Genomic DNA, 144179 nt, shown 5'->3' with positions numbered 1-144179 from the left:
TAAAACACTGAGGCCACTTTTCCTTTATCCATAGATTCTACATCAGATGGTTGCATGTACATGAATGCTGCCGCTCCAAAAAAGAGTGAGACAGTCATTATGTGGGAGCTGCAGGTGTTGAAGGCTTTAGCTCTGCCCTGTGTGGAGCTGATGCGGAGGATGTTGGCAATGATGAAACCGTAGGAGATAAAAGTGGTACTGGTAGACACTACAATGTTCATGCCAACCAGAACAAAGACCACAACCTCATTGTCATAAGTGCTGGTGCAGGAAAGCTGGAGCACTGGGAGGATATCACACAAATAATGATTGACAAGATTTGCATCACAAAAGGTCAGTCTTGCCATGCAAAGAGTATGGGCCAGGGAACCCCAGCATCCCATCACATATGCCCCAAGTACGAACACAGCACATATCTGTGGGGACAATATAACATTATACAGCAGTGGCTTGCAAATAGCAACATAACGGTCATATGCCATGGCAGTCAGTATATAACATTCTGTGATGACGAAGAAGCAAAAGAAGTAGAGCTGGGTCAAACAGCCTGCGTAGGAGATGGTGTTTTTCTCCACCACAAAATTCATTAGCATCTTTGGGGTAAAGACAGAAGAGTAGCAAATATCTACAAATGACAAATTAAAGAGGAAATAATACATGGGTGTGTGAAGGTGTGAATTCAACGAAATCAGTGTAATCAAGCCCAGATTGGCCACTATAGTAACCACATAGATTCCTAGAAACAGGAAAAATAGGGGCATTTGCAGTTCTGGCCGGTTAGTTAAGCCCTCCAGGATAAATTCTGTCACCAGGGAGTAATTTCCAACTGTCATTCTTCTGTAGATCTTCATCTACAGAGGTAAAGAAAAAGCCAATTAACGAAAATTGAACTTACCCAAGACATTTCCCATCCATTTTCTGGACTCTGGGGTTCCCTCTCAGACCCTTGGATGGGCTGCAACATCATCTAGTTTGAAGAAATTCTTTGCAGCAAGAAATTGTCCCAGGCTGCCTGATTCCTATTTCAGCTCTTAGCGTTTTTGTAGGTACAATTCCCTTCCTTTCTACAGAGGTAGCCATACACATTTCAAAAGTGGCTGAAAAAAAGTGTTATCACTAACATGTGCCTTGCTCAGGGTAAAATATTTAGAATCCCATCAAGTAGATTGCTTACATAGGAAAACTTAAAGATACCGAGGATCCACCTTATTAAACGGTAACTAATCTTCCTGCATCATTTTCTGTGTGCCACTATCTCAGCAGATCTTGCAACCAGCAAACACTCAGACTCGGGGTTGATAAAACAATTCCTTAAAAAGGTGCTGGTCAGAAATGGATAATTCACTTTATTCAAATGAATGGAACTGGAAATATCAACCACATTCCAAGGCAGGCCTTATTCTCAGGAGTATATAGCCAAGACAAATCAGACTCCATGAATTTCAGTGGCTTTTTTCCCTCTTATTTTTTTTTAAAGAGAAAATGTAATTTGGTGGATATAAAAGGGAAGAGGCTCTGAGAAGAGTTGGGTAATGGGAAACACTATCCTAAAAATATACTGCATGAAAGACCCAGAGAATAAATGAAACAAGTTTAAAAAAGACTTATGAAATGCAAACTAACCAAATAAATTTCTAATGGTGTAAAATTAATATACTCACAGAAATATTTCTGAGAATCCACTTCTAGTCCTTATTTTATTTGACCAATAAATGATTTGCATGAAAAGAATTCCAAAACTTGAGAATGAAAGAGTGCTGCTACAGAGTTGTCAGGATTCTGTAATGCTGGCAGTATCAGGATACAGCTTGTAGCCAGGAGAGGTCCTGGGACTCCTCCAGAGAAGAAAGTAAATTGTGCATTTTGCTGGCCTTCTGCAAGAAGCCCACTGCAGTCACACAGAGGAAAGTTGACCATTTATGATCACATGAACAACCCAGGGATTCAACACAGAAGGTGTTGTCATGTTTTGACATCACCAATATCCTGAGACCGCTTTTCCCAGGAAACTGATAAACTGTTTACATCTGAAAAGTGATGAGCACAGAATCTCCTTAGAGACACCATCTTCCTCTCAGAACGCATCTCCATGCTCATTACTTCATTCTCTAATTTGCATGCAGGAGGAGTTATCTCCAGTGGCCTCTCTAGATACTCCTAGGCCTTGCCTCAGAAGTCAATTGACCTCAGGACCAGTTACTTGCTAAATGATCATGTGCTGTATTTTATATTAAAGTAGAAAACTGTGAAGCTAGATATACAGAATCAAGATTCCCTAAGCATGCCCCATATGCAGATCAGCCCCATTCTGTTCATGGGCTATTCACTAAGGCACATCTCAGGTCTCTGATTGCACTGGGATGAAATGTCTGCCCCTTGCAAATGCTTTGATTAGCTGTAGCCTCAATATTTCCACTTGAGAAGTCAAATTTTATTAAAATTTCCTTCTACTGAACCTGCATAACAATCACACAATTCTTTTCAAATGTCTGAATATTCTTAGAACAAAAACAACATGGTACTCTGCAGATATGTAAATCTTTCTGGTTAACAGTATAAAATAAAACTCATATAAAGAGCTGGGCAGTAGTGGTGCACGCCTTTAATCTCAGCACTTGGGAGGCAGAGGCAGGCGGATCTCAGTGAGTTCGAGGCCAGCCTGGTCTCCAAAGTGAGTTCCAGGAAAGGCACAAAGCTATACAGAGAAACCCTGTCTCGAAACCCCCCCCCCCCCGCAAAAAAAAAAAAAAACAACTCATATAAATCTCAGTGAATTACCATAACATTTAAAGCAGCTGCAGTTGTTTTCTTAATAGGAATGAAGTTTGGGATAGTTGGTAGAGGCATGCAGGAAATGAAGCTTACTAGGGTGGCAAAGGCATACAGAAAGGCTGCTTTTCCCTTTCAGTGTTCTACAAAACAGTACTCAACAATACAGAAATAGCGTGAATAACTACTTGAGTAATAGTGAGCAGTTATAACACACCCAGTAAAAGGAATCTTAATAATATGCTGTTGTACTAAATTGCATTATCCATAATATTGCCTCAATGGGGGCACTATAGAAATATGGACACACTTTTTATCTTTGTTCTCATTCTCCCTGTAATATCTGATGTCTGTTTATAATTATAGAGTGGCTCTGCTTGAATTTATCAACATTACATTGCTCCCTAGTGAGCACAAGAGCTAGTATGGATACCATAGCTTTAGAATCAACCTAATAAAATGGTAGGAATTAAAATAAATTTTCTTTAGCTTAGAGAAGGAGGAATATCTTATATCCACTTGCAAAATTCTAGATAGAAATTTACATTTAATGCACATATTCATTTATCCAGATTTCTTGAAATATAATTGGTATCCAAAAAATTATATGAAGTTTATGTATATAATTTTGTGAGTTGGAATTTCTGTATATATTATGTCATCACCACAATTAAGGTAGTAACTCATCATCTTCCAAAGTTTCTATGACTTTTTGGATTTGTTTTGTTTAGTTGTATGTGTTTTGTAAGAATATGTAAATTAGACACACCTTCTTGTAAAAGTTGGAAACAAATATGTCCGTATTGTCAACTAAATGTACAGTGTTGCACAGTTGACAACTGGAAGCCATTGACTTATGACTAACTTTATACTCATTGGATACCTTCCTCATCTTCTTGCTTGTCCTCTGGTTTCCACTATTCTATTGTCTACTTCTTGTGTTCAGCTATCCTAGATTCCTTCTGGAAGAGAATCCATGCAGCAGTTATACTGAAAATGACTTTTTTCACTTACCATGGTATTTTCTAGGACCATCCATGTTACCAATAGAATTTCTTCCTTTCTAAGCCTTCATTATATTCCTTGAATGACTATGCAATACTTGGTTCATTCTTTCATGATTAAACATCTGGTCATTTCAACTTTATGACTATTATGAAGACTGCCTTCATTAACTTAAAGAGAATGTAGATATATTTTCTAGATTTAGATGCTTTTTGATTTTGTTTTATTTTTGATGCATTTATAGGAGGGGAGTTGTGGAATAATAATAGCTGTATTTGAAGATTTTTAGACATGTTGTTTTTAATGTACTTACCCAATGGAGAGGATAATATGCAAATCCTTTAAGCTATATTTCCATGCTGTGTACTGAAAAGAATACAAAATTGCATATCTTAGTCTCAACAGAATTTACAAAAACTTCATTAATTATGAAGACATAAAACTTGAAAAATAATAAAAATATAATCTCTAATGTGCATAAAAATGTATAGCACACAAATTTAAAATGTACTGAGGGGGAGGGGATAGCCAAGCCATTTTATCCAAGTCCTAGAGTACATGTAAAGAAAGCTGAAAATTCACAAAACTGTTAGAAAAATTTTCCAGAGATTTTTCATACTCATTTTCAAATATGGGCCTGAGTGCTATGAGGAGTCAACGGATACAATGATGTGATTTGGGGATCAAAGAAAAGATCATATGGAAAACAAAAATGAGAGAAAATAAAAACATATTTGGGGACCTTGGAACATAGGAAAAATGATGTGACATTGACAAAAATGTTAAGATACCCACAGGAACTACTCTGTGAGGAGAAGTAAGTGAATTTGCCCCTGTTAATTGAAAATAGATAAACTTAAGTCATTTGTCATTTTTTATGCATAGACAGACACATGAAGATGCAGGTACAGAGTTCTACCCTTCCTATCCAACCATCTTTATGACTTTTCTTCATAATTAGATAAGCCTTTGCTTCATGCAGATCTCCACATATTATCTATTATCTTCTTCAAGAAGCCTCCTATGTTTCCCATTAATATACTTGGATCCTTCTCCCTGCACCTCCATGCTTCTCACTGCTTGTAGAACTTACCACAATGCATTGAATTTTCTGTGAACATCTTTTACTGATTTTTATTTCTATACTATAAGGTCCTTAATAAATGGAAACATGCCATTGTTCAAAGAAACTTAGGTAGCTTTTTTCAAAACTGGGAAGCTTACTAAAAAAAATCCTATGGTGATGATTGTAGTGAAATTGGTTGTGGATATGGGAAAGTACAGTACCAGCAAAAAAAGAACGAACAGTTTGCTTTGAGGTGAGATCCCCTATAGCCCAAATTGCCCTTGACTAATGCTTCATGCTTCTAAGTGTTGGAAGTAGCCACATGTACCAATGTGATCAGTGCTATTTACCATATTTACTATAATAGAAGTTATTCCTCTTTTGTTTTTGTTTTGTTTTGTTTTGTTGTTTTGGTTTTTCAAGACAGGGTTTCTCTGTGTAGTTTCGGTGCCTGTCCTAGATCTCACTCTGTAGACCAGGCTGGCCTCAAACTCACAGAGATCCACCTGGCTCTGCCTCCCAAGTGCTGGGATTAAAGGTATGTGCCACCACTGCCCGGCTTAAGTTATTCTTAAAGGTAGGTGAGATGAATAAGGTCATTTCAGGGGGTATAAAAAGGACAAATGGCAACCAGAAATTTTGATTGGAGCTATTTTGTAGGAGAGTAAAATGCCCTAAAGTATACAATCTACCCACTTTATCTTCCTGGTTATTTTTGGAAGTCCCATTTCTCTTGTTCATACAAAACCTTACCCATTGGAGAAGTTTAAGGTCTATTTGAGAAACCATATACTTGATATAAGATTTAAGGCATGGACAAAGACTATTAAGGGAAACATCAAATAGTACTGTCTGTAATAAGTCATCAGGATAAGTACAATATGTACTCATAAGATGTTATTTCTAACTATGGTAGAGGATTGTCATGGATTAGCTGTTTAATATGTGGAATTTCAAAACAAGTATTGGGTATGTCTGTTACCATAATAAAAATTGAAAAAAATTATTCTTACAACATATATGTTTCCTAGGCACAGCAGAATTAAAAATAATTTACTAAGCAGATCTTTGAAAAGATCGACCAATAATTACCAACAGATAAACTTGAAGGCCAAAAAAAAAACCAAAACAAAACAAAACAAAAAACAAAAATGAAAACGTACTAGCTTATCCATTATAGTGTTTTAAAAACTGAAATTGTATAATGTAGAAATATATATTGAGGAGTCCTGAGTAATTCTTTTCTGATAGACTAAATAAGTATACTTCAGAATCCTGATTTATTGAGATAATTTGCTTTAAAATGCTTTTTATAGATAAAATGATGGATTGATTATTCGTTGTGGTTGCCTTTTGAACCAAACTATTCTTTCAAAAATTTTTAGGCTACACCATCATACTCATAAAATTTCAAGAACCTTTAGTTTGTTGCCAGACTATATATTTTTTTGAGTTTGGACTTACTAAATAAAAGCAAAAAGAAGATTAATTTTAATTATAAAATTTACACCAGGTAATGACAGCTTAAAAGCATAATGTAAAAAGACAAGAAAGAGTGGCATGTTCTCTAGTACTCAATCAGCAAATGTGTAACTGTAAATTAGAAATCCCCCAGAGCTTCAGATCTCTCAAATCGCAAGGCTAATTCCCCACACTATTGAACAGAAGGAAACCCATAATTCCTCAGTATGAAGACAAGATAAGTCCCACAAGGTAAGCTTGCTTTTTGTCCTGAAGGAGATTAATTCTTCATGGGCTTATTAAAAATCCATGTTTCCTTTTTGGGCTTTTGAGAGTTCATATATAAATAATACAAAATATGGAGATAATTTAGTTTCTCTCTCAAACCTCTGAAGGAATTTCTTCTTCAAGCAATCCAGTCAGAATCAAAAGCTTCCAATTCTAAAGTTCAATGTTGTGAAAACTACTGTATTTTCTACTTATTGATTCTATTTATTTTGGTTTTAGTTTAATTTTATAATTCTCAAAATTTCTTGAGGGAAGGATTTTGAATATACTTCCCATAAATAAATGATAGCTGTTGGAGGTGGTGACTTCCTACCCCTTCTGTTCCTTCCTCCAAAAGGGCCGAGGTTCTCTCTCAGTCCCACCGTACTACTTCCTGTCTCCTATCTGTCTACAGTCCTTCAAACCTCTATAGTTAATTTTGGTCAGCTAATGGCTAGCTTTGCCCTTTGACACCAGGCGAGCTATATTTGTCATCACACAACATATTACACAATAGACCTCGACTGTGTACTTCAGCAAAAGGCTAGGAGTTAGAGAATATCTTTCCATCTTCAAGAGTACTTTCATGGTGGACAATATTTCAGTGTCTGTTTATCAAGTTGTAGGTCTGGTACGTTCTTTGTCAATACATCAAAGAGAACAAAAGGCTCACAGATATAAGAGCCTAATGACAAGTTAATATTTTCATTAGGGAATACAGCTGCTTTGCTACAAAACTTTTTAATCATAATTGATGTAATAAAATCATCCAGAAACAAAACGACTAACCACGTTCCCACATCTGAAGGAATACGGCTGGCTTTGGGGTTTAGGATCTTCAGAGTACTGATCATTATAGAAAATTCTCCTCTTACACCCATCCCTGGTGTCTTGACCTATTTTGTATACAAAATAGTATTTCATATTTAGTAAAGTATTCAAGATGTCATTTGACTTACATGAAATGTTGTAATTATTGGTTGTCTTTAAATCAGACTTATGTGTTCCTTGTAGACTGTGTATTTAGAAAACAAAAATGAATCTGTGTGTCATATTAGAAATGATGTGAGTATAATTAATTATTTACTGAAAAGCAAATGTCAACCACTCTATAGTTACTGAATTTTTAAAACTATGTTCTATATTTTAAAAATATTCTTTAACCTTTTCTTCTTCATGTTGTCATTGACTAAAAAATTGAGACTTGATTTTAAACTTTATACTTAATGTATATCAGAAACTAATGCTCTCCTGAAAGTAGTAGTATATTACCACAGAAATAGAGTGGGTATAACATGATGGAGGTTTATGTCAGTTCGGCAAATCCCATCAGTTGTAAATATTAGACCCTGAAGCATGTTTGTAGAAATGCTGAGTAGGTTATGACAGTTTGTATAAATATATGCATTTGTTGTATAGTATATTGCCTTTATATTCTTTTTATTTTACCAGGAAAATTCTATATCTTTTTCTCTTGGAGATACAGTAGAAATTCATTATTAGGTTTTCGAAAAACACTGGGAGCTCTAGTCTGTGTTTGTGTGTGTGTGTGAAAGAGAGAGAGAATTTAATTTCATGGTTAAATACCATCTTAAATTTGTATGTGTTATTATTAAAATTTTGTAATTGTACAAAATGGATTTAATATTGATACTATTTATGAACTAGAACCATTTTTAAGAAACCATGCCAACCAATATCACAAAGATATAAAAGCTTATAGATATGTAAAATTTAGGAAAATGAAGTATCATGTTGTGAACATTGTTCAGAATGAATTTGTATTCAACTGAGTTATTAGCATATAAGCGGACTTTAAGTTGGCCGTAGACACAATCCTAAACTGCAGGCTCTGTCTCTAATTCCATTCCTGTTTTACTTCCTATCAAGCATGATTGAATCAAATCAGGCCTTTACTTTTTCTACCATTCACTCTAGTTGCTGAATATTGCATCTCTGTGTCCATAAAGGGACTAATTTCAGAACTTGATGTCAGATTGTCAGATTCAACATCTACCATGAACCATTTTCAGTTCTCCCCTAGATACAGAGATTCTGCAAGCCATCTCTGTTACCACTGTCAGCAGGTCTCTGATTTGATGCAGAAAACAAATCTGCAGGTGTTGAAAAAGTATGAACAATGTCTCCCTTTGGGTCTGGAATGATCCATCTTCCTGGTTCTGATTCCTTCTGTATCCAGGGTGTGTGAATATGTAAATGTCTTTTGTGTGGCAAGGTACCTCTTCCTAGAGGAAATAGGGAAATGGAGGTAACAAAACTTAAGCATCTCAGGTGGTCACAAACAAATAACAAGACTTACAAGCCCCACTTGAGGTTTTATAAATAGCAACTTCTTTCTGGGTAGGGGAGAATCTTCAGGGGTGCTGGTCAGGATGATTCACCGAAAATATTTTTGTGAGTTATTCCTTACTCTGGAGTGGGCCTGATGAAGCTGTTGCCTTTGAATCACTCATGCCCTTTCAAATACTTGCTCCTGTGAGAATAAGTAACCTGCTGTTTCATCCTGCTTGTCCTCATGAATAGAATGGAGTTTCTGGTCTGGTGTTGGTGCCCCATTTTGGATGAATAAACTTTTCTTTTTCACATTTTCCTCAAGGAAAATCACACAACGATCTTCTCTCTCATTCCCTAGACTCAGTTGCGGCCTTCTCTGAAGCTTTTTACTTCTGAACCTTTTCAATGTAGTAACACAGTCAACAGAAACCACTCAGAAAACTGGTTTTGCTCTTTGTTTCTTAGGTTGCATTTGCTGTTTGCTTTGCTTTCTCTACTTGATGTTATTTATTTATTTAAGCAGTTGTTTATTTAGTCAGGGTCTAGATTTATAGCTCAAGCTGGCCTAGACTTTGCACTCTTGTCTGTACACTGCAAGAGCTAGGTGGGTATTAAGCATGTGCTACCAATAACAGCATAGAATTTTAAAATTTATAAATGTATATATACAGTATTTTAGAACAGTTTGGGGGCTCACAGTAAAGTTGAGTGGACAGTACAATATCAATCTACTGGCCCTAAATTGATTTATATTCCATTCCTATCAACTTGCTGCACCACAGTGGAACCCCTAATGTAAGAGAGAAACCAGGTTTGACACACCAATTATCACCCAAAGTCCATGACTAAATTGTGACTCATTCTAGATGCTGAAATTATTTAGATTTTGACAAGTGTCCACCATGAATAGTTTACTGCCCTAAGAACATTTCCTGCCTATCACTTATTTATTGTTTCCTACCCCAGTAACCATGAACATTTTAGGCACTGTAGTTCACTTTTTCTGGAGGTCACATATTTAGAATCATGCAATGTATTTGTATAATTTTCAGATTGATTTTTTTCATTTAGTAATATACCTTTGAGTTTCCTCCTTGTATTTTGTTATTTAATCCATTTATCTTATAATTAAAGAACATCCCTTTGTGTGGATGCACCAAGTATTATTTATCTCTTCCTATACAGAAAAATATTCTAGTTCCCACATGCCCATGTTTTCTCTCTTATTAATAAATACCTCTGAATACCTGAGTTCAAGTTTGGTGAGGGCGTTTAGCTTTATTTTTATTAGGAATTACCAGTGAGAGCAATTGTTAGCTCACTTGATCAGAATATGGTTTGTTTTTCTTCACAGATTTCATGACATTTTTCTGAACTTTCAGAAATATGATCTTAACTGTACAGGCAGCAAAAGCAATGATGTAACCTATGCAATCATATCAAATGTAAAAGTTCTTCCCAGAAAAGGAAAATTCAGCAAAATGACAATATAGCCTGGAGAAATTAATGAAATATACACAAACAATATACATGATGAAGGATCAGTATCCAAACTTGGTTAAAAACTTAAGTGGTCACAGGCATGTGAGAAAAATTCAGCACCATGAATCATAAAGCAGTTCAATGTAAAGCCAATATTATATGCCACATTATAACTGTTAGATTAACTATTACTCACAAGGGAAATAAAGCAAGTGTTTGGGAGGATATCAGAGAAAAGTAATTCTTATATATAACGGGATTCTAAGTGTACAGAGACATTATTCAATACAATAAAGATTTCCATCATGCCTAGGTGTGTAGCTAGCTAACACAAAATAAACTCAATGGTATTTTTGCAGACTTTTTATATTAATTTTGCTTTGCTTACACATGTTTGTGTGTGTGTATGAAATGATGTTCCTTGTTTCATTTTGTTGGTTTGATTCCTTTAGAGAGAGAGAGAGGGTGTGGAATGGGGAGGTGGGGAGGTGGAATTATCCAGAATGACTTGGGGAACTGGAAAAACATTATCAGATCATATTATATGAAAATTTTTTTTCAATATAAAAGAATATTAACAAAACTACTATGTGAACTGTGTGCATCTGCTAAGTATATACACAAAGGAAAGGAAATCTTTGTGTCAAAAAGACACTGCACTCCCCATGATATGTACAGAATTATTCACCTCAGTCAACAAGTGCAATCAACTTTGATTTCTTATCAAAAGATGAATGGTTACAAAACTTACATGGTATGTCCGCAAAATTGAAATTAGTTAGCCTAAAATTACAAAATATGGATGGACCTAGAGGACATTATACTGAAAGAAAAATGGTAATTCCAGAAAGCCGAACAGCCTAAGACAACAATTACGTGTATTTTGAAAACATGGAAATCAAGTGGAATACAATAGTGGTTCCTAAAGGATCAAGAGTGGGTAGGAATGGGGGAAGTGTGGATCAAAAGACACAACATTCAGTTACAGTAGAGGAAAAGTCAAAAGACAAGTTACCCAAGAAGGTAAGTACAGTTAATGATGCTCCATGGCAGGCCCGTGCCCAAAAATAGTTGATCAACACCAAATGCACTACATGTTTGTTGTGAGCTTTTTGTTTTGTTTTGTTGTAGCATTTTTTGTCTTGTTTTTTCCTTTACTTTGACTTTCTTTTTTTTGAGACAGAGAAATAAATAACAAAAAGTTGGGAGGCTAGGGAGGTGGAGAGGATCTAGGAGGAGTTGGAGAAATGGAAAATTCATGATCATAGCTTACTAAACAAAAACATTTTAATGTATTACATACCTAAAAAATCTATTCAGATATTTTATATATTATAAAGAAAAAAGATTAATTACATGAGGCCATTATTATCATCATTAATTTTATTTGGCTACCCTACACTGAATATGTATTTCAAAATATCATTTTATGTACTATGAATATATACTATAGTATATAAAATGTTTTACCAACATGAAAATAATAATAGTAAATGTTTACAAAATAATACATATTTTAAAGATTATTTTTCATGTGTTGAGTTCAGATGCCTAGAGAAAATTCAGCTTTGTAGCAATGAAATTTATATGTATGCAGTATATATAAAATTATTTGTCTCAAGGGATTCTCTACATGATAATATTTTAACCTATAGTTAACTGGTAATTATGCTTTAAAAGGTATGGAAATTACCCAGAAAACATAAGTAAGAAACACTGAGGAGAATATAGAATATAATGAAAGAAAAATAGTCAGGCATGGTGTTTCATGAGTTTAATCCCTTCTTTCAAGAGGCTGAGGTAGGAGGATTACCATGAATATAAAAAGAAGAAAAAGTAAAAAAAAAAAAAAAAGAAAGGAGAAAGAAATAAGTCCCATAACTAATATGACCTAACATTAACTTATTTTTCTAATAACCCTGTCAGATGATAGGATATCTTTACATTTCCAAAGTTTCAGACCAGGTCAACTCCAAACCCCCTGCTTTTTCTTTTCATATTTTAAGAGAAGCCAGTGTTTTCTTTAATAACTAATACTACTGTCAACTCAGGAGAATATTTTCTTTTTTTTTTAAATTTTTTTATTTTTATTTTGCAATACAATTCAGTTCTACATATCAGCCATGGATTCCCTTGTTCTCCCCCCTCCTGCCCCCTCACCTTCCCCCCAGCCCACCTCCCATTCCCACCTCCTCCAGGGCAAAGCCTCCCTTGCGGACTGAGATCAACCTGGTAGACTCAGTCCAGGTAGGTCCAGTCCCCTCCTCCCAGGCTGAGCCAAGCGATCCTGCATAGGCCCCAGGTTTCAAACAGCCAACTCATGCAATGAGCACAGAAAACGGTCCCACTGCCTGGATGTCTCCCAAACAGATCAGGCCAATCAACTGTCTCACCCATTCAGAGGGCCTGATCCAGTTGGTGACCCTTCAGCCATTGGTTCATAGTTCATGTGTTTCCATTTGTTTGGCTATTTGTCCCTGTGCTTTATCCAACCTTGGTCTCAACAATTCTCGCTAATATAAACCCTCCTCATTCTCGCTAATTGGACTCCCAGAGATCCACCTGGGGCCTAGCCATGGATCTCTGCATTCACATCACTCAGTAGTTGGATGAGGTTTCTAGCATGACAATTAGGGTGTTTGGCCATCCATCACCAGAGTAGGTCAGTCCGGGCTGTATATTAGGAGAATATTTTCTTACTCAAGGTTTTTCTCAGGGCAACCTTGACCTCCTTGTTCCTGAAGCTGTAGATCAAAGGATTGAGCATGGGCACCACAATGGTATAGAATACAGTAGACACTTTCCCTTGATCCATGGACAAGACAGAGGAAGGATGGAGGTACATGAATGCCCCTGATCCAAAGAAAACAGAAACCACAATTATATGTGAGCTACAAGTGCTGAAGGCCTTGGACCTTCCTTCAGTGGAATGAATCTGAAGTATGTTAGAAAGAATGAATGTGTAGGAAACAATGATGGTGATGCTGGGCACACCTACATCAAAACCTACAACAATGAATACTACCAGCTCATTGATGTAAGTGCTGGTGCAGGAAAGCTCTAACAGTGGAAGGATGTCACACATGTAATGATTGATGATGTTGTCCTTACAGAAAGTCAATCTCAGCATGCACCCTGTGTGAGCCCATGCACCAATAAATGCTCCCACATATACAATGAGAGCCAACAGAGAGCAGAACTGAGGGGACATGGTAACTGTGTACAGCAGGGGCTTACAGATGGCCACGTAGCGATCATACGCCATCACTGTCAACACGTAGCATTCTGCACTGACAAAGAAGCAGTAGAAAAAGAGCTGAGTCATGCATCCTTCATAGGAAATTGTGTTCATGTCTGAAACAAAGTTTATCAACAGTTTGGGGGTGATAACGGTAGAGTAACAGAGATCAATGAAAGATAAATTAAAGAGGAAGTAATACATAGGAGTGTGAAGGGGAGAATTCAGTCCAATTAGAGTGAGCAAGCCCAGGTTGCCTGCCACAGTGACAACATAGATACATAGGAAGAGGAAGAAGAAGGGGAACTGGGTCTCTGAATATTTTGTTAAACCCACCAGGATAAACTCAGTAATGAAGGAAATATTCTTATTGTCCATTTTCTTCTATCAGGATCTGAAAGACAGAAGAGTTGTGTTCAGAATTATGACAAAATGCTGTGTACAGTCATTCTGCATCTAGGAGCCCAGAGAGTGTCCACTGAAACTTGCCTATTTTATGGTTTTGTTGCTGCTCATATGAGGGAGACACACGTGGAAGGTTAAGCCTAGTGTAAACACATGTGAGAAACACACATCTCTCTGCTTCTATTTGCCTCTAGCATTCTAGTCTATGCTTGTCAACCTTCACTCACGACATGCCAGTTACCCTGCATTCAGAGTCAATTAAGATTGTGTGTCATTCTGGATGGAGAGCTTGAGGACCAAGCTAGAGCAGAGACTGACAGTAGTCCATTGACTTCCTATGCATCAACAGCAAGCATTTAAGTCATCAGGAAACCTGTGCTCACCTTCACAGATAATTCTCTGATTTCAAAACACCCTGGAGAAATGGCAAACTTTGGCTCTGCATTCCTCCTACAGGAACCTGTCAACCCTCTACACTTCATAGTCAAAGCTTAGCAAAGCAGTAAAGCACATGAAAGGAAAAGAAAGCATAATGATGATTCTTACCCTTCTGTCTAGAAGGCTTGGGGCTTTGCTTGTGGTGTGCCCTTTGCCTTCGCTCTCTGCAGAGAAACAGCTCTGCCTCTGAAGGAAGCGACAGTTTTGAATTAATGCGCCATCCATTTTGTACAGAAAGGCTCCGAGTGTTTTTGAATCTCAGTGTCTGACTTCATCTGAGAGTTAAAGACCATCATTTTTTGCTATGATTCTGCCCAACTATTTTATACATTAGAGAACAGTATTTAAAGAACTTTCGTTTCTTGTCTCAACATAATACCAGTTAGCATTATATAAATCATTTTATCTGAGTGCATTATCTTTGGTACTTGGTGTAGAGACCTCTCCAGGATCTTCTTCCTTAATTAAAATGCTTTAGGAAGGACAGTTGTAAGAAATTATTTATATAGCAGTGAAGATGATTTCACCCCAGTGTCCTTGGAGATAATATTCAACTCAAATTTTACTTCTGGGATTTTACATTCCCTGGGGCAGATGAAGTAGAAAACTTTGCACTTCCCTCATATTTCTCATTGTTTCTTTGATTTATTTGATTTCATTAATTTATAGCTACAAATACAAACACTTAACTTCCAAAATATTAGAGGCTCATGAACATCCTTCCACACATAATAGCATGTTGAATCATGAATGATTACATGATGAATGATAGTCTATGACAAGTGCTTTAATTTTGTCTTAATATTTTGCTTTGCCAGCTCCCTTCATGCTCATCTCCCCCCAGTTATTACTGTTTATATCTTAGCACTTACATTCTGTATTTTCCTGTTCGTTCATACAACCAAATATGTTTTTTACTGGACTCTGCACTTAATTTACAAAGTATATAGTTGATCTTTTACTTTAAGAACTTATCAAAGTGTTGCCAACATCATAACTTAAACAACTAATCAATGTCAAAATAAGAACTGTATTTTCCCTTTTATCATAAAAAAATTTGCCATCAGATTTTCCTAGAGACATCAATAGGTCTCTACCTGTATTTCAGTGTAATCAAGTTTCAGAATCCTCAGTTTAATATAAACCACTTTTGCAAATGCAACAATCACATCACCAAAGACAACATATGAAATTATTATTCATTCTCTTTGAACTTGTACATACAAACTTCAATCCTACACAAAGAACTACAGGAACACGAATGCTGAAAGCAGAAGAAATAGTCTTTCCCAGGGAAGAGCAAACCAATTGGTTACCCAGTACAAAATGTTCAACCCTGAAAATAAATATTCAAGCAACATTATACACACTGAGCAGATTGTACATATGTATTTAAGAATATATACATATATAGATGTGTGAGTATGTATTGATATATGTATGTAACAATAATTAATGAAAAGAAGAGGTCATAAATATTGAAGAGAGCAAACAGGGGTATATGGGAGGGATATGGGAGAAAAGAGATGGGAGAAATGATGTAATTATATTATAATCTGACAAAATAAAAGGAACCATTTTCTAAAAGTATGACAATCTAGTAAGTGACATATCGCTATTCCTTTATATCAAATTCCCCTGTTACTAACGTGTGCATATTTTTTCATAAATCTATAAACTTACAAAATTCTTTATATGAATTTACTTTTTATGTCTTTTCCCCCTTTCTTTAGGATCATTCTCTCTTTGTACAATAGAAGAATGTAAATAAAGGACGCTAAATATCTGCATTTAAACTATATTTTCTTAAGTCATCGTCAGTCCACAGAGTTACATAATCTTTCTTATGTTAAACAAAAGTTTTAAAACCCTAGAGTCAAATATATGCCCTGAACCATTTGGAATATGCACATGATTAACTTAAAATCACTTATTTGATAAAAAAAAACCCTTTATTTAATAGTTTATTGTATCTTGCTTACATTGCTGTAAAGCCTTCAAAATCAAATCACTGCTTCATGTATTGTTCTCTGTGTTTATTCCCCAAATAGCAGTCAGGATCTTTTTTTTTTTTTAAATCATTAAGTCAGATTGTGGTTTAACCCCTGGCATTGTCATTCTCTTAAAGAAAAAACCCAAGTGTTACAAATGTCTACAGGTCCCAAAACTGCCTTCCTTACATCTCATCCCTGTCTCTACTCCCCCAACTCTCACTTACTTATTGCATTCAGAAAAGAATTCACACAACTTCATCCTGTTTTCACTTTCATTACTATTGTTGAAAAACATATTTTCCTATGCACCTGTTTTAAATGACATGTTCTCATTGAATGGCAGACTATGTAAGATCTACCTTTACATTTTCAGCATGTAGTCTCTGGTATATACTGTCCCTCTTTGGGGTTCATTTTCCTTCTTAGAGGACATAGGCGAATGCATAATAGAACTCTAAGAGATAGGGGCTTGTGTCTTTAAATGCTAGCTTATTTGAATATAAAATATTCCACTCTAAGATCTTACTTAAAAGCTACCAGTAAACAACATTTTTTTTTCTTTTTTTGGTTTTCTAGACAGGGGTTCTCTGTGTTGCTTGTGCCTTTCCTGGAACTCACTACTAGCACATGCTGGCCTTCAACTCACAGAGATGTGCCTACCTCTACCTCCTGAGTGCTGGGATTAAAGGCATATGCCACCACTGCCTGGCTACATATTTTTATTTTATAATGAGAGGTATGTGGTCACAGACCTGTAGGATGATTCATTCCCTTCTAATAAACCTCCAAGTTTTAATGTTTTCATCCAGGAGACAATGGATGGGAAAGAAAGAAGATAAGCCCTTGATTTTCCTTTCAATTTCCTGCTCCAATCTTCTGCATCCTTGTGTATGTCAGAAATTTTAATTTCAGTTTTAAAAAAGGATCTTACATATAAATACTGATGTGGCCTTTGTGTTTGTAATGAAATCCTCCCAATATCTCTAGATCAAAGATGAGAACTTGAAAAGCATAAAATTAACAAATGACTTCAGATTGCCTAAGTTTATATTTAAATAAATCCTAAATAAATACAAGGCCAGGGTTTTTGTTTTCCTGTTACAGGTTTCTTGGAGTTTATGACACCATGAAAAGGCTTCATGTGTGTGCTGACAATTGACCTCAAGTGCTCACACATGTGTGGCATAGTACTAACTTAACTATCTCTTCAGCCCTGGGTTTTCTTTTCTTTTCTTTCCTTTCTTTTTTTCTTTCTTTTTTTTTTTCAAGTATGTCTGGTACATTTTTGTCTCAAGGACTGGAACATTTCACTGTTAATCTGAAAACTAAGAGGAATGAATCATCTTATACCATGAATTCTAATTATAAGCTTAATGATTAGAGAATCATAGCAGCCAGCCACTAGAAAGACTTCTTACCTCTAGGAATCCTCAGATTCAAAGGGGCTGAGCTCCTGTCTCTATACTGCCTTATCACTTCCTCTCTCTGCCCAGCCATATCACTTCTTGTTTCCTCCTTCCAAGTGCTAGGATTAAAGGAGTATGCCTTTCAAGTACTGGGATCAAAGGCATGAGATCCAAAGTGTAGCCATAAATTTATTGGGTCCCACTCGCCCCCCATTCCCCCAGACAAATCTCTCTCACCAATGGTACTGCAGCCACTTGGACCCAAGTAAACACACAAAGGCTTACATTATTCACAAACTATATGGTCTATGTCATGTAGATGTAACCAACCATCTTATTAAATAAGAAACACAGAACCAAAGCAAAGAAGAAAGCCAAGAGGTCAAAGTTAAGAGCCTTACCTGTCTGCTGCAGCTAGCCTCTTCAGCCAAGAGACCTACTTCCTGTGGTTTTGTCTTTATATAGACTTTCTGTTCTGCCTTCTCATTGGTTGTAAACCCAACCACATGACTGCCTCATCACTGCCTGTCTGTACAGACCTCCAGGTCTAATATGGTTGGTATTGAGATTAAAGGCGTGTGTCTCCAATGCTGGCTGTATCCTTGAACACACAGAGATCTATCTAGCTCTGCCTACCAAGTGCTGGGATTAAAGGCATGCACCACCAATGCCCAGCTTCTGTGATGGCTTTCTATTAGCTCTGACCCCCGGGCAACTTTATTTATTAACATACAAATCATATTTTAGTACAAATAAAATATCACTATAATGTCAGGCCTCTTACTAGCTAGCTCTTATATCTTGAATTAACCCATTTCTATTAATCTATAATTTGTCACGTTTTCTGTGGCTAACTGATCTGCTGGCATGTTGTTTCTTGGGTGGCAGGCTGGCATCTCTCTAGACTATGTCTTTCTCTTTTCTGTCTCTCTCCTTGGATTTTCCACCTGCTTCTAAGCTGCCTTAAGCCAAAGCAGCTTCTTTATTAACCAATAGGAACAATATATATTCACAGCATATAGAAAGACGTCCCCTAGCACTTCCCCTTTTCCATCTAATCAAATAGGAAGGTTTTAGCTTTAATATAGTAAAATTATATGTAACAAACAGTTATCAAGCAAGAATTACAGTTACAATATCTAGTCTATTTATACTTGGCAAAATTAAAAAAAATATTCTATCATCTATTGGCGCTCACGCGGGGAAAATTCCAAAGGCCTGGGTGGCTCCTGCCCTCAGCTTCCTCCCCAGCAAGCAGGCACTTAAAGCTGCAGGTTACCGCATACAGAGTTCTGTAAAACCAGGAAAAACCTACATAGCTCCATTTCTGAAAAGGAGCTAATTCTGTCACAGTTCCATGGCAAGTTTAACCCCAGACCAGTGAAATCGCTATGAGTGGGGTGTTCTGCCTCCTCCCTGAGTGCCGGCTTCCCAGTGTCAGCTGGCTCCCCGCCCTAGCCCTGAGGCTACCGCAGTTTCACCTAGTTAAAATAGATAGGGGTTTGGAGCCTTGCCTGCTGGCAGACCTACTGTCTGTAGAGGCAGAGAGCGACTTAGAGCAGCCTGGAAGAGTCCATGCCCTGAAGCTCCAGGGGGTCACCAGAAAAACTGCCTGCTGCCGGTGCTCACTCTGCTACCAGCCAAGGCATCCAACAGGACCTGCTTTAGTGCTATACCAATGCCTCCTTCTGGCTGAAAAGTCCTACTACACCCCCAGAACTGCGGAAAGGTAAGATAGGCAAAGTGATGTCTTATTTCAAGTAAAAGTACTTGATAATTTTATATCTTAAAATTGACTAACAAATTTTGAGTAATTCTTGTAATATGGCCGACAACATTACCTCACAAGAATTTAAAAACTTTTTTGTCTGTATGATGCATGACATTCTCCTGGAAATATACGATCTTCCTCAGGAATATTTGGCCTGTACCATTTTGGCATTCATGGTAATAAATCACACAGTGTTCAAACATGGTTTAATAATAAGAACAAAGATGAGTCATTATTGGGACTGATACAGGCTTTAAAAGTTAGCAATGAAGGCTTACAGAAAAAGATTCTCTTTCTGGAATCTGCTTTAAAAATAGCAATGAAGGCTTACAGAAAAAAGATTCTCTTTCTGAAATCTGCTTTTAAAGATAGCAATGAAGGCTTACAGAAGAAGAATCTCTTTTTGGAATCTGCTTTCAAAAATAGCAATGAAGGCTTACAGAAAAAGAATCTCTTTTTGGTATCTGCTTTCAAAGATAGCAATGAAAGCTTACAGAAAAAGATTCTTTCTCTGGAATCTGCTGATCAGGATTTACAAAACAAGCTGGTACCGAAAACTGATCTTATTGATAATAAATGTGAATATTTAATGGACAGAACACTAACTCTCCAGACACTTTATAAGGAAGAAAGATTATCATTAATTGATAAGATAAGGTCCATGGAATCATGTGTTTCTGAGGAACATAAGAATTTCTATGATTCCATGAGAAATCTGGAGTCCCTTGCAAGAGAGGAGGTTCACTCCCTAGAACAGACCCTAGGTGCTCGTTTGCAAGCCCTAGAAGAAACTCTCAGTAAACATGACAAGGGACCTAATAAGCAGAAGGACAAGACCATAGAGGTTGTAACATCTCCAAATGGCTCTCATACAATGGCTTATCCTGTTATCATCCATGAGAAGCCAGCAGATGACATGCACCCCGAGCCGTATAATACATATACATTACAACCAATTTCAACAAGGGACTTTAAAAATATAAAGGAAGCAGTAGTTACGTATGGGATACACTCTACATACGTAAGACAGATGTTAAATTCGTGGTCTACCTCACATAGAATCATTCCAGATGACTGGCATCAGTTAATTTCAGCTGTTCTAGAATGTAGCCAGCAGTTACAGTGGAAAAGCAGGTTGAGAGAAGAGGCAAAAAATTTAGAACAACAAGGTAAACTCAGAGGTTTTGTGATCTCCCAAGATCAAATACTTGGTGAGGGATGTTTCGCTGACAGGAATGTACAAGCCACTTATGATGAGCATACAGTATCCCTATGCCATACAGCAGCTCTAAATGCTTGGGGAAAAATTCCAGAACCTGTAAAACCAATTGAAGTATACACAAAGATATTTCAAGGACATCCATCTTCAGCCCACAGGCCTAGAGTTGTTTTGTTTTGTTTTGTTTAGTCACTTCTCCCTGTGTCTTGTAGAATCTGTGGTTGCCTCTTCTGAGAAGCAGGAAATGAACCTGAAGGACCATCTCGCCTTGTTTTGGCAAAATTTAGTAGGTGTTTTTCCATGGGTTCTGCATGTGCAGTCAATATAACATTTTGTCAAGCAGTCCAGGTAAGAACAGTTTCTTGCCCAAATGGCTAACTTTTGCCATAATGAAAGCAAACTTCATATGGAGTTTCTTCGAAGCCTTTCATCTTCTCTGAAGTAGATTCATACTGCCAGGAACAGACATGTCTCACTATCCAGAAAAGTCAAAGTTCTTAAAATATTTTAAATGCCATATTCTGTAGGTCTTTGAAGTATTTGAAGATTACCTACCTAATCAAAATATATCTGTGTATACCTAGAAAACTTAACTAGCATGACTATAAGCTTGATTATAATGGATGACTAATTATTAATCAGTATTGCTTAATTATACATTATAATTTCAAATGAGCTTCACAAACATAATACCTTAAACAAGAGTAGAAATATACATACAGTATAACAAAATTAACTTTAAATTTGTATCAATAAACTAAAATCCATAGCAATGTAAAACATATTGAACAAGTTGTTGCTCTTTAAAAGAAGTTTACCCTTTTATCCTATTACCCAAGAGCTGGGATTAAAGGTGGCTACCACCACTGCCTGGCCTCTAGTGGCTATCTCTGTACTCTGATCTTCAGGCAGTCTTTATTTGTTAGAGCACATACAGAATATCAGCACATCATCTGCTGAGATTTGTTGTACAAAATACCTTTGAACACTGAAATCTCAGTATGGAGAAGTACATTCTGAGGTCTGGGCCTCACACTCTTCTTAATGGAAAAGTATAGTAGTCAGGGAATCATGAAACTGCTTTAAGAGGAACTCATCATAGATTTTCCAGGTTAAAATCTATGGCTTCTAGGGTACCGTATGCCTGTAATTTTCTGAGAAACTGAGGCACTCCCCGAGGAAGTGAAGCATTGAGCCCACTTTGTGTTTCTCTGTATGTTCTTTTCTTAGTCAAGCAGGCATGAATGTGTGACAGGACAATTGGTCTTAGATATTAATCTTGTGTACCCTGTAAAGTTTACAAACATCATTATATCTTGGCAACTACATCTGTATGGATCCTGCCAATTGCCACTACATAGGTATAAAGGTATACAAATTCTGATTGTTCTCAATAAAATTGTCATAGCCACAGTCTTGCTGTGGCCCCTGCAACCAGCCTGGTTTAATTTCTTGGAGGCATATTAGGTGACTATGGGCACTTACAAGTGGTGATAGGAACAGAGACCTAAAATATGGGGATTTAAGGAAAGGAAATACAAAAAAGTTTAAAGACAAAGAACTCCTGAGAATCCTATGCACATAAGAATCATAAGGCAAGACAATTCATTGGAGGTAAAAAGATGGGACAGGTGGGTTCTGAGGAACAGCATTTGTTTGCAGAAACTTTGCAGACTTCAAAGCTGGAGGAAGGAGTTAAAGCAGGACATCATCAGCTGATGAAATTCCCAGAGTTCATTAATGAGTTCCAGCCATCTTTCCCTAAGTAGGAAACTCTGGATCTCAGAACTTGGTTCCAGTTAGGAAGAGCAATTCAGGGAGAATTAGTTGCAAAAGAACCAGAGAAAATTCCTAGTGATGCTTTTCAGCTTTGCAAAGAAATAAAAACAGCAATAGATAAAAAGGGCACAGTTAACAATTTTTAAAAATGATCAGGAAAAAGCAAAACTAATGCTGGGAATAGAAGATGAATTAGAACCTGAAGATATATTACCTAGTGTCTCTCTCTGTAATGAGATGAAGGGTTTTCCTCCTCCTTACTCTGATTTTGCCTCCTCACCTCCAGCTCCAATTTCTTTGGCTCCTAAAACTTATGCTTCAAGTGCAGTTACTGATAACATGGAAACTTCTTTTCAATGCTTTGCTGCATTTCTTTCTGAGGTTGTTAGGGATGTTTCTCACTCTCTATAAGAGAATTAATTCTCTTAATGTCATGGTACAGGTCTCCCAGGCAAGAGACTCTATTGAACCCAAGAGATGGGAGATGTAAGAGTATTTTCTCTTTTTCTGCTGAATGAAATGCTCAATCCTGATAGCCTAGAGTAATGAGTTAAAAACTATATATCCATTTAAGATTCTTCAGGATCTTAAGCAGGCTCATGCTCAGTATGAACCAACTGCTCCTTTTACATTGTCTCTTCTCGATTCTATTTCTGGGAAAGCTTTTCTTCCCTCTGACAGGAGGATCTTAACAAAGGTTTGTCTGACTGGGGGTGATTATTGACAGTGGAAGATTGATTATTCAGAAAGATTCCAGGACCAAGCTATTAGAAATCAGAAAAATAATGTGCCCAAAACTTTTGAAATGTTAACAGAATAAATCATGTATAGTGATGCTCCTTGACAGATCACAGACCCTCCTGAGCCTTATGGACAAATCAATGCATTGGTATTGCAATCATGGCATAAGTTACCAAATTCTGGAAGAGAAGACAGGGGAACTTTCTAAATTAGACAGGGGCCTGGCAAGCCTTATCAAGGTTTTGTTTCTTGTCTTTGTAGGCCCTCAGTCACCTAATGGTTGATAGGGAAGCAGAGTTGATTATTGTTAAACAGCTGGCATATGAGAGTGATAATGCTGCATGCCAGGCTGCAATCTTTCTCTTTCAAAAGAAATGAGATATTAATTATTCCAGTCACCTCTATGCTGACATTGGGCCTCTCACACTCAAGGGTTAACTCTGGCTACAGCCCTCCGAGGGCAGATGATGCCTCAACTATTGGCAGTCATTCAACAAGGAAAAATAAATGAAAATGACAAATATAGTCCAACTTTTTGTCAAAAGTTTTTTGCTACTGCTTTAAAGAGAGCTAGAGAGAGCTATTTCCTCTTGCTTTTATTGTACATTATACAGATAGTATTTTGCTTTCTACTAAAAATAATAAAATACTAAAAATTCTATTTACAACAATAAAAATTTCATTAGTTCTTTAAATTTGTATTCCTCATGAGGAAAAAAAAATAAGATTTTCATTAAATACTTCAGATGACTTAGCACTGGCTTTTACTATTTTATGCCCCTGTAAAATATTAAAACATAATAATCCTCCCACATACCCCGCTAAGCCTTTTCAGAAAATTTGCCAACAGTTTGATATAGTACATGCCACAGGCATTCCATATAACCCTCAGTCAGTCTTTTGTGGAAAGAGTTAATGGACAACTTAAACATTATTTAAAAATGCAAGGTAGTATGGCTACACCTTACAATATTTTATCTTCTGTTTTATTACTTAAATTTTTTAAAATTTGGACAAGGATGGCATTACTGCTGCAGAAAGGTTATGGGTCTCTCTGAAAAAAAATTCAAGGTCACAGTCCTTTGGAAAGATGATTTGCCTGGACATTTGAATGGTCCTGATTCAGTTATTCACAGGAAGTGTGGTTGTGTTTGTGTTTTTTTCCTCAGGGTGCTGAGAAGTCAATGTGGATACCTAAAAGATTAACTCAATCTATGGAATATAGATGAAGACATTCCAAAGCATCTACAGAGTCTACACCTGAAAAAAAAAGAAAGAGATATATGTACATGTGTATATATAACCTATTGAGTCCACTTAGCTTTGTCATATGTACATGTGTCAGGGATGATGATTTAGGATTGAATAACCTATGTGGGAATTCCTCCAGGGAAGAAACTGATTCTCTCATTACTCAGAAGACACTAACAGCCTATAACTCTTAATCCCCTGTTAGCATTAGCATATTAATTGCTGTTCTCATTATGCTGTTCTTGTTCAGGCAATCATATTGTTGAAAGTTCATGGGTACATTTTTCCCTGCCATGTCTAGGGGTCACTTTCAGCAGACATCCTGGGTCTCTGGATTTTACAATCTTTCTGCTCCTTCCATGAAGAAAACTTCCCTGAGCTGTAAGGTTTCTGTCACAAAATTATCATTTGGGGCTGAACATCCCTACAGAACTGAGCCCCATGTTGTCAATTATGACATGACTAGGAAAAAGTCAGGAAGAAGCAGTCTGGGCTAGTACAGAATTTCCTGTCTCTCAGTTCTTCATTTTTTCATTCCATCAGTCCCTCCCAGATGCAGAAAGAAGCTTTACCATCCCCATGCTGAAATCTCATTCAGACTTCACACTGATAGATTTGGAACCACAGACATTGTTTCCAATATGAAATAAAAGAACCAGAGCCTGGAGATGTTTAAGACACAGCCTTCTGTGTTAGAACACTCAAAATAAAAAAAGTATGTGAGATTTTTCGTGGAGAGGTAACAATGATGAAGACATTGAGACCATTGAGTTCATTGATCCCTGAGCATTCCCTAACTTATGTAGGACATTTATCTAGTCATTTCACTTGAATCTGTTTTTGAGTTAAATATTAAGTGAATGAATGCTGGAAAATTCAATCAAAATTTATTTGTAAGGACAAAGGATATAGTGCAGCAGAGTTAGTCTTATTTAGGACACTTGAGACCCTAGGTTTCATGATCAGCAAAGCAGTAAAAATTAAAGATTCATAGAGTTTTTATGATATACTGGTTAAGTTTTTTATCATATTCAGGTAGACTTGTGTGATATTATCTTTAATCTTCATGGTAATCATAAAGCAGAAATCAATAGTATCTGACAAAGCAAATCTAGAAAATATTTAAATTATACTAACACTAAACAAACAAACAAGAAAGAAAACAACATAAATCCACAAAGGAAGATGACAAATTGGAAGAAAGAAACAAAATACTGCAAAAGATACAAAAGATGATTAACAAAATGGTAGATCAATGATCAATGAGAAGCATTGACTGTTCAAAATGACTTAGTCACTGAACATAGTTTTAAATGATGCACTTATATTCTGTTGACCAGAAACTCACTTCAATTTTAAGATAAAAAGAGGCGGGGGAGTGAAGGATAGGAAAGAATTTGCTCTTTATTAGAAAATCCTCCAAAACCAACTTGTGCTGCCCATATAGTCTGGGATGTGTGACCTTTAACTGGAAAGTGATTAATTTACCAGGAGATTAAAGAAAACTGGTCCTTCTTTTCCATTCAGCTAACAATTATCAACCACTCCTTGGCTATAGGCAGTCATGAGGCCAACTTCATGCCCCATGCAGGGTTTTGGTATGGTCTGGCCTGTGTTAGTCTTATTTTGTGCATGCTGTGAATTCATAGATGGCAACTGCCCTACTGTGTTCAGATCTTGCTTCCTTTTTGGTAGTCATCCATCACCTCTGGTTCTTACACTTTTTCTGCTTCCTCTTCTGAAATTATCTTTGAATCTTAAGATAGGATAGCATTCATTACATCTTAGCCAGCTATGGGTCTCTGGGTTCTGGATTATCACTATCTATTGCAAATAGAAGTGTCTTAGATGAAGGTTGAGAGATATATTGATCCTGTCAGATATCTAATATTATGTGTGCTAGACTAAAATTAAAATTTAGTGGATTGTACAATTAAAGAAAAAGTAATTCCCTGTGGCATAAGTTAAAGGAGATGGTAAGTTGCTATAGATACATGTCAGAATAAACTAAGTCAAAATCAGTGAAATGAGACAAGGAAGACATTTATATAATGACAAAGGTGATGATTCATCATTACTCTGTAGGACTATGTGTGTATAGAGGCCAAAAGATGGCATCACATCTCAATGAAGCTGAAGATACATGCCTTTGCATGATGTCTGACATTTTATGTGGGTTCTGGAATCCAAACTCCAGTCTTTATAGTGACTCAACAAGTAGAATAACGATGACAGTCTTGATGCCCCTTGCTCATAGAATCCCTCTTCCCTCTCTTTGACTGGACTCCTGGTGCTTGGCTATAGATCTCTGGATCTGATTCAATCAGTTACTGGACGAAGGCTCTATGATGACAGTTAGGGTATTCACCAATATGATTACTGGGGTAGGTCATCTCAGGTACCCTCTCCATTGTTGCTAGTAGTCTAAGCTGGGGTCTTCCTTGTGGATTTCTGGAAACTTCCAAGCAGTAGGTTTCTCCCTATTGCCATGATGTTTCCCTCTTTCAAGGTATCTCTTTTCTTTCTCTACCATTCTGTCCTTGCTCCAGATCTACCTCCCATTCCCTTATGTTCTCATCCTCCTTCCCCTAACCTTATTGCCCCACCCTCACCCAAAGTTTACTCAGGAGATCTCATCTATTTCTCCTTCCCAGGATGATCCAGGTATCCCTCTTTGGGTCCTCCTTGTTAACTAGCTTCTCTGGAGCTATGGGTTGTCGTCTGATTATCCTTTGCTTTACATCTAGTATTCACTTATGAGTGAGTACATACCATGTTTATCTTTCTGAGTCTTGTTTACCTCACTAAGGATGGTATTTTCTAGTTCCATCCATTTGCCTGCAGACCTCATGATATCATTGTTTTTCTCTGCTGAGTAGTACTCCATTGTATATATGTACCACATTTTCTTTATCCATTCTTCAGTTGAGGGGCATCTAGGTTGTTTCCAGGTTCTGGCTATTATGAATAATGATGCAATGAACATAGTTGAGCAAGTGTCCTTGTGGTATGATTGAGCATTTTTTCAGTATATGCCCAGGAGTGATATCATTGGGTCTTGGGGTACATTGATTTCCAATTTTCTGAGAAACCACCATACTGATTTTTAAAGTGGCTGTACAATTTTGCACTCCCACTAACAGTGGAGGAGTGTTCCCTTTGATGGGGAATCCTACAGAGATAACCAAACCAAGCTAGTGGGAACTCATGAACTTTAGACCAACAAGTATGGAGCCTCCCTGGGACTAGACTAGGCCCTCTGCCTAAGCAAGACAGTTGTGTAGCTTGATTTGCTTAAGGGGCTTCCTGGCAGTAGGATCAGGAGCCATGCCTGGTGCATAAGCTGGCTTTTTGGAGCCCATTACATATGACGGGACATGTTGCATAGCCTTGATTCAAGAGGAGGGGCTTGGACCTGTCTCAACTGAATATACCAAGTTTTGCTGACTCCCCATGGGAGGCCTTACCTTTTTGGAGATGGGAAAGGGGGTGGGTTGTGGAGGTGAAGGCTAGTGGGGGCAAGAGGAGGAAAGAGAGGGGGATCTGTGATTGGTATGTAAAACGAATACAATTTTTTTAATAAAGAAAAAAGAATAATGATGATGGTTGCACAGTATTAAAATGTATTTGCTAAGGCTAAAATGCACATTTAAAATGGTTAAGAGTTTTCTTACCCTATTCCCTTGTCTCACCCACCAATACCTAATGCAGTTAGGAAATTCTCTGGTCAATATGGCCAGGAAACCAGGTAGGAGATTTTTACCTTCATTTCCACACTCTAATCGTAATTCCCCAGGCTTATTACAAGGTCTGTAGTTGACCACCTTCTGTGGCCTCTCCTTCCTGTCTGTCCCCACAAACAAAGTACTGACCAAATGCTCTTCTGTAGTCTCTCTTCCTCACTCTATCCCTTTGTCTTACCTCTCAACAACACCCAAAGCAGTTTCCCTGGAAACCCACTGGCCATGCTGGCCAAGGAAACAGGTAAGTGATGTCACTCCTCTTTCATTCCTTCAATTCCAAGTCCCCAGTAGCAGACAACCTTCAGTGAAATGTCTTTCCTCTCTTCCTCCATTCACTGTGGACTGCACAGGTCCTCATGAAAAAGCCTACTCCCTCCTTCCTGCACATCCTCTCAAATCTACTCCCTGCTCTTCTAACCCATCCCCATTCCCCAACAACTAAAAACAAACAATTCCCCATACCTAGAAACAAGTTCTACCCAGGAGTCCTACTGGTCACACCTGGCAGGGACACAGTAGCACTTCATACAAAACAATCAACAGCCACCGCATGCTCTTGAGATCCAGAGAGTGTCACCAAATCCAAGGATCAGAAAAGCAAACCAACAAAGACATGACCAGAAATGAACATCTAGGGTTTCAATCATCCCAAACCCAGATGCCTATACTACAGTGTGTAAACACAATCAACAGCCAGGACAACATATCTTCACTAGAGCCTGGTATATACTACAGTAGGTTCTGAGAAATGAAATATAGCTGAAGCACAAGAAAAGGACTCCAAAACAGCTATTATGAATATGTTCAAGGACCTCAAACAGGATATGATTAAATCTATTAGTGAAGTCTGAAGAAACACAGTGGAATGAAATGAAAAAAAAAACTGTTCAAGACATAAAAACAGAAATAAAATCAATAAAGAAAACCCAAATTGAGAACTGTAAATAAAAACAAAACAAAACTAGGAACTTGTTCAAGAACCTCAGAGGCAAGCCAATAAAAGCAGAATAAAAGATATGGAAGAGAGAATTTCAGGCATTGAAGACATGATAAAAAAAATTGATACCTCAATAAAAAAATGTTAAATAAAAAAAATGCAGGTACAAACCAGCCAGGAAATCTGGGACCCTGTGAAAAGACAAAATCTAAGAATAATAGGAATAGGTGAAGAAGATGAAATCCAAGTCAAAGACAGAAAATATTTTCACCAAAATCATAGAAGAAAATTTCCCTAACCTAGAGAAAGAGTTTGTCTATCAAGGGATAAGAAGCATACAGGACACCAAACAGAATGGACCAGAAAAGTAATTCTCTGTGACACATAATGATCAAAACAATGTATGTACAGAACAAAGAAGGAATGTGAAAAGCTGCAAAGGAAAGAGACCATATAACATACAAAGACAGATCTATTACAATAACATCTAACTTCTCAACAGAGACCCTCAAAGCCAGAAAAGCCTATATTGATGTCATACAAACTCTAAGAGACAACTGCTGACAGCCCACACTACAATACTCAGAAAATTTTTCAATCACAACATTTGGAGAAAGAAAGGCAGCCCATAAAAAATATATAAGCAGTATATATCTAGAAATCAATCTCTGCAGGAGGCAATAGAAATACAACTTCAACCTAAGGAGATTAACTACTTAACTATACCCCAAAAATCACAAGAAATAAGTAATCTCAGATTTAGCAGTTCAAAAAGGAGAAGGGGACTCCACACGACAAAGAGAAAATAATGAGAATCAATAAATACTGCTGACTAATAACTCTAAACATCAATGGCCTCAATTCTCCCAATAAAAAGACACAGACTAACAGATTCAATATGGAAACAGGATCCATTCTTCTGCTGCATCCAAGAAACTCAACATCAAGAACAGATATCATCTCAGGGTAAAAGGATGAAAATGATATTCCAAGTAAATGGACCCCCAAACCAAGCTGGTATGACCGTAGTAGTATCTGACAAAATAGACTTCAAACCAAAACTAGGCCAAAGAGATAGGGAAGGACACTATATACTCATCGAAGCAAAAAATCACCAAGAAGATATTACAATTCTAACTATCTATGCAGCAAACACAAGGGCACCCAAGTTCTTAAAAGAAACACTACTGGTTTCTCAGAAAATTGGGAGTCAATCTTCCTCAAGACCCAGCTATACCACTCTTGGACATATACCCAAGGAATACTCAATCATACCACAAAGACACATGCTCAACTATGTTCATAGCAGCATTATTCATAATAGCCAGAACCTGGAAACAACCTAGATGCCCCTCAACTGAAGAATGGATAAAGAAAATGTGGTACATATACACAATGGAGTACCACTCAGCAGAGAAAAACAATGACATCATGAGGTCTGCAGGCAAATGGATAGAACTAGAAAATATCATCCTGAGTGAGGTAACCCAGACTCAGAAGGACAAACATGGTATGTACTCACTCATAAGCGGATACTAGATATAAAGCAAAGAATAACAAGACTGCAACCCACAGCTCCAGGGAGGCTAGACAGTAAGGAGACGCCTAGGAATGGTGCATAGATTGCCCAATGATGGAGAAATTGATGAGATCTACATGAGCAAACTGGGGGTTATGGGGGTAATGGAGGGCAAGGGACAGGGAATAAGAGCTTATAGGGGTGGGAAGTTCAAGCTAGAATGGGAATAGTGTGGGAGAGCAAGGAAAGAGATACCATGATAAATGAAGACACCATGGGAATAGGGAGAAGCATAATGTTAGGTGGGTTCCTAGGTATCCACAAAGGAGGACTCCACCATAGACTACTGGCAATAGTCAAGAGGGTGCCTGAGCTGGCCTATTCTGGTGATCGGATGGCTGAATACCCTAACTGTCATCATAGAACAGTTATCAAATGACTGAAGGAAGCAGATGCAGAAATCCAAGGCTGGGTTCCAGGCAGAGCTCCAGGAGTCCAACTGATGATAGAGAAGAGGGATTCTATGAGCAAGAGATATCAAGACCATGATTGGAAAAAGTACAGGGACAACTAGCCAAACTAGTGGAAACACATGAACTGTGGACCAATAGCTGAGGAGCCCCCATGGTACTGGACTAGACCCTCTGGATAAGTGAGACAGTTGTTTAGCTTGAACTGTATAGGGAGCTCCTAGGCAGTGGGATTGGGACCTGTCCTTAGTGCATGGAGCAGGCCTTTGGGAGCCTAGTGCCTATGGTGAGACACTTTGTGCATCCTTGGTGAAGGGAAGAGGGGCTTGAAGCTGCCTCAACTGAATTTATTAGGCTCTGCTGACTCCCCATGGGAGACCTTGCCTTGGAGGAGTTGGAAATGGTGGGTGGGTTGGGAGGGAATGCTGGGGGCCAGGGGGAGGGAGGACAGGGGAATCTGTGGTTGGTATGAAGTCTCTTAATAAAAAAAATTAATGCAAAAAAATGAAACACTACTGTAGTTAAAATCACATATTGACCCTCACACTGAGATAGTGGATCTAATACATAACTCTAGCCAATAAACAGGTCATCCAGACAAAATATAAACATAAAATTGTTGGAGCTAAATAACATCATAATCCAAATGCATCTAACAAATATTTACAGAGTATTTCACACCAAAACAAAAGAATATAACTTCTTAGCAGCTCATGGAAACTTCTCCAAAACTGACCACATACCTGGACACAAAACAAAACTCAACAGATACAAGAAAATTGAAATAGCATTTTGTATCTCATCTGACCACCACCAATTAAAGCTGAACATCAACAACAACAGAAACAACAGAAAGTTTATAAACACCTGGAAACTGAGAAACTTATTACTATATGAAAAAATGTTCAAGACAGAAAGTAAGAAAGAAATTGAAAACTTTTTAGAACTGAATGAAAATAAATAAAATAGAGCATATCAAATTTATGGGACATAATGAAGGTGGTTCTAAGAGGCAAGTTCAGGGCATTAAGTGCCTCATTAAAAAACTAAATGGACAGATCTCATATTAGAAACTTAATGGTATACCTAAAATCTCTTAAGCAGAAAGAAGAGTTAACACCCAGAAGGATGAGACAGTAAGAAATAATGAAACTCGGGGCTGAAATCAATAAAACAGAAACAAACAAACAAATGAAATAATAAAGAAAATCAATTAAATAGTTGGTTCTTTGAGAAAATTAATAATATTGACAAACTTTATCCAAATTTACTAAGAGACATAAAGAAAAGATCCAAATTAGCAAAAATAGAGACAAAAAGGAAAACATAATGACACCAAGAGACTACAGAAAATCATAAGAACATACTTTAAAAACTGTATTACAAAAAATCAGAAAACCTAAAAAAATAGATTTTATTGCTCTATACCACCTATTAAAGTTAAATCAAAATCAGATAAGTTATTTAAACAGACCTATAACTCCTAGATAAATAGAAAATGTCATCAAAAGTCTCCTAACCAAAAAGAGCCCAGAAACAGATAATTTTAATGCAGAATTCTACCGGACTTTCAAAGAAGAATTAAAGCCAATGCTCCTCGAATTATTCCACAAATTAAGAAAAGAAGAAACTTTGCCTAATTCATTTTATGAAGTCACAGTTACCCTGATACCTAAAGTACTTAAAAACCTAACAAAGAAAGAAAATTACAGACCAATTTTCCTTATGACCATTTACACAAAATTCTTAATAAAACACTTGCAAACTGAATATAAGAACACATCAAAAACATCCACAATGATCAATTAGGCTTCATCCCAGAGACCCAGAGATGGTTCATCATATGAAAATCAGTAAATGTAATCAACTATATGAAAAGACTGAAAGACAAAAACACGTATCATCTCATTAGATGCAGAAAAAGGCATTTGACAAAATCCAGCACCCTTACATGGTAAAAATCCTTGAGAGACTAAGGATGAAAGGAACATACTTCAATACACTAAAAGTTATTTACAGCAAGCCCAAAGCCAACATCCAACTAAATAGAGATAAAGTCAAAGTTTTTCTTCCTGAACCAGGAACAAGACAATGGCTGTCCACTCTCTCCATACCTATTCCATATAGTACTTGAAATCTTAGTTATAGCAATTAGACAATTGAAGGAGATCAAGGAAATACAACCAGAATGTGGGAAACACACTCCCACTTTGCCCCAGGGTACTCTTGAGGAGAGAGGGATGAGAAACATTTAGATAGAAAGATAGAGGGGAGAGAAGATAGACAGAAACACAGGATAACATCAGGAGGGCCTGGATCAACATCCACCAGCCCCTTCTGTCTCTTCTAAAGGGATTTTTATAGGAATGTCAAGGGGTGGGGCAGATCTTCCCCTAGCTCAGCCAAGTGCAGACCCTTCCAGTCACCTGATAACCATGCATATGGTCAATCCATCTTTTAATGCAGCCCTGCTGTGTAAAGCAAGCTCAGATCTTACTAGGAAACTTCTATGGGCCTCCACACTAGAGGAGGAAGAATACAAAGTAACTTTATTTGAAGATGTTATGATTGTATACATGGGTGGCCCTAAAAAATCCACAAAGAAACTCCTATAGCTGGTAAACACTTTCAGCAAAGTATCAAGACACAAAATTAATACACAATAATCAGTAGCAAAGCAAATCATATGTATGAATGAAAAACAGACTGAAAAAGAAATCAGGCCGGGCGGTGGTGGCGCACGCCTTTAATCCCAGCACTTGGGAGGCAGAGCCAGGCGGATCTCTGTGAGTTCGAGGCCAGCCTGGGCTACTAAGTGAGTTCCAGGAAAGGCGCAAAACTACACAGAGAAACCCTGCCTCGAAAAACCGGAAAAAAAAAAAAAGAAATCAGGGAAACAATATCTTTCACAATATCATCAAAAACATAAAATGGCTTAGGGCAATGATAACCAAACAATTGAAAAACTTATATAATAAAAATTTTAAGGCATTTAAGAAAGAAATTGAAGATGATATCAGAAGATGAAAAGCTCTCCCATGCTCAAGGATTGGTAGGGTAAAAAGGGCCATCCTACTAAAAGCAATCTACAAATTCAAAGCAATTCCTATTAAAAGTCCAATACTGTTCTTCACAGATCCTGAAAGGACAATTTTCAGCTTCATAGAGAAACAAACAAACAAAAAAGGAAAATAGCTGAAAACATCTGAATAATAAGAGAACTGCTAGAGGTATCTCCATCCCTGAAAGTTGTAATATAAAGCTATAGTAATAAAACAGCATTGTATCAACACAAAAACAGACACGCTGATCACTGGAATCCAGTTGAAGACCCAGACATAAATTCACACACATGTTTTTGGTAAAGAAGCCAGAAATACACACTGTAAAATAGCATCCTCAAAAAATGGTGCTGGATAAACCTTATGGCTTTATATATAAGAATCCAAATACCTATACTTATCACCCTGCACAGAACTCAACTCTAAATGGATCAAAGACCTCAAAATAAAACCAAGTGCAGTGAATCTGATAGAGTAGAACGTGGGGAATAATCTTGTACTCACCAGTGCAAGAAAGGGCTTTCTGAACAGAATACCAATTATACAGGTGCTAAGAAAAACAGTTAATAAATGGGACTTCATGAAACCGAGAAGCTTTTGCACAGTGAAGGACACCATCATTTGGACAAAGTGGCAGCCCATAGAATGGGAAAATATTTTTTACCAGCTACACATCTGTTAGATGGCTCATTTTAAAAATATATAAGGAACTGAAAAACTGGATTTCAAGAATGTAAATAATCCAATTTAAATGGGGTACAGATCTAAACAGAGGAAACTCAAATGGCTGAGAAATACTTAAGTTGTTGAAAACCTTAGGCATCAGGAAAATACAAATCAAAAAAACTACTTTGAAATTTCATCTTACACATGTCAGAATGTCCAAGATCAACAAAACAAGTGACAATTCATGCTGGCAAGGATGTGGACTAAGAGGAACACTCATCCATTGTTGATGAGAATGTAAACTTATATAGCCACTTGGAAATCCTTATGGTGGTTCCTTAAAAAGAAGAGAGAAGAGCCAATATATCATTCTTGAGAATATACCCAAAGGATGCTTTATCCTATCATAGAAACTCTTCCTCAATCATGTTCCTTTCTGCTCTCTGCATAATAGCCATAAATTGGAAAACAGACTAGATGTCCATCAATAGATGAATAAATAAAGAAAGTATAGTACATTTGCACAATAAACTAATACTCAGCTGTGAAAACCACTGAAATTGAGATTACATGTAAATTGATGGAGCTAGCACAAATCATGCTGGTAGAAGTAACCTAGACCCCAAAAGACAAATACAGAATGTATTTCCTTATTCGTGGATTATATGGACGTTAGCTTCCAAGTCATTGATATAAAGGCTACAATCCATATAACTACAGAGGTTAGGTATACAGTAAGAGGTTGGGGGAAGGACTGGATCAACCTAAGAAGGGGAAATAGAATAGATAATTATGAATGGATGGGGGAGGTTATGATGGAACGATCCAATGTGGATCCAGATGAAAGAAGTAGATAAGGGAGATAGTACAGGAAAGGACACCTAAAACTAAGGGCCATTTGAAGATTTCTATGAAAATCTAATGTAGTAGAAGCTTCTTACAATATGCACATATATGAAGGTGATTATGTTAGTTAGGTTTTTATTGTTGTGAAAAGACACCACAACCATGGCAATTTTTATAATAAACACATTTAATTGAGGGGGCTCACTTACAGTTTCAGGGTTCAGTCCATTATCATCATGGTGGGGAGCCTTGTGGCATGCAGGCAGACATGGTGCTGGAGGAATAGATGAGAGCCCTATATCTAGCAAGCAGCAAGAAGTTGACTGAAATACTGGGCGATAGCCTGAGCATAAGAAACCTTAAAGCCAGACTTAGAGACTGGCCCCCAGCTCCCATCCTGCTCTGGACTTCCCTTCTGGACCAGAGGTGTGTGTCCGGGCTCAGCCTAGACCCCATCCCTGGTCACCAGCCACTCAGGGGAAGACCTGCCCAACTTGGCACCAGGTTCTGGCCACCAGGCAGGTTCCCTTCTAGCCCTACTGGGAAGGCTCCCCTTCTCCAAGACTCCCAGCAGACCCTGCAATCTCCACGCACTGCCCCCACGCCCATCCGCCCAAGACCCCAGCCACTTCCTGAGACTTAGAGACCGGCCCCCAACTCCCATCCTGCCCCCGGACTTCCCTTCTGGACAAGAGTTCCTATCCTGCCCGGGACTTCCCTTCTGGACAAGAGCACCCATCCTACCCCGGACTTCCTGTCTGGACAAGAATTCCCATCCTGCCCTGGAGTTCCCATTTGGACAAGAGAGCTCCCATCTGGACAAGAGAGAGAGAGAGACTTCCTGATTCTGTCAGCTCTGTCTGAAACAAGTGCACTGATAAGACCAAGAATGAACCACAAGGAGATGGTCAGACGTCAAAGCAGAAGTACATACAACAAAGTGAAGAGCAATACAGCATCACCAGAACCTAGCCCTCCTCCAACATCTAGACCTGAACATCAAAAATTGGAAGAAGCAGAAGAAAACAGCCTTATGAATAACATCATGAAGAAGGTAGAGGCTTATATAGAGGAAAAGAAAAAAAAATGGGAAGAACGCTATAAAAAATAGAGGAAAGGACAAATAAAGTAGAAGAAAACAATAAAGTCCTGGAAGAAAACAATAAAGCACTGAAAGAAAATCATGAAAAAGCAATGAAACAAATGAAGGAAACAGTCCAAGACCTGAAAAGAGAAACAGAAAAAATGAAGAAGACACAAACAGAGGGAATGTTGGAAATAGAAAATCTGAGTAAAGGATCGGGAACTTCAGATGCAAGTATAACCAACAGAATGCAAGAGATGGAAGAGAGGATCTCTGGCGTTGAAGATACAGTAGAAGAAATAGATTCATCAGTCAAAGAAAACACTAAAGCCAACAAAGTCATGACCCAAAATGTCCAAGAAATTTGGGACACCATGAAAAGATCAAGCCTACGAATAATAGGGATAGAAGAAGGAGAAGAATACCAACTCAAAGGCACAGAAAATATATTCAACAAGATCGTAGAAGAAAACTTTCCCAACTTAAAGAAGGAAATGCCTATGAAGATACAAGAAGCCTATAGAACACCAAACAGACTAGACTCCCCCCAAAAGTCCCCTCACCACATAATAATTAAACAACTAAACATACAGAATAAAGAAAGAATATTAAGTGCAGCTAAGGAAAAAGGCCAAGTGACTTATAAAGGCAAACCCATCAGAATAACACCTGATTTCTCAATGGAGACTCTGAAAGCCAGAAGGACCTGGACAGATGTAATGCAGACACAAAGAGACCATGGATGCCAGCCTAGACTAATATACCCAGCAAAACTTTCAATCATCATAGACGGAGTGAACAAGACATTCCAAGAAAAAGCCAGATTTAAACAATACTTATCCACAAACCCAGCCCTACAGAAAGCACTAGAAGGAAAATTCCAACCTAAGGAAGTCAGATACACCCTTGAAAACACAGGCAAGAGATGAAACCACAGCAGTAAACCCCAAAGAAGAGAAGTACACACACACTACCACCAAAAAATAATAGGAATGAACAATCACTGGTCATTAATATCCCTTAATATCAATGGACTTAATTCACCTATAAAAAGACATAGGCTTACAGAATGAATATGAAAGCAGGACCCATCTTTCTGCTGCATACAAGAAACACATCTCAAATTCAAAGATAATTTGAATAATTTGCCAGTAAGCCCAAATAATCCGTAGGCCTCTGTGATTTCAAATCAGGTTCTTTAAAGTTTAAGATAGAGTTATCTTGACTAGTCAATATAATTTTCTTTTTCCTTTACACATTAAGATAAGTAAGAGAAATTCAAATAGCTACTGAGATTCTTAGGTTTTAAAAAGGGAACTCATTATTTAAATGGAACCAATCAATTTAAGTTGAAATTATTAAATTTTCTGCATTGAACAGCTATAAATCTCACAACTCTAGAAGAGTCTCATGCAGGATTTCAAGTGAGAGCAAGAGGACATACTTTTGGTGGGTAGTAGTGCACCATCTAAAAATGGCAGCATTCACTGGGGTGCAGTTTTGGTTGGACTAGAAGGTACACCTTTTGAAGATAGTACTTTTAAAGTAGTAGTATAGTTTTCTGAGAGTATCTGAATAAACCACAAACTGTTAAGTTTTTTTTAAATGCTTCACCCGAATGTGTATGCCAATGGGGAGATGTTTGGATAGTCTAGAATGAATGGAGTGCAAGGTATGTTGTAGCCACTCAACTTCAATCCAATCTTAACTGTATGACTAAAGCCAAACAGTCCAGCCAATATCCAGGGAGCAAGCTTTATCCAGTAAATGAATGAGAATATGATGGAGTGTTTTTAAAATAAGGATATAATGATTCATAATAAGCAAATCATCTGTCAATATGTTTCATCATAGTGTATAATTGACCTCCCAGTAGAAAGGCCTGTTTTAAGTGTCACACTTATTGATTCTGCAGAGACAAAAGAGAATGCCTGTCAGCTTAGAACATACAAAATTTTGTGTATCCTGATTAATTGATTAATATACTTTTTATTGAGATGTGTGAGTTACATGAATTTGAAATATATCCTCTTTGTACTTGTTTTCTAGTATAAAATGTTTGTCTACAACCTTTCTAATAGATACACAGATTTTGTAAATCTGTACTTTTTCAAATCTTGAAAGGCTTATTTTTGAATACTTAATATATTTTATATTGGATAAAATTTTTATATATGAATATTACATATAAATCTTTTAAACATATAACATAAGGTCAAAATTATTAATTTTTAACATTGATACTATATATAATAATATGTGACATAAGAAGATTTTCATATAAAATCTGTAACTAATTGAGTATATTTCCTACATATGTGCTCACCAGACCATTTTTCATTTCTGCAATCCAGTGTTTATCAGCCTTCTTACACTACATTCTGAGGGAGACCAGATCCCTCTTTTTTTCCCAACGTACTCTTGAGCAGGGAGAAATAAGGAATATGTAGATAGAAATATAGAGGAGAGGGAGACAGTTAGAAACATAGGATAGCCTTGAGAGGGCCTGGGTCTAAACCCACAAGGCCCTTCTGTCTCTTCTGAAGGGCTTTTAAAGGAATGCCAAGGGGTGGAACAAAAGACCTCCTCCCAGCACAGCCAGGTACAGACCATCCCAGACACCTGGTGACCATACACATGGTCAAGCCATCCCCTAATGCAGCCCTGGTGTGTAAAGCAAGCTCAGATCTCACTAGGAAGCTTTTGTGGGCTACCACAACATTCCTGTCCTATATATATGTATATATATAGTTGTATGTATCTATATAAAATATTAACAACAGAGGAGGGATAACATGGTATTTGTCTTTCTGAGACTAGATTAATTTACAGCTATTTAATTTAGATTATATCATATAATTATATAATTAATATATTAATGCTATATAATGATTAATATAGTTCATTAATAGTTAATAAATTATACATATTTGAATATAATAAGACAAAGAAAAAGGCCATTAATTTGAGAGGGAGTTAAACAGTCAGCATGCGAGTGCTTGGAGGATGGAAAGGGAACTGAGTACTCAATGCAGCTATATTTTATTTTATTTTCCTAAAATATTTTAGAGTATTTATATATTTTCGTATTTTGATTTTAAATTTAAAAAACAATCACATATTTTCCCTTTCTTGCCTCTAACGCTTCCCATGCACAACTCGTTGCTCTCTCTAAATTTCAGGGTCTCTATATCTTTTATCATTGTTACATATATCCACACATTTTCCTAAATATGTAAATACAACCTCTCATTCATATAATGTTACTTCTTTGTATGTGGGTTCACCGCTGATCACTTCATATTGGTATTGGATAACCAACTGCGGTAGGTTTCTGTGAAAAGACTATGTGTTTCAATCCCAGCATTCTTCAGTTGTCTTCAGTTCTATAGGGTTGAGGCTCCATGAGATTTTTCCCTTCCATGTTAGTATGTCTCCTGGTATAGTTCTTTTTCAGAAACATATTTTTAAAAATAGCATCTGTGATGTTTCTGGTAGTACAAAACTGGAGGTGACTCGCTATCACACTCTACAACTTTCAGACACAGAATTTAGTATTTAGTTAGGAGTAGGACCTGTAGGTAATTCTCTCTTAACTGAAGGAAGCAAGCAAGGAAGAACTTCAAACTCACGTTTTCTTTCAGCTCTCAAGATAATTGGGGAGGCAAGAGTCTATCTATCTACACTAGGGACAAATGTTCTCTAGATTGAATGGGAAGAATGAGTATAATTGTGGATCTCTCAGGAAATCAGGATCATGATCCAGAGTGTAATACAATTTCCTCAGTTCCTTTTTTGATTTAAATGCTCTCCTCTGAGGAATATCTTCCACCCTGTTTATAAACATGCATATCCTTTAGTTAAAGGGCCCTTTTTCTGCTTCAAGAAAATATTCAAAGCCTTAATCACAAATAATGTTCTCCAATTCAGAAATTAATCCAGGAAAATTGAGTCTTATGTATATCTTCTTTGAATTGAAATATTTGAAAATTTTGAATCTGAAATATATATCCAGTTAAACAGGGATAAATAGGAAAGTAAGTAATCTTTTGTGTTTGGACTGAAAATTGTGATTCTGAATTTCAGATATACTAACACCCTATTTTTCCCCCTTTTTAAATGAATGTTTTTTATTTTTATTTTATTAAAAAGAGATTTTTTCATATAATATTTTCTGGTTACAGTTTCCTCTCCCTCAACTCCTCTGAAGTTGTCTTTGACTCTCCTCCTATCCAAATCTACTCCCTTTCTGTCTCTTCATATAGGATAGGCTTCAGCAACTTCTTCCCTGTCCTGTCCAAAATGAGACACAAGTGAAACAGGCAGAAGTAAAGCCTTCAGAGGAATCAGAGAGAGGTGTTGGTGACCACTGGATTTGCAGCGTCTCTGTTAGAGATTCCTGCAAGGTCAGGCCTTAAGTCTTCCAGATTCATAACTTCATGACAAGGGGACAGGAAACATTCTCTCCCTGACTCTTTTTTTGTAGTTTTAGATTAGGCACATTATTTATATGCATACCATAGCAAAGACAAATTTGCAGCAGCAACCATCACTGTACTGGCCAGGCATCTGCTTCCAATTTTGTTGTAGGGCAGGCTCTAGTGGAGAAAGACAGAGCATGGGAGAACTTTGAACCCTTCTCAGTGTATTCTTGTCCTTTATCGTGTGACATTTTTTCAGAATTATAATGAAATTCATTATCAATTGCTTTCTGATTTAAGATAATTTGTTTGTGACTGCACCATTTGATTTTATATGTATAACTGGGGCTAGAAAAACCATTTCCAGCACACATATCATGGATGGGAGGGATCCATGACTGAGTGTCGATCATCCTCTAATGTAACTTTATTTTCTGTGTCCACAGGCTGCCTCAGAGAAGAATGGATACAGTTAACGTCTCTTTGGTGACTGAATTCATTCTGGTAGGATTAACAGAGCAGCCTGATCTCCAAATGCCCCTGTTCTTCGTGTTTCTAGCAATGTATCTGGTCACTGCATTGGGAAATCTGTGTTTGATAATTCTGACTGTGCTGAATTCTCACCTCCACACCCCTATGTACTTTTTTCTCTTTAACTTGTCCTTTATAGACCTCTGTTATTGTTCTGTGTTCACTCCCCAAATGCTGGTGAACTTTATATTAAGGAAGAATACAATTTCCTACGTGGAATGTATGACCCAAGTCTATTTCTTCTGTTTTTTTGTTATTTCAGAATGTTATGTGCTGACTTCAATGGCCTATGATCGATACATGGCTATCTGTAATCCATTGTTGTATAATGTTCTCATGTCTCCTAAATTATGTTTGAGCCTTATGCTTGGTTCCTACTTTATTGCATTTTCTGATGCTGTAGCTCACACTGTATGCATGCTGAGACTGACCTTCTGTGATGCCAACACCATCAACCACTACCTCTGTGATATTCCTCCTTTGCTCCAACTCTCCTGCACAAGCACATATGTCAACGAACTTGTCATTTGCATTGTTGGAAGCATCAACATCATTGTTCCTACTTCAAGTATCTTTATCTCCTATGGTTTCATCCTCTCCAGCATATTCCGCATCAGTTCCTCTGAGGGCAGGTCAAAAGCTTTCAGTACCTGCAGTTCCCACATCATTGCTGTTTTTCTGTTCTTTGGTTCAAGTGCATTTGTGTATTTCAAACCCTCCTCAGGGGATTCTATCAATGAAGGAAAAATCTATTCTGTCTTTTATACCAATGTGGTTCCCATGTTGAATCCCTTAATCTATAGTTTGAGAAACAAAGATATTAAAGTTGCCCTTAGGAAAACCCTGAGCAGCAGGACCATTTGACTGGACAAGCTTGTCTTTGTGCCTCTTACTTTTGTGCAGGGATAGTTTCAATTGATGAGCAATATTTTATTGGAAGATTTCTGTCCTTTTCTTTCCTAGAAAGTCTTCTACTTTTCATTTTAATTTTTTTACGGTTTCTGAACAGGCAGAAACTCTTGGTATAATCCAGAAACCTTATCTGTTTTTTTTTTCCTTTATAAAAGGAAGTCTGGGTCTTCTAGATTTGGTTTTAATATTTCCAGAGTCTGCCATCTTCCTTTTTTTGTCATTTTTCTGTCTTATTTAAAAATAATTTCAGTAAAACAACTTATTCTTTCCTCCATTAATTAAAAATTAACGTTTTTTCTATAGTGTAATCTAAAACATGTTTTCAAATGGTCAAATGTAGTAACACTCGAATGGCAGTTTCCACTGTGTGTGGATTTCTCATTTTGAAGATATGTCTTTAAATGAGTAATTTAAACATCTGATTCTGTTCTTTTCTGTACATTTTCCATTGAAAAGCAACATATCCCTTTCCAACTGCCAATGTGAAAGATGTGATTTATTGGTAATTAATAGCTTAATTAAAGCTGTAGAATATGCTAATTATTCCAGGTTTCAAGCACCTTATTAATTCATATATTTTCTGAATATTTTATTATTATTTTGGAAATATGATCATGAGAACATATTTCATCTTTGAATCTGGATTATAGTTTGTTTGTGGGGGACACCTGTGTCTAGATTTGCTTCAGTTGTCACTTTATTTTGAATTATTCTTTTAGTTAGAATAGGCCAGGTTTTTTGCAGTAGGGAGTTGAGTTCATCTACAAAATTAAAAAATGAAATAATTTGAATGTGTTTTAAGGGTTTAGGAGTTCAAGAAAAGAAGACCTGGGACAGGAAGGGTGCCAACCAAAGTCATTAAACTGGAAGCCAAGAAGGCAGTGAGTATATAAGAGCCTTTATCTGCAAAGAATCACTGAGGGGTTCTCAAAATCATATTACCACCTGGATATTAACTTTCTTCTGTAGAGCATTGCAAATATTTCCCTTGCTTTATTAATCTTATATTATCCTTCACACCCAGAATGACCATTCATTAATAGTGATTTAAGTAACGAAAATTGCTTTGTTGGGAAATGAAGACAGACTAGATCTTTGGGTGCAAGTGGAGTGAGGACAGCTAAGTCAAGGAATAAAGAGCGAGTGGTCATGGAGACACTAGTTAAGAAAGAGGCTTCAGACACGACACGGCAGGGCAGGCAATAGAAGCCTCTTTGTATGGCATCTTTTATCTTCTCTGGAACTTCCTGAAACTATTGTGAGGACTGAAACATCTTTCTGAATAGGTTAAAAAAAGCTCAGGTTAATTGATAACGAAGAAAAGTTTAACCCAAAGGAAGATCCAGAGACAAATCATTCCATCAATGTTGACTTTCATGTGGGATTCCCATTTGGAATTTCTTTGCCAAATGAACAAAATATCTCTAAAATGGACTGTCTTAGCATAATAAAAGTATGAAGGACAAATAGATTATTTCCATACTAATCCTGAAGAGCTGGCCTTTTCTCTTCTGTAAATCAGTGTGAGTAAATAAAGTGTTTATAGACAAAAGTCATTTTAAATTATTCACCTGAAACATGAAAACTTACAATAACTGTAGCAAGACTTTTTGTTCTAGATAGAGGCTGTCCTCTACAGTGTGTGGGAGGACAGTGGGATCCTGTGCATCATGTTGTTTTTTTGTTTGTTTGTTTGTTTGTTTTGTATTGTTTTTTGTTTTTCTCAAATCTCTCTTAGTGAGAGGAATTATCACACTACACATACTAATGTAACATCAATCAGGAACAGAAGTAAAACACATCCATTAAGGAGGGCAGTGCTTGGAGTCAGCATAGGACACACCCAGACACCAAGTTCAGCTAAAAGGAGGGACAAGTCCTGTGGGCCAGGGAGAGGGGCTGCCTCCGGATCTGGCAAAAGCAGACAGCAAGCAGCAAGCAGAAGCAGCAGGGTTTTTTTTTCTTGTTTGTTTGTTTTTGTCTTTTTTTTAATCTTCTCGAGACAGGGTTTCTCTGTGTAGCTTTGCACCTTTCCTGGATCTCGCTCTGTAGCCCAGGCTGGCCTCAAACTCACAAAGATCTGCCTGCCTTTGCCTCCCCAGTGCTGGGATTAAAGGCATGCGCCACCACCGCCCAGCTGTTGTTTTTCTTTTTTCCCCTGGTAGTGTGTTTTTAAGGAGGAAATTGTGCTAGGGTGGGTCGGGAAGTCCTGATTGTATAGGTTAGCCAAATTATGAATTTTGACTGTTGAACCTTGGTGTTTTGTCTCAGGAATGAGTCTGTGGCCAAATAAGGGAATGGAGCTTGGAGGCTAGTTTTAGGAATGTACTATAATGATTTTTAGCAAGGGAGAGCCAAAGGAGGAAAAGGGCAAAACCTGTCGATACAATGTTTGCCAAGCTTGAGCCTGAGAGAGCACTCCAATATTCACAGCCCATGTGTAGGCCCACAAAGGTCTCCTAGTGAGGTCTGAGCTTGCTTTACCCAGCAGGGCTGCATAAGGGGATGGATTGACCACATGCATGGTTACCAGGTGTTTGGAAGGGTCTGCACTTGGCTGTGCTGTGGGGAGGTCTTTTGCTCGACCCCTTGTCATTCCTATAAAAGGCCCTTTCCTTTAGAAGAGACAGAAGTGGCTGGTGGATAATGATCCTGGCCCTCCTGAGGCTATCCTGTGTTTCTGTTTCTCTCCCCTCTATCCTTTATCTAATATCTCTTATGCCTCAGTCCTCAAGTGTACCCTGTCATAAAATGTGGGAGCCAGTATCCCAGCTGGGATCCCACAGTCTCAGATGCCTGTGATAGCAGAAGGAGATGATTGCAAGGATGACTGTGTTCACCTCTCCTACAGAGCAGACATTTGCTTGTCTTTGTTGCAGTGAAGTGTCCCAGGACTGATCCAGACAGGACAGACATGATGCTAATACTGTTTTTGCTCTTCCTCCTTTTTCTTTGTTCTCAAATGGGCAATATGTAGATAATGAGGCCTCACTCAGGTCCTCAAGTATAAAATAACCAGCAAATTATTTCAACGTAGTCAGGATAAAAGATTGATGAATAGAATAATCATCTATGTATCCATGCTTGATGATGCAAGGATTTAATAGATCAAGGCCAGCATGGGTAATTTTGCATAACCCTACTTGAGAAAAACACTGAGGAAATAGGTCAGTGTTGAGTGCTTATTTGATATGTGTTAGTAACTGGAGTAGAACCTGAATACCACAAACAACAACAACAACAAAACCACATAAAGAATAATGTAGAGTTCAGGGATCCTATCCATATTTTATTGACATAAGTATATGACCATTATGTTGTCCATTTCATCAAAATTTTGCTCCAGTTTTGCTTTATACATATATAATATTTACATAGTCATGTATTAATCCTGATTTTTACAGTTAAGCACTCCTACAAAGCTGTGATTAGAGTGTTATTTATATGAACAATGAACAAACTTAAGCAAACATGAGGAACAAAAGCCCAAGTGTTTGTAATTAACCTTTATTTTTACAGTACAAAATGGATCTCACAGAAGTGAACCTACAGAGGCAATGTAAAACTGTAGAGCAATGTAGACTTGTCCAGGGCAGAAACACCCTGTTCACCACACCTCAGGAGGAACTTTCAGCTATGTCTATTAAAGAATGGAAGACAATTTTCAGTCCAGTTGAATAGATTTGTGGTGTGCAATAAAGATTATTTTTGCATCAATAATGCTTTAAAGAGAGTATATTTTCATTCCATTTTATAGAACTTCATATACCCTCTTCTATTATCTCAATAAAGTCTTCTGTCAATTAAATTCTTCAAATATGTATCCTCAGCACATTAATGTGTCATTCCATTTGCTAACAATAAAAATCTAATGAGGAACTTAATAAGTCCATATATCAAAAAGGAACAATGTTCTGGAGAATTACTGTACTTTTCATAATCAAAGACCTCAAAGTATGTCCACTGAAAATGGCCTAACATTGCTAAAAGAAGTTGAGGTATAAATACACAGAAATATCCTTTGCTCATAACTTAGATATGGTATTGTTAATATCTTGCTTCCATAGTCATGCAAGCACATGCCCTTGCCACCTGTGTGCCTACACACAAGTGCACACACACCACAGGAATATGCACATTCCCCCCACAAAAAGTAAATAATAAGGAATTAACCACAAAAAGTAAACAATAAGGAATTAACCAAAGAGCTGAAACATTTGTAGAAGAAAACCACTAAACACTGCCTAAAGAAATTAATGAGACAGCCAGAGAAAACACAGCCCTTATTAAGTGGTCAGAAAACTTAGCAGTTTTACATTGTAAATACGTTCCCAAAGCCATCTATAGAACCAGTGCTATCTTCATTATATCCCAGTGACATTTTTAATCTTAATATTCATAAATAATCTGAAAGGACTATGAATATGAAAAGCCACCTTGAAAAAAGCTAGATTGCTCCCACTTCCAAATTTCAAAACTTACTACAAACCTATGGTGATCTAAGCAATGTGGTACGGAAATAAGGAAAAGTAATTAGAGATTGTAGGAACACTGCCCAAGAATGAAGTTGTTAAAGGAGAATTCCAAGTGCTTGTAGAAAAACTCAAAGAAAACAAGAGTCTTATGACTTCAGTTTTTTAAAAAACACAAAATTATTCTTAGAATGTGCTTTTGTGCACTACCAGGGGTAGCAGATAGGGGTGAGTTTATTTCATATTATTCATCACAACAGGCTATTGTTATTTGTTTATGTGCCTTTATGGGAAAACATGTTTTTGTCACATGTGGCTTGTCCTTAGGATTATACAGTTTACTCATTCAACTCTTCTTAACTCATAGAGCATAAATTATCTGATGTTCTGAATAAGTTTGGCTGTTGCATGAGACTTTAGTCTGCCTTATTTTAGGTTCCATTCTTCCAGATCCCACTGCCTCAAGAGTGGTAAACAAGAGATGATAGAGAGCCTCCAGCTCCCATCCTGCCCTGGACCTCACATCTGGACAAGAGGTGAGTGCCTGGCCTCAGCCTAGATCCCATTCCTGGGCACCAGCCATTCCGGGAGAGACCTGCCCAACTTGGCCCTAGGTTCAGGCCATTGGGCAGGATCCCCTTCACTCCCACCGGGAAGGCTCCCCTTCTCCAAGACACCCAGAAGACCCTGCAATCACCAAGCCCTGCCCCCACGCCCATGTGCCCGAGACCCCAGCTATTTGCTGAGACTTAGAGACCAGCCCCCAGGTCCCATCCCGCCCTGGAGCTCCCATCTGGACAAGAGAGAGAGAGGATTCCTGAATCTGTCAGCTCTGTCTGGACCAAGTGCACTGATAAGACCAAGAACAAATCCACAAGGAGATGGGCAGACTTCAAGGCAGAAGTACATACAACAAAATGAAGAGTAATACAGCATCACCAGAACCTAGCCCTCCTCCAACAGCTAGACCTGAACATCACAAAATGGAAGAAGCAGAAGAAAACAGCCTTATGAATAATATCATGAAGAGTGTAGAGGCTTATATAGAAGGAATTACAAATAAAGTTGAGAAAAAGACAAACAAAAAATGGGAAGAATGCTATAAAAAAACTAGAGGAAAGGACAGATAAAACATAAGAAAACAATAAAGCCCTGAAAAAAAATCATGAAAAAGCAATGAAACAGATGAAGGAAACAGTCCAAGACCTGAAAAGGGAAATAGAAAAAAATGAAGAAGACACAAATAGAGGAAATGCTGGAAATAGAAAATCTGAGTAAATGATCGGGAACTTCAGATGCAAGTATAACCAACAGAATGTAAGAGATGAAAGAGAGGATCTCTGGCGTTGAAGATACAGTAGAAGAAATAGATTCATCAGTCAAAGAAAACACTAAAGCCAACAAAGTCATGACCCAAAATGTCCAAGAAATTTGGGACACCATGAAAAGACCAAGTCTATGAACAGTAGGGATAGAGGAAGGAGAAGAATACCAACTCAAAGGCACAGAAAATATATTCAACAAGATCATAGAAGAAAACTTTCCCAAATTAAAGAAGGAAATGCCTGTGAAGATACAAGAAGCCTATAGAACACCAAACAAACTAGACTCCCCCCAAAAGTCCCCTCGCCAATAAAATAATAAAACAGCTAAACGTACAGAATAAAGAAAGTATATTAAGAGCAGCTAAGGAAAAAGGCCAAGGGACTTATAAAGGCAAACCCATCAGAATAACACCCAATTTCTCAATGGAGACTTTGAAAGCCAGAAGGACCTGGACAGGTGTAATGCAGACACAAAGAGACCATGGATGCCAGCCTAGACTAATATACCCAGCAAAACTTTCAATCATCATAGACGGAGTGAACAAGACATTCCAAGACAAAGCCAGATTTAAACAATACTTATCCACAAACCCAGCCCTACAGAAAGCACTAGAAGGAAAATTCCAACCTAAGGAAGTCAGATACACCCTTGAAAACACAGGCAAGAGATGATGCCATAGCAGTAAATCCCAAAGAAGAGAAGTACACACACACTATCACCAAAAAATAACAGGAATGAACAATCACTGGTCATTAATATCCCTTAATGTCAATGGACTTAATTCACCTATAAAAAGACATAGGCTTACAGAATGGATATGAAAGCAGGACCCATCTTTCTGCTGCATACAAGAAACACACCTCAAATTCAAAGATAGACACTACCTAAGAATAAAAGGCTGGGAAAAAACTTTCCAATCAAATGGTCTTAAGAAATAAACGGGTGTAGCCATCCTAATATCCAGCAAAATAGACTTCAAACTAAAATCAATCAAAAGAGATCATGAAGGGCATTACATACTCATCACAGGAAAGATCCACCAAGATGAAGTTTCAATTCTGAACATTTATGCCCCAAACACAAGGGCACCCACATAGTAAAGAAACATTACTAAAGCTTAAATCACATATAAAACCCCACCCATTAATAGTGGGAGACTTCAATCCCCCACTTTCACCACTGGACAGATCTCCCAAACCAAAACTTAACAGAGAAGCAAAGGACTTAACTGATGTTATGACTCAAATGGACTTAATTGATATCTACAGAACATTCCATCCTAACAAAAAAGAATATACCTTCTTCTCAGCACCCCATGGAACCTTCTCTAAAATCGACCACATACTTGGCCACAAAGCAAATCTCAACAGATATAAAACAATTGGAATAACCTACTGCATTCTATCAGACCACCATGGTTTAAAGTTAGATTTCAACAACAACAAAAACTACAGAAAACATACAATCTCAAGGAAACTGAATAATGCTCAACTGAATCACCAATGGGTTAAGGAAGAAATAAAGAAAGAAATTAAAGACTTCCTATAGATCAACGAAAATGAAGACACCACATACCCAAATTATGGGACACTATGAAAGCAGTGCTAAAGGGAAATTCATACCACTAAATGCCCACATAAAGAAGTTGGAGAAATCTCACACTAGTGACTTAACAGTACAGCTGAAAGCTCTAGAACAAGAAGAAGCAAAGTCTCCCAGGAGGAATAGATGCCAGGAAATTATCAAAGTGAGAGCTGAAATCAATAAAATAGAAACAAAGAGAACAATACAAAAATTAATGAAACAAAGAGTTGTTTCTTTGAGAAAATCAACAAGATAGAGAAGCCCTTATCCAAACTAACCAAAAGACAGAGAGAGAGAGCATCCAAATCAATAAAATCAGAAATGAAAAGGGGGACATAACAACAGACATTGAGGAAATCCAGAGAATCATCAGGTCATACTTCAAAAACCTCTACTCCACAAAACTGGAAAACCTAAAAGAAATGGATAATTTTCTGGATAGGTACAACATACCTAAGTTAAATCAAGACCAGATAAACTATTTAAATAGTCCAATAACCCCTAACGAAATAGAAACAGTCATTAAAAGTCTCCCAACCAAAAAAAAGCCCAGGACCAGATGGTTTCAGTGCAGAATTCTACCAGATCTTCAAAGAAGAGTTAATACCAATACTCTCTAAATTGTTCCACACAATAGAAACAGAAGGAACATTACCAAACTCCTTCTATGAGGCTGCAATACCTTGATTCCTAAACCAAACAAGGATACAACAAAGAAAGTGAATTACAGACCGATCTCCCTCATGAACATTGATGCAAAAATACTCAATAAAATACTGGCAAACAGACTCCAAGAACACATCAAAACAATTATCCACCATGATCAAGTAGGCTTCATCCCAGGGATGAAAGGGTGGTTCAACTTATGAAAGTCTGTCAATGTAATACACCATATAAACAAACTCAAAGAAAAAAACACATGATCATCTCACTAGATGCAGAAAAGACATTTGACAAAATCCAACACCCCTTCAAGATAAAGGTCTTGGAGCAATCAGGAATACATGGAACATACCTAAACATAATAAAGGCAATTTATAGCAAGCCAACAGCCAACATCAAATTGAATGGAGAGAAACTCAAAGCAATTCCACTAAAATCAGGAATGAGGCAAGGCTGTCCCCTCTCCCCATACTTATTCAATATAGTACTTAAAGTTCTAGCCAGAGTAATAAGACAACATAAGGAGATTAAGATGATACAAATTGGAAAGGAAGAATTCAAGCTTTCCCTATTTGCAGATGACATGATAGTATACTTGAGTGACCCCAAAGATTCAACCAAGGAACTGATACAGCTTATAAACACCTTCAGCAACATAGCAGGATACAAGATCAACTCAAAAAAGTCAGTAGCCCTCCTATATACAATTGACAAAGAGGCTGAGAAGGAAATCAGAGATACATCACCCTTTATAATAGCCACAAATGACATAAAATACCTTGGGGTAACACTAACCAAGCAAGTGAAGGACCTATATGACAAGAACTTTAAGTCCCTGAAAAAAGAAATTGAAGATGTCAGAAAATGGAAAGATCTCCCATGCTCGTGGATAGGCAGGACTAACATAGTAAAAATGGCAATTTTACCAAAAGCAATCTACAGATTCAGTGCAATCCCCACCAAAATACCAACACTACTCTTCACAGACCTGGAAAGAATAATACTCAAATTCACATGGAAAAACAGAAACCCCGGGATAGCCAAAAGAATCCTGTACAATAAAACAACCTCCGAAGGCATCACGATCCCTGACCTCAAGCTCTACTATAGAGCTACATTAATAAAAACAGCTTGGTACTGGCATAAAAACTGACATGTGGACCAATGGAATCAAACAGAAGACCCTGACATTAATCCACACACCTATGAACATATAATTTTTGACAAAGAAGCCAAAACTGTACAATGGAAAAAAGAAAGCATCTTCAACAAATTGTGCTGGCATAACTGGATATCAACATGTAGAAGGCTGCAAATAGATCCATATCTATCACCGTGCACAAAACTTAAGTCCAAGTGGATCAAGGACCTCAACACAAATCCAGCTACTCTGAATCTGCTAGAAGAGAAAGTAGGAAGTAGTCTTGAACGCATTGGCATAGGCGATCACTTCCTAAATATAACACCAGTAGCACAGACACTGAGAGAAGCAATCAATCAATGGGACCTCTTGAAACTGAGAAGCTTTTGTAGAACAAAGGATACGGTCAACAAGGCAAAGTGACAGCATACAGAATTGGAAAAGGTCTTCACCAACCCCACATCTGACAGAGGACTGACATCCAGAATATATAAGGAACTCAAGAAATTAGACATCAAAATGCCCAACAGTCCAATTAAGAAATAGACTATAGAATTAAACAGAGAATTCTCAACAGAGGAAACTAAAATGGCTGAAAGACATTTAAGGAATTGCTCAACATCCCTAATCATCAGGGAAATGCAAATCAAAACAACTCTGAGATACTACCTTATGCCTGTCAGAATTGCTAAGATCAAAAACACCAAAGACACATTATGCTTGAGAGGATGTGGCACTAGGGGAACTCTCCTCCACTGCTGGTGGGAATGCAAGCTTGTACAAGCACTTTGGAAATCAGTATGGCGCTTCCTTAGAAAATTGGGGATCAGTCTCCCCCAAGATCCAGCTATACCACTCTTGGGCATATACCCAAGGAATGCCCAATCACACCACAAGAGCACTTGCTCAGCTATGTTCATATCAGCATTGTTTGTAATAGCCAGAACCTGGAAACAACCTAGATGCCCTTCAACTGAAGAATGGATAAATAAAATGTGGTACATATACACAATGGAATACTACTCAGCAGAGAAAAACAATGACATCATGAGGTTTGCAGGCAAATGGATAGATCTAGAAAAAATCATCCTGAGTGAGGTAACCCAGACTCAGAAAGACAAACATGGTATGTACTCACTCATAGGAGGATACTAGATGTGGAACAAGGATGACTGGACTGCTACTCACATCACCAGGGAGGCTATCTGGAAAACAGGACCCCAAGAAAGACATGGGAATCACCCAATGCCGGAGAAATGGATGAGATCTACATGAACAATCTGGACATGAATGGGGTTAATGAAGGGCGAGGGTTGAGGGAAAGAGAGCTTGGAAGAACGGGAAATCCCAGCTGGATCAACAACAGAGAGGGAGAACAAGGAATAGGAGACCATGGTAAATGAAGACCACGTAAGAATAGGAAGAAGCAAAGTGCTAGAGAGGCCCACAGAAATCCACAAAGTTACCCCCACAATAGACTGCTGGCAATGGTCGAGAGACAGCCTGAACTGACCTACTCTGGTGATAGGATGGCCAAACACCCTAATTGTCGTGTTAGAAATCCCATCCAATGACTGAGGGAACTGGATGCAGAGATCCACAGCTAGGCTCCGGGTGGAGCTCCAGGAGTCCAATTAGCGAGAAAGAGGAGGGTTTATATGAGCAAGAATTGTTGAGATCAAGGTTGGATAAAGCACAGGGACAAATAGCCAAACAAATGGAGACACATGAACTATGAACCAATGGCTGAGGGGCCCCCAAGGGGATCAGGCCCTCTGAATGGGTGAGATAGTCGATTGGTTTGATCTGTTTGGGAGACATCCAGGCAGTGGGACCGGGTCCTGTGCTCATTGCATGAGTTAGCTGTTTGAAACCTGGGGCTTATACAGGGTCGCTTGGCTCAGCCTGGAAGGAGGGGACTGGACCTACCTGGACTGAGTCTACCAGGTTGATCTCAGTCTGTGTGGGAGGCTTTGCCCTGGAGGAGGTGGGAATAGGGGGTATGCTGGGGGAAAGGGGAGGAGGGCGGGAGGGGGGAGAACAAAGGAATCCATGGCTGATATTTAGAACTAAATTATATTGTAAAATAAAATAAAATTAAACTAAAAAAAAAGAAACCTTAAAGCCCACCCCCACAGTGACACACTTTCTCCAACAAGGCCATACACACTATAACAAAGCCACACCTCCTAATATTCTCATTCCCTATGAAATTTTGGGGGCCAATTGCATTCAAACTACCACAGTGATTTAAAGCTTTAACTGAACATCTCTGGTTAACAAATGAAGCTTCCAGTTTTGGAAATGGGTTATATCTAATAGAGTTGCTGGACAAAGGCACTCAATGGGAACCCCCAAATAACACAGGCTGTTGACAATAGTATTGGTTGGTCTCCACAAACTGATTTGTTTTTCTGTTCATTTGTTTGTTTTATTCTATGCAGGTTTGTTTGTTTTATCTTATTTTATTTTTTCTTTCTTTTTAAGATGCCTGCTTGTTTTCTAATCAGAGAGAGCGAAAAAGGACATGGATTTGGGTAGATGGGGAGTTTGAGGAGGCAAGGAGGAGTTGATGGAGGGGAACCACAATCAGAGTATATTATATGAAAAATGTATTTTCAATAAAAAATCCAAAATAGTTAAGACTAAATTTTATGAAGTGTGTGTGTATGTGTGTGTGTGTGTCTGTGTATGTGTGTGTGTGTTTGTGTGTGTGTGTGTGTACTTTCACACTATGCAATTGCAAGTTCAATATGGTGGCATGTATCAAGAATCTGAGCACGAGAACATTTAGGGCAGGAAGATTTTGAGATCCTGAGTAATTAAAATAAGCAAACAGCAACTATAAAGTGAAAATAACAGATGAAATAGAAAACAACAGGCAAAGGTTAAAAAAGGTTGGAGCAGTTGCAGAAAAAATTTGTGTAAATTCACAATGAGACTTATCAAGCATGTTGAAGAGGTTGAGAAAATATAATCATAGAATATGTTGCAACACCCTCTTTACTACATCCTTGCTCTAAGCATGGTACAAATCTACAGCATGGGTGCAAAACCTTTCTTTCTGTTACAGAATCTGCATGTCCTGTGGAAATCCATACCTGACATGGTACAGGGATAACCTAACGCCTTTACTCAGTGTAGCTTTCTCAATGGGGCTTTCTTTGTTGTTTTCCAATGTGAGACAAATTCTATTAGATATTTATACAATTCAAATATTAGTGCCTTTTTCTTTTATCTTGGATATATATGTTGCTCAATTGAATAGATTTCTTTTTTTTTTAATTTTTATTTTGCAATACAATTCAGTTCTACATATCAGCCACAGATTCCCTTGTTCTCCCCCCTCCCGCCCCCCTCACCTTCCCCCCAGCCCGCCCCCCATTCCAATCTCCTCCAGGGCAAAGCCTTCCCCACAGACTGAGATCAACCTGGTGGACTCAGTCCAGGTAGGTCCAGTCCCCTCCTCCCAGGCCGAGCCAAGGGACCCTGCATAGGCCCCAGGTTTCAAACAGCCGACTCATGCAGTGAGCACAGGACCCGGTGCCACTGCCTGGATGCCTCCCAAACAGATCAGGCCAATCAACTGTCTCACCCACTCAGAGGGCCTGATCCAGTTGGTGACCCCTCAGCCATTGGTTCAGATTTCATGTGTTTCCGTTTGTTTGGCTATTTGTCTCTGTGCTTTATCCGACCTTGGTCTCAACAATTCTCGCTCATATAAACCCTCCTCATTCTCATTAATTGGACTCCCAGAGATCCACCTGGGGCCTAGTCATGGATCTCTGCATCCAGATCCCTCAGTAGTTGGATGAGGTTTCTAGCACGACAATTAGGGTGTTTGGCCATCCCATCACCAGAGTAGGTCAGTTCGGACTGTTTCTCGACCATTGCCAGCAGTCTGTTGTGGGGGTATCTTTGTGGATTTCTGTGGGCCTCTCTAGTACTTTGTTTCTTCCTATTCTCATGTGGTCTTCATTTACCATGGTCTCCTATTCCTTGTTCTCCCTCTCTGTTGTTGATCCAGCTGGGATCTCCCACTCACCCAAGCTCTCTTTCCCTCGACCCTCGCCCTTCACTACCCCCACTCATGTCCAGGCTGTTCATGTAGATCTCATTCCATTTCTCTGTCATTGGGCGATCCCTGTGTCTTTCTTGGGGTCCTGTTTTCCAGGTAGCCTGCCTGGTGATGTGAGTAGCAGTCCAGTCATCCTTGTTCCACATCTAGTATCCTGTTATGAGTGAGTACATACCATGTTTGTCTTTCTGAGTCTGGGATACCTCACTCAGGATGATTTTTTCTAGATCCATCCATTTGTCTGCAAACCTCATGATGTCATTGTTTTTCTCTGCTGAGTAGTATTCCATTGTGTATATGTACCACATTTTGTTTATCCATTCTTCAGTTGAAGGGCATCTAGGTTGTTTCCATGTTCTGGCTGTTACAAACAATGCTGATATGAACATAGCTGAACAAGTGACTTTATTATATGGTAACAAATACTGTAAGTATAAAATTATTTAAAATATAAACACATTATATGTATTAGAACATGAAGACTTGTAACCACCCTTCAGACCTATATATAGAATGGTATCATCATACCAATATCCTCTCTGTGCTTCTCTGTGAACATGGCTGAATCCATTCTTTTTTTCCACCATGCTGATTCTACTCAAAAACTCCTCTGGATTTTTTATAGCCTCATCACTCAAACAAGCCCGATTGTCTTCTGTCTTTAGGTTACAAAAATAATGTGGGAAAGACACTAGTCTTGGAATGGCATCTGTGATGTGTATGACTGTTGTAGGCCATATCACTATAAGACCCTTGGAATAAATATGTGCTCCAGAGGAAAGAGAGAAGCAGCTACCTTAGCCTCACTTGGACTGATCATATGGCTGAGATAACTGTGATATGAAATTAAGTGAAATATCAGCATACATTGATGATTCTGGAACAAGGTAAGTACCCAAAAAAAGGATGGTGACAGATGTTACCTTACATCTCCATTTACTATGTCTGCCAGTGTAAATTATGGATATTTAAATCATCAAAACTGAACAATAAAGTTATAAAATATGAGTTACTAAAATGCTTTCTGAAAATTTTTTAGTTTAGCATTTGTTCTTACTGTGTACATAAGCACTTTTACTCATTAAACAATTATTTTCACATTTATTTATTCTTTTTGTAAAATCGGTTGAAACTTTCATATAATGTATGTTGACCATGTTCACATTTTTCTCCAAGCTCCACTACCCATTCCTTACTCCCTCAATTTCCCCCTTTTCCTTTGTATTTTGTAAGTCCATCACATCAAATTTGTGCTGCCCATAGATTCTTTGGTGTGTGGCTTTCCACCGGAGTAGGGCCACCCCCTTAAAGAAAACTGACCCTCCCTCTTTGGATAGGAGCAGGACTTCACACCTACTTTCCCTCTTAATGTTCAGATTGTGTCTGGCTTGCACTTACCCAGTTCTTGGGCATGCTGCCACAACTAGCTGGAATTAATACGTGTAAGTGTACCGTTGTGTCCAGAAAGCACTCTTTCCTTGTGGTCATCTACCACTTCTGGCTCTTAAAATCTTTTTGCTTCTGCTAGAACAAACCCTGAGCCTTAGGAGGAGGGGTATGATACAGTTGTTTCAATAGGGTTGAACATCCCATGGTCTCTTATTCTCTGGACTTTCACCACATGTGGATTTCTGTGTTAATCATCATACTTTTGTTTTGTTTTATAATTATTGATTTTGAATGAAAAGTCCATGTATCAATCACATCACTTTCGATTGTGATTTGGAGCAACTTGGTGACATCTCTAAGCATCAGCATCAGCATCTATGAAGCTGGATGAGACTCTCTCCCCCTTTGGCTTTCCTAAATTTTCCTAGTTATAACAAAGATTGACAGATAGCTGCTGAAAAGGAAGCAGTGTATAACAGTCTTCCTGAGGCAATATGTTAACTAGCTGTGTACTACTGATTTTGTCAATGATTAAATTAATTTTGTCTGAGAAAAACTTTAAATCATGCAGATGATTACATCAGATTCCTCACTGAGGAAAACAGTGGACCTGCCCTCAGGATCTTCGCAGAGTGGGATTTCAATGTATAAAGGTATATATTTGTACATCAGAGCCCATCTAGTGACTTGTTGATCCCCTTAAAATTGCTGGAATTAATAATGAAATATCCCAAAGCTAGAGCCAAAAAAATCAAATGTGTCAGAATCATAGTGAAATTCTATATTAGTCCTTAACCTATACATTTAGGCTAACACAATCAATTTTAAGACCAATTTTAACTTAAAACCATTTGGAATTTACCCAGTGTGAGATATAATTCTACTATGAGGCATAATGAAAACGATTTTACTAAAAGTTATAGTATATAAAGGAAAAAGTGAAAAGAAGCTACTTTGAAGTTAAACTCTTTTAGATAAATAAAATTTTAGAAAAATATTGGAATCACATCAGGGACATCTGTGAAGACTTGAAATCAAAAGCCAGGAATCAAACCCTGCCAAACACTCTAAACCAAGCAACTGAAATGACAAACCACTTATATAAACTTTCTGAATCCCCAAACTTGGAAATAGAGAACTTGTGGAAATGGCATATATTATCATTATATTAACAAACAAACAAACAAACAAACATTTCAACTGAGCCATGATATCAGATTGGGAATTTCACTTTTGTCATCCTTTGCCTGTTTTCTCTTAAGAAAACATACAGCATCCTTTCAAGAGGACTGCCACTAAGTTTTCTATTTATGAATTATATATTTCCAAAGTCTTATTACTCTTTCAAGTGACGTGAAGTTTTACCTTAAAATTCATTAGGAACAATGCAGGAAAACAAGACTGATGGAGTAATTCAGTTGTACACAAAGCCTTCTGCCTGCTGGAATTAGCCATTCTTTAGTGTTAAGTAACATAACCCAATATCATCTCCTATAGTCTACATTTTTTAAAGTCTTCTACAAAAGAGAAGCAGAGGTTCCACTTCCTCTGTTGTTTTATATCTGAATTGATTTCTTTCCACCTTGAGTTTGAACAATCATTCACTGCTGTGTGTCCTGAAGTTGACTCCTTTCTTCATTATGCCTCATAATGTGTCCATAATATTTCCTCTTAATCTTAAAACTCTGTTAAGCCATTTTCATCATGAGTAATAAGGATGACCCATGTTTTATGAGTAAAAGAGAGAAATTACAGTAACTAAAGATTCACCAAGTAGCACATCCATCCTTTTTCCCAAGAAAAGGGACCTCCAATGAAATAGCTTTCTTCAACAAAAAGTTTATAACTTTTTCCCTTATCAAAGCACAATGTGTATTTTTTTATGATTGAAAATATATTCTTTTCTTCTCCCAGATAATACATTCCAACCACAGTTTTTCCTCCCACCACTCCCCCAAGCTCTCCTCACTTTGGTGCAACTCTTATGTGGATTTATAGAACAAAAAGAAACAAAGTACAGTTAAATAAAAAAGTGAAAAATGTTACAGACATTTTAGTGAAATTCACGAAATAAAACAAAGAAGTCAAATTATTAATTAGAAATATTATTTCACACTTTTAATGGGTTTGCAGGAAAAGCAGACAAAAAGTATGGTGAGTAATAGGTGTGCTTGAATTCTTGATTTTGTCATAAGTGGGTGTGGGAGATAATGTAAGCTGCCAATCTCTCTAAGTTTCAGAATCCTATTTATAACATAGCTATATATTTACATACTAATAGGCATTGTTTTATCTCCACAAGGCAAGTATAACACATCTGACAAAAATATTTACTGCACAGAATTTACATTTGCAAGATATGCTATATTAACTGTGAATCAAGAAGGATTTGTGTTAATTCCTTTCTGGTATTTGAAAGCAACATATTCTTCCCTGATGAAGGAAAGAAAGAGAATGGTACAGACAGAATGTCTGATCTTGAATTTATTTCAAGTAAAAATAAAAACTATCCACAGTAAAGTGATGGCAACCTATTGTTACCTTAATCAAAGTAAGATTCTTTCATATTTTCTAGGAAACATTTTATAGTAACAGTAAGAAATGTCACTTATCTCTATTCCTAAATAGGCAAAAAGCTAAAAGGAACAATAATGATGGAAATATCTATGAATCCTATACAAAACTGTGACTAAAAATATGTATGCAACATTAATAATCTCTATGTTGTAACTATATAAAAATCTTTTTCTTATTCAGGATATTTCTTAGGGCAATTTTAACATCTTTGTTTCTCAAGCTATATATTAAGGGGTTCAACACTGGAACCACAATGGTATAAAAAATGGAAGATATTTTTCCTTGGTCAATTGATATAGCAGAAGAAGGTTTCAGGTACATAAATCCACATGATCCAAAGAACAGAGAGACAGCAATTATGTGGGAACTGCAGGTGCCAAAGGCCTTGGATCTACCCACCGTGGACCTTATTTGGAGGATGCTGGAGATGATGAAGCCATAAGAGACAAAGATGATGACACTGGGCAAAATGATGTCTTTCCCCCCTACAATGAAGATTTCCATCTCATTGACATAGGTGCTGGTGCAGGAGAGCTGCAGCAAAGGGAGGACATCACAGAAATAGTGGTTGATGGTGTTCCCATCACAGAAGGTCAGTCTGAGCATGCAACCAGTGTGGATCATGGCATCAGAAAATCCCATCAAATATGAACCAAGCATAAGATAAGAACACACACGTGGGGACATGGCAGTGTTATACAAGAGTGGATTGCAGATAGCTACATACCGATCATAGGCCATTGACATCAGTACATAACATTCAGAAATTATAAAAAAACAAAAGAAGTAGAGCTGGGACATACAACCCATGTAAGAGATAAGGTTTTTCTGTAATATAAAATTCATCATCATTTTGGGTGTAATCACAGAAGAATAACAGAGATCTACAAAGGACAAATTAAAGAGAAAAAAATACATGGGGGTGTGTAGATGAGCATTTAGCATAATTAAAATAATCAAAGTCAAGTTCCCCAGTACTGTGATCATATACATTAATAGAAACAGTAAGAAAAGAGGCATTTGAAGTCTAGGCTCGTCTGTTAATCCCAAGAGAATGAATTCAGTCACAATAGAGCCATTTGCCAGAACCATTCTTCTCTAAGACAATTTGTAGACTGAAAATAATATAGAAAAATTGGAGGACAGCATAGATCTTCCAGCAGTTGCTTGTCCCAAAAATATGAGGTATAAGTTGACAATGTCTGAAAATGCTCAGCATGAAATTAACGAATCCCTTGCTAAGTACTTAAGAGGTAGATACAGGAAACTCAGGCCTTCAAAGTTATCCTTGGCTATACAGTAAGTTCAAGTTCACCATAGGCTACAAGAGATCCTGTGTCAAAACAGAAACAAAAAACAAAAATGAATCAATGGAGAAATCTTGCATATTACATATTAATATATAATGTCTTTCACCCTATATTAGAGTCTTAAAATTGAAAACAACAGATTATCACTAATTTCACCATCAAAGATGATCCCAGTGTTGCCATTTACCATATTCTAATTTAACTGTTAGAAAATTCAGGGGAGAAGGATGAAGTAGGATTGTCCAAGACAAAGTTGCCCTTATCTATTTGGTGTAGGGTGCTGGCTTCAAAGAATACTATCCATTACTATCTGACTAAGAGAAGCTGTGGTTACCTGCAAAAGATCCTCAAGTTTCTGCCTTGATATTCCCTCACAGAAGAAGGTAGAGAGGTTCAGTAGACCACCACATTAGATTCCAGGTATTCACTCTGTTCTAAATTCTCAGCTGTGTGTAATTTTGCCTCAGTTTTACATGATGTTTTGAGGTGCTGACTACGTAGGGTATGGAAGGTTAACTAAAGGAGCACTTCACCTGCGCAGCTATGGGGAAGTCATCAATCCATCCTGGGATAAGACTTTTCCCTGATGTAGATATTTTGGGATCATCCATATTCCTGTTAGTCACACCTCATCCATGTTGCAGTAAATTCAATAAACTCATTGTTTCTTCAAATTAAACTTTAGTAGAATCATTACTTTGGTACAGTTTTGGTATCCTAGCTGAGCTAAGTAGCCATTTGTTCACATCTCTCTTGGAAAAGTTGATACAGTTCTCATCTACCATGTCTTCATGACTTTGCTTCTTCCCTAGCCCAGATATAAATTATAGAAACCTAATGATGAGGTGCCAGATTGGACTCAGTAAAGTTGGAAGCATGAACACTGATTTTAAAAAAGGTTAAGGTGTGTCTGACACAGAGAAACTCTTAAATGTGGAATAGCGTGAGAAATGTTCATGGAGTTGATTGCTGCTAAAACCCTTGCAAGCACCCTGTTCAGAATCTGAATGTTCTCTGCTTACCTTCAAGATGCTTCCAGGAAAGTCACTGAATTTTAGGACTGCAAACACTGGAAAGAAAACTGTGCATCCTAAAGCACAGTACATCATATCAGTGTGGGACTATTATGCAAATACAAAAGGCAAGAAATTGCGGAAGAAATACCACATGATATATACTGAATTGCAGTCTTAAGCAGTTAGGTTCACATAAGCAAAGAGTAGAATGTTGGTTGCTGGTATCTGTAAGGAAATCAGTTGATGCAAACTAAAGTTTAAAATTTTCAGTTATGCAACATAATTGGGTTCTAATGTTCAACATACTATGGTTAAAATGTTATATTATACACTTAGGATTTACTAACAGGATATTTCTTCAAATATCTTCTCACTGACTGTATGCACACAAAATACATAAAAAGCATCTTATAAACAAGGAGGCACATTTGAATTAGCTTCATTGTTGAGTCATTTCACAATGAATAATTTAGTTAAAACATAATGTTCTAAATGTCATGTATATCATTTTAAATAGTGATATAACAATAAAGTTGTTAAATAAAAGCAAAATAATTAGTATAATTTATTAATTGAAATTATTAATTGAAAACTTGCCTTTTTATGAGAGCAAACTTTGATATTTCCTAATAACTGAAATTCACTCCTATCATTCTAGAAGTGTGATATTGGATTATGAGGCTTTAATTCCTTTAACTATAAAGGGAAACAGTATAAAAATAATCTTTTCTATCCAGGGTATCTTTTTGAATTACTAGTCATAACATATAAGATAATTATTAGTCTTCTGAGGAATCATAGGAAATATGAATAGCCTTTCTTATTATCACAGTTGACAGTTTAGGCAACCCCCCCCAAAAAAGAACTCACATGTGTTTAAAAGCCTAATGTACCTTTTAATATGAGAAAGATAGATGTAGGGTTTTTGCCTTCCAAGGGAAGAGATGCTCGATATAGACAGAAAATGAGGCAATTGCATTTATACACTGGGCAATTGCATCTCTTTAGTTCCCCAAGGACTCAAAATCTTAATCTGGACTGGCCTTCTCTTCAGAGACTGTCCAACCTTGAGCAATAGTGAACTTCAGTCTTCTATTATATTTTATCTATTAAGGAAAATTGGAAATGCTCCAAAGTCTATCCCTATTTCCATATTACTTCATCAAAGTTTTCTTTCCAGCAATATGGTAACACATTTCAGGTATCAACTCACCGATAATTCTCAAAATCAATTTTAAGTTAGTTTTTGTTGTTGTTAGCTGTGCGTTTACAGTGTTCAGGATCAAATTTTATTCCTTAAATGTGCTCCTTCTATGACTGGATCACATGCCCAGCCATCCAAGATCATTCACACACACACACACACACACACACACACACACACACACACACACACACATATATATATATATTTTATTTTTTAAACATTTTAATTAAAATATATTTACATTGCTTTTCCCATTCCCTTTCCTCTCTCCGGTACCTTCCTTAAAATATCCTCCCTCATATATAATTATAACCCACTAAGTCTTTTTTGTTGTTGACAACTTTGTATTGGACAGTCAATTATTACGGATCATGGAGAGCACTGGGACTTGGCACTGTGAGAGGCCAGAAGAGGCAATTGGTGAAGGTGCAGTAGCCCCAGGATGGAAGGGGCCCTACAGAGAACTTGAGGTTTTAAACTATGAAAAGAGCACAGGAGAAGCTATTGGTGAAGTGCAGCCTAGTTGCAGCACCAGTACCATGGGACACCCACTACAGAAAGCAGTAGTCATGGAGTGCAGCCTTCTTGAGTCTATCAGACAACATGTGTATGCTGTGGAAAGCCATTTAGAGGTGCTCAGACAGCACTAAATGAATCTAAGTCTCCAGTAAGGACAAAGTATTGTCCTTATCATGAAGGAAGTCGTCCAATGTAGTCACCTGCCATCAGGTAACTGGCTTTTTTATGTCAATTTGACACAAGCTAGAGTCATCTGAGAGGAAGTAATCTCAATTGAGAAATTTCCTCCATAAGATCAGGCTGTAAGCAAACATTTAGGGCAGTGGTTCTCAACCTTCCTAAAGCTGCAGCCCTTAAATACAGTTCTACATGTTGTGGTGACACCCAACCATATAGTTATTTTGATGCTACTTCATAACTAATTTTGCTACTATTATGGATTGTAATGTAAATATCTGATATGCAACCCCTATGGGTCTTGCGACTCACAGGTTGAGAACCGTTTGTTTTTGTTTTGTTTTTTTAATTAGTGATTGATCTGAGAGGACCCAACTCATTGTGAATGGTTTCACCCCTAGGCTGGTGGTCCTGAGTTTTGTAAGAAAGCAGGCTGAGCAAGCCTTGAGGAGCAAGGCAGTAAGTTCTGCAGGTGGCTTAAAGGAGAAACAGAAGTCAGAAAGGAAGAGGCCTCTGCACTTAGGCAGGACCATGTTTATTGGCAGACACACAGACATGATTTCACCCATGAGGATGGATGGGTAGATGGATGAATGAATGCCTCACACCATGCAGGCAGATGAGCAAATGACTCCACGCCATGGCTAATGAAAGAAAGTCCACAGGAAGAAGATGGCTACAATCTTTATACTGATAGAAATGACTATCATTAGTACATTACCTCCCCACTCACAGTACCTCCCTTCTGGAGTTGCCTTGCCCTGCCACAAGGAAATCTGGGAAGTGTAGTCTCAGCAGGAAATAGTCATTCCAAATTCTAAGAGAATATGGAGAAAGATAAGGTTGTTTTCCTGCTGAAGAGAGCCTTTGCTGGGGGGTGGTATTTCTGGTTCTCTGGAAGACCTATGGTGGAGGGGGTTCTTTGGCCAATTAGCAGAAGTTTAAACTTTATCGGCTGGGCTGGATCATGCAATTGCCATCATGCATTCCTGAGGAGACTGGAAAAATAATTGTTAGAGGGATGTAAACAAGTGCTTTGGTTACAGAACAAAACCTGAGTGATTGCCCAGTAGGTTTGCAGGATGGGAAGGGATGCAGGAGGAAGAGACAGAGTGGATCTGAGAGAGGAAGTGGGCATAGAGTCAATTCAGGGTGATGGTGACTGGTCCCATTACCAGGACTGCTGCACCAAAATGAGCTAGCAGAAATAGCGGACAGATTCAGACAATCAAATGAAGGGAACAGGACAAAATAGGGGACTACTGTAAAGAATTGTATCTGGCCTGAGGTGAAAAGGATAAAGGTCCCTTTAAGCCAGTTTTTCCATAGCATCTAAAAGGTTATTTTGCAGATGTATCAAGATCAAATGGAGAAAATGGAGCTAGTATAGGATGAGAACTATTGGGAGAGCTTATGTGGTACATTTTGTTTGGGTAGAGGGTGAAGTTCAGTAAGTAAAACATTTGTAAGACTGGGTAAAAATGTATGTATGAGGAAAGTAAGGAGGAAAGGTATAACCCAGGGAAGGAGCCAAAGTGAGAGGGAACCAGAAGCCTATACATAGGAGGAGGCTTGTGGTTGAAGTTTAGTATGACCTCCTGTTTTTAGGCACCATCTTAAACCTTTTAGGATTTGTGGGCATGGAAGCAGCATGTCAGAAGAGGTGGGCACACATCTCTTCCTTATCAGTAGTCAGATCTAGTCTTTTTTAATTGTGGAGTACTGCTGCAGTCAGGGACCCCAGCTGGTCCTGAAGGATGCTAAGATGATCTGAGCTGGTAAGACAGAGGGGTTAACTGATGCAAAGAAGTTTGCAGTCCAGTTCTCTTCATTCTGAGTCCCAAACCAAAGTCCAGAGTGGCAGGAAGAGGGATGAATTAGATGGCCCTTGGGTCATTCTTCCAATTTTCTGAAGTCACCCAAACTGCTTTTAGAGGTTTGGAGCCACTGATCTTTCTTGTAGCTGCTTTGATGCTAATGAAAGTTCAATGAGAGATGCAGTAGTTAGAGTGCCTCAGAGGTGAGTCCATCCAAGGGGCCATGATAAAACTTGACAGCTGGTAAAGATACATAAGTTAGGAGGTGATAACTGTACAACTCTGTGGGGAACATTAAGAGACAAAGTTATATGAGGTAAAATTTTACATCAATATTAACATGAGTTTAATATAAAATTAAACAAAGTTAACATAATGTTCAATGCAATTGTACAGCTGGCTGGAATATGTACCAGAATTCTATAGAACGATAAACTGTAATTAGCCGTTTGTTTACATTGGAATGCTGCATAAGAAGCAAGTACCTGGAACCTTTATAAAAAAAAAGAGAAAAAGAAAAAGAAAAAAGAAAAAGAAAAGCCAGTTGAAATCAAGATCTAAGGAATGAATCTGAAGAAAAAGCATTTAAGTGATATTACTTGTTTTCAAGTATGATGAAACATATATTTGTTTTAAGTATTAAAATATTTGTGGGGGTTAGAAACAAATTGATTTAAAAAATTTAAAAATTGGGACTATTATCTTAAATGACCATATCTAGTATTTAAAAAATGACTTAGTTCATATTTTGTTAACATTAAATTGTTATACTTAACATTCCAAGATGGCACAGTAAATATAATTTATATTGTCAGGCCATGAAAAGAGACAACTTAATTCTAAGATGTGATTCCTTGAAATAAATGATTTTTCAATTTAAAAAGCATACTCCCTGAGAAAGGGACTGCTTTGCTTCCTCCTCAATATGCATTTCTGTAGAACACTCGAGAACACCCTAAGTTACTATATGAGTCTGTGGCTGCCAGGTCAAAAGTAAATGACTCACTATACAAAGTTTATACTAAAGAACCAGAATTTATTAATTAATTCTATTACCAGGACTTTTCTTAATCTTTATAGTCTCATTCCACACACTCAACCAACAGATGAAAAATAAAAGCAGTCATGTCAGATCTATCATATATAAGTTACATGTTACATAGCCTGAATTAACAAAGAGTACCAAAGCCAACTCTTCAATCTTTCTGCAGATGGACAAATCTCTAGGTCAACACATACTGACAGCAGTAAGCACATTTCTTGACATCATTTTGTTTGAAAAGATTGGATGTTTAGAGGCACAACTTGTAAAGCAAAATAACCAAATAAAATGATCTTTAACAAATATTGATGTGATGATTGGAGTAAAAATAGCTCTGTAGGCCCATATATTTGTATGCTTAGTTATCAGGGAGTGAAATTTATTGAAAGGATTAGAAGGATTAGGAGATGTGGTCTTGTTTGAGTATATATGTCACTGGGGGGTGGATTTGGGTTTTTCAAAAGGCTATGTCAGGCCCAGTGACTCTTTTTCTGCCTGCTTGTCTGAATATCAGGATGTAAAGCTCTCAGATACTGTGTGACACAATTTCACCCACCATGACAATACTGTACTAACCTCTGAAACTCTAAACAAGATCCCAATTAAATTCTTTTCTTTTATAAGAGTTGCCTTGGTCATGGTGCCTCTTTCCACCAATAGAATAGTGATGAAGACAATTGGCTTATGGAAATTCTTAGAAAACATACACAAGCATTAGTGCCAAAGCCTGTATACTCCTTGTAGGCTTCAAGGCAAGAGTGCAGGCACTGGCCCTGGTGTTGCACGATATTTTGTTTGTGCTCTCACAGATAAAGCTTTCCTAGAGATCATAGGGTAGAGCTAGCCAGTAGTTAACCATAGAGGCCAGGCAGTGGTGACACACACCTTTAATCCTAGCACTTGGGAGAATGAAGCAGAAAGATCAGGCCACCTTGGGCTACAAGAGATTGAACCAGTCTAAAAGAGATATGGAGCCAGTTGGTGGTAGCGCACACCTTTAATCCCAGTACTTGGGAAGATCATGCCTTTAATTCCAGCATATGGGAGGCTCAAGTTTTTGATCCCAGCACATGGAAGGCTCATGCCTTTAATCTCAGCACTACGGAGGTGGAGACAGGAATATAAGGCAGGTGGAGACAGGATCTCAGCCCATTCAGTCTGAGTATTCATAGAGATTCAGTTTGAGGATTCATAGAGACAGGAGCATTCCATTCAGTCTGAGGATTCACAGAGGTGGGATCACCCCCCCCCCCTTTCAATCTGAGTTTCACAGAGGTAAGAAGTCACTAAGTGGTTGGCTACTCTGCTTCTCTGATCTTTCTGCTTTCACCCCTGATATCTGACTCTGAGTTTTTATTATGAAGACTAATTAGAGCCCCACTTTACCCTGGTGCTCTATATCTAGGTAGAGACTAGATTTTCTTCTCAAAACACACAGGTGAGTCCAAATTGAAGAGAATCTTCTTCATGCATATCATCCTCTCCTGAAGATTCTGAAGGCTTAGGATAGCACTTACTAGAACTATTTGTTGACTCCGCAGATACAAAATGCAACTGTCAACATTACTACTTGGAGATTCTGAATAACTTTCCAAGCTGTTAGTTTGATGACAGAGTATCTGGCAACCTCCTTTAATCAGGGAACATGGGTGGTTAGTGTGTTGCCCCCGAAGTAGCTTTTGCTAAGAGGAAGAATTGAGTGCCAAGGTAAAGGCCATGACCAATTAAACTAGCTTGCAGGTCTCATACCAGCCAGGTAGTAGGCTTAGATACAAGGTTCCCCTGTCCACAGCATCTTCATGTGTCAGTTCAGGAAACATTAAGGCCAAAGTGATTGTTATTTGACTCTCTGTTGTTTGTGACATTTGACATATGGGTACAGACTTTGAGATCTTCCACTAGGAAATAAGAATCCAACCCTCTGTTGTGGGAGACATGAGGAGCAATTCAACTTTGGATAAAGAGAAGGTTGATTCTGGCTTGGCCAACATGGTTGGAGCTGTTCAGGGCTGCACAGCTGGGGCTATGGACAGTAGACTTCTAGCAGATGTTATTTTCCATGCATCCTTGAGGCTAGCAAGCAAGTTACTCTGTTAGATGGCACCCTCCTTCAAGGGAACTACTTGGGTCATCCAAATATATTGTAAATTTAACCTATTTTACTCAACAACTCAAAATTTCATAACCAATTTATGTATATATCCCCAATTGTCTTAGTTAGGGTTACTATTACTGTGATGAAACACCATGACCAAAAGCAACTTGTGAAAGAAAGGGTCACATCACTGTTCATTATCAAAGGAAGTCAGGATAGAAACTCAAACAGATCAGGATCCTGGAAGCCTGAGCTGATGCAGAAGCCAGGGGGGATGCTGATAACTGGTTAGTTCCTCATGGCTTCTTTAGCCAGTAGCCCAGGTTGGCACCAGGCAGAATGGGCTAGGCACTCGCCTATCAATTGCTAATTAAGAAAATGCCCTATAGGTTTCTCTACAGCCCAATCTTATTTGGGGTATCATCTTAATTGAGGTTTTCTTCTCTCAGATGACTTTAGCTTGTGTCCAGTTGACATAAAAACTATATAGCACACTGATCTAAAATATTATTTTACATTAAACCTATTTTTGCTTTACTTTAAACTTGTTTTGTTTTATGTGGGTTTTTTTTGTGCTGACAATTAAATGAGAGGCAGAAAGGCAGAAAGAGAGAGGCAAGTCTGACCTTAGATAGATGAGACCATGTTTATCAGCAGACACACTTCGAGGGAGCATGATCTCTCCCACACGGATAGTTGAGCCATTATTCTCATGTCATTCAGACAGATGAGAGAATGCCACAGCCATGTTGGTGGGATGAAAGGATGACCAAAGGAAGAAGATGAACTTTACAGGGATGGAAGTGACTACCACATTATATTATATTCCCTCTCATCGTTCCTCCCTTCTGAAGTTGCCTTAGCTGGACACAAGGGAAGGTAGGAAGTACACTCTTTCAGTAGGAAACTATCATGCAACACTCCTCAGTGGTGTCTGCATCAGCTCTTGCCTCCAATTTCTTACTCTGCTTGAGTTCCTCTCCTGACTTTCCTCAATGATGGACTATTACCTGACAGTGTAAGTAAAATAAATCCTTTTCTCTCCATGTTGTTTTTGATCATGGTCACTGCAATAGAAACTAAGACACTGACAGAATCAAAGAAGAGTTGTAGAGGAGCAATTGTATGGCTTGTGTGATAGGTGATACTATGTGCACCTGAGACTGATCTGCCTGAGGAAGGTACAATTACCCAAAATTCTGATATATTACCACTATATTTGTTTTTAAATGTGTCTCCTTGTTGTAGACATACTTGCATGTCTCTTGCTATTGATGATCAATCAATATTGAGCTGTCTGAACATGAAGCATCCTTGAGGGGATCCTAGAGTGGCTATCTTCTATGCTGTATGAAGATGCATACCTCATGATCAATGAAGTCTGCCATATGAATACAGATATATCCTCTAAATGGAATATGTGCTAGAAAATGTTCTGCAATCACTAAAAATAGTACCTATTGGACAAGATAATAAGCAAACCATGGCAGCAGTTGTGTGACCCCTGATGTGGACAATAAGACATGCAAAAGAATCTGCCCAGCTCTGCCCAGAAAGAAGTTATCTCATAAGGGGGCATTGACAATAAGGGGAAAATAGCACATGAGGAGTCTATGATCTGTATGAACTACTGTTTTATCAGAAAGGTGAGCAAAAGGTAAATGAGATTGGGGATGTTGCTTTGTTTTTTCTTATATATGGTAGGAGGCAAATGAAAATGTCAACAGATAAGCTCTTGGGGCTACAGAGATGGCTTAATAGTAAAGAGCATATATTGCTCTTACAGATGATCCAAGTTTGGTTCTCTTACCCTTCATCAACTGGTTAACAACTGCCTATAACACTAGTTACAAGAGATGTGACACTCCTTCTGGCCTATATGTATGTGGCTCACATAAACCTAAAAAGGCATGCACATACACATATTTTTTTTAAAAAAATTATCTGTGCTAATGATCCTTTCTAGAAATCCAACAACTTGAAACCAAAAGGTGTTAAATATTAAGGAGAAAGAGTGAGGAAGGGGTGCTAAAAGTTCTGACCTTTAAAATAGAAGAAGAAAATTTATGGCACAATGTACCTATGGGAAACATAACAATGATCCAGTGTAAGAACTTTTAATAATCCCAGAATAATCTATTTCTAATCTTTTAGAATTGAGATAGAGTTTTAATAAAAATATTAACATGAGCTCATATACTCTGATTCATGAGTTTCTGGGGCATGGGAGAGATGAAGTAAGTCTTAGTATTATGGGTTGGAGAAGTTGACAAATAAAGGTTCTTGAGACAAAGGCATTATCCCTTATGCCAATGTAAAGGAAACTAACATTTGACATTGTTGTCTCAGAAACTATTAAGGATATTGCGTTATCCTGAGCTGAATTTTCCATGAATATCAGAGTCCGTAAGACAGTGGAGGAATTTTAGGCACTACAGATAGAACTTAGTATCTCAGAGGAACTAAGTATATTGACTTATAATATCTTGGGATAGTTCAGGGACTGTGTGATTAACAAAGTAATAAACTGAGAAGAGATCTAAAGACTAATATGGACCTTTAGTAGATTTGATGAGTTATGTGGTAGAATGTTATTTTAATGAGCTATAAAGGGATGTGGTAGAGCTGAATGATTTAAAGCAGCATGTCAATTAGGTTCCTAAGGTGCAACCATTCAGGTAGAACCTGAAAAAATGGAGGGGTGTGTAGCAGAAGATGTGGTCTGTAAGAGTTATTTGAATGTAATTATGGAAAGATTTTGATTGATCCAGAATTTCTGGTATAAAAATTACTGGAAAGTAAAATGTAGAAATAGCAAGTCAAGTAAGTTGGAAGGATTTAAAAATCTTAACAGCAGTTTACCACAGGATGATAGAAAGAATGAAATATGGGGATGCACAGGTGGTTCCCACTGTATGTCATCCTACAGAGAAAACAGGTCTGAGGAGCTAAATACAAGCACAACTATTCCTGTAATGAAGTTCCATGGTAATATGTTGTGTCCCTCAAAATATTGTATACCCTAATAAAGCTTATCTGAGGATCATAGGAAGAAGCCAGCAGCTATATTAAACATAGAAGTCAGGCAATGGTAGCACACACCTTTTATCCTAGCATTTAGGAGGCAGAGGCTCATCCAGATCTCTGTGAGCTCAAGGCCACACTGGGGAACAGAGCTAGGCATGGTGACACATGCCTTTAATACCAACACTAACCATAAAGGTCTGGAGGTCTGTACAGACAGACAGAAAGCAACAGAGCTGGGCAGAAAGAGGAACTGATGTAGCTGGGTGGAGAGAGGAAATGAGATGGCAGAACAGAAAGGCATATAGGCATGGGTATACAGGAAGTAGGTCTCTTTGGAGACTGAGGTGTAGGTAAGGTGAGGTTAGCTGTGGCTTTTCCTACTCCTCTGATCTCTCAGGTTTTAACCCCAATCTGGCTCTGGGTTTTTTGTTAATAGGACCGTTTAGCAATTCGTGTTACAAAGTTACCAATGTTCCGTGTGAAAAAGGACCATATGCAGAGATGAAGGTCTCACAGTGAGTTGTGGATTTGTTGATCCTCTATTGCTGTGCAAAATACTTGAACTTTAGTGGACACCTAGTGCACCTTAATTCATGATGCCCTCAAAAGTACTAGGATGAATAGGTGGCAGTAGATGGATACAATACCACAGCAGGTGAAAAACTTAAGTTTCCACACTGAGAACAGTTACACTCAAGAGTGCATAGTATAAATTTCTCACATGTAGGAGAACCTTAGGAGGCTGGGGAACATACTCTACATTACACCTGAAAGTGTGAACTCTGATGATGGAGAAGATGGAAAATTGTCTACCCTAGGGAAAGTTGTGCATATGAAGCAGTGTACATGGCTTGGGAGCCACAATAGAATTGTAAAAAACATCAAAAATTGGAAGTTTAGAAATTATTTGACAGTTCAAAGGATTTTCTATCCTTCAATATGGTTTGTGGAAAAGCCAGATGAGCCATAGAAAATATTGTAGATGCCAGGGACTTAAATAAGACAATATGCCTCCTCTACCCTTGTAACAGCACACACAAAAAAGAGAGAGTACATTTGAAAGGAAAAGTGATGTAAGTTATGGGAGATATTTTATTGGCATTGGACCTTGGTAATATTCTCTCTAATACTTTCTTAGGTCCTGACTAACAAAAATAACTTTTATTCACTTGCTAGTGAATAAAACTCGCTAGAGTTTTCCTGCCTGGCCCACAGTCAGGATAAATCTCTATCACCTGCCAGTCCCACAGCCACTCAGACCCAACCAAGTAAACACAGAGACTTATATTGGTTACAAACTGTATGGCCGTGGCAGGCTTCTTGCTAACTGTTCTTATAGCTTAAATTAATCCATTTCCATTAATCTATACCTTGACGTGGCTCGTGGCTTACCAGCATCTTCATATGCTGTTTCTCATCATGGAGGCTGGCAGTGTCTCTCTGACTCAGCCTTCCACTTCCCAGCTTTATTCTCCTCCTTGCCCCGCCTATACTTCCTGCCTAGCCAACGGCCAATCAGAGTTTTATTGATTAATCAGCAACACATTTGCCATACATCCCACAGCACTTCCCCCCCCCTTTTTTTTTTCAAAAAGGAAGATTTTAACCTTAACAAAGTAAAATTACATATAATTTGGGAATTTGGGCGTAGCTTCTCTTACTACTTCCTGCTGGAGGGGGGCGCTGTATCTTATGGAGAAACAAAGAAAATTTTAGAATTATGGAATAGTCCATGAGGCTGTATCGTCTGAGCCAGTTGCCTTCAAATCATTCTGGATGTTGGATCATCTGGGCCATGGTGTCATCGGAGACCTTTCAGGGGGTCTTGGCTAGTCAAACCTGATGAATCTTAATTTTGAACAAATCCATAGCCTCTGGCTTTCTGTGGAAACAAAAGAGACTCTTTTCCAAAGCAACATATCCTTATATCCAAATTTTGAAGTCAAGGTATCTTTAAAATATACATTTTGGCATAACTCAACAGCTTTTACAATCAAATGTTTCTCTGCAGTTAAAAATCCCAAAGACAACACAATCCAGATTCTCTGTGTAATATCCATTTTTACGTGGCTTGTTTTTTATACTACCTTTACTGTCTCTTTAAAGACTTTATTTTTTAAAACTATGTATTTGTTTCTATAACTCTATATATCACCTTTTTTGTCTCTTTCAAGCCTACGTATCTTTTACACACATTGTAAACTATTACATCTGAATCTGTCTTATTGTGAATCTATTGCCTTAAACTGCAGCAGCTGTGACTGCTGGCTCTGCCCACCTCAGCTTCCCAACATGGCCTGGTACTTTACCACTGGCTCTGGGAGCTATCATAGGTCTATGCTTTTATCCAAGCAGCGTGTAGCCCAGAAACCTCTTTTTTTGTTTTGTACCTGCAAAGTCTAAATCCACCATGCAGCTTAATGTGCCACTTGCAGAGGCCTGATTCCTGCCATACTGCAGGTTGAGCACGCACTCCAGGAACCCACCAGTAGTTGAAACCGACAGCTGCCGCTCATTTGAGAGAGACAATTAGGAAGCTGTTTTTAGCTCCGTTTTAGAATCTTTTTTCTCAGTTTTTAGGTGGAAACTCTTGCCCCACGTTGGGCGCCATTTGTAGCTAGAGTTTTCCTGCCTGGCCCACAGTCAGGATAAATCTCTATCACCTGCCAGTCCCACAGCCACTCAGACCCAACCAAGTAAACACAGAGACTTATATTGGTTACAAACTGTATGGCCGTGGCAGGCTTCTTGCTAACTGTTCTTATAGCTTAAATTAATCCATTTCCATTAATCTATACCTTGACGTGGCTCGTGGCTTACCAGCATCTTCATATGCTGTTTCTCATCGTGGAGGCTGGCAGTGTCTCTCTGACTCAGCCTTCCACTTCCCAGCTTTATTCTCCTCCTTGCCCCGCCTATACTTCCTGCCTAGCCAACGGCCAATCAGTGTTTTATTGATTAATCAGCAACACATTTGCCATACATCCCACAGCAGACCTTGGTAATATTCTCTCTAATACTTTCTTAGGTCCTGACTAACAAAAATAACTTTTATTCACTTGGCACTGGGCCATCAGAGTATCCATACAGAGTTACCTATACAGTTCCATTCTTTGGTCTGGAATGATGTCTTGAGTATTGCTCTGCTATCATGACTACCCAGTACAAAAAGATTTCGTTGTAGAGATTATATAAATGTTAACCTTTGAATACTTTACATTTTAGAAAAGCATCTAAAAACATACGAGTCCATGTAAAGGAATGAGAATGGATAAAGAATTCTAACAAGTGAGAAAAGCAAGACATAACTGTAAAATTTGGGGGAGTATTATAGTCAAATAAGACACATCATGAAGAGGATTTAGAAAATCCTTCCAGCAGCTAGGGATCCTGCATGAGATTGACCTAGGCCCTCTGCATGTGGGTGACAGTTGTGCAGCTTGGTCTGTTCTGGGGCTCCCTAGCAGGGATCTGTCCCTGGCACATGAATTGGTTTTTTGGAACCTGTTCCCTATGGTTGATGCCTCCTTCAGCCTTGATGCAGGGGGGAAGAGCTTGGTCCTGCTTTCAAGTTGTTATGTCATGCTTTGTTGACTCCCATGGGAGGCCTTACCCTTTCTGAGGAGTGGATTTGGGGGTCTGGGAGAAAGGAGGTGGGATGAGGGAATGGGAAGAGAGGAGGGAGAGAAACTGTGGTTTGTACGTAAAATAAATTTAAATAATTAATAAAAAAAGAAAATCCTACAGCAGCTAGTACATGTAATGTGAACAAGTTGCACGTGTTCTTGGAGATCCTAGGATGTATGCAGATTTTCATGCTCCACTTTACATCAGTTGCACTTCCTTTCAGTCTTAGTTAGGGTTTCTATTGCCGTGCTGAAACATCATGATCAAAAAACTATGTTAGGAGGAAAGGTTTTATATATTCTTAAAATTCTCAAGTCATATCTCATCAATGAAGAAAGTCTGAGCAGGAACTCAAGGCAGGAACCTAGAGGCAGAGATTGAAGTATCATGAAGGGAGGCTGCCTACTGGCTTGTTCAGCCTGCTTTCTTATGCAACACATACAGTTCTACAGGAGTGTGATATATGGATGACACTAATAATGATAGCAAATGGAAATTAGTATCTAAAGTGATATAAAAGAAGACTGATACCATGTTCCTGAATACAAGAGAATGAAATAATAACTGGTAGACTGAGCTAAACAGCAGAGTGAATATTAATATTTCAAGAGACTTGGCCCTTAACAATCTGTATACTGAGATGGGTTGTATTAAAAGGCCTGATTTTATGAATGGCCCTTCTGAGAAAGGAGAACTGGCAAGTGCTGGTCAGCAACTATGGGAACAACAGATGTGGAAGGAAATATATAATAGAATTCAACAGAAATCAGAGTGCCTGATACTTTTCCATATAGTAATCCACAAACCACTGAGTGTTCCTAGGAGTCAAGAAACAAAATTCTTTTGTCAAAATATAGGTCATTTGACCTCATGTACCACTGTAGGATGATCACTGATTTAACAGAAAGTCTGCTATAAGGAGAGCCAGCTGTGGTACTGTCTGAATGCTCTCCTGTTTTGAGGTTTCTTCTTCCTAACTCATTAGTCCACTGCATTTAAATTCCATTTCACTCAAGTTTTCAGCACACGGTTGTGGGTCTCCACACTGATGTTTGACATAATTAGTCAACCAGATTCTCACTTTTGGGAAGATGGAAATTGCAATGATCTAAGTTGTATATTCTCTATGCAAAGCAAAATAGATGAAACATGTAGTGCTTAATCAACAGAAATGTCACAATATTGGAAACAAAAACCAAGTGTGTCATGATGACTAAGACAATTTTATGTCATCCTATTAGACATTATTTCAACATCGCAGTCTTGAGAGAAATTTTAGATAAAAGATCTTGGAATTTGTTCCATGTATGATGCAGCCTTACTATACTCCATTGTGAAAATTGGCATATTATCTTTCAGAGTGTCTGCATATGTTAGTGACGTATAGGATAGTTCTAGAAGTTGCTAACACCTTAACTGTTACGAGATAATAAAATATTATAAAGTTTTGTCTATATTGTTTGTGGATATATGTTTAAATATGCAAATGAGTAAATAAATCAATATTTTTATGTGATAAATGACAAATATCTTCTGCAAAGCCCAGAGACTCCAATAATGAAGAGAAGATATGTCTACCTGAATGTACTTTCACAGGAAAAAAAAGCAGGACTGTTGCTGGAGAATTTCTCTCCAGCTCCCACCACCAAGTCCCGCCAGTCTCAGAGCCCACTTATAAAATAAACACACAGACTCTTACATTATTTAAACTGCTTGGCCATTAGCTCAGGCCTGTCATTGTCTAGCTCTTACTCTTATATTTAGCCCATTTCTATTAATCTTTACTTTGCCACATGGCTCATGGCTTACTGGTACCTTACATCTTCCTTGTCCTGATGGCGGCTCGCCGTGTCTCCCTGACTCAGCCTTCCACTTCCCAGAATTCTTTTCCTTGTCCCGCCTATACTTCCTGCCTAGCCAATGGCCAATCAGTGATTTATTTACTGACCAATCAGCAACACACTTGACATACAGACCATCCCACAGCACTTCCCCTTTTCTTTTCTTAAAAAGGAAGGTTTTAACTTTAACATAGTAAAATTACATATAACAAAACAATTATCAAGCAAGAATTACAGTTACAATATTAAAGAAGAGATCCTATCTATCTTATATTTGTAAGTTTAAGGTTTTATATCTAACTTATCTTTTATTATAACTAAGGAAAATTGTAAGTATCTAGTCTTTAACCACATCAAAGACCTCAGAAGGATATACTACTACCTGAGAAATGGAGAAGGATATAAGCAACTTTTAGGAGTCTTGTAGGGTAGACAGAGACAGCTGGCAGCCTGGACAGTCATTCAAAGTTCTCTTGTAAAGTTGGGGCATCTGTCTTCAGCCCACAGGCCTAGAGTCTCTTATTCACTTTTCTCTGTGTCCTGTAGAATGTCTGGCAGATTTCTCTGCAAAGCAGGAACCTGAAGGACCATTTTGTCAAGCAAAGTTCAGTGGTCACCTTTGTATGGGTCCTGCATGTCCAGTTGATCAGGCAGTCCAGGCAAGAACAGTTTCTTGCCCAAATGGCTATTTTTGTCAAGGTGAAGATAAACTCCGTATGGAGTGTCTTCGATGCCCATCCTCCTCTCTGAAGTAAATCGGTGCTGTCAGGAGCAGACATGTCTCACTGTCCAGAAAGTCTAAATTTTTAAAACATTTTAAATGCCATATTCTGTAGGTCTTTGAAGTGTTTGAAGACTACCTATCTATCTGAAATATAACTATGTATACCTAGAAGACTTAACTAACATGGCTACAAATATGATTATCATAGATGACTAATTATTAATCTATTTTTTAATTATCCATTATAATTTTAAATGAGTTACATAAACATAATACCTCAAACAAGAATAGAAATATATATACAGTATAACAAAATTAAGTTTAAATTTGTATCAATAAACTAAAATCTATAGCAATGTAAAACATTTTAAACAAGTTGTTACTCTTTCAAAGTAGGTTCATTAATCTACCCTTTCATCCTATCATATCTAAACTATCCCCTTTTTTTCTTTAGAAAGAGATTGTATTTATAATCAACCTGCTTTAAATAAAAATATTGTTTTTTCTCTGTCCCACACCAGAGGGCTCTTCTGATTTGGGACACAAGAATCTCTTAACCATTTTTTTTTTTTTTTGAGCAATATGTCTGGGTTTAGAGGGGGAGTGAGCCAATTCCATCTCTAAAGCCAGCTTGGTATATTTGGGAATTTGGGCGTAGCTTCTCTTACTACTTCCTGCTGGAGGGGGGCGCTGTATCTTCTGGAGACAGAAAGAAAATTTTAGGATCATGGAGTAGTCCGTGAGGCTGTATATCTGAGCCAGTTGCCTTGGAACCATTCTGGATGTTGGATCATCTGGGCCATGGTGTCATCGGAGACCTTTCAGGTGGTCTTGGCTGGTCAAACCTGATGTATCTTAATCTGGAACAAATCCATAGTCTCTGGCTTTCTGTGGAAACAAGAGCAGAGACTCTTTTCCAAAGCAACATATCCTTATATCCAAATTTTGAAGTCAAGGTACCTTTAAAATATACATTTTGGCATAACTCAACAGCTTTTACAATCAAATGTTTTTCTGCAGTTACGAATATCAAAGAGAACATAATCCAGATTCTCTGTGTGGTAGTCATCTTTACGTGGCTTATTTTTTATACTACCTTTACTGTCTCTTTAAAGACTTTATTTTTTAAAACTATGTATTTGTTTCTATAACTCTATATATCACTTTTTTTGTCTCTTTCAAGCCTACATATCTTTTACATACATTGTAAACTATTACATCTGAATCTGTCTTATTGTGAATCTCTTGCCTTAAACTGCAGCAGCTGTGGCTGCTGGCTCCGCCCACCTCAGCTTCCCAACATGGCCGCGGTCCGCTTTCCGCCAGCTCTGGGAGCCATAACTCTCAGAAATAGTGGGTCTACACTTTTACCAAAGAAAAAGAAACCTCTTTTTTTGTTTTGTACTAGCAAAGGCTAAATTCACCACACAGTTTAATGTGCTACTTGCAGAGGCCTCATTCCCACCATACTGCAGGTCGAGAGTGCACGCTAGGAACCCGCCAGTAGCTCAAACCGGCAGCTGCCGCTTATTTGAGAGAGACAATTAGGAAGCTGTTTTTAGCTCCGTTTTAGAATCTTTTTTCTAAGTTTTTAGGTGGAAACTCTTGCCACCACGTTGGACGCCATTTGTTGCTGGAGAATTTCTCTCCAGCTCCCACCACCAAGTCCCGCCAGTCTCAGAGCCCACTTATAAAATAAACACACAGACTCTTACATTATTTAAACTGCTTGGCCATTAGCTCAGGCCTGTCATTGTCTAGCTCTTACTCTTATATTTAGCCCATTTCTATTAATCTTTACTTTGCCACATGGCTCATGGCTTACTGGTACCTTACATCTTCCTTGTCCTGATGGCGGCTCGCCGTGTCTCCCTGACTCAGCCTTCCACTTCCCAGAATTCTTTTCCTTGTCCCGCCTATACTTCCTGCCTAGCCAATGGCCAATCAGTGATTTATTTACTGACCAATCAGCAACACACTTGACATACAGACCATCCCACAGCACAGGACCACAGAAAGTATAATTAATGTTATGAAACAATTACATAAAATCATAGAAGTTGATGTTTGTATGTGTATAGTGTTGTGTTAGTAGTGTTGCACAAGAGTTCTGGTAAAGAGGAGTAAAGAAAAGGGCTCAAAAATGGATAGGGGTAGAGGAAATATAAAACACAAACCTCACAACTGTGTCTACTTTACTTCTTCATTTTCCAGCGGGGTACACACGGAGCCTTTGCAGCACTAGCCATGAGCAGCAATAGCAGGCTACTCAGGGAAGTCAGTGAATGAAGTCCACAGCTTCATCAGGGAGTTCCCTTTGCTGTCTTTACATTAGAAGATAATTTTTAATTATTGACCTAAAATTCAAAGCTGTCCCAGTAAAGTAGAAACATCCATTTCCTAGTGCACTGACAAAGATGGAGTCTATGGTTTCCAGGTCTAACACTCAGTGGTGACAACTTGAGTACAATTATATTTTCTCTCATATTTTTAATACTGCTGTTCACATACAACCAACAGCAAACATGTACTCATCATTTTTTAAAACAAGTCTATGAAGTGCATATAAAAACCAATACCTCCTTTGAAAAACCTAATACATGAAATGATGTTGACTATTGAGTCAGCTAAGCTTTTTCCCCCAAAATGTTTCTCCCTGTAAGGTTTGTAAACTGCATTTATGCTTCCAAAGTTAAGTTTACAAACAAAATTAAAATAGTGGTATCATTATAGAAGCTGACAGTCCCTAAATAGGAAACATATGATTGTGAGGGTCTTCAAATGTTACATTAGTGACCTATTTAAAACTAATTTGTGTAATACTAAAATAAATATCTGAGTAATATTGAAATCTATCATGAGTGAACACATACATCCCTGCAATGTCTACGAAGGCTCTCAAAAGACAGAAATATTTTGTTACTGAAATAGATTTTTATTCCATAAACAAAACAATTTTCCAACAGCTATTGTACATTACAAAAAAGAAAAATATCTTCCCCCTCGTTCAGGTCTTTTACACAAGTAAAAATCATTGAATAAAACCAAGAATGTTGATGGTAAAACATTTGTTTGGGAAACAAGTGATCATTTTGAACCATAAACCAAGTGTTAAACCTCACTCTGCATCCAAAACCAATCAAGCGACAGAAAATCACCTAGGTTCAATTTCTAATACCTAAATATTTAATGGAGAGTAGATAAACAAGTGTAAATGGTATTACAATTATCTTAGGAAATATTTTAACTGTGAGGTGTGTATCAGACGAGCAGTCTTCCACTCAGTCATTTTTTTGGCCTGCTTTCTCTGAAGAAAGCAAAATCTGCTATTCTCTCCTGAGAAACAAAACACCACAGTTTGACATATTCACGAAATAAAACTTTCAAATGCTTGTTGCCCTCAAATCAAGGAGTATTTTATTGCTTTATATTGCATATGAGAATTGCAAATGAGAACAAGAAAGCAGGGGTAATTTAGTTCTATCTAGTTTTTCTGACCCTCTGGACATTTTTTTCTTAGCAAGTAGCATATACCAACATCATATCTAATGAATCCTACAGTATTTTTTATAACTTATTACATATATGCTATTTATTGACCATTCTCATTCCCAACATTCCTATCACCCTAAAACACACAACTGTTTGTTACATGAAATTTTACTATATTAAATCTAAAACCTTCCTAACTTTCTCATATTCATGTCCATTTATTTTGCCTGGTGACCAGCAATAATTGACCAAGGACATCACTGTGATTATCAGGTAGGGTTAACCATTAAAGCCTGGTGGGCTAAACAGTATGAATGCAATTAAAGGCAGCAATCCCTCTTGTCCCAGAATCTATCAGTAGCCAATAGTTGAGAGCAAAAGTAAGTTTCTGTGAACTCTTTCCTGTCCTTGACTGATTGTCTGGTCTTGTGTGGGCCCATTGAAGATGAAGCAGTGGTTGTATCTGTCTGGAGTACATCATTGTGTAGCACTTTACCCTATCTGCTGATACACACATAGTTCCTGCCTCCTCTCCTTCAATGCTCCTGAGCCTTCAAAGGGCGATAGAAATTACTTATTTAGGGCCAGGCCAATTATCATTGACTATTCTCTGTACCTTATACAACCATGAATCTCTACTTTATCATTATCTATTTTAAGAAGAGGTTTCTCCGATTAAAGCTGCAAGCTGGTTTTGTTTGTATTTATAAGCATGAGTATTTAAAAGGCAGTCTGCTATGTCAGGTTAGTTAGTTAACTATCAAAATTATGTTCTATGCATAGACCTAACACCTCCCCAGACTACGGTTGTCAGTCAGGCTTACAGTATTAGACACTGTGAGATATTCATCACCACCAAGACAGTCAAGCCAAAGTCTGCCACAAAAGAATCCTAAGAACTTCTATTTTTGCATTATTTTATTCACAAATTTCTTCTGCTTAATGCACTAACAATTATAACTCACTATCAAAACTCCTTAAGTTTTTCTGTCTTCTTCATTCCATGCAAAAGGATCCATATTTTCTGTTTTTTTTTTCTGAAAATGCTGTTGATGTATATTCATCAGGACAGTAAGTTCTAGCAAAGATTTATGAACAGTGGAAGGTAATGACAATTCTAAAGCTCTTCAAATCAACAAAAATGAGAACAAATTCCTGTTGAATTTTCATTAATCATTCTTCATGTTAAGATCCTTTATTTGCTTTTTATGTATCCCTTTGACCTGTGCCCTACTTGTGCCCTATGGCATTCTTCTAAAACCATATTCTTTTAACAACAAGACCTGTAAAATATTTAAGATGATTTTTTGCAAATGAAGTCAGTTCTGAACCCTGTTGTCTGCCACCTACACTGCCACAGCAGTCATGCTATTTACCAATAGAAAGAACCATCAAACTGTCCTCTTGAAGAAACACTGATGCAACAGAATCCCTGTACTGGATTTCTATACCATGCAGAAAAAAATAAAATGTTTTGATACATCACTTTTGTGAAATAAAATGAATGTAGACAGAAAGTATGATAGAATGGATGCAAGACTTGAAAATCAGAATATAATGTATTATTCTGGAACCTTTATTCTCAGAACTGTGTGCCATATAAATTATTAAAATAACTAAACTCAAGAATCATCATATTATAATAAATATATATTGATGATCTCTAAAACATGCTATTGTCTTTAAATACAAAGTATTAGACATCTGACAAAAATGTTTAATTCATATTATTTACTTCTGCAACATGAGTTGTATTTAATTTAACAATAATGCAGAAACGGGCTCATCTATTAAACATTGGTATTTTGGAGTGGAGGACAGAAGACATGATATCACGCTCATATTTTATTTTGAATGTCAAATGATACCTGTATGCTAAAAGGAATCCAGGCCATCCTAGTAATTTTTTTAAACAATAACAGGAATTATTCCCTATTTTCAGGAATAATGTCTATCGCAAAAATGAAAAAGTAAAATAAACTCTGCCCTATTATTAAAAGAGGAGAAATGGTTAAAGGATATATTCTACCCATGGTAAAGAAAAAAGCTACTATAAAGTAGAAAATGAAAATGAGCCCTTGGCTCGGCCTGGGAGGAGGGAACTGGACCTACCTGGACTGAGTCCACCAGGTTGATCTCAGTCTGTGGGGAAGGCTCTGCCCTGGAGGAGATTGGAATGGGGGGCGGGCTGGGGGGAAGGTGAGGGGGGCGGGAGGGGGGAGAACAAGGGAATCTGTGGCTGATATGTAGAACTGAATTGTATTGCAAAATAAAAATTAAAAAAAAAAGAAAATGAGAGACCTCCAATTTCCCTCTCCATAGTTAAAAAAATCTGATATGAAAGATCATAACAATAAAATGCATAAATTCTCTGTGGTATAACTATAAACAAAAAGAAATTCTGATTAAAAGATTTTCTTGTTCAGAGTGTTTCTCAAGGCTGCTTTAACATCTTTGTTCCTCAAGCTATAAATTAATGGATTCATCATGGGAATTACAGTGGTATAAATAATTGAAGATATTTTTCCACTATTTGTTGGTCCAACTGAGTTGGGCTTGAGATACATAAATGCACCAGATCCAAAGAACAGAGAGACAGCAATTATGTGGGAACTGCAAGTACTGAAGGCTTTGGACCTGCCCTCAGTGGACCTCATTTGGAATATGCTAGAGATGATGAAGCCATAAGAAATAAAGATGATCACAGTGGGCACAATGATGTCTTTTCCTGCTACAATGAAAATCTCTATCTTATTAATATAGGTGCTGGTACAGGAGAGCTGCAGCAAAGGGAGGACATCACAGAAATAGTGGTCGATGGTGTTCCCATCACAGAAGGTCAGTCTCAAGACACAACCAGTGTGGATTATGGCACCAGAAAAACCCATGAAGTATGAAGCAAGCATAAGATAGGAACACACCTTGGGAGACATGACAATATTATACAAGAGTGGATTGCAGATGGCCACATAGCGATCATAGGCCATTGATGTCAGGACATAACACTCAGAAATGACACAAAAACAAAACAAGTAGAACTGGGTCATGCATGCCACGTAGGAGATAAAATTTTTCTTTAGCATGAAGTTCATTAGCATTTTTGGCGTAATTACAGAAGAGTAACAAAAGTCTACAAAGGATAAGTTAAAAAGGAAAAAATACATAGGGGTGTGAAGGTGAGAATTCAGCACAATGAGAATAATTAAAGCCAAGTTCCCCAATGCTGTTATCATGTACATTACTAGAAAGAGCAGGAACAGGGGTATTTGGAGGTCAGGCTGGCCTGTTAACCCCAAGAGAATGAATTCAGTTACCACAGAGTAATTTGCCACAGCCATTTTTTAAAATAAGACATCCTGTGAAACAAAATTAAATGGTGCTATGTGAGGATCATGCAAGACTTACCACAGCTGTTTTACAGAGCTAAGAGCAGGACTGTCAAATCCTATGATGACTGCAGTAGAAGTCAAGAGAAAGGGAGATGGTAGATGCTCATAACAGCATTGCTCTAGTCTCATCTCACTATTTCTTTTTGTTTCATCTCTTCCCCAATACAAACAAACGCTCTAATGACCTGTTTTCACAATCCATCCAGACTGAACTCTGGTGAGCTAGGGCTATGAACACTGTTTCAGATGTAAAACAAAAGAACCAGAGTCTAGGAATGGTGAGGATTCTGCTACCATCACATTAGATTCCATGTGAGAACTGTACATGCAAAGTGAACTTGCTAATTAAACATCACAACACAGGTATCTACTGACTTTGAAAATGACTCTGCTTGTTGCCCAAGACATCCATGTCGAAACATCTCTCGAATTTTAGGACTTTGCCAAATGAGAAGAAAATGGCACAATTCTGGTCCTTGGACTGTGTATCACTATAACAAAACACATTTGGGGACATATTACATGAAATGCACTCTATGTGCAATCTCATTTATATTCACACAAAGAGAGAGTATGAAGCTGGCTGCTAGAATGCAGGAAGTGAAAATTAGATGATTTAGGTTAAAATGAAATAAAGTTCAATTATCTAGCATGATGAATTTCTAGACTTTCCATGTATTAACAAATGTTAGCTAGCCATGTTACATTGTATATTCAAATTTCTTAACATGATACAACTTAAAATAGTGTTCTCATGCAAAAGTTTCCCAATATCAAAGGAAGCAAGTGCCAATTAGCTTCATTTTAAAGTTATTTCACAATGAATCAAAGGAGCATATACCAATTAACTACATTGAAAAGTTATTTCTCAGTGAATTGAAAACAATAAATTATACATACATACATATTTATATACTTCAAAGGTTATATATATATATGTATATATATATATATATATATATATATATATATATATATATCTCAAGTTGTAAAGATCAAGAAAGTAATACGGCTATTTACAAAGCTTACCTATTCCTTATCATTGTTATTTACTGCTGAGGTCCTTAATGGAGAGTTTCGAGCTCTGCTAGATTGGTTCTTTTTATTCTAAGAGCTTGTGTCACAACAAATGCTCTAATTCTCCAAACTTGCTCATAGTTTTTAAAGGTAACCCTTAATCCACTAAATTATCAGAAGAAAATGAACATGTTGTCTATTATCATACCCACTGAGAAAATAGTCACTTCAAATGAGTTTAGTAAAATAATGCACTTGGCTACATGCAAAGTAGAAGCTTACTCGATATCTTCCCAGGATCAGACAGCTGATGTAAAGAGGGAATGAGCTGACAGCACTTTCATACTGTGCTCTGATGGGTAATTCAGATGTTGGGGATTTGAGTGGTGCACACATTTCTCTATGGGGATTTACATACTCTGTGCTTGAGCCAATTCTGAACCCTCATCTTCCAATCACTTCCATATCTTCAGGGACATCTATTATTGTTTTGGTTCTTGTTCACAGTCTCTAGTGATAATGGTACATACATGCCCCTAACTATTTGATGCAAAATATATCAATTAATATATTAACACAGTTCAGGTATTATCTCTTGCAACATTTCTCTCAAATCATATATTTTTTAAGCATATCCTCTGGAAGTGAATCTTAGTACTTCATACAGGCTAGGCAAGTACTCTGCCATCAAACTAATTTTCTCAGCCCTCAAAATCACTGTAATATATTGTGTATTTTTTTTAAAGTTTTACACTTTCCATAAATTCCTACTTGAATGTCCCTTTTACTCTCCTTAAACACAACGCATTAATGATTGGGTCAGCAATTTCTGCACCTGCTGTAGAGCAGAGTGAGGACTAAAAACTTGAAAGGTCTGTATTTTATTCCTCTCTCATACACTTCTTTTTTTGGATAAAATTCATACATTTATTTAATATCAAAAAATTAAGGTTACATCGTCTTGATTGCCAGTATATATATAATACATGTTAACATATAAATAATATAAAATTATACAAAATAAGAAAAAGAGAGTTTTAAAAGTTTCTGATTTACAACAAAGGAATTTCATATTTTATCATAAAGTAGTATCTTAATTTAATTTTGTTGCAGTAATAAAATATCATGAACAAAACACCTTAGGCAAGGAAGGGTTCATTTCACTATGATTCCAGCTTACAGAACATCACGGACAGGAAGTCAAGACAGACAGAGCATCACATACTCAGTGAAGATCAAAAACTCATTAAAATATACATGCTGAGAACTGTCCATTTTGACCATTTTCCCTGGGATTATGAGTGTCTTCAGGATGAAGGCAGTCTCTAGCACAGTATGTTTCTATGAAAACAATTCTTTTTAATTAGTAACTCATCTAATATCTTATTCACTTTCCTCTTGACTTTAATAATTGTAGTGAAGACACATCAAGGAAAAGCATTTTAGGCACCTTCAATAACTTCTTCAGCTCTTGCAGTGATACAGTGAGCTAGGTTTCATTATTACAAATGTATCAGTGAAGCAAAATATGGCAGGATAAAGTAACTGTCAAGATCAAATGCCTAGGGAACAGCAGAGACATGACCCGAAATCACATTTCCCAACTACAGAAAGCATTAGTTCGACATTACTACAGGGTAGTAATACACCAAAGCTCCCATCTCACATAAGGTATCATGTATACAGAGAATCTGTGAAGATATTCTGGACAAATTTCATCTCAAGAAAATTGAAACATTCTAAGTCCATTCACAGATCACATACTGAGGTGCTGTTAAGGTCTACAAAGGAGCAATGGCATCTCCTTAAATATTATGGGGGTTGTTGTGAAATGATTGGGTGCTTGGAACATCTTTAAATTTAGAAATGTAATTTCCAAGGACTCCATGATGCACTTTCTTAGGAGTTTTCACCCATGGTACATGGGACTTTTCAATGATGCTGCATGTTTGGGTTAACCCATGCTCCTGAACATAAAAACATCTCATTGATATATGTGCTGGTACAGGAGAACTGGAACAGAGGATAAAGATCACAGAAATAATGGTCCATGGTGTTTCTGTTGCAGGACAATCTCAGAACACATCCTATATGAATCATGGCATCAGAAAACACCACCAAATATGACCCAAGCATAAGATAGGAGCACACCTTAGGTGACATGACATTATACAAGAGTGGATTGCAGATAGCTACATAGCGATCATAGGCCATTGCTGTCAGCACGTAACATTCAAAAATGGCAAAAAAAAAAGTAGAGTTGGGTCATACATCCCATATAGGAGATAATGTTCTTCTCTAATTTGAAGTTCATCAGCATTTTGAGTGTAATCACAGAGGAATAACAGAGGTTAATGAAGGACAAGTTAAAGAGGAAAAAGTAGGGTCCTCTTTACTAGGTAACACACACACACATACACACACACACACACATACACACACACACACACACACACACACACACACACACACACATCATTTCTTTGTGTCTTTTGCATAGAGAGTGGATTTCTACCCAATCTACTGAGGGCACAGACTTCAGGCTCAGACAGAGCAGCCAAAACTTTCACCTTTCTCTCTGGTCTTCAAAACAAAAGTCACAACCTCTTTATCTCCTCTCTGGATCTCCAGCTACCAGAGTCAGATGCCAGTCTTTAGATATTAGACTGGACCCCTTTTTAACAAAGTATCAAGTAGACTCACTAAGGGTGCAGCCTGAGACTCATCCAAGTGTGTCCTCCAGGAGAGTGGGTCACCTGCCTTTGCAGCAGTGCCCCTGTCCTGTCCTATACTCACTCTGCATTTGCAACTTGGAACACTCAGCCTGCTCTCACCTTGGTCTGCATCCTGTCCTTGCTTGTGATAAACTCTGCAGAGCCCCCTGACACCCGGGTGATGCCTTTGATTAAACTGATGAAGGCTCCTTCTCCAATACCAAATGAGAAACATCTGCAACAGTGGAATAATGAACAGTAGAGATGGGTTCTCCATAGCAGAATTATCAGTTAACATGAGATAGTCAAAAAGTCATGAAGAGATAAGGTACTTACTTCAAAGTCAATCCAATCCTATCACATAGAAATCAGGTTTTATTTTTATAGGATGTAATAAATGCTAAAATAAGTGATAAAATTTATGTCACAAGTCTTTTATGAAGAAAGGTTTAGTTGCATTTTGTTAATGAAGATCTAGGGCTGAAAGAATTTGCAAAACCAGTTTTAAGTTCTATCTATCTATCTACAAAATTCCTTTAGTAAAGTATAAAAATACAAACTTGACAAATAAATGCCCTGATATCTTGGCTGATACACTCTGTATCTGTGGACTCTTCATTAATGTGAGTCATTGGTGCCTAGTCCAATGATCATCAGAGAGACTTCACCTAGGAACTGATGCAGAGACCCACAGGAAACATTAACCAGAGCTGGGGGAATCCTGCAGAAGGTGAGGGAGGAAGGATTGTAGGAGCCAGAGGGGTCAAAGACTGTAGTGATATATTGCATACCCCAATGTATTGTGTACCCTAATAAACTTATCTGGGGATCAGAGGACAGAACCAGCCACTAAATTAGGTATAGAGGCCAGACAGTGGTGGCACATACCCTTAATCCTATCACTAGGGAGACAGAGATCCCTGTGGATCTCTGTGAGTTCAAGGCCATACTGGGGACAGAGCCAGGCATAGTGGCACACACCTTTCATCCAAGCACTTGAGATCTCATGTCTTTGCTTGGGAAGCACACATGCCAGGAAGTAAGATGGCAGGGCAGAAAAAGTTATATAAGACTAAGGAAACAAAAACTCACTCTTGAGACTGAGGATTTCATAGAAGTAAGAACTTGTGGCTGGCTTGTTCTGTTTCTGTGATCTTTCAGCTTTCACCACAATATCTGGCTCTGGGTTTTTTATTAATAAGACCTTTTTAAGATGGGTGTTCCAGTCAGTTACTGACAAAAACCCAATGCCAGGAAACAGGTAACCACTTATGAGATATTGCTTAGAGAGGCCCAGAAAACAAGGTGAGGTATTGCCATTGCTCATGATTAGATACCAAAGAGAGATAAGACCGTAATGCTGAATCCACCACACAACTTGATTGTATGACATACAGAAATCAAGAGACACTGTAAAGGCTGCTGAGGGAGAAAAGGCATCAATGATCTTAACCAACAGTGAGCCCTACAAACTATTATACTATCTGCTGGACAGGATATACTCACTGATGCAATAATTACATAACTATTATGGGAGTACCATCCTAAAGTTTAAAGAAATATGGATTTATAGCTCTCAGTTGTATTCTCAAGGGTAAGCCCACCAGGATTCAATGGAGAGTTCCAATCCAATCATCATAGAGATGACCCTAATTAAACAAAATGGCTCACACTATAAAATAAAAACTTATAAACATGGGAAGGGAAGATTGATGGAGACGAGAGATAAGAAAGGGTGAGAGGAGATAATAACCAGAATGTACAATGTACATATATGAAATTGGCAAAGAACCAATATACAGAGACAGTAAAATCCTTTGAAAGGAAAAAACATACTATTTGCGTAGCTTGAATAGTAAGTATATTTAACAGGGCACATACAAAAGTAGTAATTACAAACAGAAACTCGGAGAATAGAAATTGAAATGGATCACTTGAGTCAGGGATGGTAGCCCGTGGCTGCAATCTCAGCACTCTAGAGGCAGAGGCAGGCAGAAGGACACCCACTGAGGCCAGCCTGGTCTAGTAAAGGAGTTCCAGACCAGTCAGGACTGCATAGGGAAGCCTATCTTAAAAAACAAAATAGAGAAAACAGTGTTGTTAGTGAAGATGTGAGCTACAGAGTGAGAAAATAGTCATCAATATATTCATATTCAAAACATAAAATCAAATATATCTCAGTAAAAAAAATCCCCTAGAGAAAATAATAACAGTAGTATAGAGATTTGAAGGAATATCAAAAAGGCCACTCTAATGGCTATTAAATATTAAAAGGTGTATGAAGTAGAGATACCAGGAAAAATAAAATTTAAATAAGACACTACATTATTATGTACTAATTGGCTAATACTGAAAAACACGAATGATCAATTTAATTAGAAAATAAAGCAATTGGAAACCATTTCTAAAGTTGATGTGAGTAAAATTAGTACAATCTGGCAAACTGCCATTCCACAGAAACTGGACAACTCTGTCTACTTAAAGAATGAGGCACTTGGGTAAATATGAAGACATAATTCAATATGTCCTTCAGCTTTAGAAAAATAAGGAACAATGACTTTGTAGCATCAATGTAGAGTGGAAAACAATTTTTAAATTTTAGAGAAAATAAGTGGTCAGCTAGTTAACTGGAAAATCCTTGAGTCACTCTGTCCCTTTAAAAACATGGGATGCCATGATACCATGTAGAACAAGTCAAACTCAGGTGTTCTAAAGTCTCCAAGAATCAATTATCAATTCAACAAAGAACTGAGAAACTCAAATATAAAACCCCTTGTTTTCTCCTTTTATGCTGTGTGCACAGGAGTAATGTGAATTGTTAGCATAAAAGAAAAACAAACAGAACAGAAGGAAAGGAAGGAAGTCAGGGTAGAAGTTAACAGAGAATAACACAGCAATATCAGTGTGTGCAAATTCTAGGCATCTTAACAATTGAATAGGGCACAATAGCTTAGCAGCTTCCAGTCTGACCTAAAAGATACAGACAAGATTTCTGACAGAGGTAAATCTCTTCAAATCTTTTTGAAGAGTAATCTTCATGGGAGCATAATCACCTGGGTCACTGATTACATCTTCAATTGGACCATTAGGGGTAAATGATGCTCATATGCATAATGTTTAAGATGACAAATTTCATGAGCAAGGTACTCAGGAAAGTTCCCCTAGAAAACTGGGTCAAAACATTATAAATGTGAACCAGATCCAGATCTTGAGACATACATCTTATGCAAGAGTAGTGTGTTTTGCATGTGTAAAGTAGATTTCTTCCCACTCTAGGATACAGATGGCTATCATGACACTAGCACTCTTCTGGGAATGGATGTCCACACTGTTTAGAACAAGGTCATGGAGATATCAGCACTCCTTGTGTAGTGTCTAATAGTTCTTTCAAACCAATTCATGGGATTTCAGTTTCATAAGTCAGAACTTCCTTGTTTATATAAGTGAGCAATTTTACTTCTTAGTCACAGTTTCATCTTCTGAAGTATCAAAGTAGTAAGTACTACTATAGAGTTATTGTAAGGTAAATGATACAATATGCTTACACCATTCAGGGTAAGGCTCTCATACTGGGCTGTTAATTATAATTTTCTACATTTTTCTCCTTTTAAATTTTGTGTAATTATTCATTCTAAGTTTAACATATCAGTTAGGTCATGTACTGCTCTGCTTCATGATCACATTAAAGGATTTTAGTGAGCCAAACCGCCTCTAAGCTTTCTTTGTGTTTCTGAAGGATATGAGAATAGGAAGTCATCTAGAAAAGTACGTGCCCTGGGAAACAGGAACTAGGAATCACAGATGGAAGGAATTACCAAGACTGAGATGTGACCAACTATGTCCCATGAATGCCTGCAAGCTTGCTTACAGAAAAGAGATGAGAAAACATTCATGAAACCAAGAAGATGTCACAGAAAGGAAGAAATTGAGTCCTCAGTTATTACATATTAAGTTGCAGCATCTTGAACTTCTATATCATGGATTAAAATATTCTTAACTGAAGACCAAATCTGAGCTTGAATACTTCATGAAAACACAAACAGGAGTTCAAGAAGTCAACAACAAAGACAGAGAACATAGAACTACAGGGGATATGAAGCAGTTACAAGAAACCCAAGGAAACTGGGATTCCCTTCAGTGACCTCAGAGAGGAGTGGTCAAATAGTGGGGGAAGACTATAAAGTCCCTACTTGTTGTTCAGTGTGAATTCACCTTTGTCAAATATTGATAATGTGATATTATTAGGAGGTTTGTATAGAAACCCAGGTTTGTGGTAATGTCTTCACAGTACTTCAATTACAGCAACATAAGCCCAAGCCCAGATGTCACACTGTGAATACCTTTGGCCCCCAAGGAGCTTCCATATATTCAACCTGGAAATGAAGAGTTGCAGCACCCTTTTTGGGTTGTGTGATCATCTCTGCAACTCAGTGCAGAATGGGTCAGAAAAGCCAAAGAAAGCAAAACACCCATGTGGGCTGTGCCAGCTTTAATAAAAGTTAAGTACACTTATAAGGAAGTGTTTTAAATGACAAAGATGTAGATAAGAAACAAAAGTCACCAAGAAGCTCACCTTACTTTAAGGAAAAATTAAAGAAGCTACAAAAAAAGAGTTTGAGGTAGATTCTTATGATTGTTTTGAAGTTCAATTTCTACAGGACACAGGAGACCTAAAATTAATTCTGTATTAAACTTGGCTACTCCTATTTGTCATAAGACAAAAAAATAAAGAAGTGGCAGCAAGATGACATCCAAATGTGATGAGTTAATGAATAAAACATATTTTCTTAAAGTGTCATTATTATTCATCTATTTCAAATTTTGCTTAGATTATAGTACAGTTATTTTCCTAATCCAACTCTTCTTTTATAGTGCTGTTAATAGGAATTATAACATCTTTTTCCTTCACATTATTTGAAGATCTTCTTTCTAAATTCTTCCAATTTGTTAATGTACATTTTTTAATAATGTCATTATAAAGCATCATGTAACTAATGACACAAATTGTGACTCTATTAAATTTTAATTAATAATATTTGATAATATGTTAATATCATCATATCATATAAATATTTTGATTTATTTCAGGGGAAATATTGTAAAAATTTAGAATTGCCAAAAGGAGTATTTAATATTTGCAGGCCAAATACTTTCAAAACAATCGAAACAAATTGATTTGCTTCACCTTTTTCTGACAATGTAAAACTCACCACAGCATGTAAAGCATGAGTCTTCATCAGATTTGGATACTACTGATCCCGTGAAAGGAGTAGTCACAGAACCATTTTTTTAATTTAACATTTTGTAAAGACCAATCATTGTTGTATGTTGATAATGAGCTGCATATTTTATTATAAATTATTTGAACACACTTTTTCTTCTAATTATCTGTTAATCTATGTAAATTAGCCTATAAGACAAAAAAGAAACACCTGATTACCAATAAAGCCTAATCATTTTTCCATGTGGAAGTGAAAAGTCAATATTTCAATGGCCATATACTGATCTTGGATAGAGGGTAGAAAATCAAGGATAATTGGGAGTTATATCTTACAAAGGGACCATAGTGGGAGATAGAACATACCTGGCTTCATGTCTGGTATCCCCATCTCCACAGCTACACTGGGGCTGTGCACTTCATTGTAGCAAACCAGGAGTTCCACATCCCGGTCAAACTTATGTCCTTCAGCCAAGGAAACCTGTGTAGGAGACCAGCAAATTAGCCATGTTAGAACTGCCATTGATTGGTTCTTGAGATAAGGTCAGAGTTCAGTGTTTCAGGCTTCTCACTTCAGGAGCACAATCAGAAGGACAGGAAAACTGGTTGAGAAAGAGTCTACACTTTCCCCAGAGTAGGGAGGAAGCATGGCCAGAAAAAGCAAAGTAGATGTGGGAAGGTTGAGTGAGGATCAAGTCAACAATGAAGACAGAGGGGGGTGACAATAGTGTTCTCTTACTACTCACCTGATCAGAAGTCTTGTCATCTGCAAGGTACTGAGTAGGAATCAAGGAGCAGTTAGATTGGATCCTCTCAATGCCATGCAGGGAACTGATGGTGGCAACCACGCTGAGAGTGTAGGGCAGGTAATCCAAAGGTACTATGGGGGTCTCTGTATTCAAGTAACTATTTGTTGAGTGCTCTACAAAGAAAAAGTTCATTTATTAACTTTCCATATCAACAATTTCCAACACAACCATAATTTAGTGTATTTCCTCAATCTTTCTGCCACTGGTTTTCAAAGGAAGGAATTACTTACCAGAGAGCTGATATCTTGGATTCAAGATTGCTGGGAGTACATATGTAGGTAATTTGCAAGACAAGGGTCTGTCCAAAGGAATTATTGATCAATGAACATGGATCTCAGTGTTCATGTTGACAAATTTATTATTATTTAGATGGAGTCATTCTATATCCAGACCATTTATTATTTTTCAAAAATAATTTATTTTTATGTTACATATTACAGTGTCTGCATGTATATATATATATATATATATATATATATTTGTATATTTCATGCAAGCATATACTCTTACACATAACAAATACATACAGCAGAGGCCAGAAGAGAATGTTCTTGGACTAGAGTTACAAATGGTTCTGAGCTGCCATGTGGGACCTGGGACTTGTACTCTGGTCATCCATAAGAGAAGGCAGAGCTCTTAAAGACTGAGCTACCTCTTAAGCCCCTATTCCCAGATCTTCCCATGAATACCTGTGTGATTCAAGTGGCATCATATATTACATTACTCCTACTTAGTCACTTTTCTTTAATAGTTGGTATTGAAACTATTTACTGTTTTTTTTAATATTTATTTTCAAGGTATTGCCACGTGACTCATTACTGGTCCAAGGTAGACAGTAAATAAGTGACTGTGGAATACTTAGTTCTAAATGACCATCTATATCATCCAATCTGCCCCACCAACACTTATCACAGTGTTACCATTGCTCATAGAACAGAAAGAGGTGGAAGAAATTTTCTAAGAACCAGAAGTCAGGTAGAACTACCATAAGTCAGTGTCTTCTGTCCATGACAAAGCCATAGTACTCATGAACTCAAAGCAGGTGTTGTTACCTACACAAAACATGCACAATCAAGCCAATCATGAATTACAGTTTTGTCCAAATCTTGCATGTAATATGAAGAAAGATAGATTGATTTTACTAGGTGATGATTTACGTGATTATTTTATCCACAGAGTCTACAGATTGGGCTAACACCAATCATGGTCCTAATAACCCTGGAAGCTACTCTGGGCCTTTCTAAACCTGACTGTGTGTTAGCTTGCCTCATTCTCCTTTGGTAGAGTACAGAGTACCTTCCAGTACCAAGAACACTAATTAGTGGAGGTGAGGGCTCTAGTGTCCCTTAATTTTGGTTGACTCCTACTGAATTTAACCAGGGTGGCCTGTGTGACCATAGATTTGGAAATAGTCATTGGAGTCTGGTGAGCTCCTCAGTGGGTATGAAACTGAATGAAGTGCCTGCCTTTCTACTGCAATCCATCAGAAGCTAATAGTGTAATGGAAAGAGATGCAAAATTGATGGATAGCTTAGCCTTGTGAAGGCCTAAAGCAGGTATCAAAAGCTTCTATGAATTATAATTTCATTAGCTGTGCTCCGCACAGAATACAGCATTTTATAGTCCCACTTCATATCTTCTGGCTCTTACATGCTTACTGCCTCTTTTTTTCCCCAATGGTCCCTAAGGCTTAGAAGAGATGATGATGTCAATGCTCTGTTTAGGATTAAGCAATCTACTGTCACTGATTTGAAGCACTTTGAGCAGCCATGTGTCTCTACATTCACTGTCATTCATTATAAACAGCCTTTTCCTATTAAAGCTGGGATTATTAACACATGCCAATGGTGTAAGCTGAAAACTTTGTAAGTCAGCTTGGCAGCATGATCATTAAGCTAAACAGAAGTAAGTTTTTCTCTAGATCCTAACATCCTCTTATCATAGGTTTTGTAATTATGTACAGTATAGTACATCATTTGCCTCTTGTGGAGTGGAACTCAAAAACAATGAAAGATTATTGGTTACCCCTGTAACTATGGCAAAAGTGGGCACATCTTGCCTGTCAGTAGATACTGGACTTTTATGTGCTTGGTTATTTACGTAAGAGTTGTGGTTAAAAAATACTTAACAGCCAGCCTGTGGTAGCACATGCCTTTAATTCCAGCACTCAGGAAGCAGAAACAGGCAGATCTCTGTGAGTTCAAGGCCAGCCTGGACTAGAGTGAGATCCCGGACAGGTACAAAATTACACAGAGAAACCCTGTCTCAAAAAACAAAAAAAAAAACAACTTAACTAACTGCAGGAATGGTATTGTAAAGCAGACCTTCAGAATGTGTTCATCTTCCAGTCTTCTATAATTCAACATTATACCTGATGATTGACAATCTCTCATTTTCCCCTCCACTCTGACCAGTGACCACACTGCTACTGTTCAAATCCTCTTCTTCTTCCTCCTTGCCCTCCTCCTCCATCTCCCCTTTTTCTCTTTTCCTCTTTCTCCCTCCTGCTCATTTCTTTTATTAGTATTATTTAAGTAGAAATCGGTTATTGAATATGCACAGAACCCAAAACTGCCTTGGAGTGTGTAGTCTATTGTCCTTTGTAAAGTTCAGCTTTAACATTCTTTTTAATCATACAGGAAGTGATGCAACATGGGTTGTGGTTTTATTTTCATGATTTATGCATAACTCTTGATAATGCCAATAAATGGCCACTTTGTTGGCTTTTACGTTTAACATATTACCAATTTTAATTTTAATATTTAAGAATTAAATTTCTATAAAATAAGATTCCATTATGCCACAGTAGCTTAATTCAATGAATGTTAATGTCTCATTTTGCATCAGAAGCCTCTATGGAGTGTCTGTGACCACCTTCAAGCCTTATCTTTGATTCCTCCAAACTCAAGAGTGAACTCTTTATACTTTGCCTGTTGTCTTCTTTGTTTCTCAGAAAATTAAAAACAAAAACAAAAACAAACCAAAACAAAACAGGGAGATTTTATAAGAACTCTCTAAAGCTACAGGAAAGTAATCACATGTCATTTTCTCTGACCCATCTTTCCTTTAAAGTATTACATACATGCTTCATGGTTAGAAAATTTCATTATGGAAATGGAGTATATCTCTGGCTGTAGCTCTCAACTCCAAAGGAATACATATTACATGTATTTCTCATTTGTGGCATTAGTCATGTGGATACTAGAGGTAAATTACTTTATATAAATTTTCAATGTGTGGATAATATTTTAGGGGTGATAAGTCATCAAGTTTTATTCATCATTGTCAAAAACATTTCCTTTCTATGGATCCATGTGTTTTTAACATGAAAACAGGATTTTGTTCAGCTTTTACTCAACTTTCTAGCTAACCTCCAATGTAGTGTCCTCTCTACAATTTTTTTGTCTGACCCACTGAGTTCAATTTGTGTTGACAGTAAACTCAAGGGTGTGTGGTCATCTACTGGAACTTGATCAACATTCTGGTGGTCACACTCTTATAGAAAACTAATTCTACCTTTCCTAGAAGCTCTCATCTGTCAGTAGTTCCTCAAATAGGAGTCAGGGCTCATGATCCCCTCCCTCATCCTTCTGGAAAGTTCCCTGCTTTGATCTCCTGCAGGCACTGTGCAGACAACCATAGTTGCTGTGAGTTCCTGGGTGCAGAGGTTCTGCCATGTCTATAAACACTTTTCCCCCAGTCTTTCCTTTGTCTGCCTCTTAGAATCTTTTTACACCCTCTTCCATGATGGTCCCTGAGCTTTGGGGGAGACATTGTGATACAGATTTCCATTTGTACTGGAGAACTCCACAGACCTTTATTCTCTACACTTGAACAGTTGTGAGTTTCTGTGTTAACTGCCTTCTGCTTTGCAAGGAAACATCTCTGATGAAAACGGAGAACTGCAACTAATCTATAGGTAAAGAGTTAGGAACTTATACAGCAGTTTGATATTTTGTCTATTTAGCACAATAATAGTAGAGGATTCACTGCTGGGGCCTGTGGGGTTCCCAACCATGTGTTTTAGCCTATATTTGCCATAGTAGGAATGTGTTTTCTCCTGTGTAACAGGGCTTAACTCTGACCAGAAAGTAGAGTTGTTTATGTCATAACATTCTTGCATCCATGGCATATATGGACAGATTTCCATGCGAATTATAGTTCACTGCTAATCAATATTACTGGTGGCCTTTCTCTGGGCTTGCTAGTTTTTTGTCAACTTGACACAAGTCAGAATCATGTGAGAAGGAACTTCATTTGAGAAAATGCCCTCCCCAGCTTTGCTTTTAAGTAAAACTAGCATAAATTTTATTGATTGGCAATTGATTTGAAAGGGTGTAGCTCACTGTGTGTGATGTTACAGGTATGCTAGTAGTTCTGGGAAATATAAAAATACAGGCTTTGCAAGCCATAGGAAGAATGCCTGTAAGTCACATTCTTCCATAGCCTCTGCTCTAGTTCCTGTCTCCAAGATCCTGCCCAGACTTCCCTAGATGGTGGACTTATAATCTGTAAATTGAAACAAGCTTTTGATCATGGTGTTTAGCACAATAAAAACCCTAGCTAGTACACTCCACAACCCACCTACACAGTACATCTTATGTACTGTAAAAGCTAGTGTGTAGGAGGAAGGCTTGAGGGTTAGAATTGAGTTTATTTCTCTGTGTCCTGGGACCAAAGTGTGTGTTGTCTTCAGCAGTAGAGTCGTACCATCAAGTTCTGTGGGCAACCAAGAGCAAGTCCAATACCCTGTATTATTAGAGCCTGTTTTTTTTTAATTTTATTTTATAATACAATTCGGTTCTACATATCAGCCACGGATTCCCTTGTTCTCCCCCCTCCCGCCCCTCTCCCCTTCCACCCAGCCCACCCTCCATTCCCACCTCCTCCAGGGCAAAGCCTTCCCTGAGGACTGAGATCAACCTGGTAGACTCAGTCCAGGCAGGTCCAGTCCCCTCCTCCCAGGTTGAGCCAAGTGACCCTGCATAAACTCCAGGTTTCAAACAGCCAACTCATGCAATGAGCACAGGACCCAATCCCACTGCCTGGGTGCCTCCCAAACAGATCAAGCCAATCAACTGTCTCACTCATTCAGAGGGCCTGATCCAGTTGGTGACCCCTCAGCCATTGGTTCATAGTTCATGTGTTTCCATTTGTTTGGCTATTTGTCCCTGTGCTTTATCCAACCATGGTTTCAATAATTCTCGCTCATATAAACCTTCCTCTTTCTCGCTAATTAGACTCCTGTAGCTCCACCCGGGGCCTAGCCATGGATCTCTGCATCCAGATCCCTCAGTCATTGGATGGGATTTCTAGCACAACAATTAGGGTGTTTGGCCATCCCATCACCAGAGCAGGTCAGTTCGGGCTGTCTCTTGACCATTGCCAGCAGTCTATTGCAGGGGAATCTTTGTGGATTTCTGTGGGCCTCTCTAGCACTTTGCTTCTTCCTATTCTCATGTGGTCTTCATTTATCATGGTCTTTTATTCCTTGTTCTCCCTCTCTGTTCTTGATCCAGCTGGGATCTTCCGCTCCCCCAAGCTTTCTTTCCCTCGACCCTTGCCCTTCATTACCCCCACTCAAGTCCAGGCTGTTCATGTAGATCTCATCCAATTCTCCGTCACTGGGCGATCCCCTTGTCTTTCTTGGGGTCCTGTTTTCCAGATAGCCTCCCTGGTGATGTGAGTAGCAGTCCATTCATCCTTGTTCCATATATAGTATCCTCCTATGAGTGAGGACATACCATGTTTGTCTTTCTGAGCGACAGCCTACAGAATGGGAAAAGGTCTTCACCAACCCCAAATCTGACAGAGGACTGATATCCAGAATACATAAGGAACTCAAGAAATTAGACATCAAAATGCCCAACAGTCCAATTAAGAAATGTGCTATAGAACTAAACAGAGAATTCTCAACAGAGGAAACTCAAATGGCTGAAAGACATTTAAGGAATTGCTCAACATCCCTAATCATCAGGGAAATGCAAATCAAAACAATTCTGAGATACCACCTTAGGCCTGTCAGAATGGCTAAGATCAAAAACACTGAAGAGAGCTTATGCTGGAGAGGATGTGGAGCTAGGGGAACTCTCCTCCACTGCTGGTGGGAATGCAAGCTTGTACAACCACTTTGGAAATCAATACGGCGCTTTTTTAGATAATTGGGAATCAATCTCCCCCAAGATCCAGCTATACCACTCTTGGGCATATACCCAAGGAATGCTCAATCATACCACAAGAGCACTTGCTCAGCTATGTTCATATCAGCATTGTTTGTAATAGCCAAAACCTGGAAACAACCTAGATGCCCTTCAACTGAAGAATGGATAAATAAAATGTGGTACATATACACAATGGTATACTACTCAGCAGAGAAAAACAATGACATCATGAGGTTTGCAGGCAAATGGATGGATCTAGAAAAAATCATCCTGAGTGAGGTAACCCAGACTCAAAAAGACAAATATGGTATGTAGCCTGTGTTTTAAGTATAGATTCAAATCATTGTGGTTTTTTTGTGTTCAGTTTCATATTTTGTACAGCAACATTGGTTTTAGGAATCTTATTTAAGGATTACTAAATCAAATATTGTGATGATTTACTCTTTTGCTTTCTCACACTTTCTCTGGCTTTAGCTTTTAAATTTAGTTCTAGGATTCATCTTGAACTGTTTTTGGTGTTTATATGAGATAGGCTTTACATATTATTTACAAGTATGTATCTAATTGTCCTTCTATTTGATGCATAAAGTGTGTATCCATTGATTTTTGAAAAAAATGTTTATACCAATCTAATTCTACAAAGAAGTAAGGTAATTTTTAGGAGGCTGGTTATGCTCCATTAATCTGTATACCTGTATTAATGCTGATACTACTCAATCTTGATCACTGTAACATTGGGTTAAGTTTCAAGTAGAGAAATGTGAAACTTTAAAGTTCATTACTGTCATATAAGCTTCTTCTGATTATTCTGGGCCCCACATATATTTATGGGGAATTTATGCTTCAGAGATCAATAACTAGAAAAACAGAATTTGAATTTTGATAGGGATCGGACTCAATTTGAAGCTCAATTTAGGAAGTATGACAAGTTTTATAATGTTTAATCTTTTGACTCATAAACATGAGATATTTCCATTTATGTGATTCTTTACTCTCTTTCAGTAATACTTGATAATTCTAAATGTGAGGTCTTATAATACTTTCAAATTATTAATAAATATTTAATCACTTTTCATAATTTTTAAATGCATTGCATGATTATTGAGTTTTCATATTGATCTTATTGACATTTACAACTAGTTGTAATTATTTTTCAATAGATTAGTTGGAATTTCTATATACAAGATTATGACATATAGTAGAAACACGATTCTTTCTTGTTTTACAGTTAGATATATTGTAGATGGACATTTCTGTTCTGCTAACAACTCCCAAATACCCAGCAGCTACTTCGCAAATTACCGCACAGAAGATTACTAAGTTCTACAGTCTAATGACTTTGGCTCATCGTATTCCTTTTATCATCCCTCAAAATTCCATATTTGTGTATCTATTCACATTAAGTTGTTTATGTTATGTGATAAATGTATGAAGTATCAAATGCCGTTTAAGAAAAAAAAAACAGGAAATCATGTTTGAATGATTAAAAAACAAGAGAGAGTATATTGTATCAGGAGGTATTTTGTATATTATATCTAGGATTTAATTTTTGAATTTAGCATTTTATTCATAGACAATAATAGTATTAAGTATGATTAAATAAAATGTGCCAAGCATAAACAGTATGCATAATATATTAATAACTAGTAAGGCCTACTAGAAAGGTGCCTATTATTTGGGATGGAGCAGTCCCTCGAATCACAATGACTCTGAGTTCATTTCTATTCCTGTCTTTATTCCAGAAGCCTTGCCACCTAGGAAAGTCTTCTTGACTCTACCTCCTTTCCAGCATTTCAGGGACCAATGCATGTCCCACCATACCTGGTTCTAGTCAAGCCCACCACTACATCATCACACAGACCGTAGTAATGATGTTTCTTCTCAGTGTTAACGGATGATTTAAAACTGAGCCTTGTATTGGATCACATGTCTAATTCTAAGCTATAGTCATTATTAATGAGCAATGCATACCATGATTTATTCTATTATGGCCTTATCCTTTAAAATTTAAGGGGTAGATTTAAGAAATTTGAAAAAATGGTCATCTTAATGTAGGTGAAAGTCTCGCATCTGACAATTTAAAATGAGCCAAAGTAAATTTAGTTTAAAACTTTATTGCAACTTTTATCTGAAAATTATGCCAATTAATTTTGCATAAAACATTCAATGTAATTTACTTTCTAAAGTAGTGTGAAAATAACTTCTATAAGACATATATTTTCATTGATTCTCAATGTTGTTTTTCCAGTTTTCAAAGTGTTAAAATATGACCTTCCCTCCTTAGTCTTCTGAGAAATTCCTCATGAGTCCATGATAGCATTTCTTACCACTTGCAATGAGATGTATAAATACTAATAGACATGATAAGCCTTATGCTCAATTAAATAAGTCAGCCTCTAATGTAAAGTAAAAGTACAATTTTTGTTACCATTCTCATGAGATGTCTAAAATATGAAATCTTATGGTTAAAAACAGAACAGTGGTTCCAAGCCAAGGGAGTGGGGAATATGGAGTGCTTCCATGAATACAGAGTTATAACTGAGAATATAAATAAATGTAGTCTAGGTGTCTGTTGTATGACATAATACCTATGGTTAAGAATACAGTGTGCTATTGATAAGGATTTTTCTTATCACAAATGAGAAAGCAGAAAAACCAAAAGAAAGTAACAAAAGCAATCGGATAACCTATGTAGAGGATGGATAGGTTCATTATGGCAATTGTTCCATTTATTTTATTTATTAATTTATTTTTTTTGAGACAGAGTTTCTCTGTGTAGCCATGGCTGTCCTAGAACTCACTCTGTAGACCAAGATGGCCATGAACTCACAGAGATCCACTTGCCTCTGTGTCCTGAGTGCTGGCACTAAAGGCATGCACCACCACTGCCCTGCTTGCTTTTGTTATTTGAAGAAACACATTTAGATAAATGATCTGAGGTGTTTCTGTGTTGTCAATCCCCAGATTCATGAGCGTTAATTGCTACACTTGTTATTTCCTACTACTGATATATTTATTCTGTAAATATACTTGTTGCAGCTTGACCACTGGAAATCCCCCTCTATCAAATTTATCTCCCTTTTACTTACTCATTTTGTTTCAGCATTTTTATGTTTTCTGTCACAAAAACATGATTCACACATGTCGGGTAGTTTTTTGTTGTTGTTTGTTTGTTTGTTTTTCTTATCTTTTCTTTTTTCAAAACAGAGTTTCTCTATGTAAAAGCCCAGAATGTCCTGTTATTCACTCTGTAGACCAGGCTGGCCTCAAACTCACAGAGATCTGTCCACCACTCTCCCAAGTGCTGGGATTAGAGGCATGTGCCAGGACTACCTGACATGTTAAACAGTTTTGGCCAGACCTAATATTATCCATTTCTTCAGGCTGCTCTGGTTATTTTTACTGAAGAATGAAGGCAGTTTCCTCACTGTTACTTTGGTCCATTGGTTTTACTTCACTGAGCAGTTAAAGTAGAAAGTATGTGTATGTGTTCACCTTCTATAAAAACACATTTTAAATCATGTCAATAATTTATGTACGTTTATAGTAAACTAAACACCATCAATACAAGCATTCTCTACTCTTATTTACTACCATATAGTTTACTTCACAGAACCCCATTGCTTGTCCTTAACTCTCCAATTCAAGAAAACTAGTTACCATCGTTCACTGTGCATTATTTTCTTGGTGAATCCATAGTCTCTGGATATAGTGCATGCAGAATTTTTATCCTGCACCATTCGGAAAGCAACTCCAGTAGTAATTCATTATGTAGCCTAAAATAATTACAAAAGCTCATAATATGTTTTTCCCTGAATTTCCATTTAGTTCCAGATTTACTTACATCATCATGTTGTTCTCCTGACCTTTCACTGACATCCTTTAGGAAACCTTGAAATCAATATACAGACATGAAAGGAACAACATTTAATGATAATTAAAAATCATTATTTACCCAAGGCTTAGATTAGCAGAAAAATATTGACCTGGCTTCACATATTTTAGAAATAATTTTTAGTTTGAAAGTCAGTGTCATATATGTGTCATACATGTCCACCAGGGCTCAGCTTCTAGCCTTAACCTAAAGATCACTACTATTTCAAAACAGAGAGAATTACACACCAGGGAGAATGTCACATGGGAAATAGAATAGGAAATTTTAATTGCTTTTAGCTCACCCCTCCTTAACTCTACACAGCTCACACTAATGATAAGAAATCTTGGGAGAATATATATATATATATATATATATATATATATATGTGCTATAATGATATATATTTATTTATGACACCAAGAATTTATCAGAACTACCTTAACTTCATTCCAATAAGTGGTTTGTAAAGTTAGGACATGAATTATGTCACTTGATTCATAATATATGAATTACATAGAACTTGAAATCTATGTCCTGATCCACTGAATAGAAGAGAGTGGGAGGTTTTATATTGAACTATCATCACCTACTACAAAACTGTTTCATGTCAAAGTCCGTGGCTCTAAATCTCACACAGAACTGGGACAGGAGTTTCCAAGTAGAGAAAAGGTGAGCAACAGAATTCAGTTTCTTCTAGAACCGTTCCACATTGGAATGAGACAGATTTTCTAAGATCCAGTATCTACACACTATAGGAAAGTAGCTCAAAATAGTCACTCATATTTTGAGGAGACATAGCAGAAGGCAGGAAAAGATATGTTTAACTTTTAATAGTTAAATTGGTTTTGATGTTAACACAAAGTTTATCTAATTGGCTGTACTATGTCCTCTGAGGCAACATAATAAATGCAATCCCCTTTTGTGCTACTGGTCAGGTATATACTAGGTATAACTAACTTTAATATAAACAATCAATTTGCCTGGATAGATTTAACATATAATGCTCTATCCAAAATGCACCACCAAATTAGCACAAGACACCAAGGAACTCTATATCTCTTATTCTTACCTCTTCCTTCATACACACACCTTGTTTGCATCAATCAAACATTTAAATGCTTTGTATGTTTTGATGACTTTTATAGAACTACATATTTTGAACATGAAAACCATAATTTTAACACTTGACTTTGAATATCAGGCAACCAGGCAGTCTCCCTCCCTCTTTCCTTGCAGACTGTAGTAGTCTGAGGAACAGGGACTCTGTGTTATGCTTCTCTCTATACCCCACACCAGAAACATAATTTCTGTTTATTACTTTTGAATGGTTTTTACTGTAAGTTTACATTCTTGTCCAAACTATCCCTTTGAAGCAGTATCATCCTGCATGTATTTATTATTTTCTATAAATTTTAAAATACTTTTGTATATGATCATCAGCTAACTTCTTGATATAATGCTTTTTTTTAAAAAATAAGCTTCTAACTCTAGGACAATTTTTAAATGCTCGCTGGGTCAACATAACTATGAGATATTTTTCTCCATATTTATTCCAAAAACATGAGTGTGTAATGCACATAGGATGATTATAAAATTGAGCAAAGATTTTGTTAATGAAATGCAGAACTGTTTAAATACTTTCTAAGAATCTGTTAAAAATAAAATTTTATAGTCTAATTATAGTTTAGTGACTTCATGGGTGTTATTGTGTGGCATTACTAACTTCTTTTAAAAGAACACAATATTTTTTATTTTCCAACGGAAATTTTACAATTGAAATCAACATAGACAAACTTGGAATACATTTTACAAACCGAACTAAGCCAAAAACAAAAAAGAAAAGCACTGAATTATTCTACTTAAATATTTTTTTATTTTTTTATTTTATTTTTTTTTTGGTTTTTCGAGACAGGGTTTCTCTGTGTAGCTTTGCACCTTTTCCTGGAACTCACTTGGTAGCCCAGGCTGGCCTCGAACTCACAGAGATCCGCCTGGCTCTGCCTCCCGAGTGCTGGGATTAAAGGCGTGCGCCACCACCGCCCGGCTACTTAAATATTTTAAGTATTACAGTAAAATTCTTAGAAAAACATATCTTCACATGTAAAGGAAGGCAGAACGATAGGAAGAATTGATCAATATAAAAACTTATGTTGGAAAGGTAAATTATCAATACATTCTGTGCAAGGCTGTGCCTGTCATTAATAACTATGCAATGTACAATCAAAACTTAAAAGAGTAGGTCTCAAATTAAGCATTGTAAACGGACATAAACTGTAACAGTACACAATGAGCCATTGGGAGATGTCATGTATATTCTTTACCTTGATTATTGTGGTGTCACGACTGTTTGAATATGTACGATCTGAACAAATTGTCCATAATAAATGTTTAAAATTTGCTGTATGTCATTTCTGCTTCAGGAGCACTAATGGACAAGCAAAACTGGAGACTCACTCATCTGTAAGACTTACCAGGCAAAGCAATAGTTCTCAACCTGTGGGTCACAGCTCCTTTGCCAAACCTCGAACTCCAAAAATATTTACATCATGATTTATAACAGTAGCAAAATTACAGTTATGAAGTATCAATGAAAATAATTTTATGATTGTGGGTCACCATAACATGAGGAACTCTATTAAAGGGTTGTAATATTAGGAAGTTTGAGAAACACTGAGATAAAGGGAGGCTAACACAGCTGATATATGGGTGGGTGTTTGGAATTTTCCACCAAGGTCAAAGGCATGCAACCATGAAGGTGCTGTTAGAGGAGCAGGAAGCAGAAGAACTTAAAAGAACATGCCAGACTTGAAGGCAGTTAGTCAGTTTGGATCAGCTAGACACCCAATGAGTGAAGACAACTGTTGATGTTGACTGTGTGATGAGGAGTGCTCCAATACTGAGAAAACCTGAATATTTGGTATAAATAAAGCAGTACTCACCAGGTAGACAATAGATGGGAAGGGCTTCCGGGCATGTAGTAATCCAGCCATCTGTGTTGGAATCTTTCTATTTCAGTCATCTAATTCGGGTTAAACTTTTATAACACATAAATTATGGTATAGCATATTATGAAATATATTATAAAATATGAATTCTTCAATATAATCCAGTGTTTTTAATATATACATTGAATTACACAACCTTCATCATATCCTATTGTAGAACATTTTAATTTCCATCCTAAATTTAACTCTGTTACTATGAGCAGTCATGTTAGTACCGTCTTTCCCATCCTATAATATCTCGAAGACATTAAACTGCTTATGTCGGTATGAATGACCTGTTCTTGATACATCATATCAAGGGCTCCTGGCAATCTGTTGCCTTCCATTCTTGGTTCCTTTCACTTACAGTGTTTCAGGCTCTTTAAAGACATGATCTATGATCTACTCAGGGACTTTAAGTCTCTTTATTGAATAACAGTGTTCCATTTTATGGAAAAGATTTACCTTGTCTCTCCATTCACCAGTGATGAACAGTTGGTGTTTTTTTTTTCAACCTTGTGATGTCACAAGCACTTTCAATTAACCACTCTGTGCAGATTTTTGTGTGAATGAATGTTTTCAGTTCTTGTGGTATATCACTAGATTAAAATGTCCGGGCTACAAGATAACTCCATAGTTTTTATTTTGAAGTATTTTAAATTGTTTACCAGGCTGTACTATTTGAAAACCCTATCCAAACATATGAGGATTCCAATTTCTTTACATCCTTATAATACTTACAGCATTCATTGCAATCATCCTGAACACTGTGAAACGTTATTTCACTGTAACTGTGATTTGAATTTCCTTAATAGTGAATTATAAAGCATATTGTTTCCAATGCTTACTGGCTTCATGTGCATTTCCAATAGAAGAATGGCTGTTCCCTTCTTCTGGCTATTATTAATTGCATCATTTGATCTTTATTTGTTAAACTGCATTAGTTTTTATGTACACTATCTAAAATTTCTTCCATGGATATCATACTTTAGACTTTTTCCATCCTGTATGCCTTGTTATCAGTCTTTATATAGTGCTCCCTTTACAAATTCTGTATGACAGCCTTTGATTTTAGCAACTTATTTAAGAAATATAAGCAATTCCAAATTTGTAAAACTTTGTTTCTGCTTTCCCTCAATATCAACATAGTTTCATCTGTTATATTTACTTCCAATGGCCCATTTTGAATTAATATGATTGAATTGTATGAGAGTTACATATTAATAACAAGTACATATCTAAATACCCCTTGCCATATAATAGAAATTTTCCCCATTGAATTATCTTGAAGCCCTTATTCGTAAAAATTATAAATGTAAGCTTCTTTCGGATGTCAAATTCATCCCATTGATTGGCACATCTACTCTTATAGCAGTACTACACTATGCCAAACCTTTCAATATTGTAGTGAGATTCAAGAGGAGAGAGCACTAGGTCTTCATCTTCCCACTTCAAATTGGTTCTGATTTTCTTGGGTGCCATAATTTTCATGGGAGTATAATGATTCCTGTGCAAACAAATTAAAAAAAAAAAGCAAACAAACAGGAAATTGAGAAATAGAAAGGGATAGCATTGAGTTTAATGATTGAACTGGAAAATATATCCACTGTCCCAAATATTTTCATTGACTCATGAGCATGGAAGCATGTCTGTTACTGTATGTCCCTAATTCCTTTCCACAGAACTTTGCAATTCTAAGAAAATTGTCTTATATTACTTTCATATAATATCCATATATGCAAATTATTTTTATTGAATAACAAATGAATTTAATCATTGTTAAGTTTGTTGTTGATCTCCTAACATTTGCTGACCATTTAAATGCTTCTTCAAATTTCTTTATATATAAGTTAGAATTTTCTATACAGAATATTGTATTATTAAGAAGTAGAGACATTCTCATTTTATCCTTTACTATTAGAGGAGCTTTATTTTCAGTGTCTTGTTTATTTGTTCTAATGAGAATCTACACTACAATGCTGAATAAATATGTTAACATTGCTTCATTCATTAGCTTACAGTGACAATTTTCTAAAAGAATTGTTTGAGAATTCCTAGATGATGTTGATATTTTAAATAAAACTATATTTATGAGGTAGGCATGAGGAATTGCTAGAAAATTCAATAAAATTTGTTATATCTGTTCTTTGGGGAGGTTCATAGAACACAGATACACATAGATATATTAAGTACATATTTGTATGTCTCATGTTAAAGTCTTTAAATGGTAACACAAATGAAGAGCTGTTAAAAACGGGAAACACCAGAATGAAAAACTTAAGTTCAATGCCACACATCAAGCAGATGTTTGATACATAACCTTTTTCTCACTTCCTACATAGAAAATCCAAGGAGAAATGGAACAAAGAAATATCTCCATGGTGACTGAATTCGTTCTCTCTGGGTTAACAGACCAACCAGAGCTACAGCTACCCCTGTTCCTCGTCTTCCTTGGAATCTACCTGTTTACAGTGCTGGGGAACCTGGGAATGATCATCCTTATCCTGCTCAGCTCCCATCTGCACACCCCCATGTACTTCTTCCTCAGCAGTCTCTCCTTCATTGACCTCTGTTACTCCACTGTTATCAACCCCAAAATGCTGGTAAGTCTTGTGGGAAAGAAGAATGTCATCTCCTATGAGGAATGTATGACTCAGCTCTATTTCTTCCTTGCTTTTGTTATATCTGAGTTTCACATGTTGGCTGCCATGGCATATGATCGCTATGTTGCCATTTGTAATCCCTTGCTCTACAATGTTACTATGTCTTACCAAGTCTGTTCCTGGATGGTAAGTGGGGTGTATGGCATGGGCATCATTGGTGCAGCAGTTCATACTTTCTGCATGCTAAGAGTGGTTTTCTGTAAGGCTAATATAATAAACCAGTACTACTGTGATCTTTTCCCATTGATGGAGCTTGCCTGCTCCAGCACCTTTGTCAATGAGATAGTACTTCTATGCCTCAGTGCTTTTAATATCTTTATTCCAACCCTGACCATCTTGGGTTCTTACATCTTCATCATTGCTAGCATCCTCCGTATCAAATCCACTGAGGGCAGATTCAAAGCTTTCAGCACCTGCAGCTCTCACTTCTCTGCTGTTGCTGTCTTCTTTGGTTCCCTGGCGTTCGTGTACCTACAACCTTTGTCAGTCAGCTCCAAAGACAAAGGGAAAGTGTCCTCTGTGTTTTATACTTCTGTTGTGCCCATGCTGAATCCCATGATCTACAGCCTGAGGAACAAGGATGTAAAACTTGCTCTAAGTAAGTTGTTTCAAAAGAAGAAGTTCCATATGTAAAGAAATATTTACCAGAGTAAAAATATATCACTTACAACCAATAAATTTTATTTTCTAACCCTCGTCCAATTAATTTCCAAACAAGAAACTTTAGTTCTGAGTCAAATAGCATCATCCACATCAGAAAGTCTCAGTATCTTCTGGTGGCATCCACCTTTCCATCTTCTCCTGAAGACTTCAGCAGCAGCATGGCTTTTCTGGTCTATACCTAGAATAAGACACTTCCTCATTGCTTTAGAAACTTCTTGACTTTGGGAATCCTGTGGGCTCCAAAGCCTTTAAACATGTTGCATTATGGAGACAGGTGTGGAGATTTCCAAACAGAACATGGTACCCTGCTCCCTGTACTAATCTGTGTCCAGAAGCACAACACTGGAGTCTTTATTCCTCTTCCCAGCATTAACTTTTAAACCTGTTACTTTGCATCTGTTATTTAAGCCTAATCCTGTAGTAGGCACTGAACATTGGTGGCTTTGTCTTCAGCTTGCCTTCAAATATATGGCAAGACACCTCTTAGACATGTCTCTTCTACCTCATCTTGGAATACCCAAACTAGAAACAAGAGAGCATTCATCTTGTGAAAAAAGGAAAAAAAGGCCCTTAATTTTCTATTACCCTTGACTTCTCTTCATCTTAACTTTTTCTATTATTCCACACAAGTCTATGTATGTACATCCATTGCAATTGTTTGTTTATGTTACAAACTGAAGAAAGCATAAGTGGAACAGAAATTCCAAGATGAAAACTGTGAGTGCCAGAATTCCATTTCTCCTAGCACCATTCCACCTAAGAGTGTGCCAGACCATACTGAACTCTAGTCTCTAGAAATTATAAGAACGTAATCACAGTAGCTGAAAATGGTCACCAATATCCTGCAGTATAGCTCAGAAGACAAGGAATTATCTTTCTCCTATTTCAAGCCATACTTTTTTGAGGCTTGATTAAAAGTGAATCTCATAAACTGTGTCTGTCTCCTCTCTTGTAGCATAGGGGAAATGCATACTTGATCTGTGTTACTAGATATGGAGAGCTGGGCGATGGTTGTGCATGCCTTTAATCCCAGCACTTGGGAGGCAGAGCCAGGAAGATCTCTATGAGTTCGAGGCCAGACTGGGCTACAGAGTGAGTTTTGGGAAAGGTGCAAAGCTACACAGAGAAACCCTGTCTCAGAAAAAAAAAAGATATATAGATATTATGTGTAAATGACCTGCATGTAAAGTAAATGCTCAATTTTTTGTGGATACTTTTTGTTTATAAAACTCTGTCATATAATACAGCCTCAAAGTAACACAGTTCACCAGGTTTTTTAATCTTGTTGCTCTCATTTTAGATATCTTGTTTGTTTTAATAAATCATTTATGCTTATCTTTATGTTTCACTGATTTTTGTTGATTCACATATTTTTAACATAAAAAGCTATTGCTCTATTGCTTCTAAGTTTTGAAGATTGTGCAGAACTGTCTGTACTTATCCTAACAGACTCTAAGAAATCCTTCCTTGACTGTCTTCAGCTAGCACCTTAGAAGCTCTACTCCTGTGGACCTGCCAATAATGGTATTTATCATATGGTCTCTCTGCCATCTCCTAGTTTTTATTATTCTGACAATCAAGAACTATACACCATGTATCTCTCTACCCTGAATTCCCACAAGGCATTTCTGCTTGGCATTAAAAAATAATTTTGGTGCCAATTCACACCCACATTAGCTAACTTCTGGAAGCATTTTCACCATGGAAGTATTTGTATTTATTCTCTATAAATTTGCATAATAATTATCAGTATATATGGCAATATATTGATAAAATGATTTTATTAGACAAGGTGAGATGGAATGTCCTACAACAATATTTATAATTATAGAACTAATTTTAAATGTTCCCTGGGTTCCTATATCTATGAGATATTCTCTGTGTTTTAGGTGCAAAGAAACTATGCTATGTGCATAAGATGACTGTAGAGATTTAGCAAAGTTCCTACAAGCTAATACATAACTATCAAATATTTCATTATAATAACCCAATAAAAGTATAATGAAACAAAAATATACATAAGCTTCAGCAATCATATTATTGTTAAGAGTCATTACTAAATTGTTTTGGAAGAGTACAAATTTGGTTTCTTCTTTGAAGAAAATCTTTTTTGAAACAACCTGGATAAATATAGAGTTCACTGTGCAAGGTAAAATGTCAGTCAATGAAAGAAGAAATATCGAATGACCTTACTTGCATAGGGTAATTATGTCAGTGTTTGCCTGGTTCAGATAGAGAATAGAATATTTACCATCTGACTAGAGGTATAGAGACAAGAAGTAGCTTTTCACTCGGTATAGTTATTTGATATTGTTGAATGAATAACTTATAAAAATTCCATATCATACCATTTAAGTAGTTAGCAATGTGATAAAATTTATTGAAAACTTAATAAGATAGTTTTCATATTAAACATTCAGAATACAGAAACTAGAGCAAGTAAACATAAAGCATGAAATGACATGGAAAAGCTTTGGGATATGATGGATGTATTGATTATTTTGATTGCTATAATGATGTCATGACGATTTGATATACATGAACTGATCGTATTGTAGACAATATGTATTTGACAAACATTGCACAGCATTTCTACTTTAATAACAGTGTTAAGAGATCAACAAATAAAACTTCATCCCATGAAATAATTTTGGCAATTTGCTGATGAGCTTCTATCCCTAAGAGGAGTCAGAGGTTAAGATACAGGAGATGATTTTAGAAATTACCTACCATGCCAAAGACACGCAAATAAATAGGCAGTTAGCAGAAAACAGGAAGCATCTGCCTTTAGGAAATGGGCCAGAATCAGACTTCAGGATTAGTCAGAACACTACAGCTGCTGTCAAAGCCACAAAACTGTGTACAACACACCACAAATAACTGTGCAAAAGAGAATCAAACTTCTGTGGTAGGATCAGCATTTTCTTCATCTTGAAGGAGGCAATAAGGATATAAAAGCCAGTCAGTTGATCATTGGAAATACTCAAAACTACAGAAGGATGTATGTCTTTGTCTCTCTTATGTAACTGGAACAGAGTATCATAATTCTAGGTAAAGGACAACGATTAGGAACCTGTTTGGATCAGTGGAGGTGGAGGGATGTCCAGAGTCAATGGACCACATCTAGGATGGACTTTCTTCCTGCATCAGGCTGTGGAGGAAGCTTAGTGAACACTGAAGAGTGCAGACATGCTTGGTCTCATACTTATTTTAGGAATTCACACATTTGGCAATTAATTTACTTGTATAAGGACATTAAATTGGTGGCTTTATTACCTATTCTCCCTAGAGTACTCCCAATCTTTACACCTACTGTACACAATCTGTAATACTCACTATGTTAGAGTGAGTTTCTAACATAGACTTTGGGAGAGACATCACATCCACTGGAACATACAAATTCTACTTCTTTTTAAAAATTATTTATCTATTTATTTTACATCCCTGCCACAGTTTCCACTCCTTCTTTTCCTCCCATTCCTTCCCCAACCCTGCCACTCTTCTGTTCCCACTCCTGATCCATTCCTCCTCCGTCTCTATTCAGAGAAGGGCAGGTCTTCTGTGAAAATCAACAAAACATGGCATATCAAGTTGCAGTAAGACTAAGCACCTCCCCATGTATTAAGGCTGGGCAAAGCAACCCAGTATGAGAAGTAGGGTCCTAAAAGCCAACAAAGGAGTCAGGGACATCCCTTTTTCCCACTGTTAGGAGTCCCACAAGAGGACCAAGCTACACAACTGTAATGTATATAGAGTGCCTAGGTCAGTCCCATGAGGTTTTCTGGTTGTCACACCAGTCTCTGTGAGCACCTATGAACCCAAGTTAGTTGATTTTGTGAGTTTTGTTATGACGTCCTTGAACCCTCTGGCTCTTACAATCCTTTCTCATCCCCTTCTACAGGATTCTCCAAACTCTGCCTAATGTTTGCTTGTTGGTCTACATCTGTTCCCATCAGTTGCTGGATGAGCCCTCTTTGGTGGCATTTGGGCTAGGCACCAAACTTGTCAGAAGAGATGGGTAGTTCAGGCTACATATCTGCTGTTGCTAGGAGTCTTAGCTGGGGTAATCCTTACAGATTCCTGGGAGAATCCCTTGCTCCAGGTTTTCACCTGACCTGGAATGCCCATCCCCTTTCCCAGTAGTCTCTATCAGTACTCTCCTCCTCTGTCACACACACCCCAAACTGACTGCTCACATTCCCATCCCCACTGGCCCTCAGTCCCTTCATGAAATCTCTTCCCTTTCTCCTTCCCAAGGAGTTCCAAGTGTCCCACCATGAACTATCCTTGTTACCTAGTCTCTGTGTTTCTATGGGTTGTAGTATAGTTATCCTTCCATAGAGATAAAGCTAGAAAATACATTAAATTATTAGTAGAGGTCTGTAAAACATAACTAGGGTCATAAAATGACACTACATTATGAAATAATAATTTCAACATCTAGATTTTACTTATACTTTTCTAGTAAAATACAGAATTGGCCCAGAATTTGAGATGGTTGTCCAAGGCAGAACATGGTCAGCTTAATTAGAACAGAACAGAGGTGTCAGTAAGTTTGGCTGGTTTTGTTGTTGTTGTTTTGGACAATTTCTTCACCTATCTTTCAGTTTCAGTCATTTAAATTATTTACATATTTGTGCTTTTTTACATACTGCTATTATAAAAAACACAAAAGATGTATTTTAAGTAAAATATCTCTATTGAGTCTGGTACTCAACAGTTATAGTTGAAAAGCCTGTGGTTTCATTTTTATATATTCCATTTTTTAAAAAAAAACTATGGTTACAGATGTAGTATACAAACAGGTGAGAAACACTTGTGAAGCTGAAGGTGCTGGAATAATTTCCTGGGTATCTCATTTTATATTTCATTACCATTCCCTTTGAATGTATTTGAACAAAATAAAGAATAAAAGTTAAAAAAAACTATGGTAATATTTGCCTATGTGTTGATATAGTAGTTTCTGTTGTTCATGGCACAGAGAAATGCCATAGAGTTGAGAAAACTGATAGGTGTATTGGGTATGAATGGAGAGAGGTACTTGCTGGATGTACCCTAGTGGGAAAGGCATCCAGGAAGGTCGAAAGTAGCAGGCTGTGGTACACTGTTTTGTGTGGTTCACATGATGCCAATATTATTTTGTTGCATTTGTAAATTACAAAATTTTCGTGTATTACTATTATGGGTTTGTGTATGCATGTGTTTATGTGTATGTGCATATGCACACACATATAATATGTAAGTGTGCATGTGGAGGTCAAGAATCAACTTCTTAGAATTGACTCTCTCCATCATCTTTGAAGTAGGCCACATAGATTGAACTCAGGTCACCATACCTGTGGTGTGGGTGCCTTTACCAAAAGAACCATCTCACTGGTGCATGTTTGTTATGTGTATAACACATTTACTAAAGGGTAGCTGATATATTTTAAAATTCACAGTTTTCAATGTACAGTTAGGAGTTTTGTATATTCATGAGTTGTGCAAATGTCACCATTTCTACTAATAGATCATTGCCTACATATCAACTAAAGCCACATGTGGTCAAGTGAGCACCTTCCTTCCTGACACACCAGACAAATACCAAGATTATTTCCATCTGGATGAACCTGTTCCTTACATTTCCTACACAGGGCACCACATAATGTATGACCCTCTCTGATTCCTTTCTCCTGGAATGCTTCAGGTCATTTGAAGATGTGATAATCTCAGAACTGCAGGGCTCTTTACTGCAAAACAATGCTCTATCCCATGGATGAAGTGCACTTGTCTGGTCTATGCATCACTGCATGGACACTTGGATGACTTTCAGCTCTTGAATAGAAGCATTTCTGCAGTAACCATGCACAGGTTTGCTTGATGTGCACATATTCAGTTTGGAATTGTTTTGTGCACTGGAATTGCCAGGCCATATGGTAAGTTGAACCTTTTTACTTTTAAACACTGCCAAACTGAATTGCCCTCATATACTAATGAGCTTTGTGGCAGAAAAGGATGTCAGCTCCTTCCTTGAACCCAAAACTCTGCTCTCTTCCTTCCTATTCTTTGTTATGATGATACACATTGGCTACAGTGACATATGACCACTGTGTTGCCATCTGCATTCCCTTGATGATTTCAGCAGTCTTCCTAAGTCTGTTTCTGGATGATAGGTGGAGTGCATACTGTGAGCTTCACCAAGGCTACAATTCATACTCTCTGCATTCTGAGAGTGCTTTTATCCAAGGCTAAAGTAATATATCACTACTTTGGTGATTTCTTCCATTGCTGCAGCTTGCCCACTGCAGTACTTTTGTCAATAAAGTAGTACTTCTGTGCTGCAGTGATTCTAATTTCTATCTTCCAACCCAGACCATCCTGGCCCTTACATCTTCATTGTTATCAGCCTCCACTGAGGGCAGGTTCAAAGCCATGAATCAGGAGCTTCAATCTCTACCCTCTCTGCTCTTGCTTTCTTCTCTGTTCCCTTGAGTGGAATGGCTCTTGCTTCCTTCTCAGTTCCCTTGGGTGGAATGGAGTCAGGTGGATAGAGGCAACAATGATGTGCCTCCTAGTCTAAGCCAAGAGGGTGGGGGTAGATCTGGGTGGATGGAAAGCTTGGCTGTGGAATGTGAGGAATCTATGGAGTGGAAGATAGGTAGTGAGGATCCTGGTGGAATCCTAGAGGTTGGTTGTGATTCAATTAGGGGTGTGCCATACTAGGCTGGTGAACTGAATGAGGCACTTGGACTACATATGGTGGGTTAGGGAGCAGACTTGGATGGAGAGCTTGAGACTCACCTGGCCAGACCTTGGAGAAGGAAATGGGAGGTCAGGGTTAGTAGAGAGGATGAATGTAGTTCAGAAGGGACCTTTTGATAGTTGCATGTGGGGAAGGCCCTGACAGAAGCCTAGAGGTTAGTTACAGTGCAGGCAGGGGTACACATAAAAGCCTGAGACTTTGGATGTGGGACCTGGTGTAGATGTGGGGGTTTGGAGAGATGGCATGAATAGGAAGTTCTTATTCTTTTGAAAGTACTGATTCTTTCCACACAGGTTAATTAATGAGTAGTTCTCAAGGTTATTTTCTGTTATTTTCAGCTACTTTTACAGACTAATTGACTTGGTGCATATTGATCATTAGTCAGGTCATCATGACAAACATCTGGTTGCAGACTACACCTTCTGCTCTCCTGCAGAAAATAGTGAAACCTAGCTTAATCATAATGCAATAAGGTGTACTTTAAAAGATTTGATTCAGCAGTCTTGCATTAGCACAATAAGGTTTATATGTCCAAGTTCTTCTCAGGTGCTTGTACTGGGAGAATTAAGGAGGTTTAAGAAACCCTTGCTTTGACACCATTAAAACACAACAGAAACAATGGGAATAAGGCACCATTTGGGGGTATTGATTCCAGGTCTACAATCTATGTTATTGGATACCACTATTGACTAGAGAACATGTTTTCCCATCTTAGTTACTGATCACAGCAATAATCACAAACACATTATCACAATTTTTTCTTATTAAAATAAAAGCTCTACTGGGATGAGTGCAAAATAGTCATCAACAAATTTTGAAACTTGAAGAAAAATTGAAGTTTAAGATTTGTTTTCAACTTCTCTGAGGGATTGTGTTGGAATTTTAATGAGGATTGCTTTGAGTCTGTAGATTGCTTTTTGTTGGATGTCTATTTTCACAATATTAATCCTACTATCCATGAGCATGGGAGGTCTCTACATCATCTTCTAATGACTTCTTAATTTTTATTCTTCAATATCGCAATGTTTTTATTATAAAAGTCTGTCACTTGCTTAGTTCGAGTCATCCCGATATATTTTGAAAATCTATTCTTTTTCTTCCCTCATATATTAAATTACAACTGCAGTTTCCACTCTCTCCCCTCTCCTGAATCTCTCCCTCCCAACTCCCTCTCTCCTAGATCCACCATCCCTCTGTATCCCCTCAGAAAAGAACAGGCCTCCCAGGGACATCAACAAAGTAGGGCATAATATGCTACTATAAGGCCAGGCACAAACTATCAAATCAAGGCGGATAAGGCAACCCAGTAGTGGGAAAAGGGTCCCATAGGTAGGCAAAAGAGTCAGCAACTATTTCTAATTTTTCCAAGTTCTATCCATTTCCCTGAAAATTTCATGATGTCATTGTTTTTTAATAGCTGAGTAATGCACCACTGTGTAAATGTATCACATATTCTTTATCAATTCTTCAATTGAGTGACATTTTTGTCATTTCCAGGACCTGGTTGTTATGAAGAAAGCTACTATGAACATAGTTGAGCAAATGCCCTTGTTGTATGATTAAGCACACTTTGGGTATATGCCCAAGAATGGTAGAGCTGGGTCTTGCTGCAGATATATTCCCAGTTTTCTGAGAAACCACCACATTGATTGCCAAAGTAACTGTACAAGTTTGCACTCTCACCAGCCATGAAGGAGTGTTCCCTTGCTGCACATCTTCTCAAGCACAAGCTGACACTTGTATTTTTTATTTTAACCATTCAAAAAGGTGTTAGATGGATTCTTAGATTCATTTTGATTTGCATTTCCCTGATGGCTAAGGATGTTGAATATTTCTTTAAATGTTTCTTGACCATTTAAGTTTCCTCTGTTGATAGTTCTCTGTTTAGATATGTACTCCATTTTTAAATTGGATTATTTAGTTTGTCAATGTCTAGTTTCTTAGGTTCCTTGTATATTTTGGATACTAGCCCTCTGTCAGACGTAGAGTTGGTGAAAATAGTTTCCCATTCTGTAAGTCATCATTTTGTCCTGTTGATGGTGTCCTTTGCTTTATAGAAGCTTTTTACTTTTATGAGGTCCCATTTATTAATTGTTGATCTTATTACCTGCACTATGGGTGTTCTGTTCAGGAAGTTGTCTCCTGTGACAATACATTCAAGTCTATCCCCCAGTTTATCTTCTGTCAGGTTCAGTATATCTGGTTTTATGTTGAGGTCTTTGGTCCACTTGGACTTGAATTTCTTTCTCAGTCCACTTGTCATATGTTTATATGAAACTTACTGGCTTTGTGTGTTCATTTTGTATTCAGAAATTGTTTATCAGGTGCAAAAGTTTCTTTGTGGAGTCTTCAGGGTCTTCTTCCTTTCCTTTTTTTTATACATTAATCTCCTTCAATTGTCCCATTGCTCTGATTTTAAGTACCATATTGAATCGGTATGTAGAGAGTGGTATGTAGAGAGAATAGATATGTAGATATCATTGTCCTGTTCCTAATTTGACTGGGTATGTTTGACTTTTTCTCCACTTAGAATAACATTGACTCTGAGCTTTCTGTACATTTCTTTTGTCATGCTGAGGTATGTGAATTATATCCCTAGTCTCTATAAGACATTTATAATGAAGGGACATTGGATTTTGTCAAAGGCCTTTTCTACATTTTATGAGATGATCATGTTTGTTTGTTTGTTTTTTGTTTTGTTTTGCTTTGCTTTGCTCTTAGTCATTTTGGTTTGTGTGGTGCACTATGATTATTGTTTAATATATATTAAACCTCCTTGAATCTCTGGTGTGAAGCCAACTTGATCATAGTGGGTAATTTTTTGATATGTTCTTGAATTTTGTTTCAATGTATTTTATTGAGAATATTTTTATAATTTTTATTTAAAATAAAAGATTTTCTTTTCTTTTACATACCAACCCATTCCCCCTCCTTCCTCTTCTACCACTTCTCCCACCTACCCCTATCCCACCCCCATCACTTCCTAATTGAGAGTAAGGCCTCCCCTGGATAGTCAACACAGGCTGCTATACCATGTTGGGGCTAGGCCTAGCCCCTCCCTCCTGCATCAAGGCGGAGTAAAGCATTGCACCATAGGTAATTGGGTCTACAAAGCCAGTTTGTGCACCCGGGGTTAGTTTTGGTCCCATTCCCAGGGAACCTACAAACACATCAAGCCATGCAACTTTCACCCACACTCAGAGGGCCTAGTTCAGTCCCATGCAGGTTCCCCAGCTGTCAGTCCAGAGTCCATGAGCTCCTATTAGTTTGGGTCAGCTATTTCTGTGTTTTTTCCCATCATGATTCTGACTCCTCCCACCACCGGTTTTATAATCCTTCCTCCCTCTCTTCAACTGAACTCCAGGATCTTGGCCAAGTGCTTGGCTGTGGGTCTCTGCATCTGCTTCAGTCACTGGGTGTAGGTTCTATGATGACAATTAGGATAGATACCAATCTCAGTGCAGGGGAAGGCTAGTTCAAGAACCCTCTCCACCATTACTATGAGTCTTAGCTGGGGACAATCTTGTGAGTTCCTGGGGTTTTCCCTAGCTGCAGATTTCTCCCCATCCCTTTATCTCTTTCATTGCTCTCCCTCCCTGTCTCTTCTCCATGTTCCCATTCCTGTCCTCTCCCATCCTCTGCCCTCTATTCCCCCCTCTCAGTTTGCCCAGGAGATCTTAACTCTTTTCTTTTCCTGGAGTGAGCCATGTGTGTCCCTCTTACTGTCCTCCTCTTTACTTAGCTTCTCTGGGGTTGTGGATTGTAGCCCATTTATCCTTTGCTTTGCTTCTAATATTCACTTATGAGTACATGAGTGAGTACATACCATGTTTGTCTTTCTGGGTCTGGGTTACCTCACTCAGGATGATTTTTTCTAGTTCCATCTATTTGCTTACAAATTTCATGATAACACTGTTTTTTTTTCATCCCCCCCCCCTGCATAATACTCCATTGTATAAATGTACCTCATTTTCTTTATCCATTCTTCTGTTGAAGGGCATCTAGGTTGTTTCCAGGTTCTGGCTATTACAAATAATGCTTCAGTAAACATGGCTGAGCAAATGTCCTTATGGTATGTTTGAGCAACTTTTGGGTATGTGCCCAAGAGAGGTATTGCTGGGTCTCGAGGTAGGTGGATTCCCAATTTTCTGAGATACTGCCATACTGATTTCCAGAGTGTCTGTACGAGATTGCATTCCTACCAGCAGTGGAGGAGTGTTCCCCTTTCTCCACATCTATGTTCATAAAGAATATTGGTATATAATATTCCATTTTCTTGAGTCTTAGTGTGATCTTGGCATCAGGGTAATAAAGTGGCTTCATAAAAAGAATTTGGAAATGTTCCTTTAATTTTTTGTGTGGAATAATTTGAGGAGATTAGTATTAGATTTTCTTTGACTGTCTGGTGGAATTCTACACTGAACTTGCCTTGTTCTAGTCTTTTTCAGTTGGGAGATTTTTAACCACCACTTCTATCTCAACATGAGTTATGGGTCATTTAGGTTGTTTATTTGTTGACAATATATGGGAATCAAAAACAGTCTAGCCACTTTTTGAAGCAGGCAATGTTACTACAACTTTGTGAAACAATCTGGTAGTTCTGTAAATGTGTAGAAATTCAATTAGCACATGATATATCACTTATACATAAATATATACTAAGGAGTTGAACATATGAACACAAAATGAATCTTGTTTGTAAAATAATCACTCCCGATTCATTAAGAGTAAATTTAACCTATGTATGCATCATTTAATAAGTGAATAAAAACATCATGGTAATGCCATATATAAGAATTTTATTCTGGTTTTAAAACAATAAGTTCAGTAGGAATGAACTTTAAAAATATATTACTACATATAATGAGAAAATCCAGCATGTATTATTTAACTTTGTGGATTTTACACAATAAGAAAATACATTGAAATAAAATAAAACAATAGTAAGATTTATCTTTGCTACAGGTTGGTATTGGATAACAGTAGAAAGTTAAGACATGACTTCAAATTAGTCTCAAATGCATCTGATTGGTCATTGTAAACTCTGAAATTATAGAATGATAAAAAAAGTGACACATTTGTAAGTCTTCTAAGTATACCAATAATCAGTTTCAATTTGACCAACAGGGAGGGGAAATGAGGTACTTCCATTCCCCACATCATGGCTAACCTTTCTCTTTGTCTCTCTTCTCTCTCTCTCTCCCTCCCTCCCTCTTGCCCCCTCCCTCCATCCCTCTGTCTCTTACTCCCCCCCTCTTTCTTTGTCTTATTTTTCTTTTTGTCAGTTGTTGCCCAATCCCTTCAAGCTGTAAGAGTCTGGTCTCTAAGAGCAGCCTTTGTCTTAAAAGTCCATCTCTAACATGCACAGCTGTTTGCTTCCTACTTGATCAGCCTTCTTGCTGTACTACACCTGGTGGTTCCAACACCAACTCTGAGCAGAGAATCACTTTAAAAAGTTCAATTACTCAATTTCAGAGTTTCGTTAGGAAACTGTCTTTGCATCTTTAGGACTCATATTCTTATTGAAGTAGAAGCCAAAATTTCCTGAATAAAGTAGAATCATTCATCTCTATTAATGTAATTGTCTTCACAATTTTTTGCCCCAATAAGCCAGATCCAAACATCTGTTCTCCAAATGTCAATTAAAAGAGCCAAATTATTATCTATGTACTTAAAAACATATGCATTTAATAATAATTTATGAATAAAGATTCCATGAATTTGAAGGAGAACATAGAGGGGTTTAAGCTGGATTTGGAAGGGAGAAAGAGTTGGAAGACATATTGTATACAATAGTAACTCAAAAATAAACAAATAAATAATAAATAAATTAATTAATTAATAGTGAAAAGCAGAATATAGAGATCACCCAATGAAGCAAATGTGGGAAGAGTTTCAGTGACACTTACTCCCCAAGGCCATTTTCAGGGAAACCTGACTTGATGGTAAGGTTTAAATAAAAGGCAAAACCATAAACACTTATGTGGTCTGGCTAAGATGTGGTCCTATCCATCATTGTCTTAATTCTGTGTCTCTCCTGAAAGATCAGTCTTTCTTACCAAGTGATCTGAAAGTTGTTAGTCTTTCTAGATGAGACAAGATCCTCTTCTGGCACACAAATTGTCCCTAGTGCTTCAATCTATCTCCCAGCAAAAGATTCCTAGAGAAATAAACATTTATTGTGGTCTATTCTTTCAATATTCTGATAGCGAAAGAGATAGGCACAGGTGTCTGTTTAGAATGCATTCAGAGGGTAGCCTAGAACTCCTAATTCTTCTGTCTCCACCTATTTGACATTCCTGATTAGGCAGGCTTGGTATATTTCCTTATAATCTTCTCAAAGGTGAAATATAATTCTGATGTAACACTCAGTGGGGACAACTTCAGTATAATTATATTTTCTTCAGATCTTCTATATTGCCATTCACACAATGAAACATGACAAAAAGATTATGAAGTTCGTGACTGAGAAGTGTCTGAGACTTGGCTATCTTCTTTTGAAAAGACTCTAAAAATAGGAGATCAAATTGCTAACTAATTCAACTCAATTGATTCTTCTTTTTTTTTTTTTTTTGGTTTTTTGAGACAGGGTTTCTCTGTGTAGCTTTGCACCTTTCCTGGAACTCACTCTGTAGTCCAGGCTAGCCTCAAACTCACAGAGATCCACCTGCCTGTGCCTCCCGAGTGCTGGGATTAAAGGTGTGCACCACCACAGCCTGGCTTCAATTGATTCTTTTAACACTTTTCAGACATTGAAGAATGAATGTGTGATCCTTTCTTTACACTTGCAAAAGTCAAGGCACTAATAGCTTTATGTGTCAATCACCAACATTTGAAAGGAATATATCCATGCACAGGAGAGGAAGAAAAAAACCACAGGCATAATGCAAGATTCATATTTCATTTCAGGTGGCAGACAGAAATGTTATTCCACAAAGACATTATATTAACCTTAAGAGTGAAGAGCCTGCAAGAAATATAACTTCAAACTTAAGAACCCATGGCAGAAAGAAATGTGACAAGAAAGCTGCACTCACAAAGCACTAACCACTGATATTTCCTCTGGGGTTTAACTACAGACAAAGGTTAAATTGAATTCTAATCAATACATTGTCCTACTCAGGGTTTTTCTCAGGGCAACTTTAACATCTTTGTTCCTCAAGCTGTAGATTAAGGGGTTCATCATGGGGACCAGGATAGTATAAAAGATGGAAGAAATTTTCCCCTCATTCATAGATCAAGCTGAGGAGGGCTGAAGATACATAAATATGCTTGATCCAAAAAACAGAGAAACTGCAAATAAATGTGAACTGCAGGTACTGAAGGCTTTGTATTTGCTCTCAGTGGACCTCACCTGGAGTATGGTGCCAAGAATGAAGCCATAGGAAGTAAAAATGATGGAAGTAGGAACAACAATGTCCTTTCCTACTACAATGAACAGCTCCATCTCATTGACATAAGTGCTGGTGCAGGAGAGCTGCAGTAAAGGGAGGAGGTCACAGAAGTAGTGGTTGATGATGTTCCCATCACAGAAGGTCAGTCTCAGCATGAAACCAGTATGGATCATGGCACCAGAAAACCCCATCAAATATGATCCAAGCATAAGATAGATGCACACCTTAGGGGACATAGCAATGTTATACAAGAGTGGATTGCAGATGGCCACATAACGATCATAGGCCGTTGATGTTAGCACATAACATTCAGAAATGCCAAAAAAGCAAAACAAGTACAGTTGGGCCATGCACCCCGTGTAAGAGATAACATTCTTCTTTACTAAGAAGTTCATCAGCATTTTGGGTGTAATCACTGAAGAATAGCAGAGGTCTATGAGGGACAAGTTAAAGAGGAAAAAGTACATGGGTGTGTGGAGGTGAGAGTTCAGCACAATTAGAACGATCAAAGTCAAATTTCCTAATGTGGTTACCATATATATTATTAGAAAGAATAAGAAGAGGGGTACTTGGAGGTCAGGCTCTTCTGTTATCCCCAAGAGAATGAATTCTGTCACTAATGAGCCATTTGCCATAGCCATTGCTTGCCAAGAAAATCTGGGGAGAAAAAAAATGGCAAAAGTATAGAAAAAATCACAACTGACAACTATCTCTGATAATCTTGAGGAATGTCCTGGGAATACAATGACCCACTTGAAAACAGTGTACCCACCTGTTACATGATACAAAGTGGCATTCTTCCCTACTAAATGAATATAATGCTTGTCTTTAACCCTAGCTCTTGGGAAACAAAGGCAGATAGACCTCTGTGAGTGTAAGGTAGCCTGTTCTACAGTGACACCTCCCCCTCTACATACACAAACACACACACATGGAAACACACACACAATATCACAAGTAGACTACACTACTGGGTTAATTATTCTCATTCTACAATGACTGCTAGAAAAATCTAGAGAAAAATACCGTGGAATGGAACAGGACAGAAATGCTCATCTCCTTATCCTCTATATCCTTATCCCTTTAGGATGTACAAGGAAGGTATAACAACCTCCTACTGATCCCAGTGTGCGTTCTGTGGAGTGCAAATCATGAGTATTGTTTCCACACAAAATAGAAGATCCAGAATCTAGGAATAGTTAAGGTACTCAGGAATATGCATGGTCTCAAGGAACTTTAAATTTTCCATGGAGAGGTAGGTTACTAAATAAAAGCACTGCAACTTAAATATTTACTGGATCTCTGGATGGTGTCAATTCACCCTTCTCAGGCATTTTTCTTTGAATTTCACTTGAATCATAAGCCTGCCCTAAGAAAAGAGAAAGAGGCACAACATAGATCCTTGGACTAGTCTTAAGCTGAAGTTACGGTACAAACAGAAAAGACAATGCAATTCAGGAGAAAACCTACATAATCTTCCCTGCATGTGAAATTTGTAATGGTCACATTCTCAGGAGGAGAAAGAAAGGTGTTGGTTGTTGGAACCTATAGGAGAGTAAAACAGGTGAGGCTTGGCCAAGTTGAAGAATATTCAATTATGAAACAAAAAAAGGTTCTTGATTTCAAATGTTCAGCAATGATAAACAAGTTCATAGTACTATATTTTATATCTCTATTTGATATAAAATGACATTATATTATCATATTATATATACACAACTATCTCCACAAAACACACAAACATACGAAGGATGTAGATGAATTAACTTCATCATTGGCTCATTTCAACAATGCATTTTTTGGCCAAAGCACCAAGACTTATATGACATATATATTATCTGCACATTAGTAGTAATTCAACAAACAAGTTAAATAAAAATTAAAATATTAATGGGAATAGATTTTAAAAGTTACCCCATTTAGAAGAGAAAAAAAAACCATGGACTCATTGTCGTTATTACTTACTGTTTTTGTCTTAGAAAGCCAATATCAGGTCCTGAGTCTTTGATTGCTTTGATTCTATGAGAATGCTTAACAAGTTATTTTCAGGCATTTCCCAGACACCTTTCTAAATTATGGCCCACAGGTTGTAATACTACTTCTTAATCCAGTAAAACAACAAGAGGAAAAGGAGCCAATTTTCTTTTCTCACACCTGCCGCTTGAAACTCCATTTTCTTATGGGTTTCATTTCATAATGCACTCAGGATACTCCACATGCTTTCTTGGGCTCTTGCAGGGGACTGAAGACAGATATTAAAAAGGACTGGAGTGATGGCTTGTACATGATAGACCAATGTGTATCCTTAGTGCCTTGGAGATTCAATCAATGCCTGTCTTGGTCTTTTGGGATTGTTTGTCCTCAGTACTTGAGCCAAAATTAAATTCCCTTCTCCTAATCACCTTCTTTGAAGAAATCCATTGTTTATTTCTTTCAATATCATAGAAAATCTAATTAAATCTATTAAAAGTTAAACCAGGACAGGGGTCGTGACAGGTTTCTGTAGTGCTGACTGATGGAATTTTAATTCCAGACACATAAGAAAATTCCAGTAAATCCTGGGCTAGATACTGATAAAATGTACCCCCAAAACTCAACTGGGAAGAAATATATTAAAAGTAAAAATAGAATCCAGTGGTTGTCTTTACACTGTAATAGAAATTACTAAAATGTATCTCCCAAAATCCAGAGAATGTGTAATTTTGAATTTGTGGACGATAGAAGTTGATTGCTGGTGGTGAAGATGTTTGGGTCCAAATATGAGTGTAGATAGACTCCAAGTAAACTGTATTTATATGGACTAAGAGTATGTCTGTTTCTAGAACACACGCAGCCTGAGCATTAAAGTCTAACACTGAAAAATGCAAACACAGTGAAAACACCAATGAAGGAAAAGAAAGCTAGTTAGACATTGGGCATTCTATGACTTGTAGGCACTTAGGTAATGGTCCTGACACTCAAACCCAAACAGTAAATCTTCTTTTCAAAGGTTCACCTTATGGATTAAACCCTTTTTAAACCTATTATATTTCAGCATCTGGTATAACACATCAAGCCACAGTGGCTTTATGATCATTTGTAAACTTTCAACTTGATAACTAAATTATTTAATGAACTGCTTCAGAGTACTTATTTTGGCTTACATTAAGTGCTACAAAAGTAGTAAGATTGAATGAAGTCAAAGCTAAGCTTTTCATTATTGAAACAGACTTTTTTGATATATTATTGAATCTCATGTAGTGGTGGAAGTATTAAGGCAACTTCATGTACTTAAAAGGGAGGTTTATTTTGTGGGGTAGCTTACAAGTAAAAGGATAGGTTACAGGGTCCGGGAGAGGTGAGGTGCAGTCTGGTGAACTCTGCTTGGTCTACCTCCAGTGTTCAGGATCCAGGAACCAAAAGAGATGGCACATCCAGATCTCAGGTCTTAAGGGCTCCTGTCTTGGCCCACCTCGTAGGCATGACAGTTACTGGAAGCCTCAATGGGGGAAGTACCTCCAGGTCAAAGCTGGAACAGCTACCCACTACACTCATGGTAAGCACAAATAAAATAAATAGTAGATGGTTAACGTAAAACAGAGTTTCAAACTGCATTATAGCACAAAATCAACAGAGAAATGGATTAGACTATAAGAAACAAAATTATGCAACACAACTCAAAGAGAGTCAAATATCACTCATAGATAAATACTGTACCTTTCAATAAAATGCCAAATTAAAGCCATTGATACCTCAAATAATAAAGATGAAATGATCCAAATGCCATGACCAAGAGGTGTTATTTCTCCATAAAAGAGACTCACCTCAATTTTAAGGACACATATAGAATTAAAGTCAAAACAAATGGAACCATCAACAGCTATAGGTATAGCTGACAAAGTAGACTTTAAATCAAAGACTGTGAAATAAGAGAATGAGAAATCACATTGTGATAACATTATCATTTCATCAAGAAGTTATACAAGATATAAATATATAACCAAGCAATGGTAGAAAATGTAAATATTAGGCAAATATTAAAAGTATGACCTTATAGGGATAGAAAAAGAAAGAAAACTATAGAATTATCAATAAAGCACTACCAAGAATGCAAAGATCACACAATAGAATAAAATTAAAAGGCATTGCATTAGAATACAGGATATTGCATCAAACAGCACATTCTTCTCAAGAACACAATTGGGTGCTAGCCAGAATAAATTTCATGTTAGGAAGGATAAAATGTCTTAACAAGTTTGACTAGGATTATCTAACAAATGCTTTTATCAAGCACCATGATTAGAACAAAAACTCTAGAAAATAATGCATAAAACTTTTGTCATGAACAAAAAATAAAAACATAATAAAAACAAATAAAAATGATAGAATCAATCTCTTTTAAATGTAGATGCAAGAATCCTCAATAGTTGTTGACCAAGGAGTTCCTGTGGAGATCTTTACACAACCCAGGGTGATGCAAGAACAAAAGGCCTTTCTCTGAAAACTGACAGTGGGACCCCATTGACAAGGACAACCTCCATATAGCTCATTGAACATAGAGAGTTTGAGCTAATACAGGCTTAGGGCCTTCACCTCTTACTTTCTAGTCTCTCTGGCATGAGAAGGTACTCTGCAGGCTATAGAAAGACATAAATGCTCACGAACCCAGTTACAAAGCCTTTTACCTACAATCTGTCCTGAATGCCAGCTGTCTTGGGGCAATGTCACACAAACTTGTGGGAGTGGCCAATTTAAGTTTGGTTTAACTTGAGGCCCAGGCCTTAAGAGGGAGGTTATGCCCTATACTGCCTGGATAGTAAGGAACTAGAGACTGGATATCCCAGAGACTTAGGGTAGATCCAAACATGATTGAGGAAAAAAAATCAATGAAATGATTCTTAATGATATTCTGCTATACACATACTTTGGCTTCCTGTCCAGTAGTCACCAGAGAGACTTACTCAGGAAGAAGATGAGAACAGGTGCAGAACAGACCCATAGCCAGACTTTATGGTAGTTAGTAAATCTAAATTGGAGGTCTCCATTGGACTCCTGCCCTTGGAGATCCAGGCACCCCATGGAAGATGGGGAGGAAAGACTATAGGAGTCTGAGAGAATGGAAGATACCAAGAGAATATGGATCACTTGATTAACTAAGTGGAACTCACTTGGGCTCAGAAAGACTGATGTGGTAAGCACTGGGCCTGCAGGGATCTGCACCAGGTCCTATGGACATATGTTAGGATTGTTATTTGTTGTTTTTACGGGACTCTTAACAGTGGGAATGGGGTTTCTTTCATACTTTTGTCTGCTTTTAATGCTCTTTTCCTGCTATTGGGATGTCTTGTTCAGCCTTGATACTAGGACTTTTGCCTTGTCTTATTGGATCTTGTTTTGTTTGTCTCTAGTATCTTGGACTCCTGCTCTTTTCTGAAAGAAGAAAAGAAGAGGGGTGGATCTAGGGGAGAGTAGAGGGGTTTGGGGGATAGGAGGAGTGAAGGGAGGGGAAGGATTGAAAGTGAGAAGTCATTAAAAAAGCAAAGAATGGAAGGACCATGACTTAACATAATAACAACTGTATATGGCCAATCTATAGCCAACATCATGATAAATGGAGAAAACCTGAAAGCATTACCACTCAGATCATCAATGAGATAGGGTGTCTACTTATTCTCTTGATTTTTGTTTAATATAATATAGTAGTCTAAGCTGGGTCACCCTTGTGGATTCCTGGAACTTCCATAGCACCCAATTTCTCCCTATGCCCATGATATCTCCCTCTATCATGGTATCTCTTTCATTGCTCTCCAAGTCCATCTTTGTTCCAGTTCAACCGTCACATTCCCTTATATTATCATACCCCATTCTCTACCATCTCTTGCCCCCCTCATCCCCAGTTTACTCAGGAGATCTCATCTATTTCCCCTTCCCAGGGTGATCCATTCATCTGTCTTTGGATCCTCCTTGTTAGCTAGCTTCTCTAGAACTGAAAGTTGTCCTTTGGTTTACATCTAGTATCCACTAATGAGTGAGTGCATGCCATGTTTGTCATTCTCAGTCTGGGTTACCCCACTCAGGATGATATTTTCTAGTTCCATCCATTTGCCTGCAAACCTCATGATGTCATAGTTTTTCTCTGCTGCGTAGTAGTCCATTGTGTATATGTACCACATTTTCTTTATCCATTCTTTGGTTGAGGGGTATCTAAATTATTTCCAGGTCCTGGCTATTACAAATAATGCTGGTATGAACATAGTTAAGCATGTGTCTTTGTGGTATGATTGAGCATTCCTTGGGTATATGCCCAAGGGTGGTATAGCTGGGTCTTGAGGAAGATTGATTCCCAGTTTTCTGAGAAACTATCATACTGATTTCCAAAGTATAAGTTTGTATAAGTTTGCATTCCTACCAACAGTGGAGGAGTGCTCCTCTTGCTCCACATCCTCTCCAACATAAGCTGTCTTTAGTGTTTTTGATCTTAGCCATTCTGACCAGTATAAGATGGTATCTCAAAGTTGTTTTGATTTGCATTTCTCTTATGACTAAGAATGTTGAGCAATTCCTTAAATGTCATTCAGCCATTTGAGCTTCTTCTGTTGAGAATTCTCTGTTTAGCTCTATAGCCCATTTTTAATTGCATTGTTTGTTATTTTGATGTCTAGTTTCTTGAATTTCTTATATATTTTGGGGATAAGCCCTCCGTCAGATGTGGGGTTGGTGAAGACCTTTTCCCATTCTGTAGGCTGTCATTTTGTTCTATTTGCTGTGTGATTTGCCTTACGGAAGCTTCTCAGTTTCCGAAGGTCCAATTTATTAATTGTTGCTCTCAGTGTCTGTGCTATTGGTGTTATATTTAGGAAGTAGTGTCCTGTGCCAATGCATTCAAGACTACTTCCTACTTTCTCTTCTATCAAGTTCAGTGTAACTGGTTTTATTTTGAGGTCTTTGATCCACTTGGATTTGAGTTTTGTGCATGGCAATAGATATGAGTCTATATGCAATCCTCTACATGTTGACATCCAGTTATGACAGCACCATTTGTTGAAGATTCTTTTTCTCCCATTGTACACTTTTGGCTTCTTTGTTAAAAATCAAGTGTTCATAGGTGTATGGGTTAATGTCAGGGTCTTCAATTTGATTTTGTTTGTCCACATTTTGGTTTTTATGCCAGTACCAAGCTGTTTTTATTACTATAGCTCTATAGTAGAGCTTGAGGTCAGGGATCATGATGCCTCCAGAGGTGGCTTTATTATTTATGCAGGATTGTTCTAGCTATCTTGTTTTTGTTTTTTTTTTTTTTCATATAAAGTTGAGTATTGGTCTTTCCAGGTCTGTGAAAAATTGTGTTGGGGATTGCATTGAATCTGTAGATTGCTTTTGGTAAGATTGCATTTCTACTATGTTAATCCTACCTTTCTATGAGCATAAGAGGTCTTTCCACTTTCTGATATCTTCTTCAGAGATTTAAAGTTCTTGTCATACAGGTCTTTCACTTGCTTAGTTAGAGTTACCCCAAGGTATTTTTATATTATTTGTGGTTATTGTAAAGGGTGATATTTCTCTGATTTCTTTCTCAGCCCATTTATCATTTGTATATAGGAGGGCTACTGATTTTTTTGAGTTAATCTTGTATCCTGCCACATTACTGAAGGAGATTATCAGCTGTAGGAGTTCCCTCATAGAATTTTTGGGGTCACTTATGTATATTATCATATTGTCTGCAAATAGTGAAAGTTTGACTTCTTCCTTTCCAATTGGTATCCCCTTGATCTCCTTTTGTTATATTATTGCTCTAGCTAGGACTTCAAGTACTGTACTGAATAAATATGGGGAGAGTGGACAGCCTTGTCTTGTTCCTGATTTTAGTGGAATTGTTTTGACTTTCTCTCAATTTAATTTGATATTGGCTGTCAGCTTGCTGTAAATTGCCTTTATTATGTTTAGATATGTTCCTTGTATTCCTGTTCTCTCCAAGAAGGGATGTTAGATTTTGTCAAAGGATTTTTCAACATCTAATGAGATTATTACATGTTTATTTTTTCTTTCAGTATGTTTAAATGGTGTATTACATTGGCAGACTTTTGTTTGTTGAACCATCCTTTCATCTCTGGGATGAAGCCTACTTGATCATGGTGGATAATTTTTTTATGTGTTCTTGGATTTGGTTTGCTAGTATTTTATTGAATACTTTTGCATCAATATTCATGAGGAAGATTCGTCTGTAATTCTCTTTTTTTTTGTTGCATCTTTGTGTGGTTTGGGTATCAGAGTAACGGTAGCCTCATAAAAGGCGTTTGATAATGTTCATTCTGTTTCTATTGTGTCAAACAATTTGAAGAGTATTGGTATTAGCTCTTTGAAAATCTGGTAGAATTCTGTGCTGAAACCATCTGGTCCTGGGATTTTTTTTGGTTGGCAGATTTTAATGACTGTTTCTATTTCCTTAGGGGTTATAGATCTATTTAAAATGTCCATTTGGTCTTGATTTTACTTCGGTATATGCTACCTATCTAGAAAATTGTCCATTTCTTTTAGATTTTCCAATTTTGTGGAGTACAGGTTTTTGAAGTATGACTTAATGATTCTCTGGATTTCTTCATTGTCTATTGTTATGTCTCCCTTTTCATTTCTGATTTTGTTGATTCGGATGCTTTCTCTCTACCCTTTGGTTAGTTTGGATAAGGGCTTGTCTATATTGTTGATTTTCTCAAAGAACCAACCATTTGTTGGGCAGGTGGGGATAGAAACATGAGAAAGCATGTTGGAGGGCAGAGGAGGAGAGTACTGAAAGAAACTACTGGAAAGGGGGATCATTTTGGGTCAAATAAAAACCTAGCACAAGGGAATCTTCCATAGTTTTACAAGAATGACACCAGCTAAGACTCCTAGCAATTAGTATGAACTGGCAATATCATTTGACCAAATTGGTCCCTCACCCAATTGACATCAAAAAGACTTCATTTAGCAACTGATGAAAGTAAATGAAGACCCACAGCCAAACACTAGCTGGAGTTTTGGGAATCCTGCAAGAGAGGGGGAGAAAGAATTGTAGGAGACAGAGGGGTCAAGGACACCACAAGAAAACCTACAGTATCAGCTAACCTGGGCTCACAGAGACTGAACCGACAATCATTAAGTCTATGTGAATCTGACCCAGGCACTATTCATTTTTCTTTATATTTATTATATTTTTAAATTCTCAATATTTTCAAGTTACAGAATCAGTATTATTATCATTATTATTAAAATATAAAACATGGTATTTTGAGATACAAATAATTTCATAATGAAAACTGACCTTATGTCTTCTCTATCACAATAGAGGAAATATGTGTCTTGTAAAACCTCTGTATGATCCTTCTGGAGTATGTCTTTTTTTTTTCTTCTTGACAATTTATACAATATTCTATGCCTGTAATCTATAATATTTAAAAATAATTCTAAAGAAAAACTTTATTGTTTTTCTACTATAATTATAAACTTACATTTCTTTCTCCAGTAATGAAAAGAAGTCTTATATATGTCCAGGTAAAGCAACACTAGTGTGGTGTTTGCTGTTGTCTGTGTGATTTCTCATTTTGTCTGCAATGTGTCTTTGCAGCATTATTCAGAATTGATGCTCTTCCTTTCTGCATACTGTCTATTAAATTCAAAATATCCCCTTCAGTTTCATTGTCACAGATATGAAGAATTCTTTTTTTAAATTATTTATTGTATTTTTAAATCATATGATTTCATCATTTTCCTTTCCTTTCTCTAAAATCTCCCATATACTGCTGCTTGTTCTCTTTCAAATTCATGGCCTTTTTTATCATTAATTGTTGTTACATACATATATATCTATGAATGTACAGACTAATTCCTAAATATAAGCATACAACATGCTTCATCTGTATAATATTACTTTTATAAGTTTACTTGTATATATATTTTCAGGGCTGATCATGTGGTACTGGATGACCAATTGTGTCGTCCACTGAGAAAGACTGTTTCTCCCATTCTCAGCAATCCTTAGTTGCCTATAGATAGCTCTTTGTGTAGGGCTGAGGCCATCCATGTTAAGATGTCTATTATTGTCCTCTTTCAACTCATGTTTAGGCAGGTGGTTATGTTGGAGAGAGTTTATGGTGAAGCTTCTAATATTCCAAGGAGACAATCTCATAGCAAACTTCTTGGTTCTCTGGCTCTTACAATATTTCTTCCTCTTTCCTCCCAAAGATTCCCTGTACCTTAAGTCTGATGTATTGTAGATGTATTTGTAGGGACCAGGCTCCACAACTCTGCATAGTGATTGGTTGTGGATTTTGGTAATTATATGCACCCGTTGCAAAGAGATGTTTCCTTAATGAAGCATGAGGACTGTACTTAACTGTGGGTATAAGGAAAATATTAATAATATACTGAGGGATTATGATGGTTTAGGGAAGTAGTAGTTGCAAGTGTTCCTCCTTGATCTATGGTTTCACTATCCTGGGTAGTTGGCTAAGTTTCCAGTACCAAGCATGATTCCTGTCTTGTTGAGTGGGTCTTAAATTCAATTAAAGAGCTGCTGGTTACCACCAAGGTACACGTGCCCCTACTGTACTCTTAAGATTATAAAGCCATACTTTTTATTTTATTTCATTTTTGAGGTTATGATTATATCATTTCCCTTCTTCCTTTCCTCCCTCCAAACCAATTGAAGCCATCCTCATTTTCCTTCATATTTGCATACGCCTGTGTGTCTATGAGCATGTCAGGGAGATTGCTGGTAGAATACAGAATATTACATAGTATCCCCTGAATCTGGAGTTATAAACAATCATGAGGTACTTGACTTGGGTCCTAGAAACCAAACCCTGGTTCTCTACAAGAGCCGTAGTGCTCTTAGCCACTAAGCTGCCTCTTTACCCTTTTATTTTTGTTGTTTTTATTCAACACAGTGTGAGTAGTTCTAGATGAAGCCACCGGGCAAGGAAAATAAACACAATATACTAAATTAGAAAATAGGAAGTATAATGATATTTCTTCACAGAGAATTTGGTATTATAATGAAAATTGGAATGACTCAACAAAAAATACATGTAATTAGAAAGGGAATTTCACAAAATATAAGTCAGCACTAAAAAAAATGAATTTCCTTGTATTAACAACAAAAAGTCTGAAAGGAAATTAAGAAAATAAATCTATTTACCACAATGTTAAAAAGAATAAAATAGTGGGGCCAGAAAAATAACTTTGAATAAAGTGTTTGCTTCTCAAGAATGAGGACCTGAGAAGGTACACTCTAAAGATTGCCAGTTTTGGGGCTGACCAACCCTGCACTTCCCAGGCCCAGAAACAGGGTTATGTGTTCACCTACCTCAGCATCCACTCCATTTGTGATCTGCTGGAGCTGGGAGGTGGGGGGTTGGTGGTGCATGGGCTTGGTCCTTCAGACCAGAGCTGCAGTATCTCCATAACAAAAGGCATCAATAGAATGTCCAGGAAGAGTCCCATGAGGGCCCAGTTTTGATGGTGTAGCAGAGACAGGGGCCTCAACCCAGACCAATGATCCTTTGTGATGATTGCCTGCTCCTAAGAAAATGTATGGATAAAGGAGTTTGCTGCATGGCTCACTATCACACTGTTGCTTCCATGACCAGATAGTCTCTTTATCTCCCTGCCTTCTTTCCATGTTTTTCTCTTAAATTTTATTTTGTTTTATTCTGGTGGTGGCGGGAGATGGGTGGGATTGGGAGGCATGATGTGAAAGACACAAATAAGTAAAAAGAAAGTTTTAAAAACAAGGGTGTTCTTGAAGTGAGTAAAGAACCCCAGCTTATCAGTGGAATTTGTATCTCTCCTGGTCATGGATTCAACGTTACCAGCTACCTCATGTTCCTACTGACATAGCTTCCTTACCAGGATGGACTATACCTTCAAACTCTGAACCCAAATAAATCATTGCTCAACTTGCTTTTGTCAGGCATTTTATTACAGTAACCAGAAAACAACCAGGACAGCATCTAAAAGCAAAAGAAGAGTTGTGAGAAAGAGTATGGTGAACATTTTTCTACTTTATTATCTTACAGAAAACCTTCAATTCCTGGTGCAAAAAAAGAAAAAGAAAGGAAGGATGCAAAAAAGGAAAGAAGGGAGGGGGAGAGAGAAAGGAAACATTTGTTTCCAAAGACACCAGAGTTAAAACTTCTTTATCCTTGTATAAGCCAACTCCATTATTTTGTCTTCTTCCAGGGTTACTGTTTGTCTATCAGTCAGAGCATTTTCAGATTTGTGGTACCTTGTTCACAGAATTATGGAAGAAACACAAAACACACAAAAAAATTTTTAAAGGAATTTTTATTAGAGTAAACCAAGAATACAAATTCTGGATACACTACCAAGAGATTCAATGACCCACCTTAGTAGGAATATACTCAAAGGCTGTGGGTGTTCAAGTTGTCCTTAGAAAAACCTTGACAAGGTGGAAGGTTGACTGGGTCTTCATTCCTGTACATTTGGTGCAAGAATAATCTCTATTTAGTTAACACACTTGATTGGCAGCATTGTAGTCTACCTTTCCTTCTTAGAAAATGCTATAATTTTAATTTAACTTTTTTCAACTTATGAAACTGTCAGAAAATATTACCAGACAGAAAGTATAAGATTCAGCATGATGTACTGAAATGTGTATGTATGATATGGTGATAGAGCATAATTTCTGTCTTTTTTACCACAATACAAGACAGAAATTACTGAATAGAAACCACAGAAGGGAACTATCTCCTGGTCTTAAGCAATCAAAGGGTGCTTCTCCACTGTGGTGATAAAAGATTGGCCAATAACAACTTGGACCAGGTAATGGTTTCTTTAGCTTACAGCTTACAGTTCATCAGTGAGCAAAGCAAAGTCAAAGAACATGGAAGTGGAACTGAACAGAAAATTTAGGGATGCTTCTCGCCATTTTGTTTGGCAAGGCTTGCTCTGCTTACACCCTCCCAGGAGTATTACTCCCTACACTGGGATGGACCCTCTCATATAAGCCATGTACTAAGAAATTGCACCCAAAGTCAAGTTCACAAGCCAATCTGATGGAAGCAATCCCTCAGTTGAGGTTCCCTCTTCCCAGGTGACTTAGTTGGGTCAAGAGGACAAAATTAACCAGCATATATGAATTACACAATTATAGACTCTACTCATGTAACTATGTACTAAATCAGGGATTCTTTAACTTTTTCCTTTTCAATCCCATTTCGACTGAGACAATTTTTACACAATCAGACATACAGGTGTATAAAACACATAAAAAGGAATTGCAATGGAATTACTGATAATAACTTAAATAAATTTATTTTAATACAATTACAATTAGTTTCTCATTTTTGTGTGTTTGAGGTGTGTGTGGATTGAGAGAGATACAAAAGACGAAGTGAGGGAGGGCACGCACACGTGCACATCACAAAGTACCTATGGAAATCTTTGGATACGGGTGTCAGTATTCCATTTCCAATTTTTTTGTAGAGATAGGGTTCCTTGTTGATCACTGATAGGTCTCCCATGCTAATGGCCTATTCAGTTCCAATAAATCCTGTCCTGTTCTCTCCTCTCCTCTCTTCTCCTCTCCTCCACTCTTAGGAAAGTTGAGATAACAGTTTTAGCTGGCATATCCAGCTTTATATGGATTCTGGTGATGTGACCTCAGGTCCTCACACTTTTGCAGTAAGTCATTTATTTACTCACTGATCCATTCTCTCAGCTCCGAAGCAGTTTTCTGAAATGTAGATTATTCTTTTCAGCTTTTAAAGGGGGAATTTACACACTTATGACAAAGGTGTACTTATCTATTTTCACATAACCAATTATATCTTAAGTGAATATTTACTATTCTAAGACAAGGCAATCTTCAAAACTTCAGAGTTTATAGATATTTTTATTTTATAATAATCACCTCTCTGTGCAAATTACACAAAATTGCCAAAGTTTGTTTAAGGCCAATTCAGAAATCAATATAAATTCTACCCAAAATCCAAGCCAATATTTATTTAAGTTATTTTATATATGTATATATATGGGAAGGGTGCTCATGTGTTATCAATTTCTATGAAGAATTGCAATGTGATTTTGATGACGATTTTAATGAATCTGTAGATTGTTTTTGTTATGATGACCACTTTCTCAATATTAAAACTACCAATCCATGAGCATGGGAGGTCTTCATATTACCTAGTATCTTCACTTCTTTTTGGTGTCTTAAGTTTCTCATCACACTGTTGTCTTGCATATACAGCAAGCAGATGGTAACAGGGCTATATATGCTGGTATCGGTGCATCTAGGTATGAAAAACCCGTTCAACACAAACATAAACATTGCATGCATGTGCAAAATGAGACATTTTTCATAGTTTTGAAGAAGGCCAATGTATCTGTCACATTGGCCATTAAAGGAGACACTTTAATCTTCAGTAGAGGATGTACAGAAGAGAGCAGATGTTCTAAATTACCTTTTCACGGACATGTTAGCAGTGCAAAATAAGAAACCTCATGAACAATGGAAAAATTTAACTCTATTATAGATTTACTTGATCATTTGAATAATTATTCCCCAGTATTTGACAAAAAATACATTCATGTTCTTAATGAAAATGAGGGAAATCAGCCAGCCAAGGTATTTACTAACATGATTCTTAAATACTACTCATAATACATAAAATGAGAAATTGTGGAAATGATAAACTTCTATTGTAATTCTTCCAGCTGCACTACAGATTCTGACCTTTCTTACACAGAGTAGGAAATTAACTAATATTGGCAGGTCCAAGAGTGTAGATACTGGGAAGAATGTAGATACTGGAAAGAATGTGAACATTGATATTACAGAGAATGTCAATGTTGGCTTTGATAGTTACAAGATGTCAATAAACTGATATAATTATATCTTCTTATCTATTTATCTATTTTTTTCAGTATCTGGCTATCAATCCATCTTTCTGTTTATCTATATTGAATAAAATGACTGGGCCTATCAGTTAGCCCAAACAATCCATAGGCTTCTGTGATTTCAAGTTTAAATTAGTAGTATATTGATTTGATCAACTTAATTTTCTTTTACACATTAAAACAGTAAGGGATCTGCTTTAGCTACTGAGCTTCAAACATTTTCAAAAGAAGCTCATATATTTCAAATGGAACAAATCAATTTAAGTTGAAATTATTATTTTTTACACATGGATTAGCTACAAATCTAGCAACCCTAGAAGAGTCTCATTCAGGATTTCAAGTGAGTGCAAAAAGACATAACTTAGGGAGTTAGGGGTGCACCATCTAGGAACAGCAGCATTCACTGGGGTGCAGTTATGGTTGGACCAGAAGGGACACCTTTTGAAGACAGTGTGTGTAAAATAGTAATACAATTATCTGAGACTATCTCAATAAACCACAAACAGTTACATGTTTATTAAAAATGTTTCATCGAAATGTATATGTCAATGGGAGCATGTTTAGATACTCTTTAAAATGAATGAAGTCCAGCATATGTTGTATCCCCTCTCTTAATTTCAATTCAGTCTCAATTAAATGAGCTAAAGCCAAACTTTCCAGTCAATAACCACATAGCAAGCTATATCCAAAAAAGTAAACGAGAACATGGGAGTTTCTTGAAGAAGTTTGGAATGATTTATAATAGACAAGCCATCTGTCAATGTCTTTCATCATTGTTGTATATAATTTACCTCCCAGTAGAAATTCCAATTTAAGTGTCATGTTTTTATTAATTCTGTAGAGACAAAAGAAAATGCCCTTCAGCTCAGAATATACAAAAGCTGTGTATCCTGATTAGTATACTTTTTATTGCATGTTTTGAGCTACATAAATTTGTAATACATCCCGTTTACATTTCTTTCCAAGTGTGTAATGTTTGCTTTCAGTCTTCCTAATAGAATACACACATTTTACAAATCTGTGCCTTTTCAAATTGTTTTACACTGGATAAAAATTCTTGAAGTTTGTTATATGAATATTGAATATAATGCCGTTTAATATATAACTTGAGATCAAGATTATTAACTTTTAAAATTGGCATTATATATTTATTGTAAATAGTAATACATGACATAAATATTTTTGTATAAAACCATTGACTCACTGATCATATTTCTACAATACCTGTTTACATCCAATTTTTCATACTGCACTCCAGTGTTTATTAACTTTCTTTGTTACCCTACACTCATATTATATGTACATATAAAATCTCATACATGTATATAAAATCTTATAATAACAAGAAGGAAAATGGTGTTTGTCTTACTGAGAATGGATTAATTTACACATTTTTGCATATATATATATATATATATATATATATATATATATATATATATATATATATATAGCAATAAAAAGGAGGTCATTAAGCTGGATGGCAGTGGTGCACACCTTTAATCCCATCACCCGGGAGGGATAGCCAGGTGGATCTCTGTGAGTTCGAGGCCAGTCTGGTTTACAAAGCAAGATCAAGAACAGGCATCAAAACTACACAGAGAAACCCTGTCTCAAAAAACAAAAGTAAAAAAAAAGAGTTCGTTAATTTAGTTAATTTGGAGGGAGGGAGTTGGTGAACAGAGGGATGCTTGGCGTAGGGAAATACTGGCAAAATGGTTCATTTATATTTTACTTTATTCTTTTTACTAAAACATTTTAGAATTTTTATTTATTTAATATTTTTATCTTTTAAACTTAAAGTATAATTACATATTTTTTCTACTTTCCTTTCTGGCCTCTAACACTTCCCATGCACATCCCCTTGCTCTCTCTAAAATTCAGGTCCTCTCTTTCCTTAACTGTTGTTACATATTAATCATATATACTCCTAAATATGTAAGTACAACCTCTCAGTCCATATAATGTTACTTCTTTGTATGATTTCACAGCTGACCACTTGATACTACGTAACCATTTGGGATATTTTTCTTCCCTAAAAAAAGACTATTTGTAGCACTCTCAATATTCTTTAATTGTCATCAGTTCTTCACCAGGGGTTAAGATCCTTTGAGACTTCTCCCTTCCATGTTAGCATGTCTCCTGGTACCATCTTTGTACAGGAGTATATATTTTTAAATAGTATATGTGATGTTTCTGGTAGTTCAGCACTGGAGATGACTCAATACAAAAACAACTTTCAGACACAGAAATTAGTGAGGAGGATGACATGTGGACAGTTTTAACTAAACTGCAGGAAGAACCCCAAACTCAGATTTCCCTTCAGATCATAAGATAATTGGGGAGGCAAGAGTCTATCTATCTATCTGCACTGCAAGTTCTCTAGAGTTAATGAAAATGATGAGTATAATTGTGGGTCCCTCGGGAAATTAGGATTATGATCCAAAGTGTAATACAATTTCTTCAGCTCCTACTTTGATTTAAATGCTCTCCTCTGAGGAAGAGCCTAGACATTCTTCTGCCCTACTTATAAGCCCACACTTCCTGCAGGTAAAGGGCCCTTTCACTGATTTCAGAAAAGACTCAAATCACAAATAATGTTTGCAATTCAGAAACTGGTCCATGAAAATTAAATCTCAGTTATATCTTCTTTGAATTAGAGATCTGAAACCTTTTAATCTGAAATATTTATATACACACGAACAGGGATAAATGGGAAACCAAGAGAGCTCCAAGGTCTGGATAAAAATTGCGAGTTTCTGAATTTCAGGTATACTAACAGTCTGTCTTCTCTTTTTTATTATTTTACTAAATATTTATCTTTAATTTTTTGTTGAAAATAGAATATTTTTATATAATATATTCTGATTACAGTTTCCTCTCCTCAACTCCTCAGACATCCTCCCTGCCTCCCGTCCCTTCTGAATCCATATCCTTTAAGTCTCTCTTAATATATGATAGGCTTAAGCAAGTGTCTCTCTTTTCCTGTGCAAAGTGAGACTCAAGCAAAACCTGCAGAAGAAAGCATTCAGGGAGATTGGAGAGTGGTAAAAGTTGTTAGTGGTCCCTGGAGTTGCAATATCTGCACTAGAGTCCTCCTGCATGATCAGAATTAAAGTCTTCCAGGGTCATGACTCTGTAACAAGGGGACAGGATGCATTCTCTCCATGCCTTTCTCTCTCTTTTTCTTTTAATTTTAGATTAGACCCATGCTTTTCATTCTTTCTACAACAAAGGTGAATCTGCAGCAGCAACCAGCAATATAGCATCCAGAAATGTGCTTATAATTTTATTGTTGAATGGAGGACTCTAGTGAAGAAAGACAGGAGATGGGAAAGGGTTGAATCTGATTTAACATATTTTTTGTGGCTGCACCAGTAGATTCTGTATTAGTGTGAACTAGAAGAAATATTCCCAACATACACCCACAGGTAGAAAGGACTCATGACTGGTGTGGATCATGCTCTAATACAGCTCTATTTTCTGTGTCCACAGATTCTTTTAGAGAAAAATGGACTCAGTAAATATCTCTTTGGTGACTGAATTCATTCTGGTAGGATTAACAGACCAGCCTGAACTCCAAGTACCTTTGTTCTTTCTGTTAATAACAATGTATTTGGAACCTGGCTTTCTGTCATATTAGCAAATAAAAGAAATACTTTGCTCTCCAGTAGAGGATGTACAGAAGAGAGCACATGTTCTAAATTACACTTTCAAAGACATGTTACCAGTACAAAAATAAGAAACTTCATTAACAATGGAAAAATGC

At 37.3% G+C, this 144179-nt stretch overlaps 6 protein-coding genes and 1 pseudogene across 8 annotated transcripts in view; 2 read left to right on the top strand and 5 right to left on the bottom strand.

The window, feature by feature from the left end:
• Nucleotides 1-851, bottom strand: part of LOC131914215 (olfactory receptor 8B3-like) — a 954-nt gene extending 103 nt beyond the window's left edge. The window contains exon 1 of the mRNA XM_059266807.1: nucleotides 1-851. This exon is cut by the window's left edge and continues 103 nt beyond it. Coding sequence (XP_059122790.1) covers nucleotides 1-851 — 851 coding nt within the window.
• Nucleotides 852-13025: 12174 nt separating this feature from the next.
• Nucleotides 13026-13961, bottom strand: LOC131914214 (olfactory receptor 8B8-like). The gene has a single exon (XM_059266805.1). The coding sequence runs from the start codon at nucleotides 13959-13961 to the stop codon at nucleotides 13026-13028; it is 936 nt and encodes a 311-aa protein (XP_059122788.1).
• A 27836-nt stretch (nucleotides 13962-41797) lies between these two features.
• LOC131914213 (olfactory receptor 8B3-like) lies at nucleotides 41798-42730 on the top strand. Its single transcript, XM_059266804.1, has one exon. It carries the CDS (start codon nucleotides 41798-41800, stop codon nucleotides 42728-42730), a length of 933 nt encoding a protein of 310 aa, XP_059122787.1.
• A 17431-nt stretch (nucleotides 42731-60161) lies between these two features.
• On the bottom strand, nucleotides 60162-69905 carry LOC131914212 (olfactory receptor 8B3-like). Of its 2 annotated transcripts, none has more exons than XM_059266802.1 (2): nucleotides 69894-69905; nucleotides 60162-61106 (listed from the first exon to the last, which is right to left on the bottom strand). In XM_059266802.1, exons 1-2 carry the CDS (start codon nucleotides 69903-69905, stop codon nucleotides 60162-60164), a joined length of 957 nt encoding a protein of 318 aa, XP_059122785.1. The 2 variants fall into 2 exon arrangements, with proteins under 2 accessions (XP_059122785.1, XP_059122786.1); XM_059266803.1 differs by lacking the exon at nucleotides 69894-69905 and adding an exon at nucleotides 66124-66134 and having other exon boundaries at nucleotides 60162-61101.
• A 14402-nt stretch (nucleotides 69906-84307) lies between these two features.
• On the bottom strand, nucleotides 84308-85249 carry LOC131914211 (olfactory receptor 8B8-like). The gene has a single exon (XM_059266801.1). The coding sequence runs from the start codon at nucleotides 85238-85240 to the stop codon at nucleotides 84308-84310; it is 933 nt and encodes a 310-aa protein (XP_059122784.1). The 5' UTR covers nucleotides 85241-85249.
• A 21341-nt stretch (nucleotides 85250-106590) lies between these two features.
• On the top strand, nucleotides 106591-111367 carry LOC131914210 (olfactory receptor 8G50-like). Of its 2 annotated transcripts, XM_059266799.1 has the most exons (2): nucleotides 106591-106601; nucleotides 110440-111367. In XM_059266799.1, the coding sequence occupies exons 1-2, from the start codon at nucleotides 106591-106593 to the stop codon at nucleotides 111365-111367; spliced, it is 939 nt and encodes a 312-aa protein (XP_059122782.1). The 2 variants fall into 2 exon arrangements, with proteins under 2 accessions (XP_059122782.1, XP_059122783.1); XM_059266800.1 differs by lacking the exon at nucleotides 106591-106601 and having other exon boundaries at nucleotides 110423-111367.
• Nucleotides 111368-125241: 13874 nt separating this feature from the next.
• LOC131914209 (olfactory receptor 8B8-like) lies at nucleotides 125242-126174 on the bottom strand (annotated as a pseudogene).
• Nucleotides 126175-144179: the final 18005 nt, after the last annotated feature.

This window comes from Peromyscus eremicus, chromosome 7 (assembly GCF_949786415.1).
Source record: "Peromyscus eremicus chromosome 7, PerEre_H2_v1, whole genome shotgun sequence".
Classification (NCBI taxonomy): domain Eukaryota; kingdom Metazoa; phylum Chordata; class Mammalia; order Rodentia; family Cricetidae; genus Peromyscus; species Peromyscus eremicus.
Note: the sequence above shows the minus strand (reverse complement) of the source record. Positions and strands in the feature narration are given on the sequence as shown.

Excerpts from the sequence above, each read along its gene's own strand:
- LOC131914213 (XM_059266804.1), top strand. The coding sequence starts at position 41,798 with ATGGATACAGTTAACGTCTCTTTGGTGACTGAATTCATTCTGGTAGGA.
- LOC131914211 (XM_059266801.1), bottom strand. The coding sequence starts at position 85,240 with ATGGCTGTGGCAAATTACTCTGTGGTAACTGAATTCATTCTCTTGGGG.
- LOC131914214 (XM_059266805.1), bottom strand. The coding sequence starts at position 13,961 with ATGGACAATAAGAATATTTCCTTCATTACTGAGTTTATCCTGGTGGGT.